This window comes from Euprymna scolopes, chromosome 5 (assembly GCF_053919585.1).
Source record: "Euprymna scolopes isolate OS-2025 chromosome 5, ASM5391958v1, whole genome shotgun sequence".
Taxonomy (NCBI): domain Eukaryota; kingdom Metazoa; phylum Mollusca; class Cephalopoda; order Sepiida; family Sepiolidae; genus Euprymna; species Euprymna scolopes.
Window position 1 is genome coordinate 13,349,918 of NC_136486.1, and position 144,179 is coordinate 13,494,096.

The 144,179-nt window shown below is 34.8% G+C and overlaps 2 long non-coding RNA genes and 1 pseudogene across 2 annotated transcripts; all 3 read right to left on the reverse strand.

Moving 5' to 3' along the window:
* Positions 1-33,057: 33,057 nt before the first annotated feature.
* On the reverse strand, positions 33,058-33,175 carry LOC145277361 (5S ribosomal RNA; annotated as a pseudogene).
* Positions 33,176-55,196: 22,021 nt separating this feature from the next.
* LOC145276708 (uncharacterized) lies at positions 55,197-63,152 on the reverse strand. The gene is made up of 2 exons (XR_013867996.1): positions 62,896-63,152; positions 55,197-57,368 (listed from the first exon to the last, which is right to left on the reverse strand). It is a non-coding gene; the product is annotated as an uncharacterized LOC145276708 (long non-coding RNA).
* Positions 63,153-91,049: 27,897 nt separating this feature from the next.
* On the reverse strand, positions 91,050-106,410 carry LOC145276709 (uncharacterized). The gene is made up of 2 exons (XR_013867997.1): positions 106,178-106,410; positions 91,050-93,754 (listed from the first exon to the last, which is right to left on the reverse strand). It is a non-coding gene; the product is annotated as an uncharacterized LOC145276709 (long non-coding RNA).
* Positions 106,411-144,179: the final 37,769 nt, after the last annotated feature.

Sequence of the window (144,179 nt, forward strand, 5' to 3'; positions counted from 1 at the left end):
CGATTGGCACTTGTATCGATGCGGGGTCGAGGATGAACGAAACTTTATAAATAAAATTTCATTTTTAGAGCAACATCAAATTTTATTTAATTTCGTTTAAAAAAAAATGAGAAAGAAAACTTCTGCTTATGTTCGAATGACTGCTTTTTATGTCAACCTTTTATGTGTTGAAATAGTCTCGTAGTAGTGTTTTGATTGGAATAAGTGGCAGACGATAATCTGAATATTTTGGTGGAGTTTCCTTAGTCGAGGATTTGAACGTGAATACATGTTTTGTTTTGGTTTCTGTTATGAAAATCATATTCATGGAAATTACTTATTCTACTGTAAGCAAAGTGTCGAAGATACTTTTTTTTCTTCTTTTGCATGTATTTTTATGATAAATGTAAATGTACACAAGACATTGTATCTAATTAGATATTATTTTTTTTATAAATAAACCTGTATTTTGTGTTGGCATAATGTCCTGTTTAAGAAAATTCTATCAGAAAAACTAAAAGTAGTAAAAACGCATTTGGAAAAAAAATTGGCAGTTTCTGTTTGCCATCAATAGTTGTTCATCTAATCGATGAATAAATAAAATATATATAGGTATTGATTGAGATTGTCGGACTGACTTCTTCATCTTGGTTGTTATCGTCACAACGTTTCGGTCGTTTTGCCCTCCGGCCTTCATCAGGTGTTTTGTATCGAACTGGGGAACCGTTTGTTAGGAGTCTCGAAACCAACCCTTTATTATTATTACGGGGGTACCGTGTTCGGACTCCAGCTAGGCTCTGGGACATAGTTGCTGATTCTCTGTTTTGAATGTTACTTTTTTCACTGCCTTCGTTCAGGATTGAACCGTTGTGACGATAACAACCAAGATGAGGAAGTCAGTCCGACAATCTCAATCAATGAAAACACCTCATCTCAAAAATACTGACAATTAATATATAGGTATGTTTCGTAAATGCCATGTAACGTCTGAAATAATCGTACGCATTCGAAACATAAGAATTCCTATCTGAAATGTAACACTGTAAAAACACCGACTATTTCTTTGTAATTAATAATTGTTTATCTAATCGGTCACATAATAATAAAAGATATACAGGTATGTCTTCGATAAGTGAATAATAAAAAGATATATAGGTTTTTCTTTGTATTAACAAATTCAAAACTGCGAGTGAAATTTACGTATTTTTTTCATTTTTTTTTTTATTAATACAAAAACAATCAAAATATGTAGCGTTCTAGCCTGATGCTGTTTTAAGTGTGCGCATGTACAAAAAATGTCGTCATGCGCAAAAAATAGTTAATGTATTTTACATATAAATTTGCCGATGTCTGTACGCGTTATTCATGTATGTAAACAATGATGTTACTTGCTAAAAACCATCCTTGGTTCATGATTATTATTTCCTGAGAAATTAAGTGTTATGTGACCAGTAGTTTAAGAGTTTACCTGTTATATATTTACACACACATATACGTATACTGTTTTATGTATATAAAAGATTAAAAATGCTTTGTAAATATATTTTTTCTTTTAAATCTTAAAAAGTTTTTTAAACATATTTTGTTTTAAATCTTGCTCCCGAACATTCGACCATGTCTGCTATTTGACGTGTTTACAAACAAACAACGCCATGTGGTTGTGCCAATGTTAAGGTCAAACCGGTGTCACTGAAATGTGCGCCGGTCGTCGTCTTCTGCTACAGGGTCTCTATTCTTTACTTGGTCCGATGCATAAAACTTGGATGTCATATTCCAGAATAGATCGAATGAGAGATACATACATCAGTATGAAGATTTATAAAAAATTAGATTGTCCTGTCAGCAAGGATTGTCTTTGGTGATTAATCTGATGTCGTTAAGCTAATCAATTTCTACTTTATCCATTTTAACAATAAATGGTTCCAAAGTCGCATCGACTAACGCAGAACATTTTTATTGATATGAAAAATATTTAGCTGAAAATGATTATGATATAAATAGAAATAGAATAAGTATTGCTTCAAAACATAAACTACTACACTTTTAAATAAAGAAATAAGAGATATATTTGTTTTAATTGATTTTTCGAATGACTAATAATAGCAATTATCATTACGGGAGCAGACAGATTTATTTTTTTTAATAGTAGAGACGCTGAGCGACATTTATTCTTCTAAAAAGAACTTATTTTAGATACTGCGTTATACCGATTCTTGTAGAAAGCCTAGTGGAATATTTACAGAGTCTCGTTCATTTCATTGGTAGGTGACGGTGGTCTATTATAGTGACATGCAACCTTTTTACCCCCATGAACCACAAACCCTAGGAGTATGTTATGTTGATCATTTCATTAAATTACTGAAAAATACATTTTACCAAATGATTTATTAATGGTAATTAAATCCGCTTTTAAATTTCTCAAAATTAGTTTTAAAAAGTGTATTAAATGTGGCCCCTTCTTTTGGTGCGGTTTAATCAATTCTTGATAATCAATAATCAATAATAAACATTTTATTTCGTTTCAATCTTAGCGTCCCTCTTTCATTAACATCAAATTTGTTTCTCTTTTTTGGTAAAGATGTCAGTAATAGCTGAACAGCCCGCTTCTACTAGCCAGGTTGTCGGAATGGATACCATGGTTGACTCAATTAAGTCATAAATTTGTGGATTTGTTGATTTTATTTGAATTTCTCCAAAGACCCATTCATCTTAAACTCTTCTGGACAACTTTGAATTTTCTTTTAAATCTAAAAGTTCTTGAACTACTTCAGGTTCTGTAGTATTTTCACGTTCAAAGTTTAATAAATTTTGAAATCCCAGTTGATAATTTGTGTTGATGAGTTCCTCATATCTTCACAAATCTTCCAGGTGTTCATATCAGCATTGGCAATGGCTCTCCGGTTGCTGTGACGGTGTTAGTGGTCGATGGGGAGCTGCTCGGATATGACCTTCTCCTTGGAATGGACGCTATCACACAGCTAGGCGGAATTACTGTGAACGGCGCCGGTGATGTGAGCTTCTCTCGACCAAACAAACAAATGTGTGCAGCAATCACTCTCGATGAGCCCGACTTCCATGCAGAATACGATAAGGGCACAAACACTTGGACAGCGTCCTGGAAATGGGCAGGCGACCAGCCACCAGTGTCATTGCGGAATCGACTTACAGAGTATCCCCCTCCTGCGTGGCTTAGGGGGCAGTACGAGGCAGAGCTTCAAGTGTGGCTGGATAATGGCTGGTTAGTTCCATACCCAGAGGATGAGCTCGGGCCCCCGCGGGGGCTAATTCCCCTGATGGCTGTCAGACAAGAGAACAAGCAGAAAGTTCGACCTGTTCTTGATTACCGGGAACTTAATGAATACGTTGACCCACACACTGCGGGGGCTGATGTCTGTGCTCATAAACTACGGGAGTGGCGGCGGCAGGGTGCGGAAGCAGCCATACTGGACTTGCGAAGAGCGAACTTGCAAATACGTGTTGAGAAATCGCTGTGGCCGTTCCAGACGGTGGTGATCAAAGGAACTCGCTATTGCTTGACCAGGCTAGGATTCGGTCTGAATGTAGCCCCTAACATCATGACAGCAATCATGCAGGCGATCCGGCGTCAAGATGAAGCGGTGCAACATGCGACATCGTCGTATATAGACGACATTTTTGTCAATGAGAGCCTCCTGTCTGCCCAGGCGGTCAAAGAACACTTCGAGCACTTCGGATTGTCGTGCAAGGAGCCGGAGCGGCTACAGGACGGGGCGAAAGTGCTCGGACTGCAGGTGAGCGGAAGTGCAGATGGCCTTCAATGGGGAAGGAGTGGTGAAATCCCGGAAATCCCATTTACCATCACACGTCGGAGCACGTTTTCCATTTTCGGAAAATTGGTGGGTCACTTCCCTGTGTGTGGGTGGCTCCTAGTGACTGTAGCGGCCATAAAGCGACGGGCAACTTCTATGTCAACTGGATGGGACGATGAGGTGCATGATCCTGCCCTGCGAAACATGCTGGTGGAAGTTGTGGCCAGAGTGACCAATGATGACCCTGTACGGGGGAGCTGGTGCGTCGATGGGAGTGAATTTACAGTTTGAGTAGACGCCAGCTCACTTGCCCTTGGCGTTGCTCTGGCGGTCGACGGAAGGATAATAGAAGATGCCTGCTGGCTTCGGCCGGAGAATGACGCCAAGCATATAAACCTAGCTGAACTCGATGCTACACTGAAAGGAGTCAATCTAGCGCTTCAGTGGCAGGCTAGAATCCTTCACATCATCACGGATTCCACGTGTGTGCATCGGTGGATGACCAATGCCTTGAACGGAAAAGCACGTCTGACAACGAAGGCGTCGGCCGAAATGTTGATCCGGAGGCGGCTTGCTACCCTAACCGAAACCACTAAGGAATACGACTTGGTCATAGATGTGACACTGGTGCAGTCCTGTTTGAATCAGGCGGATCGTCTGACCAGAGTGCCACGCCGTTGGCTAGACCTGCCAAAAGAAGTGAACGAGTCAGCACCTGTAAATTGCGCTGCAGTGGGACATAGACTCAGCCCGGAGCATATTAATGATGTCCATTGCCAAAGCGGGCACCCCGGTGTAAACCAAACGCTTTACTTCGCCAGATTGGTTGACCCCTCTGTGTCTCGGAGGGCTGTGAAATCTGTTGTGGGAAGCTGCAACACCTGCCGATCGATCGACCCAGCACCTGTCCGGTGGAAGAAGGGAATACTCAGTGTGAAGCGTAATTGGGATAGGATTGCGATGGACATAACGCACTACAACGGGAGGCATTTTTTGACGCTTATCGACTGTGGACCATCTAGGTTTTCATTGTGGCGGCCCCTTCCCCGGCAGGACGCGGCTGCCATTATCCATGAGTTGGAAGGTGTGTTCCTCGAGCGTGGCCCTCCTTCTGAGATACTCACCGACAATGGCCCCGCTTTTGTTAGTGAGCCGTTTAAACAGATTGCAGATGGCTGGGGTGTCCATCTGCGTTTTCGGTGTGCCCATGTTCCCAGTGGAAACGGGATTATTGAGCGCAATCACAGAACTGTTAAGACAATCGCAGCGCGGAAGGGGTGTACGGTACCTGAAGCAGTCTATTGGTACAACGTCACCCCTAAGGACGATGTTTCACCCTCCACCGCGCCAGCCAACGCGCTACATACATACTGTGTCAGGGTGAGAGGTTTGGAGAGCAGCTCACTACCCGAACCGGAGCTACCACAAAAGAACATAAAAGAGGGAGATGTCGTCTGGGTTTAAAAAAACCCGAGGCCAGTGCACGACTCGCTACGGAACCGGTCATGTCACTGAAGTGATCAGCTCGCAGGCGGTGCGAGTTGATGGAGTACCTCGTCATATTAAAGACTTAAGATCAGTATTCCAAACGCAGCTGCCGCTTGACGAAGATAGTGAAATTGAATCCGTGACCAGCGACCCATCATTCTGGTTCATGACGGCTTCAACGCACAGCGACACTGAGAGTGGTAGCCTTCAAAGTACTGACCCTCCTGCTGATGATGAAGACCCGGACAGTGATACTGCGATGCTCAGCTTTAGGTTCGCCGACCTTCGTGTCACGGAAGACAGCGCAGACGATGATGAAGCCCCGAATCCCTCTCTCCGAAAAAGCACTCGAAGAAAAAGGCCACCGCCTCCCTGCTCTTTCTGGGATAATGAGATCAGGGGGGAGTGTGTAATAAATTGCGAACAGACGGGCTTACCTGACAAACGCTCGAGGTGTGCACTCTGCAAAGCGGGCACGTCCAAAGAAAAATGGCAAGATGGCGGCGGCCGGTTAATATTGCCAAGTAATCACGCAAAATCTCGTGTTCTCTCGCACACACGAGAGTTCAGCTTAGCATAAAAACGGGTCACTGTGAGCAAGAAGGGAGAAGGAAAAACGTAGTCAAGACAAAGACGACGCTTCTGACGACTGAGAAGAAAAAAGAAGAAAAAGAGCAAGAAGTAGAAGAGGAAGAAGAGAACGATACATGAGAAGACGAGGTCTGTGCGGTTTTGAGTAAATCGAAACAGACAGAAAAAAAAACTCTGATTACAAAGGTCAGATTTTCTACCTTGGAGTTGCAAATTTAATTCAGTTACAAGGTTTAAAATGTCAATTAGATAAAATATTTTTTTATTTAATTACATTCTTAGTCAGATTATCAAAAAAAAATGAGCTTTTGTCTTTTGTTTTGGAGTGGAGTAGAAGATTCAGATTTGAATTTTAAGAAGTCCAGTATAGCTTGCCACATACTAACAAATCTATCGCTAACTTCTGTATGAAGTAGCGTTTTTTTTTTTAAATTGTTCATCTTCAAAATACTTTTCGAATAATTTGTCGTTCAAATAATTTGTTTTTTATGAATTTTCTTTTGCAGAGAGAGCTGCACCAACATTTTACTCCATATTGCCACCCTGATTTTTTGCTGACAGGTGTTGTATGTGAATAATGCAGTGGATATGCATTATATGAGGAGCAACATTTTTAACCTGTGCTACAAAGCTTTTAATCCTACCTGCCATGGATTCAGAAGCATCCGTGCTGATTTGAATCAGATGGAATATTATTTATCATTTAAATAATTGTTTACTTCTGAAAAGATATCTTTTCCACTTGTTCTCTCTGGCAAACTTGTAAAAAATAGCATTTCTTCTCTGGTGTCATTCTGATATACAAATCTGACATATGAAAGCAGCAGTGCTTGATTATGAATTGTTGTTTCATCAATTTTTATGGAAAATTTATTTTGGGGAGAATTTCTATTTATTTATCTTGAAAATATTCGGCCATTTCAGTTTGTCTATTCGTTACTGTTGTAATAAGCTTTTTTTCTTGTGGTGCGCTTACTTTAACAATCATTTCTGACACAATATAACTCGGCTTTAATGTTTTAACCTGAGAAACGTTCACCTTCGTGAAGAAGTCAACTAATATTACATGCTGAGCTTTCAATTTAAAATATTTCCCCTCTATCAACAGATAATGGATGCTTTGTTTTCTGGTGAATCTTTAGTTGTCTTCTTCATCGAATCATTACTCATACCAAACTGGTTTATTGCCATTAAGTTGTTTGACAAATTCTAATAATAATTTTATTCATTTTATTTATTCATTTTTATTTTTTTATTCATTATTTTTTGCAGGGGGTGGGCCTTTTTCTGGCACCATTTTCTAAAATAAAAATTGCACAATTTAATTATAAAATTCCAAAAATTATAAAATTCTTATATATATATATATATATATATATATATATATATATATATATATATATATAGGAAATTTATTACTGTGAGTCCAGAATGAGTTTACAAATTGTTTCAACTAGAGGAAAATCCTCAAAGAGAGGAAAAATCCAACTAGCATCATCAGAATTCATAGATCATAGTCCATCTATGAATTCTGATGATGCTAGTTGGATTTTTCCTCTCTTTGAGGATTTTCCTCTAGTTGAAACAATTTGTAAACTCATTCTGGACTCACAGTAATAAATTTCCTATATACTGCTCTGACTACACATTGAGCACTTTAGTCCGGTTTTTTTTTCACCACTGGTAAATAAATATATATATATATATATATATATATATATATATATATATATATATATATATATATATATAGATTGGAGGTGGAAGGACCTGAACGCTCAATGTTTCGCCCGATATATGCGGGCTTTTTCAAGAGAGATGGTAACTTTTCATATCGTCGGATTTCATTCATCTCAACCATCATATATATATACCTGCCCCGTTTTTGTGTTTTATGGAACCATTATGTCAGAGTTTTTGAGAATAGCTCGCGTTACTCTAAAATTAACAGATTTTATACCACCAGTTTCTAGCTTAGTAATAAGGATGATAAAACAAGGTGGAGATAAAAATAAAATATTTAAACAGTTAAACAAAGCATTTGTTCGTTATCCTGATGCTTTTGAATCGTTTAAGATAAACCAGATTATATTGATAAAGGAAATTATATTAGCAATGTATAAATGTATTTATAATTACATATAATAAATTTATATAGTTAAAAAAAAAATGTATATATGTAAAAATAAAATATTTTTAACCTTTATATATCTAATTTTAAATAAATAAGAATGTAAATATACAAACTACTAACTATAGTTGGGGTGATAAGTAGTTAAATGGATTAATCCAAATCTTATAAATACAAGAATGATAAATTAAAAAATTAAAAAATGTATCCATTTTAAATGTGGAAATTGATGAATCGCACAGGTAAGAAATTCATTTTTATACTATGAAAAGGTTAGTAATTACAATTAAGAATAGGAAATTGGGGAATAAAAAAAATTTTTGTAACTTGTCTTCTTCCTAAGATTAAGGGTGGTGGTGTTTGATCAACACTGCTGGGGAGCCATGATGTAATACACTGTTTTGTTTTTAAATCCCCGAAACAGTGTTTCATGGTAAACAACTGATGATCCCTTAAAAAATATAAAAATTGGTATTATAGTAAATTTGAGAGTTGATGCAGTGATTGCAGGTGATTAAATAACTTACTGACTAGATGTTTTTTTTAATGAATGATAAAAAATAATTTTTTGTGTGGTTTCAAATGTTAAAAACTTCAAAGACTATATATTGAGTATTTAAATATGTATGGCTAGGTTTCCTTCCTCTTATTTGGATACTTTTCTGGTACCAAAGGTACTAAAGTTTTTTTTTTCTGATAAAATACAAAAATAATTATCAAATAACTTTTTAAATATGGTCACTAAAACTAGATTGCAAGCTAGGTCTGGGCAGTCCTCAGAACTAGTGAGTTCCCCTAGGGCTTACCACCCAAGGAGGTCGGAGATGTCTCGACAGGGTCAAGCCGTTGTCATTAGTAATATAGAAGTAGGAACTCCTTCTTTCGAAGTGGCAAATGGGACTTGTTCGGCCGAAAATAATTTTAAGGTTGCTCCTTGTGGAGCACCCTTATGTAAAACTTGTAATATTCTCATAACATCTAAAGAATATAAGTCAAATGTGACTAATAAAATTTACTATGTTATAAATCATTCTAAAGAAGATTTGTCATGTAGGTCCCAAAATTTGGTCTACCTGTTGTCCTGTAAAAACTGTAATTTACAATACGTAGGAGAAACTGTAATGCCTCTAAATAAACGAATGAATTTGCATATGACTATCACTAAGGGATGTATTCATGTTGTTAAACATTTTAAAGAAACCTGTAGTCAGTCGTCTTTTTCCGTGCAAATAATTGAAAAATTTAAATGTAATGGATATAATAGTCTAGGTAATGTAGATAACGATATCCTAAGGATGCGTCAGGATAAGGAAGACGATATAATTAAAAAAATGCGAGTAATTTACCCATATGGGTTGAATAGTAAAGTTAAAAAAAATAACCTACAAGATTCTGAAATTATAGGTAGATTATATCCAGCTTTGCCTCGCTACGGTATTAGAGATAGAACTCATGTTAATAGAAATAATAGAAAATCAGTTATTTCATGTGAGGATTTTTTTAGTAAAATTAAAGATATAATTATTAATAAAATTTATGAGTCGTTCAATTATATAAGAAAATTGCTTAATCAAACAAAAAAGAAAGTTTTGAAGGAAATAGCATCTAAAATATTATTACAACCGGATATGATATATAAGAAGGACTATTTCATTCAATGGTATGAATATATTCTAGATATAATTGACACTAAATTATATAAGCCACCAGGGAACGATATAAAAAAGAAACCTAAAAATGTTTGTGTAGTTTTGTATGAAAATAAAGGTTTTGATTATGTAAATTTACCTAAAATATTTAATAAACAAAAAAATATTCAATTACTACCAAATGAGTTCCAGAAAAAAGATCAAAAACCAATAGTTACATATAAACTAGGGACAACAATACGCAATAAGATTTTTAATTATAAGAAAACGGTAGAACATATAAATATAAAAGATAATAATATAAATATTCCAGAATGTGAATGTAATTCCTCTCCGTTCTGTAATAATGAGATAAAACATGTAATTACAGGAGATTTAAATATAGTAAATAATCCTAAATTAAGAAAACTACTTAGTAAGGGTCCAAATTATAGAGAACCTAAATGCCTAAGTTACACTAAATGCGTTAAAGAAGTTACTAAAGCACTAGAAGGTTTTATTATGTCTATGGTAAAGAAATATAAATTAGCACAGTCTACGTTTGATGCATGGAAAAATAGTATAATTGAATGCGTAAATAAAAAGGTTAAACATATAAAACAATTTAAACGCCCTAGAAAAACCAATCCTCTTTTAAAAAATTCAGAAATACGGGAGGAACTTAAAATACTTCAAGAAAAGTTCGTAATAGTTCCGATTGATAAAGCGGCAAACAATATAGCCTTTATATGTAAAAAATATTATATACAACGGTTATTGATAGAAGTAGGACTTATAGGAAACGATTCGGATACTTATAAAGTAAGTAATAGTAATTTAGATAGTATTATTTTGAATAATAGTATTATTAATGAAAAAGTAGGATTAAAGTTAGAAGATAAACACAAAAATCTTCCATGTATGTATTGGATACCTAAAATGCATAAAAATCCAGTTGGGGCTAGATTTATTGTAGGTTCAAAGACGTGCATCACTAAACCTCTAAGTAAAGCTATATCTAAAATATTTAAATTAATTATAAATCAAATAAATAATTTTCACCTGAAAAGTAAATTTTATAGTAATATAAATCTATTTTGGGTAGTAAATAATTCCAAACCAGTGAAAGAAAAATTAGATAAAATAAATTCCAGAATAAAAGCAAAATCTATAGCTACTTATGATTTTAGTACGCTATATACTAAAATTCCGCACGAAAAACTTATAAAAGAATTAAATGATACTGTAGATTTGGCTTTTCAAGGTGGAAAAGGTAAATATATAGACTTTTCAAACTCTAATGCTTTCTGGTGTAAAAATAAAAATAGCAAAACTAGTATTTCTAAAGGTATTTTAAAAATGCTTGTAAGTCATCTTATTAAAGAATGCTATTTTCAAATAGGAAATAAAATATTACTCCAAACGATAGGTATCCCAATGGGATTGGATCCGGCACCATTTTGGGCAAATTTGTATTTACATAGACTCGAGTATATATATATATGTCATCATTATTAAAAACAGATATATCTAAAACATATAACTTTCATGGGTGTAGGAGATTTATAGATGACCTTATATGCATAAACGATAATGATGAATTCGAAAAAAATAAACATCTTATATATCCAAACGAACTAAAATTAAATTGTGAACATAGAGGACAACAGGCTACATTTCTGGATTTAGATATAAAAATTGAGGATGGAATTTTTCTTTATAAAATATTTGATAAAAGAAACGCTTTCCCCTTTAAAATAGTACGTATGCCCCATAAGGATAGCACCTGCCCCGTTTTTGTGTTTTATGGAACCATTATGTCAGAGTTTTTGAGAATAGCTCGCGTTACTCTAAAATTAACAGATTTTATACCACCAGTTTCTAGCTTAGTAATAAGGATGATAAAACAAGGTGGAGATAAAAATAAAATATTTAAACAGTTAAACAAAGCATTTGTTCGTTATCCTGATGCTTTTGAATCGTTTAAGATAAACCAGATTATATTGATAAAGGAAATCCAAAACTATATTAGCAATGTATAAATGTATTTATAATTACATATAATAAATTTATATAGTTAAAAAAAAAAAAAAAAAAAAATGTACATATGTAAAAATAAAATATTTTTAACCTTTATATATCTAATTTTAAATAAATAAGAATGTAAATATACAAACTACTAACTATAGTGGGGGTGATAAGTAGTTAAATGGATTAATCCAAATCTTATAAATACAAGAATGATAAATTAAAAAATTAAAAAATGTATCCATTTTAAATGTGGAAATTGATGAATCGCACAGGTAAGAAATTCATTTTTATACTATGAAAAGGTTAGTAATTACAATTAAGAATAGGAAATTGGGGAATAAAAAAAATTTTTGTAACTTGTCTTCTTCCTAAGATTAAGGGTGGTGGTGTTTGATCAACACTGCTGGGGAGCCATGATGTAATACACTGTTTTGTTTTTAAATCCCCGAAACAGTGTTTCATGGTAAACAACTGATGATCCCTTAAAAAATATAAAAATTGGTATTATAGTAAATTTGAGAGTTGATGCAGTGATTGCAGGTGATTAAATGACTTACTGACTAGATGTTTTTTTTAATGAATGATAAAAAATAATTTTTTGTGTGGTTTCAAATGTTAAAAACTTCAAAGACTATATATATATATATATATATATATATATATATATATATATATATATATATATATATATATAGTCATCCACACACAGTATTGTTTCGCTGTTTCACAGCTCATCAGTGAGGCTAGACAAGCAACTACCTCAAGCGAGGATATTGGGTTAAAATGTTTTGAATTAAAGATACAAATTGTTTTGATAACCAAATCAAGCTGTGAACCACCAAAATTCTATGTGTATGTGTCGACGCAAAAGAGGTTGATATTAACGACAATTTGGTGCGAGGTTTACGGCAACAACGAAAATCAATCCCGAAGATTAAATAAAGCATTGTTTACCGCTTAATTTACGGCATAATCATCTTGACACACCAATTCCCGTTAGACCACTGAAGTTAAGCAGGGTTAAGGCTGGTCAGCACTTAATGGGTGACTATGCAGGAATACCAGGTGCTGTATGTGCTCTCTGCTTATCTTGACATTGTTTCTAGTTGTCGTGGACTTCTATTTACCACTGGAATAAAGCAGTGCCGACTGAAGAAAGAGGTGGTTAGAGATTAGGCAATCTTTGCTTCACAATTCAGCGCGTGTCACCCATCATCTCTCTAGGATAATCGAACATCCCTTTAATGTATAACTGGAGAAACGAGCGCTAACACGTATATGATACCCAGTCAAACAATCGATTCTTTTTTCTAACTTTTATTTATTTATGAAAATCCAATGTTCATACTTACGGATATCTCAAATAATGTGTGTTTCACCATTTCCCGGTGTCTATTCCAAATTTACAATACGAAACGATTAATTACAGTAAGAGTATGGTATTTATTTCTCCCCTGCAGTGAGAAATATGACACTAGGGTCGGAAAGTGGTATTGAGGCGAGGTGGGATCACTCCGACTGGAAATAGTGCATGGCCAGTTCGGTCGGCATTCTCCATACCAGAACCTTAGGCGATTAGCAATAAGCTAACCTCTTCTCAAGGAAAAGCCAGTGAGGGTGGACCTCCTAGAAGTGCACAGGATCAGCACCCTACTGTAATCAACATGGAAACGTTCATTACAGGAATGGTTTAAACTCTGCTGATTTTTGTGCAGAGAGAAAAAAAACGGCGCCGAGAATGTAAGAAAATAAAATAATAATTCGAGTATGTAATGCTAAGATCGACGGTCGTGCATGCATTGTTAGATATTAGTTGAGCAACGCCGAATGTATTGCTATTCGACAATTGTTATGATCGTTGTAATATTTGTAAAAATAGAATGTTATTATATCAAAATGAATATTTAAAGAGAAAATTATTTATGTTAAGATGATTTGAAATTAAAGAATGATGAAGATAAACAATAATTCAAAAGTAGGTTGATCTTTAGAGTCTGACGTAGTCTTGCGTAGAGGTCATTTTAAAGTGACGTGGAATTAGGTAGAGGTTTCGAACAAAAAAACACGATGATTTGATGAGTCAAGGATCGGGAGTAAGAGAGAGCGGATTAAGTTGGACGATAATAGCTCCCAGTAGAGGAGGATAAAAATGCGTTAGTCTAGAACTAGCGGCAGCTTTCCAATGAGGATACATCGGTAATAAAAGTTGCTGAAAAGACGACCTGAGATTTGTTGATTTATTTGGATGAACCTTCTTTGCAATTGTTCCCAAGGATCCGTTAAATAAGATCAGGGACAGACCAAGTATGTTTCTATTTTTGGTTTGATGTTACAATACGAGAGAACTGTTATTTGTAACTTTTTGTTACATGTCTGTTGTTAAAATGTATCTGTTGTCGTAAGTTTTATACCACTAGACATTACACGAGTTAAACACACGTACATTATATATACACCCGTCCATGTTATACAGAACGAATATCACATGTTCGTTCTGGCGTCGTACTGTCATACAGAACCCCGACAATACAATCACTTTGAATAAATCAACAACGTGAAGAAACGTTAAGTACTGAAGATAACGAAGCAAATCACCAAAGAAAGAACAAAAGAAAAAATTGACGACAAAACATTTAAAGTAGACGTTTATGCAATTGCGATTATGGGTGGATTATTAAGTGTCTAGTAAAACAAAATAGATGTACAGAATCACAAGTTATTATGAATTTCTGTAAATAAAGTGAAGTCCTCCTAGTTGATGGAAGCTATTCGTTAATCTGCAGTTTTTACCTCCGAATCTAGAAAAAAAACAACGTTCTGAGGTTGCACGCGAAGCAGAGAAGATCTGGCTGAGATCTTTAACAGGTGCTGTTGCTAACGAAGAAGAAGAAGAAGAAGAAGAAGAAGAAGAAGGGGAGGAGGAGGAGGAGGAGGAAGAGCAGGAGAAACAATACCATATTGTAAAAGAAGTTGTCCCAACACTTGTTCTTCGGCCGTTATTTATCAGTGTCATACAACAAATCGAAGGATTTTATTTTTTTAATCCTTTTGTTTTCTTTTGAAGAACACGCACACGTCAGGCTGATTCAATAGAAAAAAACCAGGACATGCCTATAATGCATGGCAATGAAACAATCGATATTTTATTATTTATCTCCCCTTATACGCCCCACAAATGGGATTGCAACTAATACAACTTGATAAAAAAAAGTATCTATTAACTCATTAAAAATAATTCCAAACACGTAAACAAACGATCCTACGTAAGATAGAAATCCTGTAAAAGCAGGGAAGTCGTCGCTATGTCTAGAAAATATTCAATGCTCGGAAACGATAATATTAGGTTTAAAGATTTTATTTCTTCATGGCGATAGAAAAACGTGGAGATATTTGTTAAGTACACCCGATTTTTTCACAAATTGAGCAAAAATAAATTGTGTTGTATTAGATTTCTTGATCCACAAAAAATTAAAATTGTCATCTCATTTAAACCTAACAAAACATGCTCTAAGTTGAAACAGGATAATTCATATATCTAAAAGATGAAGTAAAATTCGTCCACGCAAACTGGGCTCTTGGTAGCTTCAGTAACAAAAACACATGCATAAATAAATGATAAAAGTCTCCCGTGTTAAAAGCACTATCAGTATGAAATTTAAAGTTTAACAGTTTAAAGATCAAACAAGTGCAGATTTTTTTTTAAATAAACAAGCATATTATTTTAATAAAATCAAATTCGATATTTCGATCTATAACACAATCTTCATCAAGGACTAAAAGTTGTTTTTTCTTTCTTCTTTTTTTCTTTTGTTGTTAGATAGTTATGCCTGGCATGTCCCTTTCAGATAATTTGATGAGGATAATGTCCGGTTTAGCAGAAGAACGCTGGTCTGGCGTGTCTTGTAAATGATAAATGTCTACCGTGAAAAAGAAAAAAAGAAAAAAGCACCCTATATTCCTTGATGAAGATTCTGTTATGGATTGAAATATCGAATTTGATTTTAATAAAATAATATGTTTATTTTTTTTTTTTTATCTACAGTTGTTTTGTCTTTAAACTTTAAATTTCATATCAAAAGTGCTTTTAACACAGTAGAATTTATTATTTATAATACACGCCAGACCAGCGTCCTTCTACTAAACCGGACATTATCCTCATCAAAATATCTGAAAGAGACGGGCCAGGCATCTAACAACATGTTACGTAAAAGAAAAAAAATCTTATATTCCTTGATGAGGATTCCCCTATAGATCGAAATATCGAATTTGATTTAAATAAAATAAGATGTGTGTTTATTTTAAAAAATCTGCACTTGTTTAGTTTTTAAACCGTTAAACTTTAAATTACATGCATAAATATTTTAAGTTGTGTTTTTGTTAAAAAAACAAAAATTAACATTTGATCGCTCTCTTCAATTGTAATAAGTAATCCTGCTTTTTTTTATTTTTTAAATAATCATACATCGAGAAAGTCGGAGGAATTTTCACTCTCACACTCATAGCTACTATCACTACTACCTCCTTACACTGGGAAGATCTTTATATTGTTACATAGCCCCCACCTCTTTGATCAGATCTAATATTTCACAAGTTCCAAGCAAATAAAATACATAGACATCATAGACCTACCTCGTGCCATTCTCCGTTTAAGTACAGCAACAACAATTTACGCTTGAATTATAGTTTGATACATAATTAAAAATAGATATCGAAGAAATTGACTATACTTATTTTATTGCCTTCGCTTCTTCCAGCAATGAAAGTGCGTTCCGGCCACGAATCTTTTGGATCCTGATTCCCTTAATTTATTGTCGATGTAAAAATCATTCTTCGCGCATTATGTTTGTTTGAAAAACTTCCAACTAACTGCCTACTCTTATTACTCTCCTTCTCTTATACCCTGGTAACGTCGCGACCGTTTCCAGTACACGACAAAGTCAAGATGATCTCGAATCTTAATCCCGAGAAGAACAACAGGAAATGAACTATTACTTACTATTTAACAATATGAAACTGTTGAGAGTGATGGCAATATTTACATTTTTAACGAAAGATGCACTTAGTTGTATATAGATAAATATACTTTCCTTCCGTCATGTAGTTTCGGCTGGCGAATAACATTCCGATTCGGGAAAGATGTGGTTGGTAACTGCGCATCCCTTGCTTCAAATATACATGCGCAGCTTCCCTTACAATTGATACGAGGTATTTTATATAACTTTCCAGACATTTTTAGTATGGCCACTTTTATTGATAATCCACGCATGAAACTCTAGTCCCCTTTAAAGTGATCTCCTTTGGCTGCAATGCATTTGTACCGTTCCAACCACTTATGGAAGGCTCAGTGGGCGTGCTCTTGTGTGAGCGTCTCAGTAACCCTCGTCACAGCCTCTTCTATCTTCTGAATTGTCTCATAACGACAGCCTCTAAAGTTTTCCTTGAGCTTAGGGAATAACCAAAAGTCACAAGGACTAAGGTCTGGATTATAAGGAGGGTAAGAAATTGTCTTGATACTCCTCTTGGTCAAATAGTCTGTGACAAGGATGGAGTTGTAGACTGCACCCTTGGGACAAGCTTCGCACAAATCTTTTGAATCTTCAGTTTCTCGCGATTAATTTTGTGTACCGTTCCCATACTGATATCAAACAATGCATTTATTGTCTCTATAGACACACGACGATCTTTATCCAAGAAATTCTTTATTTGGCCAATCAACTCTGATGTTCTGACTTCACTCTTCCTACACCTCTCATAATCCCTCCTAGACTCCCTGTCTTCCTCAAATCTTTTAAAACACTCAAAAACTGATGCTCGATTTATGTTAGATAGTCTGGCGCATTCCATACGTGTTTGTGGAATTTTTCCAAGTTTCAAACAGAATGTTATTGTATATCGTTCTTGTAAAGTGTCCTCACATCCAGATCGTCTTTTTGAAATTCACCAGTTGTAACAATCAGACTTTAGTAGGGTGTATTCCAATTACTGCTGGAGCTGTTTATTTGAACCTGAAATCATAAAAATTAGGCAGTCATCTTATAAGATGTAAACCAGTAGCATACTGAATTTTCAAGAGTCTACGACAATTTTACATGCCTGTATAAAAAATTCTGGAAATTTATTTAAGGCTCCTCGTATCTATTATCTCTCAGGACTGAACGGATTACATGATCATATATCTCCGCTCTTCACCAACCAGAATAGAATCTTGTTAATGGCAATTATTTCTAATAAAATCACGTTCTCCAAAAAGATAAACTGTATTTTTATACCATGACATAATTTTAAGTTGAAAGGAATTAAATATGTTTATTTCTTTTATGCAAATCATTCAATACAAACTTATTTGAATGCGTTGCTTTGATTAGATTGATGAATAACGCGTACGAAAGTCGGAAAGTTGGATAAGAGTTCATGAATGTAAGCTGATAGTGTAGTGTAGTAATCACTAATAATGTAAATTTAGTAGAATTTGATTATTTATTAACATTTAACTTTTGAAATCAGTACTATATATATATATATATATATATATATATATATATATATATATATATATACATTTAAACCAAATTCAGATTTATAAGTTTATTCTATTGTATTTCTATCTTTAACCCATATTAATTTGCTTATCAAGTAAATACATACCTTTTATTTTAATTTTTTCCCAGGTACATCTGCCTTACTTTAATGCTAGGTTTATTTATGGTGTCTTTTACATATATTAAAAACCCTTCCCAATACTTTTGCTGATGAGGAAACTTTGTTTTTTTTTAATACTATATGTAAAAATTATTGTCCGTGGCTTAATGTCTACCACAATAAAAACATTGTTTTCCGAAACGATCGTACAAATTATTGACTTTGTTGTTGTTCCTTCTTATGAAACGGATTTTTAATTTAATTCTAATTTGTAATTCTAAATTATAAATCACATTACTGAATATTAAATTAGCTCTAGGATATTTACCTATCGAGCTTATTATATATCTAAATTACAACGAGCACTTTTTCTTTTCCTGTATTTTAATTAAATTAGTAATTTTACTATTACATTAAAATACACTCTGCTCTTTAGACTACTGTTCAAATCTCCTTTATATATATATATATATATATATATATATATATATATATATATATATATAATATTCAACAGAGAATTAGCACTGTCATAAAAGAATACGAAGCATGAATTAAAATATATTTAGCGTAATTTACGACTGGGCAAGCCACCACCCCCCTGCTAATTATAATAATAAAAAAAACCGCTAAGCAACTTTCTTTATAAATGACTTTTTTTGTTTTTGCATTCAACTGTATTGATGACGTTATTATTTAGTTATGAACTAAAGGTGTAATTTAAAGTTAATTTAATTGTAACCAAGCAAACCGAGTTCTTTCTGACGGCTAATCTGCATATATAAAATGTAATTAAAACGGCAATGGAATTTCATTTATAATTATTAACAGAAGAGAAGGTTTTAAGATGCGTTCGTTCAATAGTCGCATTTAGTGATAAAAATCCTGTTTAAAATTTAACTGTAACAGAAACAAAGATAAGCTTTTTGAAACTTAAATATGAGAGACAACGTGTCCCAATGATCTGTGCTGTGCCGAACAATCTTCGTGGCTTGTATATTCATTTTTTTTTTGCAGACTGTTATCTGCATCTTCATAGTTGTTATTGTTTCACCACGGTTCGGCCAACTCATCCTGTGGCTTTCTTCATATGATTAACATGGGCTGTTTGGTAGGATTGAAGACGCTATCTTCAGACAATGCCTATACCATAAAGACTAAACGCCTGTATCCACGGACCTTGAAGGGCGATCAAGATGGGGTTTTATGGTCTTATGAATACAATGTAGTGTTTTTATCTGGTCTTCCATTGTCAAGTCCTTACTAAATGGTATTTTTTAATTCGTTTTGAAATTAGGCTTCATACTTTGAATATCCCTCCTTTTGCAGACTGTTATCCCCATCTTCATAGTTGTTGTTGTTGTTAAATGTTTCGGACAATTCATCCTCATATTTGGAGGGGGAGCTTTGAGAATGCTTCATAATTTGTGTATTCATTCTTTTGCGAACTGGAATCCTCATCTTCATAGTTTTTGTTGTTGTATCAATATTCTTCCTAGCCTTCACCAAAGATCCCCATATAATATTAAGATAGTATCCGTCAACAGCTATGCGGACGATACACGTGTTTATTGTAGCAAATAAACATGTTTTTATGAATACTTTCAACGAGCAGAACATTATGCATCCCAATCGCAACCCTTTGAAGTACGGATGAGCAAATAATAATCGCCCTTACACATGCAAGCATATTCACACACTGACAAATAGTAACATATTCACACACTGACAAATAGTAACATATTCACACACTAACAAATAGCAACATATCAATGCATTAAGAAATAGCAATATATTCACACACTGACAAATAGCAATATATTCACACACTGACAAATAGCAATATATTCACACACTGACAAATAGCAATATATTCACACACTGACAAATAGCAATATATTCACACACTGACAAATAGCAATATATTCACACACTGACAAATAGCAATATATTCACACACTGACAAATAGTAACATATTCACACACTGACAAATAGTAACATATTCACACACTAACAAATAGCAAAATATCAATGCATTAAGAAATAGCAATATATTCACACACTGACAAATAGCAATATATTCACACACTGACAAATAGCAATATATTCACACACTGACAAATAGCAATATATTCACACACTGACAAATAGCAACATATTCACACACTGACAAATAGAAACATATTCACGCACTAGCAAATAGCAACATATTCACACACTAAAAAAACAAATATACACGCACTGACAAATAGCAACATATCAATGCATTAAGAAATAGCAACATATTCACACATTGACAAATAGCAACAGATTCACACACTGACAAATAGCAACATATTCACGCACTAACAAATAGCAACATATTCACACACTGAAAAATAGCAACATATTCACACACTGAAAAATAGCAACATATCCACGCATTAAGAAATAGCAGCATATCAACACAGTGAAAAATAGCAACAGATGCACACACTGACAAATAGCTACATAATCACACACTGACAAATAGCAAGATGTCCACGCAATGACAAATAGCAACATATTCACACGCTAACAAATAGCAACATATCCACGCACTGAAAAATAGCAATATATCCACGCACTAAGAAATAGCAACACATTCACACACTGACAAATAGCAACATATTAACACGCTGACATATAGCAACATATCCACGCACTGACAAATAGCAACATATTCACGCACTAGCAAATAGCAACATATTCACACACTGACAAATAGCAACATATTCACACACTGACAAATAGCAAACTATTAACACGCTGACAAATAGCAACATATTCACACACTGACAAATAGCAACATATTCACACACTGACAAATAGCAACATATTCACACACTGAAAAATAGCAACATATTCACACACTGAAAAATAGCAACATATCCACGCATTAAGAAATAGCAGCATATCAACACAGTGAAAAATAGCAACAGATGCACACACTGACAAATAGCTACATAATCACACACTGACAAATAGCAAGATGTCCACGCAATGACAAATAGCAACATATTCACACGCTAACAAATAGCAACATATCCACGCACTGAAAAATAGCAATATATCCACGCACTAAGAAATAGCAACATATTCACACACTGACAAATAGCAACATATTAACACGCTGACATATAGCAACATATCCACGCACTGACAAATAGCAACATATTCACGCACTAGCAAATAGCAACATATTCACACACTGACAAATAGCAACATATTCACACACTGACAAATAGCAAACTATTAACACGCTGACAAATAGCAACATATTCACACACTGACAAATAGAAAACTATTAACACGCTGACAAATAGCAACATATTCACACACTGACAAATAGAAACATATTCACGCACTAGCAAATAGCAACATATTCACACACTAAAAAAACAAATATACACGCACTGACAAATAGCAACATATCAATGCATTAAGAAATAGCAACATATTCACACATTGACAAATAGCAACAGATTCACACACTGACAAATAGCAACCTATCAATGCATTAAGAAATAGCAACATATTTACACATTGACAAATAGCAACAGATTCACACACTGACAAATAGCAACATATCCACGCACTAACTAATAGCAACATATTCACACACTAACAAATATCAATATATTCACACACTAACAAATATCAATATATTCACACACTGACAAATATAAACATATTCACGCACTGAAAAATAGCAACATATTCACACACTGAAAAATAGCAACATATTCACACACTGACAAATAACTACATATTCACACACTAGCAAATAGCAACATATTCACACACTAACAAATATCAACATATTCACACACTGACAAATAGCAACATATACACACACTAAAAAATAGCAACATATTCACACACTAACAAATATCAACATTTTAACACACTGACAAATAGCAACATATTCACACACTGACAAATAGCAACATATACACACACTAAAAAATAGCAACATATTCACACACTAACAAATATCAACATATCCACACACTGACAAATAGCAACATATTCACACACTGACAAATAGCAACATATACACACACTAAAAAATAGCAACATATTCACACACTAACAAATATCAACATTTTCACACACTGACAAATAGCAACATATTCACACACTAACAAATATCAACATATTAACACACTGACAAATAGCAACATATTCACACACTGACAAATATCAATATATTCACACACTAACAAATATCAACATATTCACGCACTGACAAATAGCAACATATTCACACTAACAAATATCAACATATTAACACACTAACAAATAGCAACATATTCACACACTAACAAATAGCAACATATTAACACACTGACAAATAGCAACATATTCACACACTAACAAATAGCAACATATTCACAGACTGACAATTATCAACATATTCACACACTGACAAATAGCAAAATATTCACACACTTACAAATAGCAACATATTCATACACTAACAAATAGCAACATATACACACACTAACAAATATCAACATATTCACACTCTGACAAATAACAACATATTCACACACTGACAAATATCAACATATTCACACACTGACAAATAGCAACATATTCACACACTTACAAATAGCAACATATTCACACACTAACAAATATCAACATATTCACACACTGACAAATAGCAATATATTCACACACTGACAAATAGCAACATATTCACACACTGACAAATAGCAACATATTCACACACTGACAAATAGCAACATATTCACACACTTACAAATAGCAACATATTCACACACTAACAAATATCAATATATTCACACACTAACAAATATCAATATATTCACACACTGACAAATATCAATATATTCACACACTGACAAATATACACATATTCACGCACTGACAAATAGCAACATATTCACACACTGAAAAATAGCAACATATACACACACTAACAAATAGCAACATATTCACACACTGACAAATATCAACATATTCACACCCTAACGAATAGCAACATATTCACACACTAACAAATATCAACATTTTCACACACTGACAAATAGCAACATATTCACACACTAACAAATATCAACATATTCACACACTGGCAAATAGCAACATATTCACACACTGAAAAATATCAACATATTCACACACTGACAAATAGCAACATATTCACACACTAACAAATCGCAACATATTCACACACTGACAAATAGCAACATATTCACACACTAACAAATAGCAACATATTCACACACTGACAAATAGCAACATATTAACACACTGACAAATAGCAACATATTCACACACTGAAAAATAGCAACATATTCACACACTGACAAATAGCAACATATTCACACACTGACAAATAGCAACATATTCACACACTGACAAATAGCAACATATTCACACACTGACAAATAGCAACATATTCACACACTGACAAATAGCAACATATCCGCTCACTAAAAAAATAGCAACATATTCAAACACTGACAAATAGCAACATATCAACGCACTGACAAATAGCAACATATTCACACACTGACAAATAGCAACATATTCACACACTGACAAATAGCAACATATTCACGCACTGACAAATATCAACATATTCACACACTAACAAATAGCAACATATTCACACACTGACAAATAGCAACATATTCACACACTGACAAATAGCAACATATTCACACACTGACAAATAGCAACATATTCACACACTGACAAATAGCAACATATTCACACACTGACAAATAGCAACATATTCACACACTGACAAATAGCAACATATTCACACACTGACAAATAGCAACATATCCGCACACTAAAAAAATAGCAACATATTCAAACACTGACAAATAGCAACATATCAACGCACTGACAAATAGCAACATATTCACACACTGACAAATAGCAACATATTCACACACTGACAAATAGCAACATATTCACACACTGACAAATATCAACATATTCACACACTGACAAATAGCAACATATTTACACACTGACAAATAGCAACATATTCACACACTGACAAATAGCAACATATTCACACACTGACAAATAGCAACATATTCACACACTAACAAATAGCAACATATTCACACACTGACAAATATCAACATATTCACACACTAACAAATAGCAACATATTCACACACTGACAAATAGCAACATATTCACACACTGACAAATAGCAACATATCCACGCACTAATAAATAGCAACATATTCACGCACTAACAAATAGCAACATATTCACGCACTAACAAATAGCAACATATTCACGCACTAACAAATAGCAACATATTCACGCACTGACAAATAACTACATATTCCCACACTAGCAAATAGCAACATATTCACACACTAACAAAGAGCAACATATCCACTCACTTACGAATAGCAACATATCCACGCACTAACAAATCGCAACATATTCACACACTAACAAATAGCAACATATTCGCACACTGAAAAATAGCAACATATTCACACACTGATAACAAGCTACATATTCACACACTGACAAATGGCAAAATATCTACGCACTAATAAAAAGCAACATAATCAGACACTGACAAATAACAACATATTCACACACTAACAAATTACAACATATTCACACACTAACAAATAACAACATATTCACACATTGACAAATAGCAACATATCCACTCACTAAGAAATGGCAACATATTCACACACTGACAAATAGCAACATACTCACACACTGACAAATAGCAACATACTCACGCACTTACAAATAGTAACATATTCACACACTGACAAATAGCAATATATACACGCACTAACAAATAGCAACATATTCTCACACTAACAAATAGCAACATATTCACACACGGACAAATAGCAACATATTCACACACTGATAAATAGCAACATATCTACGTACTTACAAATAGCAACATATTCACACACTTACAAATAGCATTATATTCACACACTGACAATAGCAACATATTCACGCACTTAGAAATAGCAAAATATTTACACACTGACAAATAGCAACATATCCGCACACTAAAAAATAGCAACATATTCACACACTGACAAATAGCAACATATTCACACACTAACAAATAGCAACATATTCACACACTAACAAATAGCAACATATTCACACACTGATAAATTGCAACATATTCACACACTGACAAATAGCAACATATCCACGCACTAACAAACAGATACATATTCACACACTAACAAATAGCAACATATTCACACACTAACAAATAGCAACATATTCACACACTAACAAATAGCCACATATTCACACACTGAGAAATAGCAACATATTCACACACTAACAAATAGCAGCATATCCACGCACTGACAAATAGCAACATATTCACACACTAACAAATAGCAGCATGTCCACGCACGGACAAATAGCAACATATCCACACACTAACAAATATCAACATATCCACGCACTGACAAATAGCAACATACCCACGCACTTACGAATAGCAACATACCCACGCACTGACGAATAGCAACATAATAACACACTTACAAATAGCAACATATTCACGCACTGACAGATAGCAACATATTCACGCACTGACAAATAGCAACATATCCACGCAGTGATAAATAGCAACATATTCACACACTGACAAATTGCAACATATCCACGCACTGACAAATAGCAACATATCCACGCACTAACAAATATAAACATATCAACGCACTTACAAATAGCAACATATTCACACACTGACAAAGAGCAACATATCCACGCACTGACAAATAGCAACATATCCACGCACTTACAAATATAAACATATCAACGCACTTACAAATAGCAACATATTCACACACTGACAAATAGCAACATATTCACACACTGACAAATAGCAACATATACACACACTAAAAAATAGCAACATATTCACACACTAACAAATATCAACATATCCACACACTGACAAATAGCAACATATTCACACACTGAAAAATAGCAACATATACACACACTAAAAAATAGCAACATATTCACACACTAACAAATATCAACATTTTCACACACTGACAAATAGCAACATATTCACACACTAACAAATATCAACATATTAACACACTGACAAATAGCAACATATTCACACACTGACAAATATCAATATATTCACACACTAACAAATATCAACATATTCACGCACTGACAAATAGCAACATATTCACACAAACAAATATCAACATATTAACACACTAACAAATAGCAACATATTCACACACTAACAAATAGCAACATATTAACACACTGACAAATAGCAACATATTCACACACTAACAAATAGCAACATATTCACAGACTGACAATTATCAACATATTCACACACTGACAAATAGCAAAATATTCACACACTTACAAATAGCAACATATTCATACACTAACAAATAGCAACATATACACACACTAACAAATATCAACATATTCACACTCTGACAAATAACAACATATTCACACACTGACAAATATCAACATATTCACACACTGACAAATAGCAACATATTCACACACTTACAAATAGCAACATATTCACACACTAACAAATATCAACATATTCACACACTGACAAATAGCAATATATTCACACACTGACAAATAGCAACATATTCACACACTGACAAATAGCAACATATTCACACACTGACAAATAGCAACATATTCACACACTTACAAATAGCAACATATTCACACACTAACAAATATCAATATATTCACACACTAACAAATATCAATATATTCACACACTGACAAATATCAATATATTCACACACTGACAAATATACACATATTCACGCACTGACAAATAGCAACATATTCACACACTGAAAAATAGCAACATATACACACACTAACAAATAGCAACATATTCACACACTGACAAATATCAACATATTCACACCCTAACGAATAGCAACATATTCACACACTAACAAATATCAACATTTTCACACACTGACAAATAGCAACATATTCACACACTAACAAATATCAACATATTCACACACTGGCAAATAGCAACATATTCACACACTGAAAAATATCAACATATTCACACACTGACAAATAGCAACATATTCACACACTAACAAATCGCAACATATTCACACACTGACAAATAGCAACATATTCACACACTAACAAATAGCAACATATTCACACACTGACAAATAGCAACATATTAACACACTGACAAATAGCAACATATTCACACACTGAAAAATAGCAACATATTCACACACTGACAAATAGCAACATATTCACACACTGACAAATAGCAACATATTCACACACTGACAAATAGCAACATATTCACACACTGACAAATAGCAACATATTCACACACTGACAAATAGCAACATATCCGCTCACTAAAAAAATAGCAACATATTCAAACACTGACAAATAGCAACATATCAACGCACTGACAAATAGCAACATATTCACACACTGACAAATAGCAACATATTCACACACTGACAAATAGCAACATATTCACGCACTGACAAATATCAACATATTCACACACTAACAAATAGCAACATATTCACACACTGACAAATAGCAACATATTCACACACTGACAAATAGCAACATATTCACACACTGACAAATAGCAACATATTCACACACTGACAAATAGCAACATATTCACACACTGACAAATAGCAACATATTCACACACTGACAAATAGCAACATATTCACACACTGACAAATAGCAACATATCCGCACACTAAAAAAATAGCAACATATTCAAACACTGACAAATAGCAACATATCAACGCACTGAACAAATAGCAACATATTCACACACTGACAAATAGCAACATATTCACACACTGACAAATAGCAACATATTCACACACTGACAAATATCAACATATTCACACACTGACAAATAGCAACATATTTACACACTGACAAATAGCAACATATTCACACACTGACAAATAGCAACATATTCACACACTGACAAATAGCAACATATTCACACACTAACAAATAGCAACATATTCACACACTGACAAATATCAACATATTCACACACTAACAAATAGCAACATATTCACACACTGACAAATAGCAACATATTCACACACTGACAAATAGCAACATATCCACGCACTAATAAATAGCAACATATTCACGCACTAACAAATAGCAACATATTCACGCACTAACAAATAGCAACATATTCACGCACTAACAAATAGCAACATATTCACGCACTGACAAATAACTACATATTCCCACACTAGCAAATAGCAACATATTCACACACTAACAAAGAGCAACATATCCACTCACTTACGAATAGCAACATATCCACGCACTAACAAATCGCAACATATTCACACACTAACAAATAGCAACATATTCGCACACTGAAAAATAGCAACATATCCACACACTGATAACAAGCTACATATTCACACACTGACAAATGGCAAAATATCTACGCACTAATAAAAAGCAACATAATCAGACACTGACAAATAACAACATATTCACACACTAACAAATTACAACATATTCACACACTAACAAATAACAACATATTCACACATTGACAAATAGCAACATATCCACTCACTAAGAAATGGCAACATATTCACACACTGACAAATAGCAACATACTCACACACTGACAAATAGCAACATACTCACGCACTTACAAATAGTAACATATTCACACACTGACAAATAGCAATATATACACGCACTAACAAATAGCAACATATTCTCACACTAACAAATAGCAACATATTCACACACGGACAAATAGCAACATATTCACACACTGATAAATAGCAACATATCTACGTACTTACAAATAGCAACATATTCACACACTTACAAATAGCATTATATTCACACACTGACAATAGCAACATATTCACGCACTTAGAAATAGCAAAATATTTACACACTGACAAATAGCAACATATCCGCACACTAAAAAATAGCAACATATTCACACACTGACAAATAGCAACATATTCACACACTAACTAATAGCAACATATTCACACACTAACAAATAGCAACATATTCACACACTGATAAATTGCAACATATTCACACACTGACAAATAGCAACATATCCACGCACTAACAAACAGATACATATTCACACACTAACAAATAGCAACATATTCACACACTAACAAATAGCAACATATTCACACACTAACAAATAGCCACATATTCACACACTGAGAAATAGCAACATATTCACACACTAACAAATAGCAGCATATCCACGCACTGACAAATAGCAACATATTCACACACTAACAAATAGCAGCATGTCCACGCACGGACAAATAGCAACATATCCACACACTAACAAATATCAACATATCCACGCACTGACAAATAGCAACATACCCACGCACTTACGAATAGCAACATACCCACGCACTGACGAATAGCAACATAATAACACACTTACAAATAGCAACATATTCACGCACTGACAGATAGCAACATATTCACGCACTGACAAATAGCAACATATCCACGCAGTGATAAATAGCAACATATTCACACACTGACAAATTGCAACATATCCACGCACTGACAAATAGCAACATATCCACGCACTAACAAATATAAACATATCAACGCACTTACAAATAGCAACATATTCACACACTGACAAAGAGCAACATATCCACGCACTGACAAATAGCAACATATCCACGCACTAACAAATATAAACATATCAACGCACTTACAAATAGCAACATATTCACACACTGACAAATAGCAACATATCAACACACTAACAAATAGCAACATATCCACGCACTAACAAATAGCAAAATATTCACACACTGACAAATAGCAACATATTCACACACTGACAAATAGCAAAATATTCACACACTGACAAATAGCAATATATTCACACACTGACAAATAGCAACATATCCACGCACTAACAAATAGCAACATATTCACACACTAACAAATAGCAAAATATTCACACACTGACAAATAGCAACATATTCACACACTGACAAATAGCAACATATTCACACACTGACAAATGCCGCATAAGCAAAAGTTGAAACATTTTTAGCAAACTGTCAGCATGTTATTTTCATATGATTAGCTCATAAACGACGGTGAAGCAAGATAATGATTTTATTGAGGAGTCATATTACGGGATGTTATCTTCCTCATCAACAACAGAGATCAAAAGATAAAACGAAAATTGGGAAATCACGCATATTAAATTATTGGAGATATTGCTTGTTATCTACGTCAAGCCACGTCATAAAAAATAGACGGTGTTAGTCAATTTGACGACTCCGTCCACTTACGTTCCACGATTTCTTGTTTGTTTCATTTCAAAATTGTTTTAAATATAATAAATAAGAATATTCGTACACTGATGTTTTTATTTGTTTATTTACTTTTATGAATTTTTCACGTGAATATGTTTTTCATTTTATTTTGTTTTTTTTTCTATTTACAAATTACGCACAAAACCATTAAACGTGTAACAAAACTTATCTCTCATCATTCTTCATGTTATGCGTAAATTTAACACATTTTTACTGATTCATCCAAACATTATTCTTTACATTCTTTCACTTGCTGTCCATTGCGTTCACTTCAGAAATTATTACAATACAAGATATTGCACTCCAGACCGGATCTATTACTGTAAAATGCTTGATCAACCTTTGCTGTTAACGCAACGCCGATTTTTAGTTCAATAATCAATGAACTAAATCAAATAACCGAAATAGTACGTATAGGGGGGATGCAACTCTTTTTATTTAATTTTGAATCATTTCCCTTCAAACGTGCATATTTATGGTATAACTAGCATGGGTACCTGGCGTTGCCCGGTTCGACATGAAGTTCCGTTTGGAACAAACCTGCTATACTAAGGATATTGATCATTTTCATCGTGGGCAACATCGATACCTCTACAACAATTTCAAAAATAAAAGAATAGATAAAAAAACATGTAAATGTACTCGCCACCAAAAATAAGTACACGATATCCTCTTCACCAGATATTTCGGCTGAAAGGATACAAAGAAAAAAAGCTATTGATTCTCCGGCTATGGAGTACTTTTTGTTGCCCGTGCACAGGGCTCCCCTCAAATAATAAAAAATAAATCAAAACAACTTTTGTTTCAATACAAATAGCAGTGAGTGCTCAAGCGACCGAAAAAAAAATAAAATAAAATAATATAAACGCATAGGCAGGATCGAACCTGAAATGATAAAGAAGAGAAAAGTTGATTTCTAAACGATTTTGCCAACTGTACAACGTCGACTTATAACGTTATGACCCTGAAAAAAAATTACATTTATAAACATTAACGCATGCGTGACTTGCGAAAAGTTTAAGAACAAAATGGAATTACTTTTCCTGGCTTGATTGGGTTTTTTTTTGGGGGGGGGGGAGGGTTGTTTTTGCAAATGCACTTTTTCACAGGCTTTTTTTTTCGTAAATAATAGAAATTTTCGCTTTGTTTTATTTTTAAGGGGGTGGGAGGCTTTTTTTTTTTAAGTGTGGCTTAAGTTTCAATTCCTGAAATGGTCACAAATTCTGTATAGCAGTTTCAAGAATAATAAAAACGAATAAATTGAATCATTTCAGTTAATTTGTAATGGGTTTTTTTTGGGGGGGAGGGATTATTTAAGAAAAAAGAAAAACATTTTTCTGTCTACATGGAATAATTTTTTCACGCTAGAAACTTATTGAAATTACCAAATTATTTTATTTGATGAAGAGTTTTTTAATGTTTCGAAGTTTCTGAGGAAATAACTCTAGACCTGTGTCTAAAAAAATCGATGCCGGAAATAAAAATTCCAAATAAATTAAATTAAATATATTATCAATATAATTGTTACTTAAAGTTGATAAAATAAAAATGTTAAATAGAACATTTAAAACAATTATCTCGCTATAAACAGTAACTAACATACAGCTATTTAGTAAAATCGATTTTCCTTAATGTAATATGCACATGAGGTAACCTCTTAATTGTATATTAAGCAAGAATCATACTATATATAGAAGTAAATGTAATATTAACGTAATGGATCTTTTCTGTATATTAAACAAATCGTGAACAATCAAACAAACAGACAAGAATACAGAATGTATATAGAGAGAGATAATACGTGCTAATTTATACTTTATTAACAGGGAGACCCAACGTTTGCCCGGAATGGAATGAAAAGCAACGAATGTTCAATACTTCCAAGACAGATATTGTCATTGAAATCGATCAAATCAATTCCTCCCCATGATGACTTTGTCCACAATACATTGTAGTCTGCATTGCACTGTAGAGAACCTGTTTATTTTAGGAAATGATTATTATGACTTGAATTAAAGTTTATAATGCAAAAGTCATATACCATTGCTCAATTGCGTTCTAAACAGAAACATTCAGTTCGAACACGCCTCTGTCTTATCAAATAAATTACTGTTGATTTTTGGACGTCAGACCCTTCTGCTTGTGCATTGATAAAACTTCTCAAATGCACGTGATGTTAGGCTGTCTAAAAGTGTTATCGATGCCTCCGTTCAGTTTCAAAAGGGGCAGCTGCAGGTGTGATTGTGAGGTAAGAGTTGCGCAATCTTCGACCACAGCTCTCCTGAATCGGCATTATTTGAGTTAAGTGACAAGGAGGAATCGAACGACTGAAAACAATACCAATATAAGCGGAGAGTAAATACAGCACCTGGAAGTCCCAAATGGTCGCGCACCTGGTACTGGCCAGGCTCAACGTTGCTTAACTTCGGTGATCTGACAGGAACCGGTGTGTCAAACGTGACTATGCCGTATATAAAACTGCTAAGTTTGGTCAAAATCGGACTGTTCCTTCTTTAATCTGATTTTTTCAAGTTTCGATGTTTGTCGGAGGTATATATTATAAGAAATATTAATGTATTCCGATACAAAATATATTAAAGAACACACCCAGTCACACCAAGTACATTTGTGCGAATTGTTTATTTATTTTTTATCCGTAAACCCGGTTTTTTAAGCTAAAACGAACATACACACACGCACAGACACACACACGCACGTTTATTTACATAAAAAATATTTATTTGCACAAAATATAAAAGTACATAATGAACAAAATAGGCTTTTACTTTTTATGATTTTTTTGTAATAAATATGTTTATTTATTTTATGATTTTTTTTCATTTACAAGCACAAGACCATGAAACCAGTGAGTAACAGAAGATATTGTAAAATTCATTTTTTTTGTTTTTGTCCCCTCCCCCTTGACGTGGCAGATGAAGACAATAACAACAGAGGCTAACCTTTAAAATTAAATACAAATTTTATTGATCCTCGGTTGCAAAAAAAAAAGATTGCCCATCTTTTCCTCTGAAAACAGAGCTGATATTAACCTCGTAACGTAAGTTTTGATATTAACCTCGTAAGGTGTTAGTTTTGTAGAAGACTAGGATATAAATACCCTAACTCGCTACAAGAAAAAATAATGAAACGAATTGAATGAAGGAAATAAAGAACTCAAATGCTGAAATAAAATAAACATGTCGTTTATTTTCTGTTGAGAAATGAAAGTCTTGGGTGTACACGTGTTCGTTCAGCCGTTGACGACTACGCGCGTGGAAGGAAAGGGGAATGCAATAGAGAAACGCGAAGTGGCAAGCCGGACTGTAGAAAGAGAGGGTTAAGCTCGGTAGAGAGTCGCGTACATGTCTGTTGATGGACCAAAACGAAAGGGGAGATAGAGTGAGAAAGTCAATCCAGGTTATGGACATAGAAAGCGTATAAAGTGTACGTACTGTCTGTTGGCTTTTTGTCCCACATGGTAGCAAGTGGCGTGAGGTACGCGCGTGCGCGCGCATGCCGAAAAGGCACGCTGTCGGTCCGTAGACCGTACTGCTCAAAAGCTGGTCCTAAAAAGGGACAAGCTGCTTATTGCTCTTGCTTTTATGGGTGTTTCCGCTGGTCTTTTGCGCATGTGTGGATTTCCTTTGAAAGGGGAAGTGACTTTGTCCATGCGTGCTTGTATGTGAGTACATGTGTGTACGTTAGCGTGTGTGTATATACACGTGAATGTGAGTGTATGTACGCGAACGTAAATATATGTACGTGTGTGAATGTGGGCGCGTATGTTTGTGTGCGCGTATGTATATGACAAGTAATATAGTTTGTGATGTGAACGCGTGTTTTTGTATGAGACTAGAAAAGGCTCGCGCAGTTTTTATCTTTAACAGAAACTGGAAGCAGGTTCATTCTCTCTTCTAAGATAAGTGTTCGCAGCTGTAGAAAGAGTCGGCAAGATGCCTTGTGATGAAAAGGATCCAATATTCGCAATGTCGGCATAGTGCACAATTCTATGGTCAATGTTTATATTAATTCGGTAATTATACCAATAAAATTCTCTTAACGGACTTAATGAAGACGTGCCTATATTTAAGCATCAAATAAATGATTCGAGTCTATAACAGACTCTTAGTAATGAGCCTAATTATTTAGGCATAAGATAAACTGTCTCAAAGAGATGAAAGTTGTGGGATCCATACCTCCTGCAGGGGGTGAGTTTCAGTGTCCTTTAGAGTTCGACTGCTTGTGATGATTATAACGGATTCTCTGCGTATGTCCAGGTAAAGTTCTTAGCTGAAACTGTAGGCAAACACACAAATAGAAAGAGCCTGCGAAAGTGCAACGCTTCGCAGATAATAAAATGGGCCACTCTGATCAGCCCAAAAATAATACAATGGGAGACTTGATGTAATTATCAAAGTTCGTACAATATCTCTCATCATTCTTCATTCTACGATTAAACTTAACACATTTTTTACTTTTTGTCCATTGCGTTCACTTCAATAATCATTAAGATACAACATATCACACTTCAAGCTGGGTACATAACTGCTAAATACTCTTTTACCATCAAGGTTAACGTCGACTTTTTAGCTTAAGAATGTAGAAAATAAGGGGGTTGTACACATAGATTCGAAAAAATTGTCAAAAAAACAAATATATAACAAATAAATGTTATCAAAGGCAAGATAAGTTACTTTTCTACCTAACTGGATATATTTTTTGTGTTTTTATTCAATGTAACACGTTTATTCAGTTCGAAAAGCATACAGTGTTTACCGATGTATTGGAAAATTAAAAATGGCGCCCGACACTCTCTTTAACACGGTAAGTTCAGGAAAAGATGTTATAAATAATAAAATAGACAAAATACTGTTAGAAATTCGCTCATTATATGTTACCGTGACATAAATTGACATATATTCGGTGTTTTTTTTAATAGTATTTTGACTAGTTTATTATTTATAACACCTTTTCCCAAACTTCCCATGTTAAAGAGAGAGTCGGCCGCCATTTTGAATTTTCCAATACATCGGTAAACACTGCATGTTTTTCGAGCTGAATAAACATGTTACATTGAATAAAAACAAAAAAAAATGTATCCAGTTTGGTAGAAAAGTAACTTATCTTGCCTTTGATAATATTTATTTGTTATAGATTTGTTTTTTGACAACTTTTTCGAATCTATGTGTACAGTAATACAAACCCAAAATAAGTAATTAAAAAATAACAAGTGTGTAAGGGAGACAACTCTTTTTTTTTAATTTTGGATTATTCCCCTTCATATGCGCATATTTATGTTGAAGATTCTGCGGATAAGCCAACAAACGAAAACAAGGGGGGAAACTTTTTTCAGATATATAACAAATAAATATTACAAAATGCGAAATAAGTTGCCCTTCTGCCTAGCTGGATAAGTGTTAAAGATTTAGTCGGATCGAAAAACAAGTTGTGTTTAGCATCAAGTTTAAACAAGAAAAAAAAATAGCCGCGACTCTACATTTACATCTATTATCGTGATATTTATTAAGTTTCTACAAATATTTTGTTTGATTTTTGATTTTTCAGTCATCATCCAGACTTCAAAGATGTAAGTGTAAAATCGCAACTATTTTTCTTGTTCTCACGTAACGTTTGACACAGCTTATCTTTCGACTGGGATAAACATTTTAAAGTAAGTAAAAATACTAAAATTTTATCCAGCTAGGTAAAAAAAAAAAAAAAAAAAAACTTTTCTTGTCTTTGGTAACATATATTTGTTATATATTTGACATTTTTTATCTTTTTTTTTATTTTTCGTTTGTTGGTTTATCTATGAAATGCCCTTTTATGCTATGATAATGCATGCTAATTTATATTTTACTAGCAAGGATAGCCAACGTTACCTGGGATTGAATAAAGATCAACGAATGCGCCACAGTCCACACTTCCAATACTTTTCTTATCATCGAAATTGATGAAATCACCCATTTTTAAATTAAATCGATTTTATTAGCTGCTCGAGTCGGGAACCCACTGTAGTGCCCCAGGAGGAAGCTCATACGCCTCCCCGCAGTATCTTAGTCCATAATGCATTGTAGTCTATATTGTACAGTAGAGAACCTAGTGTTGATTTTATAAAAAAAATATCTTTATATATAACGGCGTGAATTAATGTCTAAAATGCAAAAGTCTAGCATCATTGCTCAATTGTGCTCTAGATAGAAACATTAATTTCTTTAAATTTAATTTAATTAATTTCATGTCCCTGCCATATGAAAGAACCTACTGTTGATTCTATACGCTGGGCCGTTCTGCTTGTGCATAGAATAAAATTTCTCAAATGCAACTGTGATATTGCGTTGTATAAAAAAAATACTTTCGTCAAAATCGGGGTGTTCTTTCTGTAATCGGATTTTTTTCACTTTTCGATATTTATCGGAGGCATTACAATACAAAATATATCAAAGAACACAACCAGATACATATGTGTGATTTTTTTAATCTGTCTAGCCGTTCTTTTGAGTCTATAATGAATAAACTTACACGCGCGTGCGTGCACTGCATGAGCGCGTATACGCACGCACGCACGCGCATGCGTATATTTAATTTTATGATTTTTTTTTAATAAATATGTTTATTTACTTTGATAATTTTTTTCAAATAAATAAATTTATTTATTTTATAGCCTTTTTTTTTTTTTTTTTTCATTTACAGATTACACGCAAAGCCATTAAATGTGTGAATAACAAAGGATATCTCTCATCATTGTTTGGTATGTGCTAAAACTTGGCACAATTTGTCCGATTCATCTAAACATTATTCTTTACATGCTTTCACTGTTTGTCCATGGTTTTTTACTTCCGCAATCACAATACTACAAGATATTACACTTCATGCCGGACACGTAATTACTAAATGCTTCTTTTGTTATCAGGGTTAACGTCAACTTTTTTAGTTTAAAAAATAGGAAATAAACCAATGAACTAACACAGTACGTAAGGGGAACAACTCTTTTTTATTTATTCTTGAATTATTCCCCTTTTAATGTGCATATTTATGCACGTGCTAATTTATACTAACAGGGAACCCCAACGTTGCCCGGTGTTGAATGAGAATCAACAAATGTTCTAGACTTCCAACACAATTATTGTCATTGAAATAGATGAAATCGCCAATTTGTCAATCACATCGATTAATTGCCTGCTCGAGTCGGGAACCCAACGTGCCAGGAGGAAACTCACGTGCCTTCCCGCAGTGACTTAGTCTACAAATACATTGAAGTCTAGATTGCACTGCAGAGAACCTTCTGTTTATTTTATGAAATTGTTTTATATCATAGTTTGAATAAAGGTTTCAAATGCAAATCATGGTCTAATTGTGCTCTAAATAGAAACAATCATTTCGAACGCACTCCCGTCTTATCAAAGAATTTACTGTTGATTTTATACGTCGGGCCTTTTTGCTTGTGCAATGATAAAACTTCTCAAATACATTTGTGATGTTAGGTTTGATAATAGTGTTAACTAAGATCAAAGTCGGACTTTTCCTTCTTTCATCGGATTTTTTTTTACTATGGATTTGCGATATTTATCAGATATATTCTGATACTAAACATATCGAAAAACATAAGCAGGCACATGAAATACATTTGTGAGAAAATTTTTTAAAAAGTATCGATCCAGCCGTTTTGGTGTATATAGGAAAGTCTCTCCATCCCTCCCTTTCTCACACACACACACACACACACACACACACACACACACACACACACACACACACACACACACACAGTGTCTTAATAACAATATGTACGCAGTTTAGATGATTGCAGTTTCTCCTTTTTAAATAGATTGTAATCACGTTCATGTTCCTATTTACTTGCCTACCCACGAGGGCAGAGTTAGACACAAGCTTGGTTTTTAATGTGGGGGAAAATCCAGCTCCCCAAGAAGGGTCACGCTGATAGGAACAATAATTTTTTAAAATTGTCTCAGTCATGAAGGATTTCTCCTCCACTAACCGAGAACAGAAAAAGTGAAGTGCAGCATTAGAACAGAAACTACACTGTGATCTTAGCCCGAGAGCCATAACAATAGACTTGAGTTGAATAAAACTGCTGGGATTTATCGAATTCAGGCATGTCTATTTGTCAATTAGACATGCCATTCTCTTACGTGTGACTTGATAAACAATCACCTGTTTGAAAAGATTAAATGCTTAATGCAATACATCATTCGGCTGTGCACAAAAATGATGATTCCAGTTTAAATAATATACAAGCATCCCTATGATCCCCCTTTAGTGGGTATTTTCAGATCGAGAAGTGTTGGTTTATATTCATCTGGTAGAGCTTATAACACAAAATAGTTTAGTTTATTAAATGTTAAATTGAAGCTAAATATTATACAGTTTTTGTATTTTCTATTTCATTTTGTTTGGTTACAAATTACTTATTTTATACACTGGCCCTTTTACTTGTGCAGTGATAAAATTTTTCAAATGCGCTTGTGATGTTAGGCTGTATAAAAGTGTTAACTTGCGTCCAAATTGGAATTTTCCTTCTTTAATTGGATATTTTGATTTTCGATATTTATCAGAGGCCTTCCGATACAAAATATATTAAAGGACACAAGCAGGCACATAAAGTGTTTTTTTTATTTTTTTTTTTAATTGGCCCAGCCGTTTTGGAGTATATAGGAACAAACACACACACTCACACACACATGTTTATTTACATAAAAAATATTTATTTGCACAAAATATAAAAATACATAATGAACAAATTAGGCACAAGACCAATACTTTTTATGAATTTTTTTCTTTTGAATAAAATTAATATTTTATTAAATAACTTATCTAAAATGAATGCTGTTCATTTCATTTCTATCTATATGTATTAGTTAGATGTTACGACTTTTGTATTTCTTTATCATTCATTTAAAATTTGACAAAATATGTTTAGTATATAATTATATTAATTACTTTTCTTGAAGTAATTTATAAAATATAAAAATGCTTTTTAAGAAATAAGGAAAAACACACCGGTGATTTACTTCCCTTTTGGGACAGAGACGCTATGAACTCGGAGACGAAGGCATGTTTTTCCCATGTTGAGCTGATGCTCACTTGAATGAGTGTAAGGCTGTTATAGATTTTATTACCTAAATCGTATGGTAGAGCCGCCACAAGAGTGAGCAAACCTTTTATTGTATGTTCTGTTATGTAATGTTACTGCTACTGTTTCCATTTACGTTTGTCGATATGGTAATAAATTTTGTATTTATGTACTAGAGAGCATTTTGATTTTATTCTGTGTTCTCCAGATGTCGAATGACATACATGTTTTTCATTTGCAGAGAAAGATAAGTAGGAATATGAAACTCCCAGCACTGGTTGCCCCCACCCCACCCCCCGAACACATTCCCAAAACAGTTATTATCACACCAATTGGCAATTTGAATTTTTGCAAGTTCCTTTTGGAATGCAAAATGCAGCACAAAGATTCAAAGACTAGATATTGTCAGATTAGCCATTTATCTGTGAATACATAGATGATGTACTCATTGCTAGCTGAAATAGACAGGAGCACATCAATCAAGTGCAACAAGTATCTGAATGTCTGAAGCAAGATGGTGTAATGCTAAATCTAACTGTTTTCCTTCAATCTGAGGCCCTGTTCATGGGGCATTAGAATACACCGACTGCCCCCCTGCATAGGATAAAAATCCCTCAATGGGGGTCCTGGATATGACCTTAAACTATATCCAGTGGTGAGGCCCCAGCTTGCGAGCTTTGGGGAGTGTGGAGCCACCCTTTAATTACCATTGCTCCCAGGTCCACTCTGACCCGGAGTGGTAGTACCTGTTAGGGTTCCAACGATGGGTTCAATAGAAACCGACTTGAAAACAACAAATATATTCTATTAAAAAATTTTTCTTCAAAATCTTTGGATTCGGCATTAAATAACCCGAAAAGGGTTGATATGCCGTAAAACAAAAACAACCAACCAACCTTCAATCTGAAGTCACATTTTTGAGACACCATATCTCAAAGAAGGAACTTCCTCATCACTGGAGACAGTCAAGTTCATTCAAGATTTAACTATTCATGTTAGTTTGAGACATCTGTGCTTATTCTTAGGACAAGTAAACTTTAAACGTATGCCCCCCCTCCTATCACTGTGCTCAAGTACTTTTGTCATTTACAAATGTGAAGAACTGTGATATTACATTTTCAGAGCTGGCTGTAATAGCATTCAACAAGCTTAAGATTATGTTGCAGGAGACCATCAAATTGTCTTACATCTAACCCAACCATAAACTGCCTGGCATCTGCAATTGCTATTGGAACTATCCTGCAACAAAAACATGACATGGACTGGAAACTGATTTTCTTCTTCTCCAGGAAATATAACTGAGATAGAAAAACGCTGTAGCATTCTCTGCAATATGCCATTTCCATCACATTCCGGACCACAAGCCTCTATTAGGTTCCTTGCAATCTTCTTCAGAGAAATATTCTCCCTGAGAGATTCGCCAGATAAACTACATCCTCCAGTTTACATCTAACATCCAGTATGTCAAGGGAATAGACAACATCCCAGCAGACACGTTAGCATGAGGAATTAATTTCTTCCTGCTGGTGCCTTCCATTGACATTGACAGCTTGTCTGATGAAAAGAAAGATAAGCACCTGCAAAATCTTCTGTAGAAAAATTCAACTTCATTGCAGTTGGTTACAATTGCCAACCTAGCCAGCAACAAAAAAATTGTGCGTGACAAACTACATCCATATATTCTTGTATCCTTCCACAAAGGTATATTTAGTGTAGTGTATTTTCTGTCACATCCTGGAGTCAATTCATTCATAAGACTACTAACAGACTAATATGTCTGGTCGCGGATCAAAGCAGATGTGAGAGAGTGGGTGAAGACATGTGTGAAGTGCCAAATAACCAAGGTCAGTCGCATTACTCAAGCTCCTTCAGGCAAGTTCTCAGTTCCAGATGAGAGATTTAAGGACATACACATCGACATCACCGGACCATTTCAGACATGAGAAGATCAGTGTTATCTGCTGATATGCATCAACTGATTCTCTCGATAATTCGAGGCTCTATCGAGGCTCTATCCATGCAAGACATGACAGCATATACAACAATTAGAACATTCCTCACCAGCTAGTTGGCGAGGTTCGATGTTCTGTAGAATATAATAAGGTCGACAGCCTGAGTGCAAACAATTTCACAAGCTGTCAAAACTTTTGGGCACCACGTACATCCATACTAAAGTTTATCATCCCCAAGCAAACGGCATTGTGGAGAGATTACATTGCAGCTTGAAAGCCTTTTTACTAACAATGCAAAGTATTTAGAACACTTTCCACTAATATTGTTAGGACTTCACATCACTGTAAAGAGACATCGATTGCTCAGCAGCAGAAGCCCTGGATAAAAACTACACTGTGGCTACCAGCACAATACTTTTGTGCAGTTCCAAAGAAAGTTTAGGATGCAACATCATTTGTTGACAGACTGACCACAAAAATGGCCAAGATAGCATATTCTCCATCAGAGGAAAATAAAAATACAAATACATACACACCTAAGCAGTTAGAGACTTGTACCTCTGTATTATCCGTGATACAGCTAGGGTGCATTCTCTGCAGCATTCATATAGCAGCCACTCTAAAGTAAATACAAAACAGAAGAAGTTTTTAGGGTTGTTATTAAGAATGAAAAAAACAAAACATTTCAATGGGCAGGATATGATGCTTAAGAGATATGGCCATGAGAAAAAGACACGTTCAGGCAGACATGCAAGATGGCCTGTCCATTTTAAGGAGTTTGTTTGTGCATGAATGTAAAATAAAAATAAACGCTAATTTTCAGATTATCTGTATTTGGTAAGGTGGGTATTGTAAGGGGCATAATGGTAAAAAAAAAACACTGGTGGGTTACTTCCCCTTAGGAAAGAGATATCATAAACTTGGAGACGAAGGTATGTTTTCCCCTGTTGGGCTGATGCTCACTTGAATCGTAAGGCTGTCATAGACTTTATTACCTACGTCATATGATAGAGCTGTCACAAGAGTGAGTAAACCCTTTTATTGTATGTTTTGTCATGAAATGTTACTATTTCCGTTTACGTTTGTCTATGATAACAAATTGTGTATCTATTTACGTGGGAGTCTTTGACTTTTATTCTGTGTCCCTTCCAGATGCTGAGTGACATGCATGCTTTTCCTTTGCTGAGTAAGATAAGTAGGGATATTAAACCTTCAACAGCTTAAATAACCAGGACATAGAACAAATTAGAAATAATAGTAAATATTTTTTAAATTAGTAATTGACAGAAAAAAGAAGAAAGTTGCTCTCAATAAACTGCATTTTACTTAAGAAGAATCATAAAAAAATTAGTTCATTGAAAATTAAATTGCGACTAAATGATAGCAACCCCTTGCCTTCCTGTTGATATGACTTTGTTTTATTTACAGATTTATGATTTGCCAATCCGACAAAAGAAACCAGATAAACCTGGGGAATGGCTATTATATGACCAGACACAATTGAGCGTGTAATTATCTCCACAGGATCATGTGTAAAAAGTTGAATATCTAATGCAGCAGCAAGTACTGGGAACATGTTTACCAGCAATAACAGTTGGAAATAAGTCATACGCCATCAACTAAGATTATGCAATTTCTACAGCTATGTACCTAGAAAACTGAGCTATAAAATCTCACATAGTGATCTGAGACAAGAAGCAAAAAGAAACAACCTTAGTAGAAGTCAGTGTCTTCAATGATGCTGAGTTAAACGGAGCTGGATGGGAAAAGATAACGAATTACTAAGGTTTTATGCACAATCAGAAATTGGAATTTTCAGAAAATCTCCATCAGTCTAGTAATTATAGAATATAGGAGTACTGGTACTCTTGAAAAGCAATTTCAAAAAGAATCTGGCAAATAATTGCATTTAAAAAGACAGTTAAAAACAAGGTTAGGTCTTCCTTGTCAATATGTGTATGGTTCCATTTAGCATCCTAGACCATTCCTAAAATGGATATACTGATTTTTCAGTGTGGTCTTCCATCCTATGAGACAACACATCTCCGAAACCATGAGGAGAAGCAATCACTTGCACAAGTATAAGTTGGGACAGGTCCAAATAAATAAGAAGGGGTGCTGTATACAGATTCTTTTTGGTCTCTTCAAAGGCTTTCTGTTGTGAGGCTTCCCACTTTCAAACTGCATCCTTCCTCATTAGTATGCACAGTGACTTAAGATGTGTGGACAAATTTGGAAATTTGCACTCTTCCTTGTATTATTCCTGAGTGTGGGGGCATTTTAATTGCAGTCACTTTCTCTAGTAGAAGAGATGTGCTCTTCTTTCTACCTTTCTTTTTTTTTTTTTACATTGGCAACACCACTTATCAAGGCCAAGAGGTCACTCGAGGATAAGGGTTAAAGAGTGTACAGTAGTACATTGAACAATATAGTAATCGTTAGTAATGGAAATTCGGTAAATTTGTTAACTTAAGTGGAACGGCTCATCAAGAACTTGTTTATGTTAGACTTGAAGACAACCATATTGTAGTCAGCTGGAAAGCAGGCAAACGGAAGACAGTTCCACAGGCGTGGAGTTCTAAGAACGAAACTTTGTTCATGGAGTCTACGCTAAGGTTTAGGCACAGACAAAGAGTGGGGGAAATTATTGATAGTGTTTTCAGCTAGATGAGTGTTTTTTGTGAAAGTTTCACGAAGGGGCGGGCATAGATTAGAGCTCACATGAGCACTTGCCATGAAAATAATGATAAAGTAGAGTCAGACTCCAACATCTCCTTGAACACAAGATAGATTCTTCAAATAAGAATTCACACTTTCTTTTTTTCAGTTTGAGCCCAGCTTTGTTCAGTGTATGACATACTCACTACGTGATGTCATCATCTCACCTGAAATTAGTGCAATGCTATCAATGTTATCCCTGTGTTAGGAAGTACAAAATTAGAACATATAACTAAAAAAGGAAACAAGTTCATCAGCAGAACAAAGGTACAGAAGTTGTTCATCAGCCTACACAAAAGGAACTGAAATAGTCTTGTTAATCAAGGTGTGGCAGAACTTTTTGTAATTTACACTCAGGTATTTTTGCTAGCAGTGTTTAATAAAATATTTTAAAATTTAGCGTTATGAAATTAATTCATACATGGATTATTTTTTCATATTCCCCAAAATTTAATTCTTGTTAAATTAAATTCTCTCAAATTTAGATGAAATAAATTTCTGACGAAAATAAAATTATGAGGAAGATAAAATTAAATATTTCTAAGCAGTTATTTAAGTTTTTTAGAAATGGGCCTTGATAAGTGGTGTACGGCATAATCACGTTGGCACACCAGTTCCCGCTGGATCACCAAAGTGAAGCAATGGTCAGTACGAAATGGGTGACCATTTGGGGCTTTCAGGTGCTATATGTGCTCTCCGCTTATCTTGGTATTGTTTCCAGTCATCATAGATTTCTTCTTGCCACTGGACTCAAACAGTGCCGATTCAGGATAGGTGTGGTTAGAGATTGCGCAACCCTTGCCTCACAATTACACACGCAGCTGCCCCTACATGGGGTATCCTTTATCTTTCAAGACTGAACGGAGGCATCGTACATAAAAAATAAGAAGAATGGACAAAGTTAAGCTATGACAGCAATAAAATGTGGCAGAGATAATACATAACACTTTCAGAAAATGTATGAATAAAATTCTTAACAGTAAATTACTTTATCAAACAATGAAAAACAGAACAAAGTATTTTTCACAATTAATGATAGTAATTGTCAACTTTTGTTTTTTTCATATTATTATAAAGATTAAACGGCGGAATGAATAAAAAAAATTTTTTTAACATTTTCTCATTTTGTTATGAAAAAGTCAAAGTATTATTGACCTTTAACTGATCAAGGGAAGATAATTATGTAATATTGACTTAATATTGACTAAAACAAAAAATAAATATAAAAAGGGCTTCTGTGTCTGTTTAATGGATGTACAAGGTGCATTCAATAAGTTTCCAGACGTGTTTTGTACAAGCATTTAAAATCATCATAGACTCTTGAAAATTCAGTAGGATATTTCTATACATCTTATGAGAAGACTACCTAATTTTTATGATTTCAGGTTCAAATGAACAGCTACAGCAGGAATTGGAATACATCCTACTAAAACCTGATTGTTCCAACTGGTGAATTTCAAAAATGTAATCTGGATGTGAGAACACTTTAGAAGAAAAAAATGCAATAGAAGTTTTTTTTTAAACTTGGAAATGCCACAAAAACATGGAATGCTTCAGATTGCTTTTGGACCATCTCGCATGAATCTGGTATAAGTTTTGAAATGGCGTAAGAGATTTAGGGTAGGCAGGGAGTCTGTGAGGGATGATGAAAGGTGTTGGAGGACTAAGGAAATCACCCAAATAAAGAATTCCATGGATAAGGACCGTACTGTGTCTATAAAAATAATAGGTGTAGAGTTTGATATGAGTGTGGGAACTGTATAAGCAATTATTCGTGAGGAACTGAAGATGCAGAAGATGCACAACTTCAACCCCTAAACCATTTGACCAAGATGAGCATCAAGACAGTTTTTCATCCTCCATATCGTCCGGATCTTGCTCCCAATAACTTTTGGTTATTTCCTAAGCTTAAGAAAAACCTTAGAAGCTTTTGTTATGAGACAATTGAGCAGATGAAAGATGCTGTGAAGAGAGTTATTGACACGCTCACACAAGACGAGTTCCATGAGGCGTTCCAAAAATTTTACAATGGTACAAGTGCATTGCAGCCAGAGGAGATTACTTTGAAGGCGACCAGAGTTTCATGTGTGTAATATCAATAAAAGTGCCGATACGAAAAAAGTCTGGAAACTTATTTAAAGCACCTCGTACTAAATGAAGAACAAAACACAAGTGAATTTTTTTTTTATTTTAGTTAAGAGATCAAGGAGACTAATACTTGATATCTTTGTAAGTTCAAGAATTTGAAGTTGACTCCTTTTAGGGTTGCTCCAGCTTGGTCGTCTATGAATTGTATCCAGCTATTTTGTAGCTTATATTTTATTAAACCATTTGCCTTTTTTCTTTGTTTCATTCTCTTTCAGTTGAAGTTCTCAGAAATCAAGGGGCACCCCTTCCTGAGGCTAACACTTGATTGCTATATAAGATACATAGATATTTAAATATTCTTTATCTTTCAAACACTGAGTTAGTAAAGAAGTTGTGAACACAATTTTCCTATCCCAAATTGATCATTTAAATATGTTATAGCATACCTTTCTTGTGGTCTCTTAATCTTACTGTATTCCAGGACAAGAATTCGTCTTGTCTCGTGGAGTATCCAGCTTTGTGCAGTTACTTGAAGTAATTGGGCTGTTATTTGAAGTAATATCGCTTAGAAAAGTAATATCATTTAGAAAAGTAATATCACTTAGACAAGTAATATTCTTCTCTGATCTTGAGCAAGTGGTACAATGGGGAAAGAGGTGGATTGTTACTTTTAATGCATCTAAAACCAAGCTTTTATCTTTACATCTTCAACGCTCTGATCCCCATCTGGCATACATTGAAATGAATGGCTCTCGTCTTGGGGAGGCCTCATGTTTTGACAAGCTTCTGGGCTTGACCTTTATTCCTGATCTTAAATGGAACACATACATTAAATCCGTTGCCAAAGCCGCTGGAAAAATGGTGGGATCCTTCTATCGATCCAGTAGATATCTCACTGCTGATGCAATTCTCTATCTATATAAGAGCCAGGTACGTCCAAGGATAGAATACTGCTGCCACATCTGGACAGGAGCTGCTAGAAAGGACTTATCCTGCCTTGATAGAGTTCAAAATAGATTTGTAGCCTTGTGGGAGATGTCCTTTTCTTTTCCCTGCAACCTCTTTCTCACAGAAGAGATGTTGCGAGTTTGTCTCTGCTTTATCATTATTTTCATGGCAGGTGCTCGGCTGAGCTCCATTCTATAGTCCCCCCCCTCACAAAACTTTCACAAGAAACACCCATCTAGCAGAAAACACTATCACTCGTTTCCCCCACTCTTTATCTGTGCCTAAACCTAAGTGTAGATCCCATGAGCAAAACTTCTTTCTTAGAACTGCATGCCTGTGGAATTATCTTCAGTTTTTCTGCTTTCCAGCTGACTCCAATATGGTTGTCTTTAAGTCTAACGTAAACAAGTTTTTGATGAGCCATTCCATATAAGTTAACAAATTTACCGAATCTTCATTACTAACGGTTACTATATTGTCCAATTTCTACTGTACACTCTTTAACCCCTTATCCTCGAGTGGCCTCTTGGCCTTGGTAAGTGGTGTTGCTTATGTAAAAAAAAAATATCATTTAGAAAAGTAATATCACTTAGAAAAGTAATATCACTTAGAAAAGTAATATCATTTAGAAAAGTAATATCATTCATAAAAGCTGTTGTTTACTAGAGATCTTATTTTGGCCGCAAATACTATGCAATTTTTAATATTTAGTCAGGGTTTAGGGTTAGGGAAAAATATCTTCATGCCAGGTTGACAAACCTCTGTATAGCAGAAGCCCTTAGACATTTCCAGGATAGTGTCTAGTAGGCATTCAATGCACTGCTAAGTTTTAATTTTAGACAGAGAGAGACATATGTATCCAATTCCAATACTTTCTCTCGAGTATTTATATCGATTTATATCGATTTAGGATATCTCTACTTCAATACAGCTTGATCCTCTTCAGATTGTGTCTAGTTATTTTGTAGCTTTTCATTACACCATGTGCCTCTTCCTATTTTTGTTTCATTTTCTCAGAAATCAACGTGCTATCCTTCCTGTGGTTAATATTCGATTGATGTATGAAATACATAGATATTTGATTATTTCAGTAAAGTTCTCAAATAGTGAGTTAGTTAATACCTTTCAAATAGTGAGTTAGTTAATACCATTCAAATAGTGAGTTAGTTAATACCGTCCAAATAGTGAGTTAGTTTATACCATTCAAATAGTGAGTTAGTTTATACCATTCAAATAGTGAGTTAGTTTATACCATTCAAATAGTGAGTTAGTTTATACCATTCAAATAGTGAGTTAGTTTATACCATTCAAATAGTGAGTTAGTTTATACCATTCAAATAGTGAGTTAGTTTATACCATTCAAATAGTGAGTTAGTTAATACCATTAAAATAGTGAGTTAGTTAATACCATTCAAATAGTGAGTTAGTTAATACCATTCAAATAGTGAGTTAGTTAATACCATTCAAATAGTGAATTAGTTAATACCATTCTAATAATGAGTTAGTTAAGAAGTTGATAACAACTTTTCTCTTGCTGGGTGGAGTATCTGGCTTTGTGCTGTTACTTAAAATAACAGCACTAGGAGAAAGTACACCATTCCTTGTAAAAATCAGTATTGATAGTTTTACAGAGGAGATCTTATTTGGGCCGTGAATATTATGTAGTTCTGAATATTTAGTCAGGGTTTACTTGTCAGAAAAAGTATCATCATGCACAGACTGTCCTGACAAACCTCTGTCCTGAGAGATTTTACGTGTTCAAAGATAGTGCCTTACACTGAAATTTACACACAGTTTTCAGTGTGTATGTGTGTGCCTAATTAATAGACAAATAATAACTGGAATGATAATAATAGACACATAATAACAGGAATGATAATAATAACAGATAATAACTAGAATGATAGTAATAGATACATAATAACTGGAATGATAATAATAGACACATAATAACTGAAATAATAATAATAGACACATAATAACTGAAATAATAATAATAACACATAATAAATGGAATGATAATAATAGACACATAATAACTGGAATGATAATAATAACACATAATAACTGGAATGATAATAATAGACACATAATAACTGGAATGATAATAATAGACACATAATAACTGGAATGATAATAATAACACATAATAACTGTAATGATGATAGACAAATAATAACTGGAATGATAATAATAACACATAATAACTGGAATGATAATAATAGACACATAATAACTGGAATGATAATAATAGACACATAATAACTGGAATGATAATAACACATAATAACTGGAATGATAATAATAACACATAATAACTGGAATGATAATAATAACACATAATAACTGGAATGATAATAATAGACACATAATAACTGGAATGATAATAACACATAATAACTGGAATGATAATAATAGACACATAATAACTGGAATGATAATAATAGACACATAATAACTGGAATGATAATAATAACACATAATAACTGGAATGATAATAATAGACACATAATAACTGGAATGATAATAGACAAATAATAACTGGAATGATAATAATAGACACATAATAACTGGAATGATAATAATAGACACATAATAACTGGAATGATAATAACACATAATAACTGGAATGATAATAATAACACATAATAACTGGAATGATAATAATAACACATAATAACTGGAATGATAATAATAACACATAATAACTGGAATGATAATAATAACACATAATAACTGGAATGATAATAATAGACACATAATAACTGGAATGATAATAACACATAATAACTGGAATGATAATAATAGACACATAATAACTGGAATGATAATAATAGACACATAATAACTGGAATGATAATAATAACACATAATAACTGGAATAATAATAATAACACATAATAACTGGAATGATAATAATAGACATATAATAACTGAAATGATAATAATAGACACATAATAACAGGAATGATAATAATAGACACATAATAACTGGAATGATAATAATAGACACATAATAACTGGAATGATAATAATAACACATAATAACTGGAATGATTATAATAGACATATAATAACTGGAATGATAATAATAGACACATAATAACAAGAATGATAATAATAGACACATAATAACTGGAATGATAATAATAACACATAATAACTGGAATGTTAATAATAACACATAATAACTGAAATGATAATAATAACACATAATAACTGAAATGATAATAATAGACACATAATAACTGGAATGATAATAATAACACATAATAACTGGAATGATAATAATAGACATATAATAACTGGAATGATAATGATAACACATAATAACTGGAATGATAACACTGTGCAACAAATTTGAATTGAAAAAAAAGTACAAGACATATAAGACCTGTTTCGGTGTAAGAAAAGTATGCTGATTCCAAATCTGACATTTATTTCTCTGGATCAGGTACCATTTTCATGTACTTTATTATTAATTATTTTGAAAAAAAAAACACCGAATTCACCAGTTTAAACAATATTTGTCCTCTTAACTCTCTTGTGTAGATGTCATCATCCTTTTTTTAAATTCCAGCAGTAGTCTGCCAACATATCAGTGTTCCATTTTCCTTTAAAACGTTTTTCTATCAATGAAATATCTTGATGGAACCTTTCGCCATGTTCATCACTCACATGGCAAAGATTCTCAGCAAAAACATCCAAATGAGAGTGGAGCACATGAACTTTTAGAGACATGTTACATCCCATATCATGAAAATGATGCAATAGATCATTCACAACTTGCACATAGTCTTCTGAACGATGTTTTCCCAGGAAGTTATCACAAACTTTCTTGAATGACTCAAAGGCACATTTTTCTTTTCTCGTGAGATGTGTGTTAAAAGTTTCATCAAGAACAATTTTTCGAATTTGGGGACCTATGAAGATACCTTCTTTTATTTTCGCTCGACTTAATGAAGGAAACTTTTCTGCAAGATATGCAAATGCCAAGGAATCCTTATCTAGTGCTTTCACAAACTGCTTGAACAAACCGAGTTTAATATGCAAAGGTGGTAAATGGATTCTATCACTTTGCAGAAGTGGTTTGTGTTTGATGTTATGTTTTCCTTGCTCAATTTCATCTCTAGCAGGCCAGTGCTTGCGTACATTGTGTTCAGCTCTTGCTCTAGAGTCCCATAAGCACAAGAAGCAACAAAATTTAGTATAGCCTGGCTGAAGGCCAGTGAGCATGGCTATAACCTTGAAATCTGCACAAACATGCCATTTATGGACATCATGATGTATGCTTGCTAAAATTGTTTTTAAATTTTCATATGATTCTTTCATCGTTGTGCTGTAAGCTATAGGAACAGATGGCAGGGTGTTCCCATTGTAAAGCAAAACAGCTTTTATAGTAAATTTTCAGAAAAGAATGTATAAAACGCCCCTTTATGTTTAAAACATTAAAATACACAATAATCCGGTCTTTATTGAAGTTTTTAGTTATAAAATAATTTATTAAACGGATATCTATTTTTAACCCTCAAATTTTTTCCCGTGCCCTACAAATAAGGTTCTGAGGCAGGTTTTAGCTTCTTTTCCTTGATTTTTTTAGCCTACATTAAAAATGCCTTTCTTGACGAATACCATGGCTTTTCGGAAGGTGGTGAACACCAAACCATGTGCTATAGCATTATGTTTTTACTTTTGAAAAAATTAGCCCTTGGTCTAGAAAATATTATGCTAACCAAGCTAGCTCTGTCATCTAGCTCTCTTAAATCTGGAAAAATAGCTCATTTCGGCCGACTTTAGCAAATAAATGATTCAAATAAATGATTTAACAAATAATGTACATAATATGTGTACATTAAACTGTATTTTTCGCTTAAGATTTATAATTTAATACACATAATATGTGACTGCAAAGTCGTCAGTAACCCATTTTTGACGTTTTTACTGAACTTTAGGACTGTGGCAATTTTGCACAAATTATACCTAATTCAACAAAAAGAAAGCCAGAAATAAAATTTCCACGTTACTAGGTATACAAAAATTGCTGCAGATATCCTGTACTTTTTTTAGTGTTGCACAGTGTAATAATAGACACATAATAACTGGAATGATAATAATAGACACATAATAACTGGAATGATAATAATAGACACATTATAACTGGAATGATAATAATAACACATAATAACTGGAATGATAATAATAGACACATAATAACTGGAATGATAATGATAACACATAATAACTGGAATGATAATAATAACACATAATAACTGGAATGATAATAATAACACAGAATATCTGGAATGATAATAATAGACACATAATAACTGGAATGATAATAATAACACATAATAACTGGAATTATAATAATAACACATAATAACTGGAATGATAATAATAGACACATTATAACTGGAATGATAATAATAACACATAATAACTGGAATGATAATAACACATTATAACTGGAATGATAATAACACATTATAACTGGAAAGATAATAATAACACATAATAACTGGAATGATAATAATAGACACATAATAACTGGAATGATAATAATAGACACATAATAACTGGAATGATAATAATAGACACATAATAACTGGAATGATAATAATAGACACATTATAACTGGAATGATAATAATAACACATAATAATTGGAATGATAATAGTAACACATAATGACTGGAATGATAATAATAGACACATAATAACTGGAATGATAATAACATATAATGACTGGAATGATAATAAGAGACACATAACAACTGGAATGATAATAATAACACATAATAACTGGAATGATAATAATAGATACATGATAACTGGAATGATAGAGATCTTCATATAATTCTAGTTTCTTTTCATGTCATGTTGATAAGACGTTGGTATTTTATCATTTTTTTCCTTTTAGTTCTGTTTAACCCAGCATCATTCTTCTAAGTTTGCTTCTTTACTTCATCTTGTCCAATATATATATATATATAAATGTATATACATACATATATATATGTATATACATAAATATATATATATATGTATATACATATATATATGCATATACATATGTATATATATGTATATACATATGTATATATATGTATATACATATGTATATATAGCGGGAGAGGGCAGAGCGGTAGATCTAGATATATCTAAGGCTTTTGACAGGGTATGGCATGAGGGTCTCCTCAGGAAGATTAGATCTTACGGTATCACTGGTAGAATACTTAACATAATTAAATCCTTCTTAGATAAGAGAAAAATCCAGGTTGTCCTCGACGGTCGTACATCTAAACAATATGATATAAATGCGGGAGTGCCCCAAGGATCTATCCTTGGACCTCTGCTGTTCCTGATATTCATAAATGACCTCCCCGACAAGATTGCCTCTGAGATGGGTATATATGCTGATGGCACCACACTCTATAGCAGGCACGACACGACAGGAAAACAAACGAACATATATCTAAAGTAATGGCAGAAACACTAGAGGATGACCTCCAATCAGTAGTGGAATGGGGACAAAAATGGATGGTAACGTTCAATGCCACCAAGACAAAACTGGTTTCATTCAATAATTACAAGAAACCTTCTCTACCACCTATAGCAATGGCCAACGACTCTTTATCTGAGAGTACGTCTCTCAAGCTCCTTGGCCTAACGTTCACAGGAAACATGAGTTGGAACAATTACATCGAGGGCATTGCCAGGGCCGCTGCAAGGAAGGTGGGCTCTCTCTACCGTGCTAGAAAACTTCTAACACCCGAAAGTATCCTGTAGCTCTATAAGACCACTATTCGCCCATGTATGGAGTATTGCTGTCATATTTGGGCCGGTGCATCGGCTACTAGTCTCTCGCTCCTTGACAGGGTTCAAAAGAGAGTCGCAAATCTGATAGGCCCTAAACTGGCATCTAAACTTCAGCCTCTGTCCCATCGTCGAAACGTTGCATCCCTCTGCCTGTTCTACAAGTATTATAATGGTGAATGCTCTGAAGAACTGCAAGCACTTGTGCCCCCATGACGCGAACACCCTCGACAGACCCCACAAGCTGCAAATTCCCACCCCCACACTGTAGAGATCCCTAGATGTAAAAGATCTTTCTACTCCAGTAGTTTCTTCCCCAGAACTGCTAGACTTTGGAATTCCATTCCAGATCACTGCTTCCCCAACTGTACTGACATGCATAAGTTCAAGTGCAACGTGAACCAACATCTCGCTGCCCTAATCCCTACATAGTACCCCAGTAGGTTTCCCCTGATAGTAGCCCCCTACACCAAAGTGGCAATGTGCCTTGTTTGGGGTGAAAATGTAATTAAAAAAAAATAAAAAAATATACATATGTATATACATATGTATATATATGTATATACATATGTATATATATATATATATATATGTATATACATATGTATATATATATATGTATATACATATGTATATATATATATATGTATATACATACATATATATATATGTATATACATATATATATATGTATATACATATATATATATATGCATATACATATATATATATGTATAACAGTAGTCTAAAGAGCAGAGAGTATTTTGATATGATAGTAATATCCTACAGCTACTTTGATATTCAGTAATGTGATTGATAATTTAAAATTCAAATTCAAATTAAAAATCTGTTTCATAAGAAGGAACAACAACAAAGTCAATAATTTGTACAATCGTTTCGGAAACAATGTTTTTATTGATGTAGACATGAAGCCACAGACAATAATTTTGACATATAGTTTTTTTTAAACAAAGTCTCCTCATCAGCAAAAGTGGGTGTTTTTTTTTTATATGTAAAAGATACCATCAATAAACCTAGCAATTTTTTAAGTAAGGCAGATGTATCTTTTAATTGTTCGCCTTTTTAAAACCGTTATTATCGTCAAAGCATTCATTTGGATGTTGATTGTAGCTTATAAATGTACGAAATGTTGAATATATATCAGGTTTTATGACTCCGTTTTCTAGGTATCTAGCTGTAGGAATTGGATTGCGTATTATTCATGACAATTCTTTCTGGTATTCCCAAGATTTGCTGCTGCATTCAATATTTAAATTTTTACACATCATCCAGTGGAGATATTTACACACTCAATAGTGTCTGGTCATATAATAGCAATTCCTCAGCAGAACCTTATTTTTTGATGTCAGGTGGTTCACACTTTCTACTGCTGTGTCACAGAACCTGCACTTGCTGTCATTGCTTAGACCACTCATTTTATTGAAAGCATTGGTCATTAAGCCTTGATCTTGGGCAGGCATTATAATTCTCTCCTGATCATAGTAGAGCAATCATCTTTTCAGCCTGTTTATGGAACCTTCTTTATCTATATAGTTCTGGGTGAATTCATCCAGAAATTTCTTGGCATGCTGTTGGTTGGATCATTCTTCCAGATTTTTGCAATAGAAGTTTGGAATGGTGTCGCATAGTTTGAAATTTACACAAAAACAGCCACATTTATCATTTTTTCCAGTGTGTATGGCTGTGTCTAATTAAACTCGATTGCTGCGAAAAAGTCAAATCACAAACTTTACAAGAATATGGTTTTTCTCCAGTGTGAGTTCTCATATGTAAAACTAAACTTAATTTCAAGGAAAACGATGAGTTACAGATTTTACAAGAATATGGCTTTTCCCCAGTATGAGTTCGAGTATGCAAGCGTAAACTTGACTTTACAGAAAAAGATGAGCCACAAATTGTACACGAATACGGCTTTTCACGTGTATGCGTGCGTACGTGTATGACAAGATTGGCTTTTTGTGTGAACGAAGATCGGCAAAGTTTGCAAGAATATGGTTTCTCTCCAGTGTGCGTTCGAAGATGCGAAACTAAATATGATTTGCGTGAAAACGAAGATCCGCAAATGTTACACGAATGTGGCTTTTCACCTGTATGCGTGCGGATATGCACGACTAAATTTGATTGCAGCGTAAATGACGAACCACAAACCTCGCAACAATATGACTTTCCTTCATTGTGTGTTCGCATATGTTCGACTAAACTCGATTCCTCAGTCGTACCGAATTCGCAAGCATTACAAGAATATGGATTCTCATCAGTCTGTGTTCTTATATTTGTTTTCTCATTAAAAGAAGAATCAGATGGTTTTACTCCAGTGTGTGTATATGCCTGGGAAAATGAAGTTGATTTGAGTAAAAAAGAAGCAGCGTCTTCTGTATGCAAATGTGTATTTTTTCCACTGCGGGTTTGTGCAGATAGACTTGATTCATTTAAACCTGAAAAGCCACACATGTCACTAATAGACGAATCCACTCTTTTTTTTTTAATTTTATTATTTTCCTCTAGCTGGTGATGGGGCATCCTACCAGATGGCAGATATACATCCACTACTTCAGAAATTACAATCAAGAGATATTTTTTATGATTCTAGCAATTGTTTGTATTTCTCATGCACTTGGATTATTGATTATATTTTCCAGGTAGTTTTTTTATACTCTTTTTTCACACCTGTATGTTTTTCATGTGTTTTTCAATGTGTTTTCTCATGTTTTTTTTATGTATTTTTCAAGTTTTTCATGTTTCTTTTCTATGTGTTTTTTCATATTTTTTCAAAGTTAATTTATATGTAAAGAAAATATTTCATTGTTTTGTTGCATTGTAGCTGAAATGAGTTTTATAATAACTGAACTATAAATGATTCAGTTAAAAGTTCATAAAAATATTCAATGAAAATAAAGCTGTACATATAATGTATTCAAAAACGTTTTTTCTCGTTTGCTACTCAACAGAAATTTAGATCTTTTGTCGATCATAAATCATAAAGAAATTGATGATCCATCCCAATTCCTCAACTCTTTTCAAGTAGGTGAATCTGTAATGATAAAAAGATAAGAAAAAAGAATTCAAATTAAAATTATATTAACAAGATTCAATTTATTATTGTAACATAGTCATTATATGTCAACTCTCGGGACCCACAAATTGCATTTAGGCAGTTGCAAAGAAACAAAGATAATGAAAGAATTTGACTCCCTTTTTTTTTCAATTGAAACAAAACATTTATTTACAGGTACTTTCAGATTAACACCTTGTGTCTGGTTTCAAAGTTTCTTTTTGTAAAATGTGCTCAAGAAACTCTACCGTGTTGAACATATAAAACACTATTCTTGTCTGGCCATGCTTATGGCGTGTCTTTTCCTGTTGCTTGTGGACCATGTGTCTTGAACATGTCTCAAATACTATTCAAATACCACTCCTTTCTCTCTGAACACGTTTCCTTTTCATCTCCGCTGGGACATCGCACAGCCAACCTGGTTATTAAATTATATTATTATACTATTAAAATATATTATTATACTATTAAAATATATTATTATACAATTAAATTATATTATTATACTATTAAAATATGTTATTATACAATTAAAATATGTTATTATACAATTAAATTATATTATTATACTATTAAAATATATTATTATACAATTAAATTATATTATTATACTATTAAAATATGTTATTATACAATTAAAATATGTTATTATACAATTAAATTATATTATTATACTATTAAAATATATTATTATACAATTAAAATATATTATTATACAATTAAATTATATTATTATACTATTAAAATATATTATTATACTATTAAAATATATTATTATACAATTAAATTATATTATTATACTATTAAAATATGTTATTATACAATTAAAATATGTTATTATACAATTAAATTATATTATTATACTATTAAAATATATTATTATACAATTAAAATATATTATTATACAATTAAATTATATTATTATACTATTAAAATATATTATTATACGATTAAATTATATTATTATACTATTAAAATATGTTATTATACTATTAAAATATGTTATTATACTATTAAAATATGTTATTATACTATTAAAATATATTATTATACAATTATATTATTATACTATCATAATATATTATTATACAATTAAATTATATTTCTACTGGAAAAACTATCTGACCATGTAGCAATAACCTCAACTAACTTGACCTGTGGAAATTCCACAAGGGACTCATTCATATGTAATATATTGATGTTGGCATTCTGTAGATGTTCAGCGTAAATGGACACGCTCTGATATTAATGTAGCTCTTTTGTTAAAACTGCAAAAGTATTTATCTATGCTAGCAGGGATGCCTGCCATAGCTCTGTTGTAATGTACGCTTAAATATGATATTTTAATTCTTCCAGATTTCATACATGTTTTTATAAAGTAAACACAAGCATCAAATCAAATAATATGATTCCAAACAAAAAAGGTGTTACAGCCTGGGTCCACCGAGCACACATCAGAAGGTTGATTTCATGTTCAGAACAACTAACCTTTACAGATATCCAACTTCCGTTATGCGATGAGTCTGATCAACAGCCATCAAGCCGATTGAGACATGTTATGAAATACAAGATCTCCACCGAACCTATAACAACAACATAAACAAAGTACAACTTACATCAGCAGGTGTGAAGACGCCCAAACAGCAGAAGCAATCAGTGATAACAACAATGACAGCACATAAGTAAAGATGGCATCGACTTGTGTTTCACTTTAACATTCAATCGACTGCTAACGACGCATTAAGTTGTCAGAAATATGATATACAGTTCAATATAGCAGAGAATTATTGGGAAAAGTACATTGCAAAAGAAAATAGCTACACTAAGAGAGACAAGGTCAGAAAAAGTTTGACAGATAAGATACAGATATATGTGGTAAAATATCTACGAAAGGACTACAAGTGACACACTTAATCTAAATTCTCTCAAAGACACACTAGGTTAAAATACAAACAAAACATGCATCGAGTCAGGAAAACCAACGTTCTCTACAACAAGGTTAAAGGTACCCTTAAGATACACCCAGCAGCAAAAGTTCCTTATTGTTTACACCTGACAATATGCCCACAACTACATCTGCACCTGCAATATATAAACACTGACATCAGTTCAGGCAGCAGTTGGTGCTGGGCGTTACCCAAATATCTCGTGTAGATTACACTGGTTTACAAAAATAAATTTTTTGTCTGAAGCAAAAATGGGGATAATTGTTTTTTGTTAATTTGGGCTGAATTCAAATTTATAAATAGTTTTGCTCTACCACCTCTAGTTCTGATTTTAGTCTAAACAGATAATATATGTGAATGTTTCAAGAGTTGCAGCAGCTTATAACAGATAAATCAGGATAGATAAAGAACACTGGTTGAATCATCTAGCAGATGTCTCCCATCATGTCGGGATTCCATTTGCCTTGATAGTTGCTCTCCATCTTTGTAATGCCTTGATGGAATCTTTCTCCATGCTCATCACTCACTGCTCCAAGGTTTGGCGGAAAGAAGTTGAGGTGGGAATGGAGAAAATTAATCTTGAATGACATTCGCCACCCCATATCCTCATAAGACTTTAGCAACTTCTCAATACAGGCTTGGTAATTTGGTACGTGTGTGTTACCAAGAAAGCCAGTACAGACTGACTTGAAAGCTTCCCAGCTCTCAGTACCTTTAAGTTAAGAAACTCCTCAAAATCAGTATCCTTCAGCACTTCTCGCATCCGAAGTCTGACAAAGATGCTCTCTTTGAGCTTAGTAGCACTAAGACCTGAGAACACAGTGTTGGAAGGCAGTGCCATTTTTGTCCAACATCTTCACAAACTTTTTCATCAAACCAAGCTTGATGTAAAGAGGAGGAAGAAGCACCTCATTCATGTCAACCCGAGGATTCTCCTTGAGGCTGTGTTCGCCAGGAACAAAAGTGCTTCTAGACCCCCAGTCTTTCTGCTTGTAAGGCTAGGATACAGCTCGACTATCCCAGAGACAGAGAAAACAACAGTATTTTGTGAAACCTGCTTGCATACCCATAAGAAGACCAATGACCTTGAGGTCACCATACACTCCATTGGTGCTCGCTGTAATTAATAGTTTCTAAAAGAAGTGCCATATTTTCATAGGACTTCTTTAGATGGACAGAGTGTGCAATGGGAATGCTGGGATATTTATTCCCATTATTCAGAAGAACACCCTTAGGACTTTGCTTGGAAGAGTTTATGAAAAGACGCTAGTCTGAAGGATTATGTGGCAAACCAAGGGACGTAAACAAGCCGGGTGTGTTTGCGCCATAGCACAACCTGTTTTCCATGTCGAAAAAGGAAAGCAAGAAATTGGTGATCCTTACATCTTCCTGGACTAGGTCCCATTGTTTAAAGCAAGAAGGCAAGAGCTCTGACTGTTGTTTTGACTGAGACAAATCACGAGCAAGATCATTCAGGGCTTCTTGCGTGATCCATAGTGGCTTGTTGCCACTTGTTCCTGAATATGTAGACTCAATATCTTCCAAAGATATTGACTCCGCAGAATCCTCCCTTGAAGGCATTTCTTCATCTGATGAGGAAAGAAGATCCTTATTTATTGAAAGTGTGCGTACAGGAGGATCATCTATTTCAAGAATGAGTCTTATAGCAAATTATTAAAAGGATTTTTCATGCATCAATAAATATTTCATTTAATATTCTGTCTGCCTTTCTTGTGACCAAACGTTATTTTTGCTATTGTGACAGTCGTTATTGGGTATTGAGACACAATTATCAAGTACGATTATTGCCAGATAGTTAACACATTACACTGGTTTCATTCGTGTTTACAATAACTGGTATCAAATGTCATAACACTGATATTAGAAGCATCTGGCACAATATAACAGTAGTGTTGTCTGCTTCGGATATTTTCGGGACTCAGGATTCTCCGTCAATACTCAGAACTGACTTCATAAGTAATGAAATTGCCCCCCCCCCTTTAAATTCCAAAATTTACACATTTTTTATTTTTTATTTTTTCACGTGAATCTCATCAAGGGGTAAGGGTTAATTTTTACTTTCTTTCCAACTCGATGACGACTTTTACAGGTTTGCATTAACTTGGATAGTCATACATTTTGTCTGACACTGAAATAGCTGTAATACATTATTTTGCGTAAAATTTTGTAAACGGTCCATTTTCTTGGAATTCTAAACGTAGATTCCATGAACAAAGCTTCTTTCTTAGAACTGCACGCCTGTGGAATTGTCTTCCGTTTTCCTGCTTTCCGGCTGACTACAATATGGACCATATTGTACCATATTGGTTGTCTTCAAGTCTAACGTAAATAAGTTCTTGATGAGCCGTTCCATATAAGTTATCAAATTTACCAAATTTTCATTACTAACGATTACTATATTGCCCAATTTCTACTGTACACGCTTTAACCCTTATCCTTGAGTGGCCTCTTGGCCTTGATAATGTGGTGATGCCTATGTAAAAAAAAAAAAAAAATTCTTTCAAGCGAGACGTCAGACGATGCAGATTAAATAGATAAAATAGATGAGAGAGAGAGAAAGGTGAAAGGGGGTTCAAGAAAGTTCCGTTCCTAACCCCTTTTTTTTAAAAACGGGATTTAACACCGGTCACGTAAGTGAGTCGTCGCATAATTTTTCTCTGTGATGATCACTAAGTACGTGTTCAATTCAGTAGAACATTATAATTGAACACTGATCCCCGACGATAAAAAGTCATAATTTTTTTATGTTTTTATTTTTAATCTGAGTGTTAGTTTTGTAAACGATGAGATTAACGTAAAAAAAAAAAAAAAAAGAAAAGAAAGTGTAAATTGTGCAATTTAGAGACATGGGGGTCAATTTCCTAAACGTCTGCCATGAAATCCTCTCGATGCCCATTATTTACAATTAACCTTATACTTAAATCAAGTTATTTTCCTCCAAATCATAATGCTTAATTTTAATAACATTTTTTGGCGCTTCTACAGAATTGGGATGAGATTTTGTAGTTGACAAATGGAGTTTTCAGATAAAAAACAATGGTTTCAACTGATTTTTTTTTTCAATTCTAATAAGTTACAATGGTAGCTTCCAAATTATGCAGTCGAAATTACCTGAATATTAATGAATTATTAAACAAAACAACTTTAATCGTGTTAGCAGGTGATAAATTGCCGCAATCTTGTTTAAATCAAAACGGAAAAGTACCTCCCTTTTGAACTCTCCTGTGTCTTACGATCATTTTCATAAAATTCTATTTTTATTTTCTTTAATAATTTTCTACCTTATATTAAAAAAATACGAAAATCGATAATTATCTTAGAAATACGAAGAATACATAGATACCATTGTTTTCATGTGGAATTCAGTATTACGATTTCCGAAATCTCGTCCCAATAGTGCAGAAGCACCATTTTTTTTTTTAAATTCGTTTTATAGGCAAGCAGGTGCTTATGCACTTATTGTACCGCAACCGCACTGCTTTTTTTTAAGAGTATTTTCTGCAGCCAAAAATAAGGAAAAGTTGAAAAAATAATCTTACCTTTCTTCCGAAGAGATTCGAAAATAAAGCAAAATATATTTCTTTTTCTGTTAATACAGTTATGATTGTTGCGATTATTTTAGTCATTTGGCACTAATTCATGTGTGTTAAATTCATGAAAAATAAAATCCAGATTGAAAAGAATTAACAAAAAAAAAAAAAAAAAAGAACCCGGTTTACATGTAAAATTATTTACAATAAAATTTGGATTTGTATGGGTTGAAAAACGAACAGATAGAATGAAACGGTGTAAATACTTATTATGTTCCTTGTGGTAAAAGGTCCGTTGTGCGTTGTATTTGCTGCTAACAAGTTTACAGGATGTTTGTCCATGTTTAAGCATGGACTAATTAAAGTTGAATATGAGATAAATGCATGCATGTTAAGCAAAATATCGTGTCTAGTTTTGAAACTGAACATTTTGTATAGCTAGCTTAGCAAAGTGGGAGAAAGTTCTCAAATGCGAAGTCTATTTACTTGCCCCCCCCTACGAGAGTACAGTTGCAGACTCACTATTTTTCGAAGCTTATAACTACTTGAAAAATGTAATTTAAACCCTAGTTTGTTTGTTTGTTTTTTCAATAAATGGAGCAAAGACAAAATGTTAAAATAATAAAAGTTTAATAGAAAAATATGCAATATTTTTTTAATCGGTTTTCTTTAGAAGATTTAAAGAAAATGAACGAATTTTAACTTACTCCAAATATAATAAATATATATAAATTCCAAAAAAATCACTTACCTATAAAAAATACTAATTAATAGGTACTTCCATTCTTCATTTATAAGAAATTGCCCATATTTATATCTCATATTCCATGTACTTTTTAAATAAAAGAATTTTTTAAGCAAAAATTCAAAAAGACCGCGATTTTAAATTCTAATCTCAGATGTTCACAGAGTGAATTTGTCTCCCTTTCTTCCAGTTGACAAATACGGAGGCCTAGTTCATTATTTCTGACATGTGCCTTATCGCCCCTTTGTATTTCTGATATGTTTGCTGTCAACAACAAAGGTAGTCAATATGGGTCACCATACTTGTAAAAGGATCACATTTCACTCATAAGTAAGTTTACTTTTATAAACAAACCCCCCGACAAATTTTCATTTTTTTTTATTCTTTTAAAGAAATACATGAATTTTTTATTTAATATATTTTATTTCTTTTTTATGCAATGATTTTTTTAATATCTAAAAACGAAAAACATTGAATGAAATAGAAAAAATTATTGTAAGTGTCCAAAATTTACTGGACAATATTTTCAAATTATGAGGTTCCACTTGAAAAAAATCAACGTGTTTTTTTTTTAAACGTTTTAAACTTTTGATTTTAAAGGTAAATTTGCATAAAACTATTCTTTTTTTTTTTAATTAGATTATTTTATTTATTGATCTTTTATCTTCAATTTGTGATATATAAACCTTAGGTGAGAAAATTAATTATTTTCATTTTAATAGACATTTCAAAAGGGGGGGACGCTTGTCTAGAATATTATATTCGGTTTATTGGAAGGAACATAAAATTTTACATTAAACCTGCAAATATCGTAAAAATTGAACCAATAGAAAAATTTTGAAAAATTTTTAAATTAAAAAAATTGAAAAAATTCAACTCGTGAAATTCAATTCATTTCATTACGTAGAAAAAATGGCTGCATGAGCGCGTGCATGCACTTTGTAAACACTTTTTTTTTTAAAACTTTAATAGTTTACTTTGGAAGTATATTCCATAAAGAAATTAAACAACCCACTTTAAAAAGAGAAATTACGAATTTTTTATATTTTATTTGCAGTTTTGTGTTAAGGTGTCAAAAATTGCTAAAAAATTCTGGCACACCTACAGCTACACATAATGTTGGTTTTTAATGTCGACAAATTCCAGCTCCCCAAAAGAAGGTACCAAATCGTAACAAACAATTAAATTTGCATTAGTTTAGAAAGATTTCTTCTTTACTGTCCAAAGGAAGAAAAACACTGCTGTATCAGAACAGACACTACACTTCGTTCCTATTCCAAGGGATTTAAAAAAATAAATAAATAAAAAAGGGGATCTCGAAAAAGATTCGGAGAATTGGACTCCAGTATTATGGACTAGTTACTCTTGAGGCACCCCAAAATCAGTAAATTCCAAAAGGACACATTTTGGATTGTCACATTTTTTTTCCTATTTGAGATTGAATTATAAATAAAGAGCATGTGTACCAATATCTTTGCACATGCATACTTTTATGTAGACTTTGTTGAACATGTTCTGATAAGCTCATAGCAGACACCATATGTGCACTTACCAACTCACAATTCGATATGTAGACATTTTCTCTCTACGCACACACACACATACAAGCTATTTATAATTGTTTATGTAAAGTTTGCTTTTTAATGTAGGGAAAATCTAGCTCCCCCAATAATGGGTGTTTTAAATTGTGACACTAATAAAAATTGCCACAGTCTATAAGGTGTTATGTAATGGGGTTTTAGTAATGGGGTGTTACCAGTTTTGTAAATGGGGGTCAACATCACCAGTCATAAGAGTATTATCAGGTTGCTTGCACGGCAACTGACAAGGCTAATCTGCTTGCCAGTCGGTTTGCCTCAAACTCCACACTGAACTCGGTACACCACTCACTCCCTGATTTTCCTCTGCGAACAGACGCCACACTTGACGATTTGAAAATCACCCCTTCTCAGGTACATGCTATTATAAAAAACCTAGACACCTCAAAAGCATGTGGACCAGATCTCATCCCGGCTGTGCTATTAAAAAAATGCTCTGCCGAGGTTGCTCCAGTTCTGTCCAAACTTTACAATAAATGCCTTAACGAATCCTGTTTTCCCGACTGCTGGAAAACCGCCTCTGTGGTACCAGTCTTCAAGAATTCTGGTGAAAGAACTGACCCACTAAATTATCGCCCCATTAGCCTCCTCCCGCTTTTCGCCAAAATATTTGAGTCCTTAGTTAATCAAGTCCTAGTCCAGCACCTAACAGCTGCTAAACTCCTGACTGACAAACAATATGGATTCAGGCAAGCCCGTTCAACAGCAGATATCTTAACTGTAGTTTCTGAACGTATATACCGTTCATTAGATAAAACAGGGGAGGGTAGAGCGGTGGCCCTTGATATATCTAAGGCTTTTGACAGGGTATGGCACGATGGTCTTCTAAGGAAAATTAGATCATATGGAATCACTGGAAGAATTCATAACGTAATTAAATCCTTCTTAAGTAATAGAAAAATCAAAGTTGTCCTCAATGGACGTACATCCAAACAATATGACATAAATGCGGGAGTGCCTCAGGGGTCTATCCTTGGACCTCTATTGTTCCTGATATTCATAAACGACCTCCCTGATAATATTGTTTCGGAGATGGGTATATTTGCCGATGACACCACTCTCTATAACAGAAATGAGGGGAAAACAAATGAACACATATCCAAGAAAATGGCAGAAACACTAGAGGATGACCTCCAATCCGTAGTGGAATGGGGACAAAAATGGTTGGTCTCATTCAATGCTGCTAAGACTAAGCTTGTTTCCTTCAATAACTACAAGAAACCTTCTCTACCACCAATAGCAATGGCCAAGAACACATTGCCTGAAAGTACTTCTTTTAAACTCCTCGGCCTAACGTTTACAGGGAATATGAACTGGAATAGATACATTGAGAGCATTGCCAAGGCTGCTGCAAGGAAGGTTGGCTCCCTCTACCGTGCTAGAAAACTACTTACGCCTGCCAGTATCCTATACCTCTATAAGGCAACCATTCGCCCATGTATGGAGTACTGTTGTCACATCTGGGCTGGTGCATCTGCTGCTTGTCTCTCGCTCCTGGACAGGGTTCAAAAAAGAGTCGCCAACCTGATAGGTCCTGAACTGTCATCTAGGCTTCAACCTCTGTCCCATCGACGAGATGTTGCATCCCTCTGCCTGTTCTACAAATACTTTAATGGTGAATGCTCTGACGAACTGCAAACACTTGTACCTCCCCGACGTAACTACCCCCGACAAACCCGACAAGCTACTAAGTCTCATCCCTTTACAGTGGAGATCCCTAGGTGCAAGAAAGCCTTTTACTCCAATAGTTTCTTCCCCAGAACTGCGGGTCTTTGGAACTCCCTTCCGGGATTCTGCTTTCCCAACTGCAATGATATGCAGAAGTTCAAGTGTAATGTTAACAAACATCTTTCTACTCTTCTCCCTTCATAATGACCCCACTAATTAATTCCCTAATAGTAGCCCCCTGCTTCAAAGTGGCACTGTGCCTTGTTTGGGGTGAAAATTGAATAATAAAAAAAAAAAAATAGGTGCCAATGACAACCCGTAACAAAAATGATTCAAGAACAAGATCAATAAAATAGCAATCAACTCCAACTCGCTTGTTCACATGTATGAAAAAATGATCTCTATTTTAGATAGTAATAATGTCGCAGTGTGTTTCAGAATACTGCCATTTGTCCACTCGAATAAAGAAAATACACAATGGCAGCATTTCATGCGAAAAATGTTCACCATGCGATCAGCACGTGCAATTCACATAATATTCTCATGCATCTAAAACCAAGCTTCTATCTTTACATCATCAACGCTCTGATCCCCATCTGGCATCATTTGAAATGGATGGCTCTCTTCTCCGGGAGGCTCCATGTTTTTACAAGCTTCTGGGTTTGACCTTTACTCCTGATCTGAAATGGAACACATATATCAAGTCTGTTGCTAAGGTCACTGGGAAAATGGTGGCATCCTTCTACCACTCCAGAAGATATCTCATTACTGATGCAATTCTCTATCTATATAAAAGCCAAGTATATCCAAGGATGGAGTACTGCTGCCAAATCTGGGCAGGAGCTGCTAAAAGCAGCCTATTCTGACTTGACAGAGTACAAAATAGACTTTGTGGCTTAGTGGAGGATGCCCTTTTCTCTTCCCTGCTACCTCTCTTCCACAGAAGAGACGTTGTGAGCCTGTCTTAGTTTTATCGTTATTTCCATGGGAAGTGCTTGTCTGAACTCAAATCTCTGCCCCCCCCTCGCCAATCTTTCATGAAAAACACCCGTCTAGCTGAAACCACTGTCAATAATTTTCCCCACTCTTTATCTGTGCCTAAATCAAAACAGATTCCATGAACAAAGCTTCTTTCTTAGAACTGCACGCCTGTGAAACTCTTTTCCGTTTGCCTATTTCCCACCTGACTACAACTTGGATATCTTCAAGTCCAACATAAACAAATTCCTGATGAACCACCCCTTTAAGTAAGACACTTTATCAAATCTCCAATACTAACGATTACTACGACACTATCCCATTGATTACTGTACATGCAATAATTTTTATCCCCAAGTGACTTCCGAGCCTTGATAAGTTGTGACCTCCATGTAAAAAAAAAATTCACATAGGTGGATGTTATGTTGATTATTTTATCTGCAAATGAAAAACCATAAAATTTGAGTTTTTCAAATAATTAAAAGCAATAGATTTTTAATTCCAAATCGAATCGAACATAAACACAATCAGTTTACATTTGAAACTATTTTGACTGTATCAGATTTGGTAAAGAATTAATTCTATTCATTTGTTGTTTTACTAAGAACGACACCTGATGTAACATGAATGACATGTGTCTGCGGCCAAAAAGCTTGAACACAGCAAGAAAGCAGGAAGCCTCCTAAATGTGACTTTGATGCTTTCAGACAAGTCAACGACTCAGCAATAGCAGGTTCAAACAGCCCTTTCAGGTCTACTTTTTCCACACTACTTATGTGTACCACAAACTATTTATGTGATGCAATTACTACTGCATGCTTTCTGAGACTACCCTTCTTCAACCAGCAGACCACAACCTCCTGCAGCCTTCCAGCGCCTCCTGCAGCCATTAGCTGTGTTCCAGTGCCTGTAGCTATCAAGTTACCCAGTCCAGTGCCGGTCGACACTAGCCCCCCTCATTCTACAGCCTGTCAACATCCAACTACCCATTCTACGTCCAGTTACCCATACCCGTGCCTACTAACATCCAGCAGCTCTGTCGTCTGGTTACATCCTTTAATGCCTACTGACGTCAAGCAGTCCCATTCCAGAGGTTGATTCTGTCTTACTCAGACTGACCACAATCTCCAGGCCTTTCAAATTTGCTATTTGCATTTATTTCTTTTTGGTAAATAAAATATCATCCGTCGTCTTCTTTTGCTATTGTCATTTTCGTCTTGCCTATGTGTCTAGCTTTTAGTTGTACGATCGATTATTGCACCTCTATACCGCCTCCCGACCAGTTACAATAATTATTTGATATAAAGGTGCAGTATAGACTCTTTTTTGGTCGCCCAGACCATTATAAAGCTAGTAAGGATGTGTTATAGAATGGATCGACAGATGGTGTTCATCAATGTGTAATTAAAGTCATTAATTTTTTAGAAAATTCCCAGAAATATTTAGTGAAGACAGTTCAAAATAAACTTTGTAGCAGGATAAAAGAAAAAAATTTGAAAAAACATTATTCATAATTACTTGGTAAAACAGAAATTCCTGCTAAGGTAATCGTCCACATGCATTAATCCCAATGTACATGAAATCCAAGGTGAAAGCTTTTAACATCTTTTGATGGAGCTCGCAGTAAAGAACTGTGAAACAGTATTTACAGTCGAGATCACAACATCATCAAAAGTTTTGGCCTGTTTACAGCATCCATACATGCAAAGGAAAAAATTAGTCCGTATAGTATTTACATAGGCTTGAAACGCAGAACGCATTGAACACCACGCTGTGAGATATACATGAGTTATTTCCCTTTAACCATGCGTACTCATACTATTCCTCATACCACAATCTTCCACTACACCAGCGACATTAGACGTTGATTGACTATTATATTTCAGAGTTCAATAAATATTTCGTAGTGTTCACACGTGTCCGTTGTTCATCATACTAATCCACTACTAACCTCATATAAAATGGTGTTAGAATAAACTTTTAACATTCACAGAAGTAAACTGGGGGGGGGACAACAACAAAAAATAAGTCATGGAATTTCTACAGCATCCAAAGGAGTTAAGTTTTTTTATCAGACAATTTTGGACAAGAGTGGGACATATGAACAAATCAATTTCAGTTGTTCTTGGTAGCTACAAAGTCAGATAAAAAATCGGAGAAGGTAAAAACATCAATTTTATTTGTATAGGAAACGAAGGAAGGAAAATCTGCTGTACATTCAATTTCAAGGATGAAGAGCAAAAATTTTATTTGGACAAAGTAGTCGAAAAATTCGATGCACACTGCCAATCGATAAAAATTCTTTCTCACATATCAATTCCTTGCATGCAAATAAAGCAAACACCAAAGGTTCGACAAATATGTGATGGAACTGCGGCAAAAAACTAACAAATGTGAGTAGACATTCTCATATGTGGCATTAATGATAACATGCTATGAGAAAGGATGCTAAGGGAGCCAACATTGGAGTCGCAAAAGGCAATTCAAGTAGGTCTCAGTGCCAAAGAAACCAAACGGAATTCAAAAATAATGGCTACAGCAGACACAGAAAACATATCCATGATTCACAACACAAAGAAAAATGTCATGAAAACCAAGCGGTTAATGATAACCCAGCAAGAAGAGAAAAAATCCACGAAAAATCACCACTGCATAGACCAATGCACGCATTGCTCTGGCTCTCATCAGAAAAATAACTGTCCTGCATATGACAAGAATTGTACACACTGTGGGGGAAAAAAGACATTTCGTTTGAAACGAAAAAGAAAAAAATTGTACACTGTTGAAAAAAAAAACGATAATCTGGACTATGTGGAGTCACTACAATACAATATGGACGCCATATTGAAAAAGAAAATACATGTGTTACGGGCAGATAAATAGAAAATAAAATTACAAGTAAACAAGACCAGTAAACTTTAAAATTGAGACTGGGGCTGAAATAAATGTATTACCAGTGAAAATATATAACAATATAAAGCCCAAGTCAAAATTAAGGAAGACATCAGAAAGACTAACTGCATATAATAGAACGAAGATTCCAGTAACTGGAAGCTGCATCATACAATTACAAAATAAAAATGTAAAAATAAATTTTCACGTTGTTGTAGAGAATACTAATGCAAATGCAGTTATTGATGGGAAACATCAGAAAAACTAGGATTAATAGAAAGGGTATACGAAATAAACAAAATAGACATAAAAGGCTTGATAGAAAAATACGAAGATTGTTTTGGTGACATAAGAAAATTACCAGTCACTCATCCTATTAGGATGAACCCGGATATAAAACCAGTTGTCAATCCTCCAAGGAATATGCCCTTTGGTATGATACCAAAATTAAAAACGGAATTAGAAAAAAATGACAGAAATGGGAAAAATAAAACCCATTCAGGAACCAACAGATTGGGGAAATTCTCTTGTGATAGTGGAGAAACAGAATGGCAGGCTAAGACTATGTTTAGACCCCAGAGATCTGAACAAAGCTATAAAAGGGGACATTTTAAGTTGACTACTGCCGAGGAAATATTTGTAGAAATGAAAAACTTGAAGTATTTCACAGAACTGGATGCATCAAATGATGCCACATACCTGTTGATGAAGAAGGCTTAAAACTTCTAACATTTAATTTGCCATTTTATCCTTATTCATTTTACCCTACAGGATACAAAGTGCATCGGAAGTTTTTCAAGTACAATTAGCAAAAATAATAGAATATATAAAAGGAAAAAAGAATTCCCAAGATGATATAATAATATGGTCAGAAATCTTAGAAGAACATATAAGAATTGTCAAAAAAGTATTCAGACAGCTATGCAAAGCTGGTTTGAAATTAAATAAATCAAAATGCGAATTTGCAACAAAGGAACTGAGATACTTAGGTCACCTAATCACTCATCAAGGCATAAAACCAGACCATTCTAAAATAATGGCCATTAGACAAATTTCTCTCCGAGGGAATAAAAAAGATATTCAACGACTTTTGGGAATGATGCACTATTTGTGTAAATTCATAAATTATTCATAATTAACTACACCGTTATGAGAACTCCTACACAACAAAACACTCTGGTCGTTTGATAAACCTTAGATAGAGGCAGTGGAGAAAATGTAACAAATAATAACAAGTTCATTAATTCTACAATTTTATGATCCAAGTAGATAAATAAAAATCACCGCTGATGCTAGTAAAAAAATGTTTAAGTGCAGTCTTACAAGAAAAACGTGGAGACCCATGATTATCAGTATCATAAGCATCACGTTCGACGACTCCTACAGAACAGAATTATTGTCCTGTTGAATTGGAAATACTCAGTATAATGTTTGTCTGTAAAAGATTTCACCAATTCGTTTTTTTTTTTTTTTCGTTTTATTCGTTTATGGGAGACATTTTCTCATTGAAAATGATTAGAAGCTGTTGAGACAGATTTTTTTTAAGAATACAGAAATTTTTATTAGCACTGCAGAAGTATAAATTTGAGGTGATATATATTCCGGGTTATGAATCAGAAATTGCAGATGCATTGTCACATGTATATCTAAAGGATACTACACAACTGATAACAGATACATAGATAATTAAAGATATTCATATAATTTTAAAACAATATCCAATGAGTGATCAAAAACTTGATGTATACCAAGAAGAAACTTGAAAATATCCAACACTACAGATACTGATAAAATATGCAAAATCAACTTGACCAGAAAACAAAGATATGCCACCTACAATAGTGTCATACATGCCAGTTCGTGATGAAATATCGGTTGTGAAAAAGACTAGTAATAAAAGGCACACAAATAGTGATCCCAAACTCTTTACAAAAAGAGGCTCTACAAAAGATCCATACTGAACATCTAGGGATAGAAAAGTGCATTACAAAGGTGAAAGAAGTTATATATTGGTCTAAGAAATATGAATAAAATAAAAGATATCGTAAGCACATGCACATATTTTCAAACCATAGAAACCAGCAACCATCAGAATCATTAATACACCACGAAATACGCTGTAACACTATGGACGAAAGTTGCAACAGATATTTTTGTTTTCATAACAAGGTATATCTGGTAATTATAGACTATATAACGAGATATTTTGATATCCATAGACTAGAAAACTGTATGTCACGCACAGTGATAAATAAAATTAAAAAAAACACTTTTGCCAAGTTTGGTATTCCACAAACAGTGATCAGTGACAATGGATTGGAATACGGATCATTGGAATTTAAATAATTTGATAAGGAATGGGAATTCAAGCATATTACAAGTCCGAATTTCCCACAAGGAAATAGACTGGTAGAAAAAACATACAAACAATAAAAAGGGTACTAAAAGTCTTTTGAAAGCAACCAGGATCCATTTTTAGCAATGTTAGCATTAAGAATGACTCCATTAAAAAATAAATCGCCATCATTGGCTCAACAGTTAATGAAAAAAACTCTTAGGACAAATCTTCCTAACATTTTGCACAACAAAATAATGAAAAGGCATGAAACAGACAAAAAATTCCACAAACAAACAAGTCTAAACAAAAACGATGCTATTTAATTGGAATTCATTATTGAGATGAGTTTTATTTATTCATTTTATTTATGGTGGACTGTTATCCTCATATTATGAAACAACTAAGAAAAGCTGAGGATAATAGTCCGCAATAAATAAAATTACTAAAAACGATACTGTTCGTATACGTTTCTATGGAAAATGGAACTAGAAAGGAAAGGTATTAAAAAAAAATTGAAACAAGCTCGTTCGTATTTAATAAGAGCAGGACAATGAAGGTATTTAAGATGCAATAGATGTCATCTACTAAAAACAAAAGAAAATCTGTCACATGTCACATGTCATACACAAGATGATTATGAAAATATGTTTAATGGAGGAAATAGTCAAAGACAAAAGGCCTAAGAAACACACAAATGAAGCATAACAATAATTAATCGGACAAAGGGACGAAGAACAATCAGACTTCCAACTAGATATAGACAATGAGCAAATAGCTAATATAAAATATGCTATTACATGAGTAAAGCAATGTTCTTCTGAGAACAGACGCCTTGAAAACAATTTTGATTAAGTTATCTCCCTTTGACTGTTCAAAAATAGTCGATTGGTCTGTATGATGGCATTTCACTACAGAATTCATCGGATAGGATGGCTCTGATAATAAATGAAAAGATTATAGCTAGATTTTTTTTTTTTTTTTTTTACACAGTGGTAACCACTTATCAAGGCCCGGAAGTCACTCAGGGATAAGGGTTATTGCAAGTACATTACGTTAGTATGGAGATTTGATGAAGTGTTTACTTAAGGGGGCGGTTCATTAGGAATTTGTTAACGTTGGACTTGAACACAGGCGTGCAGTTCTAAGAAAGAAGCTTTGGTTCATGGAATCCACGTTTTGATTTAGGCACAGATAAAGAATGGGGGAAATTTTTCACAGTGGATTCGGCTAGACGGGTGTTTTTCGTAAAAGATTGGCGAGGGGGGGACCAGAGATTGGAGTTCAGACGAGCACCTGCCATGGAAATAACGATAAAACAAGGATAGGCTCGCAACGTCTCTTCTGTGGGAGAGAGGTTGCAGGGTAGAGAAAAGGGCATCCCCCACTAAGCCACGAAGTCTATTTTGTACTCTGTCAAGGCAGGATAGGCTGTTTTTAGCAGCTCCTGCCCAGATATGGCAGCAGTATTCCATCCTTGGATAAACACATGCTTTATTTATGAGATACCATTACAAGAAAATCAGTAATAAGAGCAATAACTCTTCTCAGCTTCAGATTTATAACAACGGAAATTAACAACCACAACAAATGTTTGTTTTTTTTTTTTCTTTTCTGGAGACTACATTTTGGTCTTAAAAAAGGTCAAGGACAATTTTAAAAAGGGTATTTTCTGTGTGTGTTTTTTTAATAGAAGACAATATTTATTTAAATATTATTGTCAAAAATAATGACAAGCACGTTTTGTTTTGCACACATTTTTAATGTAAAAATAAATTTCAAATAAAAAATTAAATCATAAAAAATAAAAATAAATTCCAAAGCGAAAAAACAAAATATGTAGTTTTAATTATGAAAACGTTTTATTTTCAAAACGAAAAATGTTTCAAACTTTTTGTTAATCAAAATATATAAACAAAATAAATTGTTACAAGAACAAATCACTTGGGAAGGGGTGGGTTAGTTGATGGTTGGGCAACGCCACTCCCCAATCATCAAGGTAATCAGTCTTATTACCAAGAAAAATATGGCAAAAATATGGCAAAGGGAGGACAAAGGCAGATGAACACGAACACACACACACACACACACACACACACACACACACACACACACACACACACACACACACACACACACACACACACACAGACACATTCCTTTTATATAATAGTATAGGTAATTATATATGTTGCAAGGGAAAGAGCAAGGTTAACAAGTGAAGCATGCACAGTCCCTCGTGAATGGACAGTGAACAAGGCATAAAAAATTGCCTAAGTTGAGCATTTGCCCCCACCCCCACCCCATTTAGCCCCAAAAGTCGCTAGGGGATGTCAAACTTTGTGAAAATGAACAAACGGTGCAGTTTTTGGCTTTAACAGATGTAAATTTGAGTGCTGCACCATTCAAACAAACAAATGACTAAGTCCATCATTTGCCGCCCCCCCCCTCCATTTAGCCACCCAAATCCCCAAGGCCTTAACATATTGGCAAAACTGCTAAATAGACATACACAGAACATTTTGGACAAATATGCTAAAATAGTCCCAAAAATGGAGTGTTTTTATTAGCCCTTAATGAACCCCTGGGGCACACCCAAAAGTTATCACGAAGTATAGACAAACAAAATTCTAGAAGTGTAAGCCATGTTTAGTTTCAGAACAGTTTCCGATGGTTCGTTGTTCTAAACAAGTTTTGAGAGGTGACTTGTTTGCAGTACACAGAACAGTTTCCGATGGTTCGTTGTTCTAAACAAGTCTTGAGACGTGACTGGTTTGCAGTAGACAGTTCCACAGAGCAAAATATTCTTATCATGTCAAGACGGAAAAAACATGCGAAATTGCTACAGAAAAAGTTTAATATTTATGGAGCAATTTTGGTTTCTGATTGGTTGGTAGCAGAACGTGAATTAATTTGATTCGTCAGTTCCTAGCAGCATCGTTTATAAATAGAATCGTCCGACTGTGTGGGATCATACCCCATTATACAACCTTGTATGATGGGATGTGTCTCCTAGCGGCTTCGGCTGCATGGAGACAGGGTAGTACATGTCAAGGATTCGTCACTTGACACTCAGCCCAACAGGTGAGGGGCCGGGAACCGGCCCAGCACCTGTTGGGCTGAGGTACACCGCTTGGGTAATACCTAGGAGGTCCACCCTCCCAGGCCTTGCCATCAGGCTTTCCGGTGGGACAAGTTTATTGCTTGCTGCCTGAGGCGCCCGACTGGGGAATGCCGACGGGGTTACTCAGGCAATTTTTAAAATTGCAGGAGTGCCCCTCCTTTAGGAGAGCCTGCGGGTATCCCACTTTCCAGGCCTTGTGCCAAATATTGCCGATGTGGGCGGCAATTAAATATATACCCCATTATACGTCCGAAATATTGCATCATCTTTCCTATTTTTTTATAATGGGGAAGTCCCTTGTGTTCGTTCTGCTCAAAAATAAATATATATTTTATATTCAATTATACATAACAAAAGTTAGAAATCATTTGGATCTTAGAATTTTAGCATGTAAAAAGACGCCATTTTTAATTGTGTTCAAATGTAAAAACAGATATATGTGTACAGAGAAGAGAAATAATAGAAATGGAAGGTATTTTAACCTTAAAAAGGGGTGAGTATGTGAAAAAGAAGCCATTTCTTAAATGTGATTATGTAGTTTTGTAAAAAAAAGAAAAGAAAAGAACGCATATATATAAATAAATATACATAAAAATAAACATACATGCAATATGTACCCTTTTAAAAAGTTGTTTTTTTTTTCTTTTTTTTGTTAATTAAAACAATGCAAAAACAAAGATAGTAGATTTTTGAAAAATAAGAAAGAAAACTAATGTGCACAAAAAAATAAATAAAAGTCAATTGTAATTTCTGCGAGCCTTAAAATAAGTATGTAAAAAGTATTTTGTCGAAAAGGAAAATTACAAAGAGTTTTTTTTTAAAAAGTGACTATTTTTTTTTTTTAATTAAAAATTTTTTTTTTTTAATTTATTTATTTATTTATTTTTCTTTATTTGATATATAGAAATTTATATACATACAGGGCCTATAGACTAAAAGAAAAAGTACAAGGAGAGTTCTGCTTCACAGTTTGTGGAAAAATAGTTTGATGCAATCTTTTTGTAGTACTTGTAAGCATTATGCCAACAAAAGCATTGGGATGACAAAAAAGTTGAATTGCTCATAGGATGAAGATAACATGACAGAAATGCAATGGAGATCAAATGTGAAGAAAGTACGAGATGTCTTCAATAAGTTTCCAGAATTTTTTTGTATGGGCACTTTTATTGATAGTTCACAAGATGAAACTCTATCAAAAGTAAACCTCCTTTAAAGTAATCTCCTCCGGCTGCAATGCATTTGTTGTACCATTCCAACAACTTCTGGTAGGCCCCCATGGAAATTCTCTTGTGCGAGCATGTCAATAACCCTTATCATAACCTCTTTCATATGCTCAATTGTCTGATAACGACAGCCTCTAAGGTTTTCCTTGAGATTAGAGAATGACTAAAAGTCACATGGAACAAGGTCTGGACTATAAGGAGGGTAAGTGTCTTGATGCCAATCTTGGTCAAATAGTCTGTGACAAATCCTTCGCATCTTCAGCTCCTCGCAAATAATTGTGTTTACAGTTCCCACACTGATAACTGTGATCTTATTGTCTCTATAGACACACGACAGTCCTTATCCATGAAATTCTTTATTTGGCCAATCAACTCTGGTGTTCTGACTTCCTAATTCCTCTCACACCTCTCATCATCCCTTACAAACTCCTTGTCTTCCTTGAATCTCATGCCACTCAAAAACTGATGAAGCATTTCATATTTTTCTGTAGCATTTTTTCCAAGTTTAAAACAGAATTTTATTGTATATCGTTCTTCTAAAGTGTCTTCACGTCCACATTGCATTTTTGAAATTCACCAGCTGTGACAATCAGGCTTTAGTAGGATGTATTCCAATTCCTGAAAAGAAATAGAAGACGACCTGATTTTTTGTGGTCGACAATATAAAAGATTATCAAATCGACTATTGCTATTCAATGGAAAATGCGCCAAAAAGCTTCAACGAAGCAATTAATTCAGAACATTGTGATGAATGGAAAATTGCCATGAAAAAAGAAATAGATGCCTTAACCGAAAATGATTCCTATACGGTAGTGCCTCTCCCAAGAGATAAACATGTTATTTCTACCAGATGGGTCTATACAAAAAAGAGTACAGCATCAGGCGTAGAACAGTACAAAGCAAGATTTGTTGCTAAGGGGTGCTCTCAGATTTACGGTAAAGAATACTTTTCTACGTTTTCGCCGACCACAAACCTAACGACAATCAGAATTTTACTGCAAGTCGCATCACAATATGACCTAAACATCCATCAAATGGACGTAAAAAATGCTTATTTGAATGCCCCAATACACTGTGAAATTTATATTACCCCTCCAGAGGGATTTATAATGAAAAATAAAAATAGCGTGTGGCGACTTAACAAGTCATTATATGGTCTAAAGCAGAATGCTCAGTGTTGGAACACAGTATTCCATGATTATATTATTAAACAACAATTTAAACAATGCGCTGTAGACCCCTGTTTATATACCCAACACAAAGACGATAAACTACTGATTTTGGTTTTGTGGGTCGATGATATTTCAATCGCATCAAATTGTGGCATAATGTTAACTGATGTTAAGAACAAATTAAGTAAAAGATTCAAAATGACCGATCTTGGCAAAATATCCTGGTTTCTGGGGATAGAATTTACTCAAAGCAAAGGACTTGTTACGATGACTCAATCGAGATACATCGACAAAATACTATTAAAATTTGGAATGGGGGAGTGCAAGAAACGCTCTACACTGGTCGAAAATGATATTAATAAAAATATACACGGATAAAGCTACAACGTTTTTTATCAAAACTTGTTGGTGAATTCGACTGAATAATTTTCTTTTCTTCTTTCACTGTCCTGTTAGTATATAGATTTCTATATATTAAAAATACAGACCAGCGAAGTTCCATTTATGAGAAGACTCTTACTTTTTTGCATGAATATCAGCGGAAAACCCTAGGGGTAATGCTCAGAGTATATAGATTTCTATATATCAGAAAAAAATTAGTCCTGGACAAGACGTTAAACTGTATCCATTTTATTTGTATTAACACTTCAACCTACTAATACTTTTGCTTAGAAAAAAAAAAAAAAAAATCTTTGTAATTTTCCTTTTTGACATTTGAACACAATTAAAAATGGCGTCTTTTTAAATGCTAAAATTCTAAGATCCAAATGATTTCTAATTTTGTTATGTCTAAGTGAATATAAAAATATATATTTATTTTTGAGCAGAACAAACACAAGGTACTTCCCCATTATAAAAAATAGGGAGGATGTTGCAATATTTTAGGATTAATGGGGTAGATATTTATTTGCTGCCCACATCAGCAAAATGTGGCACAAGGCCAGAAAGTGGGAACCCCGCAGGCTCCCCTAAAGGAGGGGCACTCCTGCAATTTTAAAAATTGCGTGAGTAACCCCGTCGGCATTCCCCGGTCGGGGCGCCTCAGGCAGCAAGCAATAAACTTGCCCCACCGGAAAGCCCGGTGGCATGGCCTGGGAGGGTGGACCTCCTAGGTATTACCCAGGCGGTGTACCTCAGTCCAACAGGTGCTGGGCCGGTTCCCGGCCCCTCACCTGTTGGGCTGAGTGTCAAGTGACGAATCCTTGACATGTACTACCCTGTCTCCATGCAGCCGAAGCCGCTAGGAGACATCCCATCACTATGGAGAGTAATGGGGTATGATCCCACACAGTCGGACGATTCTATTTATAAACGATGCTGCTAAGAAGAGACGAATCAAATTAATTCACGTTCTGCTACCAACCAATCAGAAACCAGAATTGCTTCATAAATATTAAACCTTTTCTGGAGCAATTTCACATGTTCTTTTCCCGGGTTTCGACACGGTAAGAATATTTTGTTTTGTGGAACTGTCTACTACAAACAAGTCACCTCCCAGGACTTGTGTGTAACAGCGAACCATCTGAAACTGTTCTAAAAGTCAAAATGGCTTACACTTCTACAGTTCATCTGACGAATCTCTCTAGAAGAATATTTGTCTGAAGAAAATTGACAGAAATGACCTATTGTAGAAAGTGCAGCTAACAACTCTCTGGAAAATGTGCTGTTTTTCTGTCTCTGTTAATTTCCTGGAGAAGAAAAAACGGGTTTCCAGTTCATGTCTCATTTTTATTGTAGGACTGCTCAAATACCAATTGCGGATGCATTTACTGCAAGGCACAGTTTATTGTTTGGTTGGATTTGAGACAATTTTATGGTCTCCTGCAGCATAGACTTTATCTCGTTGAACGCTCCTACTGCCTGTTCTGAAAGTGCAATGTCACAGTTCTTTACATTTGTCAACAAGTTTGTCAATGGCACAAGTACTTGTGCACAGTGGGGAAGGAATCTGTGGTAAAAGTTTACTAGTCCTAAGAATTGGCGCAGGTGTCTCATAGTAGCAAGAATAAAAAAACCGTGAATGGACATGACTTTTTCTGTTGATGAGGAAATTCGCATCTCTGAGATATGGTGTCCCACAAATGTGACTTCAGATTGACCAAAAATACATTTTTATGGATCTAGATTGTCCCATCCTCATACACCCGTACCTTGGACTTCACAACTAAGGGGCTACTATTTAGGACCATGTTTACAGGGAACTATGTAAGGAGATGAACAAGATGTCTGTTTACATTACATTTAAACTTCTGCATGTCAGTAAAGTCAGGGAAGCAGGAAGAAGGGAGGGAATTCCAAAGTTTAGCAGTCTGAGTTAAGAAGCTATTAGAGTAGAAGCCTTTCAAGTATCTTAAGACCTCTACAAGGAAAGGGTGGGATTTTGTTACTAAATGATTTTGTCGGAGGTATGTACATCGAGTAGGTACAAGTGCTTAGAGTTCATCAGAACGCATTCTATTAAAATACTTGTTAAACACAGAGATGCAACATTGCAGTGTTATGACAACGGTTGAAGCTTGATTGGATCATTAAAAATTAGTACAAATATGACTTTTTTTACAGCATGCAGTGTTCACGTCAAGCAAGGAGAATAAAGAATAAAATGGCCGCTATGTTTACTTATAGGCTGGCGATCTCATAAGGAAATGAGACTTCAAGGCATCTAATATGCATATGAAAGGCAGATAGTTTGAATAACAAGTCTGTTAATTAGAGAAGCGTATCCTTTTCAGCAGATGTCTATTGACATTTGAGACCGAGAATTGTGAGAAGAAGAATTAGCTGTGTCTTGAAATTTTAGTGTTGAGAATTCTAAAGAGGGAGAAGCATGATATACATAATATGCTTGGTTGATAGTGTGGGACCTTGGAGACCTTTTTATATTCTGTCCGAGAACGAGAGTCTAGTGGGGGGTGCACCAGCCCAGATATGATGACAATGCTCCATGTATGTGCAAGTGGTGGTTTTGTAGTGTGAGTAATTTTAGAGCAGAGTAAAGGGAACCCACCTTCTTTGCAGCAGCCTTTGCAATGTCCTCAAAGTATTTATTCCAGTTCATGATGTCTGTGAATATTAAGCTGAGGTGTCTGAAGGATGATCTCTCAGCTAGGCTGTTATTAATCACAGCTATCGGTGGTCTCGATGACTTTTGTAATTGTTAAAATGTTGTCCAGTCCATACAAATATAAGTTGCTAAAACAAAAGTGACCCAACGTGAAACAATACAAATCTTCTGACAATAAAACGACAAAAACAAACAAAAAAGAACATGAAAACAATCAAACAAAACCAGAAAACGACATATTTAAAAAATCGATCTGTCGACTATATCTTAACAAGCTACCATTTTTTATGATTTATCTCCCTTTTACAAAAATGAAAGGCCACACAAAAGGACATTTTTTTTATAAAAATAATTTTCTTTTAAATAATTTTGGATAATAAAGAAAATTATTTTTTATAAAATATTTCGTTTTATGTGGTCTTCCACTATGGCACGTTTGAATAAGATGATCTTCTATTATATAAATCTCACCTGTCTCTTTAAATGTATGCATGTATGTATGTGTATATTTGTGTGTGTGTATATGTGTATTGGGGTGGAGAGGGCTCTCGTAAGCCGTGGTGAAGGCAATCTTTCTAGGAGAAGCAAATCTCTGATTTAAAAAACCATAAAGCAGAAGACCATTACCCGCATTAAGCTGGTCTGCAGTTTAATTTGTTGCTGGCTATCTTGCTCTTGCTTGTTGCTGGATCTCAACATTTTGAACCGAGAGAGAGACTTAGCTGTCGTACAAAGCTAAGACTCTGTAACATCATATTTGTATAGATACTCCCTCAGGCATTTGGGCACATGGATTTTAAATGTCTGAGGGAGTGGCAATCATCATCATGTATGCTTGCCTAAAACTTTCGACAGAGGAGACGGATTTTCACGAGATTGGTATCATTTTGAAGCTCAACCCTTCGGACGACAAAAATTGCAAAATTGGCTAAAAACATTAATTCCTTCATCCTCAACTGGGCACTTTTCTACAGGGAGGGGTTGCTTTCTCCACACATATTTTAAAAAATCATATCCTCTTTTTGATTGTCTAGCCTTAATTTAAACCTTTCGGTTTGGCGATGGGCGCAACAGCAAAGACGTCACATTTTTTTTTACTTTCTTTTCCTTCTTCACGGAAGGGGTTCAAGCCTGCCTTGCCTACTTACATTGTTTTTTTGTTTTGCAGAACACACCTCCAAACACCCGGGCAACGCCAGGCACCCAGGTTTGTTAGTTTTATAACATTTCTGAAATAAAATTAATATTGGCTTTCCATATAAAAAAGTAATTTAATTTCGTATCATATTTTAAATTTTACTGGCAGGGAGACACGACATTGTCCGAAATAGAATGAGGATCAACGAATGTTTCACCCTCCCATATTTTTATTGTCATCGAAATCAGTGAAATCATTCATTTTGCAGTGCAGAAGAATGCCATTGTTTTATTAGACAGAAGGTTGCCATCAATCGATTTCCAGTCCATATTAAGATAGTTTGCTATAACAAGGATTTTTTTTTTTTTACATGGTAGTCACCACTTATCAAGGTCCGGAAGCCACTCGGGGATAAAGATTATTGCGTGTCCAGTAATCAATGGGATAATATCGTAGTAATCGTTAGTAATGGAAATTTGATAAAGTGTCTTACTTAAGGGGGCGATTTATCAGGAATTTGTTTATGTTGGACTTGAAGACAACCCAGTTGTGGTCAGGTGGGAAACAGGCAAACAGAAGAGCGTTCCACAGGCGTGCACTGCTAAGAAAGAAGCTTTGTTCATGGAATCTAAATTTTGATCTAGGCATAGACAACGAGTGGGGAAAATTATTGACAGTGGTTTCAGCTAGACAGGTGTTTTCGTGAAAAATTGGCGAGGGGGGCCAGAGATTGGAGTTCAGACGAGCACTTGCCATGGAAATAACGATAAAACAAAGATAGGCTTGCAACGTCTCTTCTGTGGGAGAGAGGTTGCAGGGAAGGGAAAATGACCCAAATGTGGAGCAACAAGTAAATCTCCTGACAACAAAAAAACATAAAAATAACATTGTTGGAGTTATTTAAACAACAGCAGAAAAAAAGAATGAAATTCATCGCAGTACAACAACAAAAATGTCAGAATTTCTCCTCTCATCATAAAACCATGCACGCACCATAGCATGGGCAATTAAACAATTACCTTTATTTATAGAGCTCAGTACAGAGTTCTTGCAAAACCATACGTCTTGCATATATAAACTTAGTGGCTATCGGGTAGTTCATCTTTAAGACATGTTTTACTATAAACAACAAACTGAAAAGTGGTCAACAAAAAATGATGTAACAAATAAATGTTACCAAACGAAAGTTAAATGACTCCTCTACCTACCTGGATAAGTTTTTGGTGTTATAACTTATTTTAAAGCGTTTATTAAGTTTAAAACGAAAGTAGTAACGAACGCTTAAGTTAAAATGGCAACAAATGTGACGAACATCAGGCTGCCACTTTTGTAGTCTCTAGAATCGCTCAAAACTCGAAAATAAAACAAAATACTGATAGAAATGCACCCAATTAATGTCATGGTGATATTTATTTGATGGATTTCTACATTTATTTTCTAGTTTTCAGCGATTCTCGAGACTACAAAAGTGACAGCCTTATGTTCGTCACATTTGTTGCCATTTTAATTTAAGCACACTTAACTACTTTTTATTTGTTATACATTTGTTTCTGGACCACTTTTTCCGTTTGTTTCTTAACAACTTTTTCAATTTGTTGTGTATATTAAAGCATTCCCCGTCTTTTTTACGCCGCATGATGAAACAAAGCTACTACAAATTGCCCTAAAGGCGACTTCCTTCTTTTTACGTAAACCCTAAATCAGGTGTCATGTGCAAATTCAACAGTGAAATAAAGTGACCAAAGTAGGAATAACCTAAAATTAGCCACAAAACCTATTTTCCTGTTAAGGAAACATTTTTAACATTGGAAAAATTTTCAACTTCAATTTTTTCTCCTTAAGAACAAAAATTAACAAAAATAGAGTAATATTTTCTGCTACAGAAAAATTAGGAAATCTTTTTCTCCTTAAAATATTTGTAGAGGAATAATGGAGAAGAAGCTGTTGATAAGTCACCAGTGGGTTACTTCCCTTTGGGAAAAGATATACAGACATGGGATTTATTTATATGCAAAACAATGCTTTCCCCACAGTGGGCTAAATTCCACATAAATGAATACAAGACTCTATCTTATACTTTATACTTTCATCCTATGGTAGAGACTAGCATGCGAGTGAGTAAAATCCTTTAATTAAATCTTCTGTTATGTTTTTGTTTTTTTTTACAAGGGAGTCAGCACTTATCAGGGCCTAAAGACCACCTGAGGATAAGGGTTATTGAATGTACGGTAGTGATCGTTAATAGTAGAAATTGGGAAGAATTTGATTTTTTTAAGAGGACGAATCAACAAAAACTTTTTTTACATTGGACTTTAAGATAATCAACAACAAAAAATTAGACGCAGCACAAGTGGAGAGAAGTGTGAAAAAAGCAAAAAAAAAAGAACACAAAGTACGTGAAAACTAGTTTAAGTGAACTTGAAAATAATTCAGTTTTTGTTTTAAATGAAAAAACACATTATGTAAGTCTTGAAATAAGAAACATGTTATGGCAAATAAAAAGCTTTTAACCCTGTTTAAATGTTAAACCTTTAAAAAAAAAAAAAGATGTTAAAAAAACGAGACCACCAAAGCTGAAAGTTTAGTACTCGACATATTTAACCCACTGCCCCACGACACTGTCAGCAAAGTAACATCGCTTTTTTTCATTTTTAGCAATTCAAGAAAAAACGCCTGATGCGCATGGATTACAATATTATTTTTGTAATATAAAAAGAAGTTTTTATAACTTTATCCAAAAATATCACATTTGATTTTTCTGTATTTTATTTTATAATATAAAAACAATTAAAATACGTTTAAATAGTGTTAATACATTTATTGCATATCCAGAATTCAACCTAAAAATAAAAATGCAGAGAAATGTTCATGCTGAACGAAAATGTCATATTCCAAAAATCAGGTAATCGATTAATTATTTGTAATATATTGAAAAATATTTTTTACAAATTTAGTGATTAATACTACATTGCACCCATTACAAGACTGTTTTAAAATGTTGGTAGTTCGAATTGAGTTGTCTCCCTCCATTAAATCTGGCGGATCAGGGCACATCGCTTCTTCATAGAATTTGATTTTCTTAGTTAAAAATAAAACTGTGCGATCAATTTACATAATTTTTAGTTGCCTGATTTTTATGTATATTCTACATATGTTTTGGTCAATTTACGGTTTATTTCCAGTGCCTAGCATTGTCTGGTCATAACAAAAAAAATGGGACGGAGGAGGGGGGGTAGGTTGGCTGAATATAAAATCCACTTTTAATCAAAAAAAAAATGTGACATTGGAGACAGGGGGTGGCGTCGTTTGGGTGCCATCAGCCAGAAGCCAAACCGAAAGCAAAATTTTGTAAGCAAAAAAATAAAAAAAAGAATAGTATGGATATTGAGCAACCAAATTCCCTATAAAAGATAATTAAATACCCATGAGTACCCATGCGAGCACAGAGAAAAAAAGTAAAGAAAATAAGCCATGGTTTCAAAACCTCTAAAAGACCAAAAAAATGAAAATAGCAGCAAGTACCTGTACGAGTGCAAAAAAATGTAGTAGGCAGGCAGGCTCGAACTTGTAATGCTAAAAAGAAAAAGAATTTGAAAAAAAAAGGAAAGCGTTTAGTCATCACAGCCACATGACTAGTGACGTCACGGCCGTTCAAAATAACGTTTTATGCGCATGATGTCACAAAGTGGAATGACTTTGCAAAAATGTTGACGAAAAAATTGACCCTCCTTGTAAAAAACGGCCCATTTGATGGTGAAAAAAATGAATGTTTTAGGCCAATTTTTTAATATTTGTCAGCTAAGAGACGGAGCTTTCAAATGATACCAATTTTGTCAGTGTTGGTCGTGTGTGTTGAAAGTTTTAGCGAGATATACACACATACATACATACATTCACACAAACTGACAACTGAGATATATATTATAGACTAGCGGGGGGGGGTACCCGGCGTTGCCCGGTTGTTTGGAGGTGTGGGTGCTCGGGCGGGGGTGGGGGTGTTAATTAAAACAAAAGAATAAGCGAAGTAAAAAAAAACTAAACTAAAAAACAAAAAAAGAAAACAGAAATACGAACGTTAAAACTTCTTTAAAAAATCTGAAAAACCAAAAAAAAACACGTAAAAAATGGCTTAAATAACCCTGTTTCAATATTAAAATTTAAAAGATTGAAAAAAAAGACATCTTACACCACGATTCGAACCCAAAACATTTAGATAATGAGGCCACGCTCTAAGCAACTGAGCTAAAATGACGACCACAAAATTAGGTCCTTTTTTAAAATCTTTAAACTAAATTAGGTCAGGTCCGACGTCATTTGCGCGTGCGTAGAACCGAACTCGTCATGAAAGGATGGTTTTGCTGACGCCCCCCCTGTAGAAAAGTGATGATTTCAGAGTGAAAAAATTAACGTTTTGGGCCAATTTTTCGATATTTGTCGGGCGAAGGTTGGAAGTTTAAAATGGTACTCATCTGGCGAAAATCCATACGTGTGTGGAAAGTTTTTGCGAGACATACAAACACACATACATACATACAAACACACATTTTCGCTTTTATATATATAGACTAACAGGGAGTACCCAGCGATGCCCGGATGTTTTGAGGTGTGTGTGGTTTTGGGTAAATCAAAACTCCGGGGAGGTGGGGTTTAAAGTAAAAAAAAATTTGGTAGGTAAGTATAAGGATCGAACCCGAAAGCTTAAGGCAAAGTTGGAAATTAAAGTGTAAAAAAAAACGTGCGTCGTTATCACTGGGCCACCGTGACATACAACGGAAACACGTTTGAATTTATTTATTTAAGTATTGACAGGTGGCCACAATAAAAGTTAACTCTGCTGCTTCTATTTGACCTAATTAATGAGGTCAAATAGAAGTCACGCAGTTAACTTTTGCTGCGAGGCAGCGTTTGGGTTTACTTACCCAACTTTGACTGGTTTTTTTCCCCAACAGATGTTGTGGAGAGGGAAACCAGCTCCCCGTTGTCCAGATTGAATAGCAATTGTCTGATATAAGAGGTGTTTGGCCCCACATTGATCAAAGCTGATTGCTTCTGGACGTTTCCCGGCGCAATTCCGAGAACACGTTCGTCTGAATTTAGTTTCACTTTATACTAAAAAGCAGGACAAACAGGGGATAGAGTGAAATAGCGCAAATCTCATAAAAGTCGACGTAAATAAATGTAGAGGCGAGCCGGGTTCCCAAATCCTAGATATTATTATCTAGGGGCTATATAAACAGTTCTAAGCGATTGTAACGACCCTGGGATGGTGTGCGAAAGAAGCCTTTGCGAGACATACACGAAATGGTCACACACATTTTGCCCGGGTGTTTGGAGGTGTGTTTTGAGCAAAAAAAAATGTGGTAGTAGGCAGGCAGACTCGAACCCGTAACACGAAGGCGAAAAAAAAGTGAATGAAAATCTGATGTCTTACTGCTACTCTATGACGCGACCAGAAGTTCAGAACGTTAAAATTAGGCAAAGTCAATCCAGCCGATACAATGACTTGCAAAAATAGCTCGCAAAAAATCGCTTCCCACCTTGTAGAAAACCGACCAGTTGAGAGTGAAGGAATTAATGCTTTTGGCCAATTTTTTGATATTTGTCGTTCGAGACATTGAGCTTCAAAATGATACTGATCTTGTGAAAATCCGTCGCCTGTCAAAAGTTTTAAGCAGACATACATAAACTGACAGGTGAGATTTATATTATAGACTAGTGGGAGTCCCTGGCATTGTCTAGGTATGGAGAGGTTGAGGAGGGAATCAAAACAACATCCCAGGTTGAGAAAGGTGTTAAAAAAAATGGCAGTAGCAGGGATGGCCGAGTGTGGAGAGGTGTTAAAGCAACAGTAGGCAGCTCAGATGTTAAAAAACAAGTGGTAAATTGGCAGGCAGGCTTGAATCCGGAATGCGAAACAGAAAAAGGTGAAAAAAAAACTAAAGTTTTAGCTGATGTGTCCATCGCGATACCGGAAGTAATGAGCATTGGAATTAAGGGTAGTCAATCCAATGAAGATGATGACTTGTGAAAAAGTCAGCAAAATAAAACGACCCCTCTTTGTAGAATATTGCCCAGTTGAGGGTGAAGGAATTAATGCTTTGAGCCAATTTTTTTATATTTGTCATCTAAGTGACCGAACTTTAAAATAATACTGATTTTGTCACATTCCATCATGTCTGTCAGAAGTTTTTGGCAGACATACAAACACACATTTTGCCTTTTATATAATAGACTAGAGGGGGTACCCGGCATTGTTCTGGTGTGTCGAGGTGGCTTAGTAAGGAACCCCAGTCGGTGGGAAGAGAGGTATTAAAAAGAAGTGGTAGTAGCAGGAGGAGGGGAGAGAATCAAAACAACTGTAGAAAAATGTTGATGAAAAAAACGACCCCTCCTTGTAAAAAACAGTTGATTTGAGAGTGAAAGAATGTTTTAGGCCAATTTTTCTATTTGTCATCTGGGAGACAGAGCTTTAAAATGATACCAATTTCCTCAGGATCGGTTGAAAGTTTTTGCACAACATACAAACACGCACATACACACACATATTTTGCCTTTTTTGAAGATGTTTTTAGCCAATTTTTCGATATTTGTCATCAGAGGTGTTGCGCTTCAAAATGATACCCATCTCGTGAAAATACAAACATACATACATTTAAACAGACAGGTGAGATTTATATTGTAGATAACAGCATCAATTGCACTTCCAATTTCAAATTATTCAGCAGTTATTGTGTGGAAATAGCATAGCACCACTAGTTGTTTGAGTGAGTTTACATGTACTATGAATGTTTCCCAGAGAGTTACTTCATTTGTTGTGTGGACGTTTCTTGAACTGTTGTTATGTCCTGGCACAGCAACTAGCAACTGCGGGTGAAATAAACAATAAAAACATTAAAGATTAATGGTGATTAGGGTTTACTTGATGTCAGCTGGTGTGTCTTGTTTCCAGACTTTTTGTTCAGCATCAAAACAGGCAGCATTTTATTGGTGATGATGGTAAATCTGTGACCCGTGTCGAAAGTTTTTGAGAGACATACAAACATACACACATACATGCAAACAAACATACACACATTTTCGCTTTTATATTTATAGATGATGGTAAAAACCGCTTGCTGAAATTGAATGCTTGTACAAAACGGTGAACAAAGACTTTTTTAATAAAAAATAAAATTATTTATTTTACATTTAATACTGATAGAGCATTTTAAATTCATTGATTATAGACCCACATTTGTCAGCTGCGATCAGGTCAAAACTGCTATGAGTGCCAACACAGGTGACCCATCTGCTTGGCATCTTGGTTTTAACTGTTTTTGTTTTGCAATTCAATTCTCCTCTCTTTCAATGAAGAAAGAGAGAGAGAGAGAGAGAAAGACATGCACATAGAATTTGACAAGCTTAAAATGAAATGTTATTTTGTTTTCCACATTGTCGTCAGCCTGCAGGCATGTCATTTTCACCTGTTTGCACCTGGCTAACCAAAACACTTGTCAATCAAACCACTATCTCTATGGTTCCAGGTGAGCATTGTTGGAAGATAGCAGTTTTAATCCTATTCAAAGCAGGTTAGAGGTTTAGTTGACCAAAACGCAGTGAGACAAGAACAACTATGGAAGGCAGTAATTACTGGATACAGTTACAAGACTCAGCATTTTTATCCCATCGTGGTTAATCACTTGAAGAAGGCCAGAAGATGAGTTGGTTGAAATGTGGTGAAACAACAACTATGAAGATGAGGATAACAGTCCACAAAAATAGATACACAAGTCAAAGCTTATATCAACCAAAACATTGTAAAAATAGTATTTAAAATGAAACAGTAGTCCAAAAAATCCTAATACTACAAATTGACTAATTTTGTTTAATACATCTTTTAACATCATTCTTCACATGGCTCAACACTGAAAATAAAGTGAGACATATTTATGGAAAGAACATTGTCTTGGGACAACTTTTACAAGAACTTTACAAGAATATTCAAAATCTATAAAATGAATGAAGTTGAAATATATTTAGTTTTTTTCTGATTGATGTTAGCACATACAGTAAAACACTTGCATTTTTTTATTCAATAGTTTCTGTAATTGTTTATTTGAATTTTTATGGTAAGCGAAATTAATTTAAGATGTTTTTCCCGTGGCTCAACTCTGAAAATGAAGTGTGACATATTTATGAAAAGAACAAAATTTGACATGGATATTTTAAAACAATAAAACAAAGGAATGCGGAACTTATTGATTTTTTAGTAGTTCAGAAAATACATTAAAACATTTTCTGTTCAATGGTTTGTGGTGTTGCATATTTAATGATTTGTGGTTTTGTTCATATGAATTTTTTATAGCAAACTGAACTAATTTTGTTTAGCACATCGTTTAAGGTGGTTTTTCATGTGGCTCAAGACTGAAAACGAAATGTGACATATTTTACAAGAATATGGCTTTTCACCTGTATGTATGCGCCTATGAGTCACTAACGATGAATTGGCTGTAAAAGTATTGCCACACACTTCGCAAGAATATGGTTTTTGCCCTGTGTGTGTTCGTTTATGTCGTAACAAATTTGATTTCTGACAAAACGAACATCCACATACTTCACAACAATATGGTTTTTCTCCTGTGTGTATTCGCATGTGTCCCGATAAATCAGAGTTCCTAATGAAACAAGAACCGCACACTTTACATGCGAATGGCTTCTCACCACTGTGTGTTCGTACGTGGCGTAAGAACGAAGATTTTAGGCAGAAAGAAGAACCACATACTTCACAACAATATGGTTTCTCTCCACTGTGTGTTTGTTCATGTGCTGACAGATCAGATTTTCTTGTAAAGCAAGCATGGCACTCGTCACAAGAGTAAGGTTTCTCTCCTGTATGTATTCGCAAATGGTTCACTAGTGATGATGCTGTCGTAAATGAAGAATCGCAGATTTTGCAAGGATATGGTTTTTCTCCGCTGTGACTCCGCATGTGTACAAACAATGTTGACTTTCGTGCAAAAGCCGAGCCGCACACACCACATGTGTACGGTTTATCACCAGTATGTGTTCGAACGTGCAACAACAACGCATATTTCCCTGGAAAAGTGTAATCACATTCGTCACAAGCATATTTATTTATTTTTTTGTCATTTGCTGCATCCTGTTTACTGTTGCTTTTGTTCATCGAAAACGAAGATTCAAGCGTTTCACAAGAATATGGCTTATCACCAATATCAATTCTCAAATTCATTTTGAAAGTTAAAAGTATTAGATTTTTTTTACTAGAATTTATTTTCATCATTTTCCATATTCTCGTTCACGTGTAAACACAAATTGGGAAATGCTAAAATATTTTTTTAAAATATCAGCTAAATATCTGATGAATTTTAATTGGGTGTAAGTAGAAAATATTTCCTAATATAATGTTTGTTTTCTGATATTGTCCTTTTTCATACAACATTTAATTTTAAAATATCTTTTGAAATATCTGGTAAATTTTACTTGGATGAAATAAAAATAAAAGAAATAAAATAGTTGCTTATATGATGTTTGTTTTTCTGTATTTCCACTATTATGCTTTTATATGTGCAATAGAAATGCATATTCATACAATATTTAATTTTAAAATATTTTTTTAAATATCAGCTAAATATCTGATAATTTTCACTTGGGTGTAAGTAGAAAATATTTCCTAATATAATGTTTGTTTTTCGATATTTCCACTATTATGCGTTCATATGTGCAACAAAAATACATATTCGTTACAAGCATATTTATTCGTGCCCGTTTTGTCATTTAGTGCATCCTGTTTACTCTTGCTTTTGTTCATCGAAAACGATTCAATTCTCAAATTCATTTTGAAAGTTAAAAATATTAGATTTTTATTAGTTCTCTATATTCTACTTTATGTGTAAACACAAATATTGAAACATTTACATTTGTAAATACTAAAATAAATTTTAAAATATCTTTTAAAATATCAGATTCTGATGAATGTTACTTGGATGTAAATGGAAAATATTTCCTAATATATCTTTTTTTTTTTGGATATTATCCTTTTTTGTGCAATTTTAAATCATAAAACATTTAATGCTAAATATTTTTTAAAATACCCAAGAAATATCTGATAACGTGAATATAATTGAGTAATTAATAATTTACTAAAATGATGTCTGTTTTTCTCTATTTCCACTATTTTTAGACAACGCAACTTACACAGTTGAAATTTTGTAAAAATGATTTACATAAGCCGTTTTTCATAATTTTTTATCACAAAGAATCCAACAAAAATTACTTGAAAACATCCTCTGTAAATTTTTATGCTTAATTATTATGAAATATAAGCAAGTATTTTTGTGCTTGATTAATATGAAATTTAAACAGGTAAATTTGCTTTGCCTGATTATTATGAAATTCAACAAGCAATGTTTTGTTTTTATGAAATTTAAGCAGGTAAATTTGTTTTGTCTGATTATTATGAAATTAAACAAGCAATGTTTTGTTTGATTATTATGAAATTTAAGCAGGTAAAATTGTTTTGTCTGATTAGTATGAAATTTAAGCAGATAAATTGTTTTATCCGATTAATATGAAATTTAACCAGGTAAATTACATAAGATCATGTATCCTAAAAGTGACTATCATTAATCATTTCAAAATCCATAAAATTGCAAATCTCATAATTTAATTCTTACATATTATCTATTGTTCTGCTTGCAACAAAAATAAACATACACTTAGCAAGAAAAAATTTATCTGATGTTTTTAAAATCCTTGTAATAAGAGATTCTCACAATTTACAAAAATATGATTTCTCTCCTGTCAGACATTTGTATAATTCAGGCAGTTTACATAGTCCAAATGTTAATTTCTGAAGATATTTCCATATTTCAACCATGGCAATTCGTATCCATTCAAATCCAATACTGGTTTTGTTTTGGTTGCGAGAGAATCTGAAAATATGAAAAAAAATAATGAAACACACACATATATATATATATATATATATATCCTATTTTTGGGGCAGGGAGAGGCTGAAACCTATAACAGGCCATATTATTGTGCATGACACCATACACATGAAAGAATAATGGGAAATAAATCATACCATGATGATACAATTCCTACAGCTATGTACCTAGAAATGGAGCTATTAAACCTGATATGGTAGAATGGAGCAAATAGGAAAAAAGACGCAACCTAAGTAGATGTCAGTGGCCCCCAATGATGCTGGGTTAAAAAGAGCTGAGAGGGAAAAGATAACAAAATACTAAGGTTTATATATAACATTTAAAAAGACTAGAATCTTAGGAATATTGCCACCATTTCATTAATTATAAGAGAAATCAGACTCATGAAAAATTACTTCAAAAACTACCTTGCACATAAACCCAGAGACGCAAGTGCAAGAAAGATATAAATAATTGCACTTAAAGTGATGGTTAGAATCTTAAAAAGATCTCTTAGTTGGAATGTATAAAAGTGCATGTGAATGTCAGGCATCCCGTAGGATGCCCCATCCTCAGCTAGAACAAAATAAGAAAATAAAAATGAAAACACAGATATAGACTATGTCTTATTTCTTTACTTTTATATGATATAACATTTCAATGAATATTATAGTAGAAGTGATTGTAAAAATATACCAAATTTTAACTTGATAAGTGTGGATTTGAAAGTTGTATTTTAAAGAAGATTTTCCAGGGTGGAAGTCCAAAATTCAACCAATTTAAAAAACAAAAATACAGAAAAATCTTTGCAGTGCGCATACTCATCATGAAATGAAAATGTCATATTCCAAAAATAACTTAATTGATCAATTAGTTTCATTTTAAACTAACAAAATAAAATTATATGAGGAAGCAAGAACTGTGTCTCAGCCCCCCCATATTTATAATTCATCAGTGGTTGCCTCCTCTTTAACAACTTCTCTAAAACTAGATCAAAAGACCCATATGAAAAAAAATAATGAAACACACACATATATATATATATATATATATATATATATATATATATATATATATATATCCTATTTTGGGGGCAGGGAGAGGCTAAAACCTATAACATGACACCATAAACATGGAAGAATAATGGGAAATAAATCATTGTAATTACTATAATTAGTTATTAATAATTTTTAAAAAAAAATGATTTTCTATATAAAAAAACTACTTGACCAATGTACATGTTTTTTAGAATATGAAATTTTCATTTCTGCATTTTTTTTTCAACTTAAGTTGAATTCTGGACTTGCACCACGTTTTGTAGAAATACTTTTTAATTCTCTTTTTAAATTAAAATTCTTACATACAAATCAAAGTAATGATGAAAAAGTAATAATGATCAATAAAGTATGTTATAATACAACAATCGTCGTTTGTAAATTACAGTAGTAAATTATTATAGGTATGATGAAATTGGAATGAATCCATAAACAATTCTGGTAAATAAATAAATATACATAAAATTGCTAAAAATTCAGTATGCAAAGTTAAGATGCTGGAAGTAGACTCGGTTTATCTAAATATGAAATACAAGTCAGTAAACATGAAACAAAATACAAAACTAATATTTTATTTTAGAAAATTATTTTAGTTTTAACACCTTTTATGCTATCAAGAAACAAAAAAAATAATAAATTTTCATTTTTTACATTTTTATAAATAATTTTTGTTTGTTTTCACACTTGTGTTATCATGAAACAAAAACAAATCTAATAGAAAAAAAACCTGGACTGGATTCTTGGCAGCATTCAAACATTCTTAGCTCCGACACATTCAGTCCGGTTCTCCAGAACTCAACTCCCGAAATCTTCACTGTGAGCCTTATATTCTCTCATTAATATGCAAATTAAGATGCGATCAAACCTGATGATTTGTCGCCTTATCAGTCGAGTTTCGAGTTTGCACATGACCCTTGGCAGCCTGCCTCCGTGACTATTGTCACACCACAATTTTCCCTACATTCCCACCTGATCTCATGATCACAAACTGGGTTGGGAAGTAGTATCCGTCTTTATCGGATACTCCCCAGCAGAAGTGGGGCTACACAGCCAAATACAGCTAGCCCACGTTACATGGCTAGACACAGTTAACCCATGCTACTCGGCTAAGCACAGCTAGCCCACGATACTCAGCTAGACACAGCTAGCCCACGATACTTGGCTAGGCAGCATTCGAACATTCTTAGCTCCGACTTATTCAATCTGGTTCTCCAGATCTCAACTCAACTCCTGAAATCTTCACTACCGGCCTTATATTCTCTCATTAATATGCAAATTAAGACGTGATCAAACCTGATGATTTGTCGCTTTATCAGTCAGGTTTTGAGTTCGCACATGCCACCCTTGGCAGCCTGCCTCCATGACAATTTTCCCTACAAAAAACTAATGAGGATTTTTATTATTTACATTTCTATAAATGCTGTCTTTTTAAAATAATATGTTTATTTTTTTCGCAAGTTTTATCACAGAATTTTGTCATAAATGCAATAAATTATTCTTATTAATACTTCTTGTGTTATCAAAAACGCTTTGGAATTGTAAGTCAATTGAAGGTAGCCACTAGTTTTATGATACATTAGTTATGACAAAATTATGTGATAAAATTTGTGAAAATTTTGAATTATTTCCATATGAATTTATTTTAAATATTAAAAAAATTATTCATAGAAATGTAAACTATGAAAGTTTAAATTATTTTTTTGAAATAAAATATTTCCATATGAATATATTTTTAATATTAAAAAAAATATTTATAGAAATGTATAATATAAAAGTTTATCAATTTTTATTGTTTCATGATAAAACAAGAAGTGGTTTCATATGGTTTCATTTTTCGTTTCATGCTTAATGACTTCCATTCCATATTAAAGTAAACCGATTTCTCCTTCTGCATGATAACTTTGCATACTGAATTTTTGGACCCAACTAAAAAACAGTTAGTTTCATTCTTATATTTAGACCTAAATAGTAGTGCACTGGGCAAATCAATATTTGATTGTTTAGTCAGTCAATTATGGAAATTTTATCTCTGAAAAACTAAGAAATTCTTATCAATTTCATTGATTACATATACTAGCCAGCTTGATAATTGATATATTTGTCATTGGTTGCTCAAGTGTCATAGTAGTTAAAACTACACACCATAATAATTCTTTCAATATAAAGACAAGCTTTGGAGGCACTGGTATCTGCCAAGATAAAATGCTTTATGCCATGAAGCATTCCAGGGACATTTATACAGTTTTTTACTTTTAATTAAATATAACTTTTCTTAATATACACGTCATCATATAAATGTAAAAAAATAAATAAATAATTCTCTAATCTTTAATTTAAACTGCAAATATATTCATAAATGCTATTTTGAATATTCTTTAAAAAACATATAGTTGTTCACAAATTTATATAAAAAAAAGCTTTGTAAGTATTGTTGAATGAACATACCGTGATTTTATACATTTTGAAATACAAAAGTGAAACAAAACCCGATTTGGAAGTTTATTTCCATTGTAAAACTAAAACAGCCTCCCTTTTCCTTTAGAGATGGATTTAACAATGAAACTAGATTCCAAGTCGTCATTCTTTTATACAAAGCTTATCATAATTTTGAAAGGAATTGAAAATTACAACCGAAGAAAAGAAAAATAAAGAAATAACAAAATAAATAAAAGAGGATTAATGGTAAAGTGAGTGACAGGAGCTTAAAATTAGGAGGCAAACTGGTTGAGCATTATTGCTATATTATGACTAGCAGGTGGCATTGGGGTGAGTGAATTAGGTCAGAGAATGGTAAAATTACCAAATCGGATTGCTCATTCATATTATTTGGATTCTTCGGGCTATTGTTCTCATTTTGAGTGCTATTTTCACAATGTTTCGGTCGATGTAACCTCCGACCTTATTCAGGGGAATGTTCCTGTTGAACTCGGGAATCTGGACGGAATTTCGAATGGAATCCTTTATTTACTTTACAGGAGTAGCATGTTCTTGTTCCATCAGCCATGACTGGATAGAGGTCCTATTCGCAATCGTATTTTTTGGTCGCCTACATGGAGAAAAATACAATTGCGAATTACTTAGAACCTCTATCCAGTCACGATTGACGGAACGAGAGCACGTTACTCATGTGAAGTAAATAAAGGATTCCATTTAAAATTCCATTCAAATTTCCGAGTTTGACAGAAACATTCTCCAAGTTCAACAGGATACACCTGAAGAAGGTCGAAGGTTACAATGACCGAAACGTTGTGAAAATGACACTAAAGATGAGAACAGTAGTCCGATGAATTAAAAAAATACATATGGCAAAAAATAGTTTATTGGAATGATGGTACACAGAATACGGGCCGTGATGTTTTAGATACGCTTTTCAAGTTAAATTCAATTTTTGCAGTATCTTTTGTTTATGAAATTGTTAGGTGAAAGTACAGAATATTTAGAAAGCACCCTCTCCTCCCTTTGTTAAAAATGTATTTCTAAATAATAACGTTATTATTTTTTTTTGTTGCTAATGCACTTACTGATCCATGCTATTTTTAAAATCGTATTTCCAAGTTTAGTTAAAGTTTTGGTAATCTCCAAAAATACCGTTAGGGCTTACAACATGGCCGCCAGAAAAGTCACGTGATCCGGTAGGTGTAGCAGAATTTTAGGCGGAATTTTTGACACCCCCAACAAAAAACTGCGAATAAAATATATAAAACTCGTAATTTCTGTTTTTAAAGTGGAATTAAGGGTAGTCAATCCAATGAAGATGATGACTTGTGAAAAAGTCAGCAAAATAAAACGACCCCTCTTTGTAGAAGGAGGGGTCGTTTTTTTCATCAACATTTTTCTACAGTTGTTTTGATTCTCTCCCCTCCTCCTGCTACTACCACTTCTTTTTAATACCTCTCTTCCCACCGATTGGGGTTCCTTACTAAGCCATCTCGACACACCAGAACAATGCCGGGTACCCCCTCTAGTCTATTATATAAAAGGCAAAATGTGTGTTTGTATGTCTGCCAAAAACTTCTGACAGACATGATGGAATGTGACAAAATCAGTATTATTTTAAAGTTCGGTCACTTAGACGATAAATATAAAAAAATTGGCTCAAAGCATTAATTCCTCCACCCTCAACTGGGCAATATTCTACAAAGAGGGGTCGTTTTATTTTGCTGACTTTTTCACAAGTCATCATCTTCATTGGATTGACTACCCTTAATTCCAATGCTCACTACTTCCGGTATCGCGATGGACACATCAGCTAAAACTTTAGGTTTTTTTTCACCTTTTTCTGTTTCGCATTCCGGATTCAAGCCTGCCTGCCAATTACCACTTGTTTTTTAACATCTGAGCTGCCTACTGTTGCTTTAACACCTCTCCACACCCGGCCATCCTTGCTACTACCATTTTTTTTAACACCTTTCTCCACCTGGGATGTTGTTTTGATTCCCTCCTCAACCTCTCCATACCTAGACAACGCCAGGGACTCCCGTGCGTAGACATTTTGTAAACATTGTTTTTAAAAAATAAAAAATAATACTTCTATTATGTTTTAAACGACTGTAATAGTTTATTTTGGAAGTATATTTCGTAAAGAAAATTGACAACCCACTTTAAAAACAGAAATTACGAGTTTTATATATTTTATTCGCAGTTTTTTGTTGGGGGTGTCAAAAATTCCGCCTAAAATTCTGATACACCTACCGGATCACGTGACTCTTCTGGCGGCCATGTTGTAAGCCCTAACGGTATTTTTGGAGATTACCAAAGTTTTATGATATGTTTTTTTTATATTCAATTGTAAAGTTAAAGTACAGAATAGGTACAAAACACCCTCCCCTCCCCATGTTAAGAATGGCTTTTTAAATAATAACGTTATTATTTCAGCACGGATCAATAAGTGCATGAGTACCTTTTTTTTTATTAATTTTTCTTTTACATGGAAGTCACCACTTATCAAAGCCCGGAAGCCACTCGGGGATAAGAGTTATTGCGTGTACAATCAATGGGATAATATCGTTGTAATCGTTAGTATTGGATATTTGATAAAGTGTCTTACTTAAGGGGGCGGTTCATCAGGAATTTGTTTATGTTGGACTTGAAGACATCCAAGTTGTAGTCAGGTGGGAAACAGGCAAACGGAAGAGCAATACGGTCTGTATTCTGCATAAGAACCAGAATGTTCTTTTTTATTTTTAAAACGGTTATCCCCAAGTTCCGCGTGTTTTTTTTTTATTTTTTTATTTTTTTTTTTTACTTCTGATTTCTGCAGACCGTTCTGCTTCACGATGAATGCTCTGGAAAAGTCCCTTTGCAAGACGTTATAAGTAATTGCGAGATAAGATGGGAGCCAGAAATTAGGGGTGGGGGACTGAAAATGATAATATAATGGATTGATTATACAATATTTAAGATCAACTTGGTAGATAAACATTTATGGACGAGAAAAAAAAAAAAAAAAAAGCTAGCATTTAATACAACAGAAATACATAAATTAAATACTGAAATAAAATGTAGTTATTAATATTTGAATCTAAAAATAAAAAGTGCGAATTAGTAGAGAAAATCACTTATCACAACAACGCTTCCGTCTCCAAACTAGTGAAGAATTTAACTTTTAATAGCGTTCAGAAGATTTTTTTTTTTTTTTAAATTAACCGTTAAGAGAAAGCGTGATTTTATTCTGAACTTTAACTAATCACGTTTTAAGCAACTTATGATATAAAACAAAATCGGATGGGGGGTGGGGGGTTCTTCCGAAGTTAGTTGGTGATGTTATAAGTAATTGCGAGATAAGATGGGAGCCAGAAATTAGGGGTGGGGGACTGAAAATGATAATATAATGGATTGATTATACAATATTTAAGATCAACTTGGTAGATAAACATTTATGGGCGAGAAAAAAAAAAAAAAAAAAAGCTAGCATTTAATACAACAGAAATACATAAATTAAATACTGAAATAAAATGTAGTTATTAATATTTGAATCTAAAAATAAAAAGTGCGAATTAGTAGAGAAAATCACTTATCACAACAACGCTTCCGTCACCAACTAACTTCGGAAGAACCCCCCCCCCCCATCCGATTTTGTTTTATATCATAAGTTGCTTAAAACGTGATTAGTTAAAGTTCAGAATAAAATCACGCTTTCTCTTAACGGTTAATTTAAAAAAAAAAAAAAATCTTCTGAACGCTATTAAAAGTTAAATTCTTCACTAGTTTGGAGACGGAAGCGTTGTTGTGATAAGTGATTTTCTCTACTAATTCGCACTTTTTATTTTTAGATTCAAATATTAATAACTACATTTTATTTCAGTATTTAATTTATGTATTTCTGTTGTATTAAATGCTAGCTTTTTTTTTTTTTTTTTTCTCGTCCATAAATGTTTATCTACCAAGTTGATCTTAAATATTGTATAATCAATCCATTATATTATCATTTTCAGTCCCCCACCCCTAATTTCTGGCTCCCATCTTATCTCGCAATTACTTATAACGTCACCAACTAACTTCGGAAGAACCCCCCCCCCCCCATCCGATTTTGTTTTATATCATAAGTTGCTTAAAACGTGATTAGTTAAAGTTCAGAATAAAATCACGCTTTCTCTTAACGGTTAATTTAAAAAAAAAAAAAAATCTTCTGAACGCTATTAAAAGTTAAATTCTTCACTAGTTTGGAGACGGAAGCGTTGTTGTGATAAGTGATTTTCTCTACTAATTCGCACTTTTTATTTTTAGATTCAAATATTAATAACTACATTTTATTTCAGTATTTAATTTATGAATTTCTGTTGTATTAAATGCTAGCTTTTTTTTTTTTTTTTTTTTTCTCGTCCATAAATGTTTATTTATCTACCGAGTTGATTGCAAAAATAGATTACCTAATTGTACTCATTTTTAGTTCGTGGGAGGGGAATCTATCACCATACTTTCCCTTAAACATGTCCGTTGGACTTTTATAAGTACAATACTTAATAGTTTTTTTTTTTTTTTTTTTTTAATGGAGAGTAGAAAACGCATTGTGGATGCGTTATCGGCAGCTCCTGTTACTCTTGCTTCTTCTTATTTGTCCCTCAGTCCTCATTTTTTAAATGAGTGATTTTTCTGACAAAGGGAGAAGAAAAAGCTGTTTTCCAGGTTGGCAGTATTTTTGCGCGAACAGTTGGCAGAGTTGGTGGAAATTTTCTATTTCTATGTCTATCTTTGTAGCCATGTCACTAGTAAGGGTGCTGGAGGTAAACGTTTTGTCTGGGCTGACGTTATCCGCCTGATAGTCAGGGACCCGAACCTTGGATTAACCACTAAGGAGGCTGTCCTATCAGCAGGTGCAAAGTACTGGGGCTGCTGTATTGCCATTTTGTGAATGGAATCTGGACCATGCAGTAGCTTCTGGTGGGGCCTCTCGATGCCATACTAGTGGGTAATTGTTACGGCTTTACCTTATCATGTGGTACAAAAAAAAAAAAAAAAATCCTTTGTTTCTTTTTCTCTCTTAGTTTCCCCTCTCTGTCCTGCTCTAAGTAAATCTGTCGACCTAGTCCACAAATTCCAAAGTTTCATCATGACAAGTTTCAAGAAAAAATACACGATTAAACCCGGTTCTCCAACTTCCAACGTAGACCCCTACTACCATGTCTCCTTCTCCAACATCAGGGGTCTACGTTCTAACCTTCCAGAGGTTGAAACCCAATTACAGGAGACTAAACCAGACCTTTTATTTTTAAGTGAAACTGGCATTGGGCAGGCTATTTCCCTAGATGAGTTTGCAATTACAGGATACTCTAACTTAACTTCTAAATCTGACCCCCAAGATCGCCATGGGCATGGAATATGTGCCTATATTAAAGATAGCTTTCCATGTGGGAGGTACATCTCCTGGGAAGATCCTAACTTACCCTATATGTGCTTCCGGGTTGCTTTAGCTCACACTACTGCATTTATATTTACTCTCTATCGCCCCCACAACAGCGGAGTTACTATCTTTCAAAGCATATCTGAGAAAATTGACCAAGTCCTTTCTACTTATCCTTCAGCTAACATTCACGTATGTGGAGACTTCAATGTTCACAACGTCGAATGGTTGACCCACTCAAACAAGACCGATGATGAGGGGAGGTTCTGTCATGATTTCTCCATTGCCTATGACCTCACTCAGATTGTTCAGGAACCTACCCGTGTGCCCGATAATGACGGCCAGTATGCGAGCCTACTAGAACTTTTTCTCACAACTTGCCCTGAACTATGTTCAGTTTCTGTTCTGTCGCCTCTTGGATCTTCCGACCACTCTGTTGTATCAATTAAGATAAAAATGAAATGTAATAAGTCCCCAGACGTACCTCTTCATCGTACAGTATATCGATACACTAAGGTTGACTGGGATAGCTTCCGTACATTTATATCTGATCTACCTCTGCATTCCATGTTTAAAAAAGGATGTGTCCTCTATAGTATTAGACCTAACTGAATGGTTAATTGTAGGTATTGACCATTTCATACCCTCTAAAAAGTTTCAGCAAAAACCTAACAGCCAGCCATGGTTCTCTCCAGAATGTGCTGCTGCCATTGCGCACAGAAATCACTTTTTCCACTGCTTCAAACGTAATAGATGTATGGAAACTAAAGCCGTTTTCAGGACTGCCAGCAACCATTGTAAGAAAGTAATAAGGAACGCAAGAGAGTTGTATGCTCAATCTGTTAAGTCCAAAGTAGCTGAGCAGCGGCTTGGTTCCCACCAGTTTCGGCAAATAGCAAACAGAATCCTGAACAGAAGCGTGTGCTCCATCCCAACTATTATCAATGGATCTGAGGTAATCTCGTCAGCATCAGACAAAGCCAAACTCTTTGTCAAGAACTTTGCAGTTAATTCTACCCTTTGCGACCAAGACCACCAACCCCCAATATTTCCTCCTGTATCAGAAAACACGCTATGTGATATACGTATATCTGTACGTGATGTTGCCAAGCTAATCAAAAACCTTGATTCCAGTAAAGCAACTGGCCCTGATGGTATTCCAATTATAGTACTCAAAAAACTTCAACCTGAACTAGCGCCCATACTTACAAAACTGTTTAAACGTTGTCTTAAGGAGAATAGCTTCCCATCTCCCTGGAAAATCTCATCAGTATGCCCTGTATTTAAGAATTCAGGTGATCGCTCATCCCCCTCTCAGTACAGGCCAATAAGTCTCCTGTGCGTCATGAGTAAGTTGCTAGAATCTGTGTTAAATACAGAAGTAATCAAACATCTCAACAAAAATAACCTTCTTAGTGACACTCAATATGGTTTCCGTTCTGCTAGATCTACAGCAGATGTCCTTACAGTTATATCGCATAGGATTAGCAAATCTCTCGACGGTGGCAATCTTTCTAGGGCAATTGCTCTTGACATATCTAAAGCCTTTGATAGGGTATGGCATAAAGGTTTACTTCATAAGATCGCTAGCTATGGTATAGCTGGAAAAGTCTTCTCAATTATTAAATCATTTCTTTCTGATAGGTTCATAAGAGTAGTAGTTGAGGGGCAAAAATCAGAAGCTCACAGTATTAATGCCGGTGTCCCTCAGGGATCCATCCTGGGCCCAACTCTTTTCCTGATCTACATTAATGATCTTCCAAATCATATCCTTACATCATTTGTAGACATTTATGCTGACGACACTACCATTTATGGTACCACATCTAAGACAGTAAACGACCAAGTTCTCTCCAATTCTCTCTCCTCTGATCTTGAGCACGTAGTACAATGGGGAAAAGAGTGGCTGGTTACTTTTAATGCATCTAAAACCAAGCTTCTCTCTTTACATCATCAACATTCTAATCCACATTTGTCATCAATTGAAATGAATGGCTCTCGTCTTCAGGAGGCCTCAAGTTTTGACAAGCTTCTGGGCTTGACCATTACTCCTGATCTTAAATGGAACACGTATATCAAATCTGTTGCCAAGGCCGCTGGAAAAATGGTGGGATCTTTCTATCGATCCAGTAGATATCTCACTGCTGATGCTATTCTCTATCTATATAAGAGCCAGGTACGTCCAAGGATGGAATACTGTTGCCACATCTGGGCAGGAGCTCCTAGAAAGGACTTGTCCTGCCTTGATAGAGTTCAAAATAGACTTCGTAGCCTCGTAGGAGATGTCCTTTTCTCCTCCTTGCAACCTCTATCTCACAGAAGAGATGTTGCGAGTTTGTCTCTGATGTATCGTTATTTTCATGGAAAGTGTTCAACTGAGCTTCAATCTATGGTCCCCCCTCGCCAAACTTTCACAAGAAACACTCGTCTAGCTGTAAACACTATCAATAATTTCCCCCACTCTTTATCTGTGCCTAAACCTAAACGTAGATTCCATGAACAAAGCTTCTTTCTTAGAACTGCACGCCTGTTGTCTTCCGTTTTCCTGCTTTCCGGCTGACTACAATATGGTTGTGTTCAAGTCTAAAGTAAATAAGTTCTTGATGAGCCGTTCCATATAAGTTATTAAATTTACCAAATTTTCATTACTAATGATTACTATATTGACCAATTTCTACTGTACACTCTTTAACCCTTATCCTTGAGTGGCCTCTGGGCCTTGATAATGTGGTGATGCCTTTGTAAAAAAAAAAAAAAAAAAAAAAAGTTTTGAAACAAGTAAACGAACCTGGTTGTTTTTCAGAATAATAGAATATTTGAAAACTGGTAAACATTAATCGGAAGGAATTTTTCCAGGGCATTGGAGTAGAACGATTAGCAGAAACCGAAAGTAAATTAAATACACGCGAAACTTGGGGATAACGAAAATATTTTATAGAGGAGAAAATGATTATAAAAAATAAATATGAATAAAAAAAAAAAAAATCAGAGCTTGTTAAGATAGAGTCCACAAATCGATTTTTTAACCATATGTTTGTAAGCTAAAACTTATTTGTCATGTCGAAACTTATTTGTCATGTACTTATTTGTCATGTCGAAAATAGTGATATATCCAAAGATTACGAAATTCGTCGAGTAGAACAACTGCTATTGTATTTTTAGTAACAAAAAAAAAAAAATCTATCGCTATTGACTAAAACAAAACGTCAGCCATTAAAGTAGCGAAACGGAAGATAAGTATGCCCCCATTCGCAATCTTTAAGGCGTTCACATCTAGGGAAATGCCATTTTCCGTAATTTTCTGTAAAAAATACTTTTAACTATAAATAATTTTCTACTCAATGAATTTTCGTTATTTTTAATATATTACAATTTTGACATGACAAGTATGTACTGTTGTTTTTGCTTACAGCAACGTATTAAAAAAATCGATCTGTCGACTTTATCTTAACAGGCACCAAATAAATCTCTTAAAATGCATTTATTTATTTGAGAAAATCTTCGAAAAACGTGTTTATCATTTTAACATACCTGCATTGTTGTTGGAAATAAACTATTCTCTGCGATTCTAAAAATGAATAAGGATGATTTTCTTTCGTTTTTTTTTGTTTTTTTTTGAAGATTTGTTGATAGTTGTCAAACAATTTATATAAAATCTGTGAAATATAAACAAGAAAATCGAAATTATTTTCCAAATTTTACAAGAATCGAGTCAACATGAATTATCTCCCTTTGACAAAAAGTGGAACGGCAACACGAAACGAAAAACTGCAAGATCATATTTCTTTCATAAAAATAAATAGTTTTATGGTGGTTTCGATCACCAGATATGGTGAGGAGGTCATTAGTTTTTAGGGATGTGTTCATAGCAGTTTTAGAGGTTCTTGGGGTATGTTTTACTGTACACAGTTCTTCGAAAAAATGGTAAAAAAAAAATCATATATATAACATAAATGTTATCAAAGACAAGATAAGTTACTCTTCTACCCAACTGAGTAGGTTTTAGTGTTTTTACTAAAATGTAAAATGTTTAATCGGCTCGCAAAACAATCAAGTTCAAGGGGTACACGACCTCAAGAAAAATTGGGCACACCGTATTTGTTATGCGGCCATTTTTTTCTTGAAGTCGCGAAACATTTTCACTGAAATGTTTATCAGGGTTTTATAATCAAATGTAAGAAAAACGAGAGACATTTGTCATACGGTAAACGGCGGACGTCTAGGAGATTGCTCCCCACCCCACCTCTGAATTCCACAATTTACACTTTTTTTTTTAAATGTTAATCTCATCATTTACAAACCTAACTTTCGGATTTAAAAAAAAAAAAATTGAAAGAAAAAAAATTATGTCATTATAACCTTCTACTAAATTGAACACCTACTTTGTAACCATCACTGATAAAAAATATATATATTACGACTCTATCACGTAATCGGGTTACAAAAGGGACATTATTAACCCTTCTCTCTCTTTCTCTCTCTCTCTATCTCTCTCTCATCTATCTTAAACCACATCGTCTTGTTTGAAAGAATACCAACTATAAGAAAAAAACACTTTATTTTTTATTGTTAAGAAGTAGGCAAAAAATTGAAATGGCCACTCCAAGAATGGACCTGTTGCGGTTTCCACCAAAAGAAACAGCTCATCAAAAAGGATCCCCATTCAAAACATAAAAACCACAGCCGACCACCCTTTCGACAAGTACTTCAACGTGAATAATTATCCCGTGGAACTCCAAGTAGCACAATTCACACTGGAATAATATTCACAACTTTTTCAGCTTCATTTTGATATGACACATGTATATAAACTCCAAAAAGGTGACTCCCTACAGCACTTTAAAGACACAAAAACAAACACAAACCAAGAATGAAAAGCGACAACCGACGCTGCAAAGCCTCAATGTCTACAACTACGTCCACCAGACGAGTATAAATACAGTGGGTTTTTTTCAACAGCAGCAGTCGCGGCTAGATCGTCGCACGGCGAGGTCAGGCTATCAGCGGCCTGGCCCAACTCAGCAGTAGCAGCAGTCATGTCCACGCAGAACTGGTTTTTGACTACCTCCCCAACATCGGCCGAATCCAGTAACAGCAGCAGCGATCACTCGCCATCAATGCACCTGATTCCAGAAGTCCAGCTTCTCAATCCAGCACGCATTTCCCGTAGCCACTAGCGACGATTTCGTAATTTGCCAGTTAAAACATCAGCTGGATTCCAACCCTCGGCCTGAGGTCTCCTACCACCATTCAGTTTCCTTACAAAAGTAAACCTGAACGGATTTATATTCATTCACAACAGTACCTGGTGTGTTTGTCATCTCTTCTTTGCCATTGTCGTTTTTTAGTTGAAGGGTCGATTTTCACCGAACATTCAGCCCCGCAACAAACCTTTTGCAAAGTTTTATGGAAAATAAGGTGCTACATTATGAACAGACAAAACTTCTTGTTGCAAGCAAAAAGTTGTTTTCTTGTGGACATGCCATGTCTAACGTGTTTTTCTTTTATGCAATTAAACTTTGCATTTAATTTTTTGTTTGAATTGAATATTTTTGATAAAATTATTTTTAAAACAATTATTTTTATAAAATATTTCGTTTCGTTTGGTCTTCCACTATTGCATTTTTTAAATAAAATTATTAGTTGTATAACATTTCTCAAATAAAGTTAATACTGGCTTGAAGGGAATTCCAAAGTCTAGCAGAGGGATGCAACATTTCGTTGATGGGATAAAGGTTGAAACTTAGCTGAGAGTTCGGGACCTATTAGGTTGGCGGAGCTTTTTTTAACCCTGCCCAGGAGTGAAACACTAGTAGCTAATGCACCAGCCCAAATATGACAACAATACTCCATACATGTATGAATCATGGTCTTGTAGAGATAAAGGATATTTTCAGGCATAAGTAACTTTCTAGCACAGTAGAGAGAGCCCACTTTCCTTGTAGCAGCCGCATCAATTCTCTTGATGTATCTGTTCCAACTCATGTTCCCTATAAACGTTAAGCCGAGGAGTTTGAACAAAGTACTTTCAGTTAGTGTATCATTAACCATAGCTATTAATGGTTGAGAAGGTTTCTTGTAATTATTAAAGGAAACGAACTTAGTCTTGGAAGCATTAAATGTTAGCATCCATTTTTGTCCCCATTTCATAACAGACTTCCTCTAGGGTTTCTGCTATTGCTTTGGATATGTGTTCATTCATTCTCTTCTTGTGCCTGTTATAGAGCGTGATGTCGTCAGCAGATATGTTCATCTGAGAGAGAATTTTATCAGGAAAGTCATTTATGAATATCAGGAATAATAAAGGTCCAAGGATCGACCCCTGAGGTACACCCACATTTATATCATATTGTTTTGATGTACAATCATTGAGAACAACTTGGATTCTTATTTAAGAAGGATTTAATTATGTTAAGTATTCATCCAGTAATACCATATGATCTGATTTTCATGAGAAGACCATCGTGCCAAAATCTGTCAAAAGCCTTAAATATATCTAGGTCTTCCCGTGCCTTATCTAGTGCATGGTATCTGCAGTAGAACGGGCTTGCATAAATCCATATTGTTGATCAGTCAGAAGTTTAGCAACTGTAAGGTAATGGACTAGAGCTTGATTAATTAGGGACTCAAATATTTTTTGTGAAAAGAGGGAGGAGGCTAAGGGGGCGATAAATGGTCAATTTTTTCGCCAGAATTCTTGTGAACTGGTACCATAGCAGCGGTTTTCCAGCAGCCAGAGAAGCAATATTTGTTAAGGCATTTGTTAAAAGGTTTGGAGAGAACTGGAGGAACCTCAGCGGAGCATTTTTTTAATAGTAAGATCAGGTTCACATGTTTTTGAGGTGTCTAGTTTTTTATGATATCATGCACTTGAGATGGGTGATTTTCAGATCATCTAGCGTGGCGTCTGTCCGCAAAGGAAAATCAGGGAGACAGTTGTTTGCTGGATCAAAATAGAGTTGGAGGCAAACTCACAGGCAAGCATGTTAGCTTTATCGGTTGCCGTACAAACTACGTCATGATCGTTGGATAGTGGGAATTAGTGATTGACCATTATTTACTACACTGTTGTAGATTTTCCAGAAATCATGAATTCCAAATTTCTGCACTTCAATGCATTTTCTGTGGTTTCGGTGTATTCTCTTTTAGCTGTCGCTGTTTCTTTCTTACAATTACTTCTAGCTTCTATATACTTTTGTCTCTTTGTACTGGACTTATGTCAAATAATTTGCAGTATGCATGTTGCCTTTGAATAATGAAAACTGCATAAGTAGAAGTAGGCCATTGGGGAGAGTAGGATTTTCTATAGAATTTCTGTGTCGGAACATGTGCTTCGATTGCCATTTTGAACCATTCAGTGGTATCATTTATGCACGGTTCAGTGGAAAAAGAAAAGATATTTCCCCATTAAGCATCGCTGATGTGATCTCTAATGGCATCCCAGTCAATCTTATTGTAGTACCTTGTTGTTTTGAGCAATGGCTTTGCAACTTGGTGTCGAGAGTTTAGAGCGATGTCCATCATTATCATAGTATGATCAGCATTCTCGAGTGAGCAATGGGCATTTGTTACACAATCCTCAAGAACTGTTGTCAGAAATAAGCCTGGAAGTGGGGCGTGATGGTCCTGACAGTCTATGAAGCGGGTTGGGAATGCTACTGTTTGTATCAAGGAATAGGATATAGAAAAATTATGGATGATGCTACCAGCTGTGTCTGTGTAATTGAAGAAGCCAAGCCAATTTCTGTGGTGGACATTAAAGTCAACAAATACATGCATTTGGGTGATAGTGTAAAGGGAGAGTGGTACATCTATGCTGACAGAGATATGATTGATTAGAGTACAGTCCTGGGTGGAGGGAGAGTGATAAAGAAAATATAAGTAGCTAATGGCTTGTTGTAAAGAGTTTAAAGCACATAAAGGTCTGATCATCTGATTCTAGTTTAGATTCTCTAGTCATGGGAAGGGTGTTACGAATATAGACTTCAAGTCTGTGCATGTGTCTGCCAGGGTCTTTAAAACAAAGTGAAAGATAACCAGACACGTTAAAGTGGTTAGAGGAAATGGAGGAGTGCAACTTAGTTTTACTTAGCGCTAAGATATCAAGGGAGTTTGCTAGGAAAAATGAATCTACATCATCTAAGTTGACTTATGAACATGTGTCGATGGGTTAATATGTTAATATGTATTTCGGGTATTTCATTTTAATTTTCAGAGATGTCTCATCTACTGCCTCTTATATAGAGGGAAGCTATATTTGTAAATCTCTAGAGCGTTCGTTTTTGTAGGAAGATTTACGGAAAAAAGTTTTCGATCTCAGAATTACTTAATTTCATATATATTTTTAAGAGGTGGGTCTATAGAGCCAGTCCCGGAAATGGTTGAAGCAATTTACGATCAGAAAATAATATTATTTCATATATATATATATATACATATATATATATATATATATGTAAGTCGGGTGTGATGTGTATGGAGTCAGTCCCAGAAATGGCTGAAGCAGTTTAGGGTCTTTATTTCATATACATTCATAAGAAGGTATATATAGAGTCGGTCCCGGAAATGGCTGAAGCAGTTTACATTCTGAAAATTTCTTTATTTCATATATATATGTAAGTGAGGAGAGTATATTGAGTCAGTCATGGAAATGGCTATAACAGTTTATGATCTTTTATTTACTTTATTTTATGTATATTTTTAAAATCTTTTCTTTTTAATTTCTCTTCACGTCATTGTGAAAATTGATGGAGTGAAGGGAATTACTTTTATTCAAGAATGTCATTATTTTGTCCTGTTTAGAGTTGCCACAAAGCAATAAATATGAGAATGCAATATTATATTTGAAAAAGGTAACTCCAGTGTACGAATTGCATTATTGTAGCACAGTAAAACAAGAGAGAGGAATGGGTTAGGCAGAAGTTACTAAAAGGTTCACGGATAAAGACGGTAAAAAGAGAAGAGGTAAAGAGAGAAACAAAGATATTGCTTGAGAGAGAGAGAGAGAGAGAGAGAGAGAAAGAGAGAGAGATAGAGAGAGAGAAAGGGAGAGAGAGAGATAAAAAAGATATTACACATAATTTCACTTCTATTTAAATTCATATGCTCCCGAGCAACGCCGGTTACCCCTGCTAATATCATTATAATGTGTAACTCTATTTAGTTTCTATTTACATCAACGATAATAGACTTATTTTAGTAGCGTTAATATGACAAAAATGTAAGGGAAATAACTCTATTTAAATTCATATCAATCAATATAATATATAATAAGAACCTTTTAAATTGTTTTTTGGAGTATTTAGAGGTTGCTGGGAAGAGAAAAGGGCATCCCCCACTAAACCACAAAGTCTATTTTGTACTCTGTCAAGGCAGGATAGGCTGTTTTTAGCAGCTCCTGCAAAGATGTGGCAGCAGTACTCCACCCTTGGACATACTTGGCTTTTATACAGATAGAGAATTGCATCAGTAGTGAGATATCTTCTGGAGCAGTAGAAGGATCCCACCATTTTCCCAGCGTCCGTGGCAACAGATTTGATGTATGTGTTCCATTTCAGATCAGGAGTAAAGGTCAAACCCAGAAGCTTGTCAAAACATGGAGCCTCCCCAAGACAAGAGCCATCCATTTCAATTGATGCCAAATGGGGATTAGCTTGGTTTTGGATGCATTAAAAGTAACCAGCCACCTCTTCCCCCATTGTACCATGCGCTCAAGATCAGAGGAGAGAGAATTAGAGAGAACTTTGTCATTTACGGCCTTTGATGTGTTGCCATAGATGGTCGTGTCATCAGCATAGATGTCAACAGATGATTTAAGTATGTGTTTTGAGAGATCATTGATGTTGATCAGGAAGAGAGTTGGGCCCAGGATGGACCCCTGGGGGACTCCAGCATTAATACTGTGGGCCTCTGATTTCTGCCCATCAACCACTACTCTTATGAACCTATCAGAGAGAAATGATTTAATGGTTGAGAAAACATTTCCAGTAATACCGTAGCTGGAAATCTTGTGAAGTAGGCCCTTATGCCATACCTTATCAAAGGCCTTCGATATGTCAAGAGCAATTGCCCTGGAAAGGAAACCTTTGTCAAGAGATTCACTAATCCTATGTGATATAACCGTTAGCACATCTGCTGTAGATCTTGCAGAGCGGAAACCATATTGCATGTCACCAAAAATGTTGTTTCTGTTGAGGTGGTTGACTACTTCTTTATTTAATATGGATTACAACAACTTACTCATGACACACAGGAGACTTATTGGTCTGTACTGAGAGGGAGATGACTTTTCATCTGAATTTTTAAATACAGTGCATACTGATGAGATTTTCCAGGGTGTTGGAAAGCGCTTCTCCTTAAGGCAATGCTTAAACAGTTTTGTAAGTATGGGGGCAAGTTCTGGTTGAAGCTTTTTCAGCACTATAACTGGAATGCCATCAGGGCCAGTTGCTTTACTGGAATCAAGGGTCTTGATTAGCTTGGCGACCTCACTCACAGATATTTGTATGTTACCTAGCGTGTTGTCTGTTAAAGGAGGAAATATGGGGAGTTGATGGTCATTGTCGCATAGGGTAGAATTAGCTGCAAAGTTCTTGGCAAATAGTCTGGCCTTGTCTGATGCTGACGAGATGACCTCAGGTCCATTGATGATAGGTGGTATAGAACGCACGCTTCTGTTCAAGATCCTATTTGCTATTTGCCAGAACTGGTGGGAACCAAGCCACTGCTCAGCTACTTTGGATTTAACAGACTGAGCATATAGCTCTCTTGCATGTTTTATTACTCTTTTACAGTGGTTGCTGGCAGTCCTGAAAGCAGCTTTAGTCTCAGTATATATATATATATGAAGCCCCTCTCCCTCTTTGGGTAGAGCACTGTCGTAAATGTATCTCACTCGCTACTTAAATGGCTATCAAGCGAGGCTCGCTGTTTGTTTGTAAATAAACAAGCATCTTGAGCACTGTAAAAGCGATTGGCGAGTTTTTATTTAAATGGACATTTGTTGAGGTCATTTGCGAGCAACGATATTACCTTTAAGAACTCTACCAAACTCCTCCGACAATTTTGGGTCTAAACACAAGACATTTTAGATATAGGTTCGTTGGACATGGATCTAACTTAATAACTTGATTTGAGCCCAAAACAATAAATGTTAAGGGGTCATAATAGGGGTCAAAGTGAAAAAAATTAACCGTTTTTTTTTGTTTTGTTTACTTGCTCAGCATACACCTCCAAACACCCGGGCAACCCCGAGCACCCATGCTAGTATATCTATTTATCTATAAAAGTGAACGTGTCTGTGTTTCTGTCTGTGTACATTTCCCTACATTAGACTACAGACTCGAAATTTGCTATACAGGTTACTGAGATTTGGGAAAATCTATGTGATCACTTTGCGGCCAGAAATTTGGCTTTTAAGGGGTCAAATTCAACGATTTTACCTTTGAGAACTCTACCAAACTCCTCCGAAAATTTTGGGTCTAAACACTTGAAATTTTAGATATAGGTTCCTTGGACATGAATCTTAATAACTTTATTTGAGCCCAAAACAATAAATGTTAAGGGGTCATAATAGGGGTCAAAGTTAAAAAAATTGACCGTTTTTTTTAGTTTTTGTTTTGCTCAGCATACACCTCCAAACACTCGGGCAAGCCGAGCACCCATGCTAGTATATATATATATATATATACACTTGTGCCCGATATTATTCATACCCCTCGGATCTTTGAGATTTCTATAAGAATATTGCTCAAACCAGAAGGTAGACAATATTAAAGGGATTTCAGACAATAAATCAAGCATAGGCATTTAATTTAAACTCAACAAATAAATAAATTATGCAAGTTTGAAACATTATACAAAGAAAAACAATAATGGCACTAGTTCAAAATTATTCATACCTCTCTTACTAATAGTCAATAGCATGCCCTTTATTCTTAATAACTGCCTGTAACCGTTTTGGATATTTATCAACAAGGTTTTTACAAGCATCACCACTGATTTTTGACCATTCTTCAATGCAGTAGTTCTCCAAATCCCTTAAATTTCTAGGTTTCCGCTTTTTAACCTCAGTTTTCAATATGTGCCAGAGGTTTTCGATAGGGTTCAGGTCGGGACTCTGGCAAGGCCATTCCAAAACATTAATTTGATTATCCTCAAACCATTTCTTGACTATTTTGGCAGTATGTTTTGGATCATTATCCTGTTGAAGGACCCAGTTTAGTCCTAAATGGAGATTCTCCGCATCCTGTCTAATGTTTTTCTGGAGTATCTCCAAATATTGCTCCTTCTTCATGGTTCCATCTATCTTGACCAAACTACCTGGACCACTAGCCGAAAAGGAGCCCCAAAACATTAGGCTACCACCACCATGTTTCATCGTGGGTATGGTGTTCTTTGGGTTGTAAGCTTCTCCTTTCTTCCTCCAAACGTAAGAAGCATCCATATGGCCAAACAATTCAATTTTTGTTTCGTCAGTCCACAAAATACTTGAGAAAACGGACTCTGGAGAATTCACATGGGTCCTAGCAAACTTTAGACGTGCTGCAAGGTGTTTTCCGGTGTGCAATGGAGTCCTTCTTGGTCTTCTTCCTTTCAGACCATTTTCATGCAGAGTCCTTTGCAATGTTTGCCTTGATATTTTTATGCCAGAAGACTCCAGATTTTCTAAAATGTCCTTAGTAGTGGTGGTTGGATTTGCATTAACACTTCTTACAATATTCCTGGTGGCTCTAGCAGACAGTTTCCTTTTCCTTCCTCTACCAATCAAGTTGTTTGTTGTGTGGTGGCTCTGGAATTTTTTGATGATGCTCTGTACTGTTGCTGTAGGGACCTCAAATTTCTTGGAAATTGACTTGTAACCTAAACCATCCTTATGTGAATTCGCAATTTTAGTCCTAAGATCATTACTAAGCTCTTTTTTCTTCCCCATTCTAATAATTTTTATTCTTTTATTGGTTTTCAGTTGATATCATTTTAATTTCTGAAAAATGCAAAAAACGAAATCAAATTAATCAAAGGTTGTATAAAAGCATTCAACATAATAATCAAACAGGAAACAAACAGTCAGAAATTCGATTAATACTGAAAAAATAAGGGGGTATGATTATTTTTGAACATTGCAGATTTTATAAATAGCTGTATATTTCTTTTATTACAAGTATCCCGAGATTTTAAAATGACGAAAATGATCAGAAGAGGTTTATTAAGAATATGTATCAATATGGACGTAAACAATAAATTCTTACAAAGTTACACATAATAAACTCAATTTTCAAGGTGGGGTATGAATAATATCGGGCACAAGTGTATATATATATATATATATATATATATATATATATATATATATATATATATATATATATATATATATATAAATACTGGACAGGAGTTTGGTAGAATTCTCAAAGGTCAAATCGTTGAACTTTGACCCCTTAAAAGCCAAATTTCAGGGCGAAAAGTGATCCAAGGTGTGTGAGCCTGATCTTATTCCTGTCATACTAAGTAAGAAATATTCCACGTGTTAACAGATGCTTAGTCAAGTCTTACTTCCTTAATAATTGGAAAATTGCCCCCATTGTTCCAATTGAAATAATTATAACAATTCTGTCGAAAGAACTGACCCTGCTAATTCATCGCCTTATCAGTCTCCCAGCACTCTTCGCTAAAATCTTTGAGTCGTTAATAAATCAAGCACTGGTCTACCATCTGATAAATACTAAGCTTCTTTCTGATCAATAGTATGGAATTTAGCAAGCCAGTTCGACTGCTGATATTAAAAGCGTTTTCTCTGAACGCATATACCATGCACTGGCTAAGGCAGAGAAAGTTAGAGTTGTAGCCCTTGATATATCCAAAGCCTTTGAGAAGGTCTGGCATGAAGGGTTTCTCACGAAAATGAAATCCTATGATATTTTTGGACGAATATTTAACATAATCAGATTCTTCCTTGACAAGGGCAATATCCAGGTCGTACTGCATGAATGTACGTTTTAAAATATAATATTAATGCAAGTATTCCCCAGAGGGCGATCCTTGGACCTTTATTATTTGTGATATTCAGAAATGACATCCCTGATAAAATTGTTTGATATGAGTATATATACTGATGACATTACGTTCTATAATAGACATGCGGAAAAAACAAATGCATGCATATCCAATGGCAGAAATTATAGAAAACAATTTTTAGTCTGTAGTGAAATGCAGCTGTAAATGGATGGTAACATTTGATATTACTAAGATTAAGCTTATTTTCTTTAGCAACTACAAAACAACCTTCTCAAACACTGATTGCCCTGATAAATAACACCTTACATGAGAGTTCAATGTTTAATTTTCCTTGACCTAACATTCAGAGGCAACATGAATTGGAACAAGATACTGCAAAGAAGTGGGTTCTTTCTATTATGCTAGAAAATTACTCATACCAGCGAACATCCTATATCTTTACAAAGCCACAAATCTCTTTTGCATGGAGAATTGTTGCCATATCTGGGTTGGTGCATCTACTATTAGTCTCTCACTCTTAGAGTCCTAAAATTTATTTTAGATATAATAGATTCGATACTGTTGGCCAAGCCCCACCCATGCCCCACCCCCACTATTTCACATTCCTTTGCCTATTTTGTAATTACTTTAATGGGATGTGATCTGATGAACTAACAACACTTGTATCCCCTCAAACGTACATACTCTCGACAAACCCGACGTGCAGTAAATTTCTGCTCTTTTACTGTTAAGGTCATTAGATGCCGGAAAGCTTTCTACTATAATAGTTTCTTTCCCTGGGATTGGTAAAACTTGAAACTCCCTCCCAGTTTCTTGCTTCCATGATTGTATTACCTGCAGACATTTAAATGTAACGTAAACAGATACCTTGCTGCTGTAATCCCTAAAGTTCCCCGCTAGACACGATCTCAGATAGTAGTCCCTTATATTCCAAGTAATAATAAGTCATGTTTGGGGTGAAATATCGTAAAAAAGGGAGAAAACTCTTTTTAACTTTAATCACCAGCCACACGAACCCTTTTTAGTGTCATTACGATGATAATAATGTAAGGGAACTAACTCTACTTAACATCTATTTAATCAATATAATCGACCATTTGAACCTCTGTTAAGCGGGCTTAATATTTAATATAGCAATATTCTAAGAAGACAACTGTTTAAACTTTCATTTAATCACAGTAATCGGCCACTAGAACCTATATTTAGCGTTGTTTGTATAGCAAAATATGTAAGGGAAATAACTCTGTTTAATTTTTATTCAATATAATCGCCCGTTAGAATCTATTTTTAGTGTCTTTAATATGAAAATAATATAAGAGATAGATATGACACTAATTCTCGACACCCACGACAAAATATACAAGCAAAAACTAATAAAATGAAATTAATTCATCGTGATTTTTACTCTATAAAAAAAGAAGAGGAAGGATCAGTGTTTAAATCGTATATAAGCATTCTTTATTTTACACTGAATAAAACGGACGAAATTTGATTTGACCGTCACAAAGTAACAAAAAAAAAAAAAAACCCAAAAAACAAAAAAAACGAAACAAAAACAAACAAAAAAAACATGAGAAAATAACAATGGCGGGGTAAATATACGGAAAAAAGGGCTTTATAAACCATTAAAAATATAGGGGGGAAAAACTTAGTACGAATATATTATATCTTTTTAAATATAACAGTAAAAGTCTTGCCTTTTGGCTTGAAATATTATGAAAAAAAAAAAAAAAGATATAGATGTGTATATGCAGAAAACATGTCCCGTTTAAACAGAAAACACCTAAAACAATTAATTTCCGGTTTGATATGGAGGCCGTAAACTGAAAAACAAATCCTTTATTATTAATTTTCAATATCGTAATTTGTAGCCCGAAAAAAGTAATATTTTAAATCATTTTTATTAAATTTCTCTTTATTCTAGGAAATATCAAGTTTTAATTAATAAACTAAGCTATTTTAAAAAAAAATCTTAACTAAATCCTTAAATTAACTTTTTCGGAAAATTATTTTGAATTCACAACGTTTGACTAGTCTCATAAACTAAAAATCACGTTTTATTGAATATTAACAGATTGTAAAACATGCGGTGCACGAAAGATTTAATAAACTTTTATATCATAAATGTTTCAGTTACATGGTTTTAAATGATATTTTTGTTTTTCAAAATAAACAAGTAACGCTATGGTTTTTATCAGCGAAAGGTGAACAGATTTTTGTGTCATCGGTCTAACATAGAAAAATTATTCATGTTCGATTTCTAAATATATTTTGTAATTATTCACTATTTAAAAACGGCATCGATTATTATTATTATTTTTTAATTATTAACAACAAGAGTGTCTGTTTATTCATAAGTTTTAAGAGGCAGTTTTCCACAGTTTTTTCACGAACTCTGAAAAATTCAATCATTAAAAAAATATGAAATAATTTCGGAAATCTTTTGAAATTTAACAGACAAAAACTATCAAATTATATTAAGGAATAATAAAAAATAATAAAACTTAAATAATTTGAAAATATTCTCCAATTTCTTTTTTCCGAAAAATGGAGAAATATCATATAAATCGGTCATGATGGAAACCCAAAATTAAAGATATTTTATTTAATTCGGGACAAGATCAAAGTGCAGTATCTGTTCTTCAGATGCTGCACTTCTATTTCTTGTTCTCTTTCGGTGGAGGAGAAATCCTTCACGACTGAGACAATTTTTATTTTTGTACCTTTTCTCCACGTTAAAAAACGACCCTGGTGTCTAACTCTGTCCCATGGGACGAAAGCAATTCCCGAACGCCCCCCACCCCAATTCTGATAAGATTGCGTCGGGGAATATATATTTATTTTATTTTATTTAAATTTATATATAGTCCAGACTTTTTAAAAATAAATCGGGGCGGATGTACACGAGTAAGCCCCCATTACCAAATAGGCACCGGCTACAATGTTGAATGCAACGCGTTGCGAGGACCATTTCTTAAAGGTTTTTCTTTATTTTTGTTTATTGCCACAAATGCTAATCTGGACTTGCACCAATTTTCCTGTTAATTTAGAAATTGTGTACGTTGGATAATGAAACGCGAAAATTGCTTGTTTAAAAGAAAAAATCGAACTATAATCTCTTTTTGTACAGATAAAAAAAAAAAAAAAACATAAATAAAATGGGACGGTAGTGTGCACACACGCATTTTTTTTATTTAACGAACGGTCCTTGCAACACGCTGAGTTCAATATTGTAGCCGGTGCCTATTTGGCGATAGGGGCCTCAATCGTGTACGTCCACCGAAATCTCTAAAATAAATAGCGAAATTGATGAATTATTTGATTTTTGAGAAAATAAAAAAATCGCGTTGTTTTTATTGTTTATCTAAAATTACGTAGTAATACCATGGGTTCCATTTTTATTTTTCATTTTCAGTTTTTTGGGCATTTTTTTTTAAAATTCATCAGTTTACGGAAAGCGAACAAACAGGAAAAAAAAATTGAGATTTTAAAAAAATAATCTACGATGAAGCGAATTTATTTTACAAGATTTTATTGTTATTATTTGTTATGGGAGTCCAAACTACCGCATTTACTACATGCAACTTCTTTTTGTAATCAATTTAATCGAGCATTCGAATCCCTTTTAACAGCGTTAATATAACAGGAATGTAAAAGCGATAAGCTATTTAAGTTCTGTTTAATAAAGTTCTTCTATTAAAATAATGTAAGGGAAACAACTCTATTTAAATTACATTCAATCACTATAATCGCTAATTCGAACTACAATTTTGCGGTTTTAACATAAAAAAAATTCAAGTATAATAAAATAATTTTTAATCAATGTTAGTCACTAAAGAGAACGCGTTTATATTTTAAATTTGTAAGAGAGACAAATCTATTTAACTTCTATTAAATCGTTGTAATCTGCCATTTTTACTTCTAGTAATCGGCTTTAATGGCACAGTAAGGTAAGGGAGGGAACTCTATCTTTTCTTTTTTTTTAAATCAATATATCCTCTTCAATACATATATATGAAAACAATAGTTGCGTTGCACACTAGAAGCGTGCTAGGCCCATAACACAATTTTGGGAGATGGAAATCCAAAACTATATTAGCAATGTATAAAATGTATTTATAATTACATATAATAAATTTTATAGATTAAAAAAAAAATGTATATATGTAAAAATAAAATATTTTTAACCTTTATATATCTAATTTTAAATAAATAAGAATGTAAATATACAAACTACTAATTATAGTGGGGGTGATAAGTAGTTAAATGGATTAATCCAAATCTTATAAATACAAGACTGATAAATTAAAAAATGTATCCATTTCAAATGGATAGTACCAGTCAAGGATCCGTCACTTGACACTCAGCCCAACAGGTGAGGGGCCGGGGACCGGCCCAGCACCTGTTGGACTGAGGTACACCGCCTGGGTAATACCTAGGAGGTCCACCCTCCCAGGCCTTGCCACCGGGCTTTCCGGTGGGGCAAGTTTATTGCTTGTTGCCTGAGGCGCCCCGACCGGGGAATGCCGACGGGGTTACTCAGGCAATTTTTAAAATTGCAGGAGTGCCCCTCCTTTAGGGGAGCCTGCTGGGTTACCACTTTCCGGCCTTGTGCCACATTTTGCTGAGTGGACAGCAAATAAATATAATCCATTTCAAATGGATAGTACAAGTCAAGGATCCGTCACTTGACACTCAGCCCAACAGGTGAGGGACCGGAGACCGGCCCAGCACCTGTTGGACTGAGGTACACCGCCTGGGTAATACCTAGGAGGTCCACCCTCCCAGGCCTTGCCACCGGGCTTTCCGGTGGAGCAAGTTTATTGCTTGTTGCCTGAGGCGCCCCGACCGGGGAATGCCGACGGGGTTACTCAGGCAATTTTTAAAATTGCAGGAGTGCCCCTCCTTTAGGGGAGCCTGCTGGGTTACCACTTTCCGGCCTTGTGCCACATTTTGCTGAGTGGACAGCAAATAAATATAATCCATTTCAAATGGATAGTACAAGTCAAGGATTCGTCACTTGACACTCAGCCCAGCAGGTGAGGGGCCGGAGACCGGCCCAGCACCTGTTGGACTGAGCTACACCGCCTGGGTAATACCTAGGAGGTCCACCCTCCCAGGCCTTGCCACCGGGCTTTCCGGTGGGGCAAGTTTATTGCTTGTTGCCTGAGGCGCCCCGACCGGGGAATGCCGACGGGGTTACTCAGGCAATTTTTAAAATTGCAGGAGTGCCCCTCCTTTAGGGGAGCCTGCTGGGTTACCACTTTCCGGCCTTGTGCCACATTTTGCTGAGTGGACAGCAAATAAATATAATCCATTTCAAATGGATAGTACAAGTCAAGGATCCGTCACTTGACACTCAGACCAACAGTTGAGGGGCCGGAGACCGATCCAGCACCTGTTGGACTGAGGTACACCGCCTGGGTAATACCTAGGAGGTCCACCCTCCCAGGCCTTGCCACCGGGCTTTCCGGTGGGGCAAGTTTATTGCTTGTTGCCTGAGGCGCCCCGACCGGGGAATGCCGACGGGGTTACTCAGGCAATTTTTAAAATTGCAGGAGTGCCCCTCCTTTAGGGGAGCCTGCTGGGTTACCACTTTCCGGCCTTGTGCCACATTTTGCTGAGTGGACAGCAAATAAATATAATCCATTTCAAATGGATAGTACAAGTCAAGGATTCGTCACTTGACACTCAGCCCAGCAGGTGAGGGGCCGGAGACCGGCCCAGCACCTGTTGGACTGAGGTACACCGCCTGGGTAATACCTAGGAGGTCCACCCTCCCAGGCCTTGCCACCGGGCTTTCCGGTGGGGCAAGTTTATTGCTTGTTGCCTGAGGCGCCCCGACCGGGGAATGCCGACGGGGTTACTCAGGCAATTTTTAAAATTGCAGGAGTGCCCCTCCTTTAGGGGAGCCTGCTGGGTTACCACTTTCCGGCCTTGTGCCACATTTTGCTGAGTGGACAGCAAATAAATATAATCCATTTCAAATGGATAGTACAAGTCAAGGATCCGTCACTTGACACTCAGACCAACAGTTGAGGGGCCGGAGACCGATCCAGCACCTGTTGGACTGAGGTACACCGCCTGGGTAATACCTAGGAGGTCCACCCTCCCAGGCCTTGCCACCGGGCTTTCCGGTGGGGCAAGTTTATTGCTTGTTGCCTGAGGCGCCCCGACCGGGGAATGCCGACGGGGTTACTCAGGCAATTTTTAAAATTGCAGGAGTGCCCCTCCTTTAGGGGAGCCTGCTGGGTTACCACTTTCCGGCCTTGTGCCACATTTTGCTGAGTGGACAGCAAATAAATATAATCCATTTCAAATGGATAGTACCAGTCAAGGATCCGTCACTTGACACTCAGCCCAGCAGGTGAGGGGCCGGAGACCGGCCCAGCACCTGTTGAACTGAGGTACACCGCCTGGGTAATACCTAGGAGGTCCACCCTCCCAGGCCTTGCCACCGGGCTTTCCGGTGGGGCAAGTTTATTGCTTGTTGCCTGAGGCGCCCCGACCGGGGAATGCCGACGGGGTTACTCAGGCAATTTTTAAAATTGCAGGAGTGCCCCTCCTTTAGGGGAGCCTGCTGGGTTACCACTTTCCGGCCTTGTGCCACATTTTGCTGAGTGGACAGCAAATAAATATAATCCATTTCAAATGGATAGTACCAGTCAAGGATCCGTCACTTGGCACTCAGCCCAACAGGTGAGGGGCTGGAGACCGGCCCAGCACCTGTTGGACTGAGGTACACCGCCTGGGTAATACCTAGGAGGTCCACCCTCCCAGGCCTTGCCACCGGGCTTTCCGGTGGGGCAAGTTTATTGCTTGCTGCCTGAGGCGCCCCGACCGGGGAATGCCGACGGGGTTACTCAGCCAATTTTTAAAATGGCAGGAGTGCCCCTCCTTTAGGGGAGCCTGCTGGGTTACCACTTTCCGGCCTTGTGCCACATTTTGCTGAGTGGACAGCAAATAAATATAATCCATTTCAAATGGATAGTACCAGTCAAGGATCCGTCACTTGACACTCAGCCCAACAGGTGAGGGGCCGGAGACCGGCCCAGCACCTGTTGGACTGAGCTACACCGCCTGGGTAATACCTAGGAGGTCCACCCTCCCAGGCCTTGCCACCGGGCTTTCCGGGGGGGCAAGTTTATTGCTTGCTGCCTGAGGCGCCCCGACCGGGGAATGCCGACGGGGTTACTCAGGCAATTTTTAAAATTGCAGGAGTGCCCCTCCTTTAGGGGAGCCTGCTGGGTTACCACTTTCCGGCCTTGTGCCACATTTTGCTGAGTGGACAGCAAATAAATATAATCCATTTTAAATGTGGAAATCGATGAATCGCACAGGTAAGAAATTCATTTTTATACTATGAAAAGGCTAGTTATTGCAATTAAGAATAGGAAATTGGATCAAATTTTTGTAACATGTCTTCTTCCTAAGATTAAGGGTGGTGGTGTTTCCTTTATTAATATAGTCTGGTTTATCTTAAACGATTCAAAAGCATCAGGATAACGAACAAATGCTTTATTTAACTGTTTAAATATGTTATTTTTATCTCCACCTTGTTTTATCATCCTTATTACTAAGCTAGAAACTGGTGGTATAAAATCTGTTAATTTTAGAGTAACGCGAGCTATTCTCAAAAACTCTGACATAATGGTTCCATAAAACACAAAAACAGGGTAGGTGCTATCCTTATGGGGCATACGTACTATTTTAAAGGGGAATGCGTTTCTTTTATCAAATATTTTATAAAGAAAACTCCCATCCTCAATTTTTATATCTAAATCCAGAAATGTAGCCTGTTGTCCTCTATGTTCACAATTCAATTTTAGTTCGTTTGGATATATAAGATGTTTATTTTTTTCGAATTCATCATTATCGTTTATGCATATAAGGTCATCTATAAATCTCCTACACCCATGAAAGTTATATGTTTTAGATATATCTGTTTTTAATAATGATGACATATATATATACTCGAGTCTATGTAAATACAAATTTGCCCAAAATGGTGCAGGATCCAATCCCATTGGGATACCTATCGTTTGGAGTAATATTTTATTTCCTATTTGAAAATAGCATTCTTTAATAAGATGACTTACAAGTATTTTTAAAATACCTTTAGAAACACTAGTTTTACTATTTTTATTTTTACACCAGAAAGCTTTAGAGTTTGAAAAGTCTATATATATACCTTTTCCACCTTCAAAAGCCAAATCTACAGTATCATTTAATTCTTTTATAGGTTTTTCGTGCGGAATTTTAGTATATAGTGTACTAAAATCATAAGTAGCTATAGATTTTGCTTTTATTCTGGAATTTATTCTAATTTTTCTTTCACTGGTTTGGAATTATTTACTACCCAAAATAGATTTATATTACTATAGAATTTACTTTTCAGATGAAAATTATTTATTTGATTTAGAATTAATTTAAATATTTTAGATATAGCTTTACTTAGAGGTTTAGTGATGCACGTCTTTGAACCTACAATAAATCTAGCACCAACTGGATTTTTATGCATTTTAGGTATCCAATACATACATGGAAGATTTTTGTGTTTATCTTCTAACTTTAATCCTACTTTTTCATTAATAATACTATTATTCAAAATAATGCTATCTAAATTACTATTACTTACTTTATAAGTATCCGAATCGTTTCCTATAAGTCCTACTTCTATCAATAAACGTTGTATATAATATTTTTTACATATAAAAGCTATATTGTTTGCCGCTTTATCAATCGGAACTATTACAAACTTTTCTTGAAGTATTTTAAGTTCCTCCCGTATTTCTGATTTTTTTTAAAAGAGGATTGGTTTTTCTAGGGTGTTTAAATTGTTTTATATGTTTAACCTTTTTGTTTACGCATTCAAGTATTCTATTTTTCCATGCATCAAACGTAGACTGTGCTAATTTATATTTCTTTACCATAGACATAATAAAACCTTCTAGTGCTTTAGTTACTTCTTTAACGCATTTAGTGCAATTTAGGCATTTAGGTTCTCTATAATTTGGACCCTTACTAAGTAGTTTCTTAATTTAGGATTACTATATTTAAATCTCCTGTAATTACATGTTTTATCTCATTATTACAGAAGGGAGAGGAATTACATTCACATTCTGGAATCTTTATATTATTATCTTTTATATTTATATGTTCTACCGTTTTCTTATAATTAAAAATCTTATTGCGTATTGTTGGCCCTAGTTTATTTTATTTATTTATTTTTTTTTTATATGTAACTATTGGTTTTTGATCTTTTTTCTGGAAATCATTTGGTAGTAATTATATAGTTTTTTGTTTATTAAATATTTTAGGTAAATTTACATCATCAAAACCTTTATTTTCATACAAAACTACACAAACATTTTTAGGTTTCTTTTTTATATCGTTCACTGGTGGCTATATAATTTAGTGTCAATTATATCTAGAATATATTCATACCATTGAATGAAATAGTCCTTCTTATATATCATATCCGGTTGTAATAATATTTTAGATGCTATTTCCTTCAAAACTTTCTTTTTTGTTTGATTAAGCAATTTTCTTATATAATTGAACGACTCATAAATTTTATTAATAATGATATCTTTAATTTTACTAAAAAAATCCTCGCATGAAATAACTGATTTTCTATTATTTCTATTAACATGAGTTCTATCTCTAATACCGTAGCGAGGCAAAGCTTGATATAATCTACCTATAATTTCAGAATCTTGTAGGTTATTTTTTTTAACTTTACTATTCAACCCATATGGGTAAATTACTCGCATTTTTTTAATTTTATCGTCTTCCTTATCCTGACGCATCCTTAGGATATCGTTATCTACATTACCTAGACTATTATATCCATTACATTTAAATTTTTCAATTATTTGTACGGAACAAGACGACTGACTACATGTTTCTTTAAAATGTTTAACAACATGAATACATCCCCTAGTACTAGTCCTATGCAAATTCATGCGTTTATTTAGAGGCATTACAGTTTCCCCTACGTATTGTAAATTACAGTTTTTACAGGACAACAGGTAGACCAAATTTTGGGACCTACATGACAAATCTTCTTTAGAATGATTTATAACATAATAAATTTTATTAGTCACATTTGACTTATATTCTTTAGATGTTATAAGAATATTACAAGTTTTACATAAGGGTGCTATCACGGTCATGTGGTAGCTTATTATGAATTAGCTAGGCGGATTTGTTTTTTTGTTAATAATTATATATAGAGTATATTAATTTATTGTATATTTACAAATGTACATATTTGAAATTGTAAATCTGCTATCCTAAGCATTTAAAAATATTTCGACTTTATTCGTAATTGATATTATTTGCGTATTTTTTTTTTGTTTTAATATACAACGCTTCGAGTAGTTTTAGTCTATTAACATTTTTCTCGCTCTGCAAAACTTTAATGTTTTCTACCATGATTATTCGGAATTTCGAATGATGGCAGCCATGTTTTCCCAAATGTTGCGATATCGAACTAGAGTCAGAGAAATGGAGAGTTAATGTTCGCGACAATGTGTTTGCACTATAGCCTATTTAGTTAGTAGTATTAGAGATACATTCTCCTAATGGGCAGTTAAATTGGTAAACTACATCGTTTTTTTCTTCTAACAAATTATTTGTCTGCGAAATGTTGTTTTTGATTACGAGGTTAGTTGTCTGCAATTTTTTTTTATAATAGATAATAAATTTTATTTTTTAAATAAGACAATCCCAGCTAAATAAAATTGCTCAATATACAAGATAGAGCAAATAAATCATAATTTAGGAATTTAAATTCCTAAATTATGATATATATATATATATATATATATATATATATATATATATATATATATAGTCATCCACATACAGTACTGTTTCGCTGTATCACAGCTCATCAGTGCGGCTAGGCAGGCAACTACCTCAAGCCAAGATCGAAACCCGACCGCTCGTGCGACAGTCAAGTCATTGAACCATTACGCTAAATCGGCAACTGCTGTGCGGGTAGTGAATTAACAATGTTTTTACATCATCCGAATACCTAAGCTCGATTTGTTTACACAAAGCGCATCGCTTAATACGCTAATTGTATATCGCATATCACTTCCCAGTATGCTCAACTCAGAGTAAGGAGCGTTATAGTCATTCACATACACTACTGTTTCGCTGTATCACAGCTCATCATATATATCGCTGTTTTTATTTTTTTTTATAAAACCGGTGAGCGATTTAAAACGGACATTTGTTGAGGTCATTTGTGAACTCCATTGCCATAGGCCAGTGGGTAGAACTGCCGACTATCAACGCGATGGTTGTAGGTTCAATCTCCGGCTAGGAAAAGGTGCTAGATTAACCGCACTGGTGACGAAACAGTACTGCATGTAGTATATATATATATATATATATATATATATATATATATATATATATATATATATATATCAGCTTGACAAAAATTAAGTTAAATTCAGATGAATTAAAAATTATAAACGACGTATGCATCATCAGAATCAACACACAACTGCCAACGCAAAACAAGTGTATTTATGTCAGTAACGTAAAAATCTTATGTTCTGGTGACGTAGAAGGTGTTTTTGATATCGCTTAGGTTTGTAAAGCATTTCTCATGCAGAAAGTTGTCGAGGTGATTTAAAAGTGGTAGTCAGTAGGTAAGATGTCTGCAGAGTGGACAGAAGAGACAACGTGCGGTCGTGGAGGAAAATTGGGCCTTTTGTCTTGACTAATGCTGGGTGTTGTTGTCCAAATTTCTGATGCATTTCATCTATTCATATTTCTACATGACAGTATTTATCCCCCGTTATGGTTTCGTCTACGTTAAAAAAAAAAATGTAATGGATTAGACTGGTAGCAGATCACCAAACAGTTAGCATAACCTTCTTTTGGTGTAACACTGGCTCCGGGAAGTGTCGTGGAACATGTCAGCGTCCAATCATTGAGCTGAGCGTCGCTGGTTGTCATAAAGAACCCGCTTTTCATCACAAGTCACAGGCCGGTCAAGAAACGAATCATTCTTAATGCATAAAAGAAGGGAAGATGACATTTTATGATGGCGTTTCTTTGGTTGCCGTTCAATTTGTGAGGCACTCATTCATCACATATTTTTGCCTTTCTAATTTCTATCAAGTTGTTTGATATCGTCGATACGTTACGTCTAATTCAGAAGCAACATCTCGAAAAGTTCTCGTGGATTGCAATTTCTTTGAGAATTGAAACAGAAAATAACTATGTTCATAATAGTCGTCTATTGCCTAACCGTAGTTATTGTACTTTATTCTGCGATGTCAGAAGATGACATGAGTTTGGAGGAATGGCCGTCTAGGCTACGGTTTTACACGCTAAACCTGTAGAATGAACGGATGCATCTTAAGAATATACTTTTTTAAAATTCACTTTTTAAATGAATAAATCAGCAGGGCAAAATTGAGCCAATGCAAGTATTTCTGAAGTGGCCATCGAAAAAAGTGTCATCCAATTGTTTATATTAACCTTTTTTATTTGAAAGTCACCACTTATTAAGGCCTGAAGGCCACTCGGGGCTAAGGGTTAATGAATGTAAGGTGGTAGTGTAGTAATCGTCAATCGTGTAAATTGGGTAGAATTTGATTATTTATGAGGACGCCTCAAAAAGAACTTTTTTACATTGGATTTGAAGGCTACCGTGTTGTATTCAACCAGGAAGCAGGGTAGTAGAACACCCTTTCACAGGCGGACAGTTCTAGGAAAGAACTTTGTTCATGGAATCTAATGCCATGTACCAATTAACCTTTAGTCATCGAGCAGCGATATTCTCGGCCATCAATCCAGACACAAACATATTTCCATAAAGTACGTCCATCCAATCTGTACGTTTTATGATAAAAATGTTATTTCAACTGAAGTGTGGCATACCAAAAATTTTATTTCAAATGAAGTGTGGTATACCAAAACTGCTATTTCAACTGAAGTGTTGCATACCAAAAACTGCTATTTCAACTGGCGTACGATAGGGCATAGAAAATTCTATTTCAACTGAAAGTAATGCTCTTTTAACTTACACGTTAAAAGAGGTTAGAAGCGCACATTTCAACACCAACAGCAAAGATGTATGAACGAAAAGTATACTTTACTTTCTAGAGCGATGCTGGTTCAGTTGAAATAACCCCCTTCTAAGAAAAACCAATTTATTTATTTTTTTAATTAAAATTCTTTCATTATTTCCTATTAATATCGACAAAGTTATTGCACATATATAGCAAGAATAGGACAATAGAATTACAAATGAATAACATCAACAATTATTATTAATTTATTATGAACTTCAAAAATAGTTATGCAAATTAGACATTCAAATAGATATCTTTGACGTTTTTACAGAATACGATTTAAATAATAGTAACCCGTTTCGGTTTGCTAATATAGAAAGGATAAATGATAAAAACTGGTGAATTTATTTGGTTAGATATAATATATATGCATGTGTAAAATTTCATAGCAAACGAAGTCGATTGAATTGATTTTAATGAACGGATTCTCGGTTTTGACATTAAATGCAATTATGATTGTTATAGTCAATAGAGTATTTGGATTCTTCGGACTAATGTTCTCATTTTAGGTGTTAATTTCGCAACGATTCAGTCAATGTAATCTTCAGGTCTATCTTGTCGAACTTGCGAGACACCGTGGACTAGTGGATAGAGTATTTGGTAAAATTCAGTTGTAAAATTTATGCTCTTCTGAAGGTTAAAGATTCAATCCTTAGTGCAGACGACGTTGAAAATACAATTAAAAATTGCTTAGGACTTCTATCCAGTCATGGCTGACCGAACGAGAGCATGCTGCTTTTGTGGATTAAATAAAGGATTCTTTTCGCAATTCTGAGCAGATTACCGAGTTCGGTAAAAAGATTTTCGAATACGACAAAGTACACCTGAAGATGGTCGGAAATTACATCGAGAGAAACGTTGTAAAAATAAGACTCAAAATAAGAACAATGGTTGGAAGAATCGAAATAATACGAAAAAGTTTTGGTTTTTTTAGAAATGCAAAGACACACCCCAAAAAACTCATCTGACGTTAAGGAAGGTCTTTACTTGTTTCTCTCCCGCTCTTGTTCGACCTGAACCGAGGATCAAGGAGATTTCATTCTAAATGCAATGCCAAGGAGAATCGTTTAAAGTGAGGACTAATCTATCATCGTTTAGTTTTTTCTTTCTTTCTCTTTTCTTTTTTAACGCAAGAAAAAAATAAAAACTATTTTTAACTTGGTGTCTACGAATAAAACGCCATGTCTTGTTAAATTGAATCTCGGCTGGCAGATAACAAATAAAAAAGACATAAACAGAATGCTGCTGGATCTTCATTATCTAGAATTTCCCATTAGTTGTTTCCTTTTTTTTATTTTCGACCACGTATCTCTGAAAGGGGTGCTGTCTGCCCATTTGATTGTCTGTCACACTTTAGTTTGAAACGACATCTTTCGTCGACATATATGTAGACGATACAATTATCTATGGCAACACTTCAAAGGCTAGCAATGACAAAGATCTTTCTGATTATCTTTTCTTTGACCTTGGGCGTATGGTATAGTAGGTAAAAAAAGTGGCAAGTTACGTTTAATGCTCCCCAAATCAAATTTATATTTTTTCACTACAAACGCCCAAATACTTGTTTAACTCCACTTATAACGAGCGGTTCTCGTCTTGAGGAAGCACTTTGTTTTGATAAACTTCTGAATTTAAATAGAACACCTACATCGGATTCATTGTCAAAATACCGTAAGCACAAAAATGTCGAAAACATCTATCTGAATGTATAATTCCCATTATTTTACAGAGTTCGTAATAAATTAATTATTGATGTTATTCATTTGCAATTCTATTATCCTATTTTTCCTATATACTAAATGCCTTAAATAATTCAAGAGAGGATACCTCCAGCAGGTTGTCTGTTACACCTAGGTTTAAATTGGTGTTTGGACAATTAATCAGAATCTGAATCAGGAATAAAAAAAACCCTGAACTGCTGAGGTATCATAATCTGTGTCGAAATCGTAAAAATATGTGCATATTTTCCGATGCCAAAAACGATTAAAATTTTTTTTTTCTTTTGTTTTTGTTCACAATTACCATTGTGACACTTATGATAAAATGATACGTGGTGTCTTCAATAAGACTTTTTTCGTATGGACACTTTCATTGATAGTACACACATGAAACTCTAGTCCCCGTAAAAGTAATCTCCTCCAGTTGCAATACACTTGTGCCGTTACAACAGCTTCTGGAAAGTCGCCTGGAAGTCCTCTTCTGTGAGCGTATCAATGACCCTTGTCACAGCCTCGTTCATCTCCTGAATTGTCTCATAAGGAGAATCTCTAAGGTTTTCCTTGAGCTCATGGAATACGTAAATTTCACAAGGATCAAGATCTGGACTATAGGGAGTGAGAAACTGTCTTGATGGCCATGAAAACGACTTTCTTTCTGATTTTATCTGAGCATCCTTGGGACAAACTTGGCGCAAATCTTCCGTATCTTCAGTTCCTCGTGAATAATTGTGTGTATAGTTCCCACATTGATACCAAACTGTGCACTTATTGTCACTATAGACACAAGACTGTCCTTATCCATGAAATTCTTTATTTGTCCAATCAACTTTGGTGTTTTGACTACCTTACTCCTCCTACACTTATCATCACTCCTCACAGACTCCCTGTCTTCTTTGGATCTCTTATGCCACTCAAAAACGAATGCCCGATTCATGCAAGATGGCCCAAAAGTAGTCTGAAGCATTCCATACGTTTTATTGCATATCACTCTTCTAAAGTATCTTCACGTCGAGATTGCATTTTTTGAAATTCACCAGCTGTGACAATAAGGCTTTAGTAGGGTGTATTCCAATTCTTTCTGTAACTGTTCATTTGAATCTGAACGCATAAAAATTGGTCAGCCATCTCATAAGATTTATAGCAATACCATACTGACTTTTCAGAATCTACAACACTTTTAAACGCTTGTACAAAAAATGTTTGGAAACTTATTGAAGGTACTTCCTATCTCTACAAACCAACCATTCGCTCGTACATGTATTGTTTCCAGTCTGTGCTAGTCATCAACCAATAGTTTCTCCCTCTTGACACGCTCCAAAAAAGAGTCTCTAATCTAATAGATTCCACACTATTAGCCAAACATCGACCCCTGTACCATCGCTGTAATCTTGCATTCTTGTGTCTGTTTGGCAAGTACCTTTATGAATATGAACTTGTACCCCTCAACGTATATACACCCGACAAATCCGCCGAGCAATAAAATCCCATTCCTTTAAAGTAGAGGTTCCTAGATATCAGAAAACCTTTATTGACGAGAATTTATAATTATACCGCCCATCTGGAATCATTGTAAAAAGTGTTCACTAATCAATTGGGAGACGGCGATTCATTCCATATTTAATTCCTGATTCTGATAGAATTACCGATCCGATTGCGAATCTGTATAAATCTCTAAATATTTTAGTATAGCAATAATTCGTTGTTTTTCCTGATTACCGTAAAAAAAGTTAAATGTGCAGATATTTTCTCAACGTAAAAATACACTTGTGGGGGATAGTCTATCGATTTTACATTTACTGGTTGTTTAAAATCAATAATTATCCATTATTTTAACATTAAACAGTGAAAGATTTTGTTTTAAACAAAATCAAATAAAAAGTAATTTTTTTTCCAATTTCGATACTGATTCCGAAACCTGAAAAAGTTCCGATTTCTTCGATTTCGATTCCGAGCAATCGTCCCAACCGTACTAAAAGCACTAAGCTTCTTTCCTTTAACAATTACAAGAAGTATTTTCAACCATCGATTGCCATGGCCTATAGCCCTCTGCCAGAGAGCTCATCATTCAAACTCCTCGGCTTTACATTCACAAGAAACATGAATTGGAACAAATACATAGAAGGGAGTGCCAAGACTGCTATAAAGAAGATGGCTCTCTCTACCGCGTTCTACTACTCGCAGCTACTAGTATCGTATATCTCTTTAAAACTACAATTCGTCAGGCCTAGATTATTAGTGCCACGTATGGATTAGTGCACCAACTGCTAATCTCTCTCTTTCTGTGTCATACATGTTCCAACGGAGAGTCTGTAATCATCAATCTACTCAACCGCAGATCGAATCCTATCAAATTCTAAATGATTTTCAGGTCTAACCGGCTATCCCTGTTTTGACTGAAATAGCTTATATGAAACCGTAAAAACTGTTTGACATAATAAGATATGAACAATGCTATAAAGCTTATCTGGAACTTTCTTGAGATAACATTGCATCAACACTAAAAAATGCTCACTCAACTGCACGAATTTCTTTCTTGCTTGTTCACATTCACCTTGATTTTTTCGTCTCCTTCACTGTTGTCATGTCTCGTTTTCTAAAACGAGCCGATATTTGCGCATACACATCACTCACATGTATAAAACACCGAAAAATCTATATGATTTACCCAACCGTGGCGAAACAAAAACATGTTCTAAAAATCACGTAAATTGATCAGGGAATCTTTTTTCTAACGGAAATCATTTTAAAGCGAATAATGGGAATTCGTTGGCATTGTGACATAAATCTAGTAACTATGAATTTGTTTCTTGAATTTTTCAAAATAGCGGGCTAGTGAATCATATCTTAGATATTCATAAAATTTGATTTTCTTGAACTGTCTACCCAATTTTCGTGATTTTTGGAACGTAGCATTTTCATTTCGTCATCACACCGATGTTTCTTTATTCTTGTTTATTCTTTAATATATAGGTGGAATTCTGGAGAAGAAACTTTTTTTCCATATAACAAATAATACTCAACCAAACACCAACCTCTGCCTCTACGCAATAATGTTGCACCATTGCTTAAATAATACTTCAAAGGAATGTGCTACAACAAACGTGTTACACTCGTACACCACAACGTGAATACGATCGACAAACCCAACCAACAGCATATCTCCATATATCCAATGCAGAGTCTTTTTTTTACATGGAGGTCACCATTTATCAAGGCGCAGAAGCCACTCGGGTATAAGGGTTATTGCGTGTACAGTAATTAATGGGATAGTATTGTAGTAATCGTTAGTATTGGAGATTTGATAAAGTGTCTTACTTAAGGTGTCAGTTCATCAGGAATTTGTTTGTGTTGGACTTGAAGACATTCAAGTTGAAGTCGGGAGAGAAACAGGCAAACGGAAGAGAGTTCCACAGGCGTGCAGTTCTAAGAAAGAAGCTTTCTTCATGGAATCTACTTTTTGATTTAGGCAGAGATAAAGAGTGGGGAAAATTATTGACAGTGGTTTCAGCTAGTCGGGTGGTTATCGCGAAAGATTTGCGAGGGAGGACCAGAGAATGGAGCTCAGACGAGCACGCCATGGAAATAACGATAAAACAACGACAGGCTCGCAGCGTCTCTTCTGTGGGAGGGAGGTTGCAGGGAAGAGAAAAGGGCATCTGCCACTAAACCACGAAGTCTATTTTGTACTCTGTCAAGGCAGGATAGGCTGTTTTTAGCAGCTCCTGCAAAGATGTGGCAGCAGTACTCCATCCTTGGATGGACTTGGCTTTTATATAGATAGAGAATTGCATCAGTAGAGAGATATCTTCTGGAGAGGTAGAAGGATCCCACCATTTTCCCAGCGACCTTGGCCACATTGTGTTCCATCTCAGATCAGGAGTAAAGGTCAAACCCAGAAGCTTATCAAGACATGGAGCCTCCCCTAGATGAGAGCCATTCATTTCAATTGATACCAGATTGGGATCAGAGTGTTGATGATATAAAGATAGGAGCTTATTTTTAGATGCATTAAAAGTAACCAGCCACCTCTTCCCCTACTGTACCGCGCGCTCAAGATCAGAGGAGAGAGAATCAGAGAGAACATTGTCATTTACGGCGTTTTATGTGTTGCCATAGATGGTCGTGTCATCAACATAGATGTCAATGAATGATTTTAGTATGTGTTTTTGGAGATCATTAATGTAGATCAAGAAGAGAGTTGGGCCCAGGATGGACCTCTGAGGGACTCCAGCATTAATACTGTGGGCCTCTGATTTCTTCCCATCAACCACTACTCTTATGAGCCTATCGGAGAGAAATGATTTAATGATTGAGAAAACATTTCCAGTTATACCGTAGCTGGAAATCTAGGAAGTAGGCCCTTATGCCATACCTTATCGAAGGCCTTTGATATGTCAAGAGCAATTGCCCTGGAAATTAAGCCTTTGTCGAGTGATTCAGTAATCCTATGAGATATAATCGTTAGAATATCTGCTGTAGATTTAGCAGAACGGAAACCCTATTGCGTGCCACTAAGAAGATTATTTCTGCTGAGGTGGTTGACTACTTCTCTATTTAATATGGATTCCAACAGCTTACTTATGACACACAGGAGACTTATTGGTCTGTACTGAGAGGGAGATGACTTATCACCTGAATTCTTAAATACAGGGCATACTGATGAGGTTTTGCAGGGTGTTGGAAAACACTTATCCTTAAGGCAACGCTTAAACAGTTTTGTAAGTATGGGTGCAAGTTCTGGTTGTAGCTTTTTTAACACTATAATTGGAATACCTTCAGAACCAGTTGCTTTACTGGAATCAAGGTTTTTGATTAGCTTGGTGACCTCAGGCACAGACATTTTCATATTACCTAGCGTGTTGTGTGTTATAGGAGGAAATATGGGGAGTTGATGGCCTTCGTCGCATAGGGTAGAATGTGCTGCAAGTTATTGGCAAATAGTTTGGCCTTGTCGGATGCTGACGAGATGACCTCTGGTCTATTGATAATGGTTGGGATAGAACGCACGCTTCTGTTCAGGATCCTATTTGCTATTTGCAGAACTGGTGGGAACCAAGCCGCTGCTCAGCTACTTTGGATGTAATGGATTGAACATATTACTCTCTTGCATTTTCATTACTCTTTTACAGTGGTTGCTGGCGGTCCTGAAAGCAGCTTTAGTCTCAGTGCATCTATTACGTTGGTAGCTATGGAAAAAGTGATTTCTGTGCGCAATGGCAGCAGCACATTCAGGGGAGAACCATGGCTGGCTGTAAGGTTTTTGTTGGATTTTTTTGGATGATATGAATTGGTCTATGCCTACAAGTAACCATTCCGTCAGGTCTGATACTATAGAGGACACATCCTTTTTAAACATGCAATGCAGGGGTAGATCAGATATGAATGTACGGATGCTATCATACATAGAGTATCGGTATACAGTACGGTAGAGAGGTACGTCTGTAGACGTATAATATTTTATTTTCGTCTTAACTGATACAACGGAGTGGTCAGAGGATTCCAGAGGAGATAGAACGGAACATGAGCATCGCTCAGGGGAAGTGGAGAGAAAAAGGTCTAAAAGGCTTTAGTAAAAGGCGGTAGTATCGGGTATATGGGTGGGCTCGCGAACAATCTGAGTGAGGTCATAGGCAATGGAGAAATCCCGACAGAACCTCCTCTCATCATAAGTCTTATTTGAGTGAGTCAACCATTCCCCATTATGGACATTGAAGTCACCGCAAATGTGAATGTTAACCGAGGGATGAGCAGACAGGATGTGGTCAATTTTCTCCGATATACTCTTAAAGATAGTAACTCCGCTGTTGTGGAGGCGATAGAGGGCAAATATAAATACGGTGGTGTAAGCAAGTGCAACCGGAAGCACATATAAGGTAAATTAGGGTCTTCTCCGGAGATATTCCTGCCACACGGGAAGCCACCTTTAATGTAGGCACATATTCCATGCCCATGGCGATCTTGGAAATCAGATTTAGATGTTAAGTTAGAGTATCCTTTAATTATGAACTCATCTAGGGAGGTGGTCGGCCCTATTCCAGTTTCTCTTAGAAAAATATGTCTGGTTTCGTCTCCTGTAATCGTGGCTCAACCTCTCGAAGGTTGGGACGTAGATCCTTGATGTTGGAGAAGGAGAGCTGGTAGTAGATAATTCACTGTTGATGTGTTATCAGCAGCTCCAGTAACTCTCGCTTTTCCTTTTTTGTCTCTCAGTCCTCATTTCCGTGAGTTATGTTTCTGACAAAGGGCGAAGAAAAAGCTGGTTCCCAGGTCGGTAGTACTTCGTGAACAGTAGTCTGAGGTGTCGGAAATTTTATGTCTATCCTTGCGGCTATGTCACTAGTAAGGGTGCTGGAGGTAAACATCTTAATCTGGGCTGACGTTAACCGCCTGATAATCAGGGACCCAAACCTTGGCTTAACCACTAAGGAGGCTGTCCTATCAGCAGGTGCAAAGTACTGTAGCTGATGTATTACCATTTGGTGAATGGATTCTTGACCATGCAGTAGTCTCTGGTGGGACCTCTCGATGCCATACTAGTGGGTAATTCTTACGGCTTTACCTTATCATGTGCTACAAAAAAAAAAAAATTCCCGTCTTTTGTCTCTCTCTGTCCTGCTCTACAAAAAAAAAAAAAATTCCCGTCTTTTGTCCCTCTCTGTCCTGCTCTAACCAAGTATGCTGACCTGTTCCACAAATCCCAAAATCCTCAACATGAATTATCTAAAAAGAACAAACAAAAAAAACATGGATGAACCTAGAACCCCATTTTCCTACGTAGGCCCCTACTACCAGGTACACAGATTCCAGAAAAAATTATATTTGAATAACTTCTTTTAACGAACCGTTTGATTTTGTAATCCTCCATCTTGCTCTCTATTTTCCAGATTGTACTGACATGCAAAAATTTAAAGGCAATGTGAACAAATCTTACTGCTCGACACCCCGTTTAGAATAGCACTATAAATATGAGCTTTAACCACTCTCAGTGGCAAAGTACCTTATTTTATTGGATATTTGGTTACCGTCGCGGATGCATAAACGTTATACATCATTGCATCTTCGGTTATAACAAAGGTTTCGTCATGCTGATGAATTCACGTGTTGATCGAGAACTACGTCGACGCTAATTTGATTATAAAGAGTTTTATTCATGACAGAGCAAGGACAGAAGACAAATGCGTGTTTACGAGACAGAGAGGAAGAGGAAAACGGAGAAAGAGAAAGAAAGAGATGGAGAGAGAGAGAGAGAGAAAGAGAGAGAGAGAGAGAGAGAGAACAACATAAAGATATTCAATAGGAATTCATTAGAGGAATTAATACCGACTATGTTGCAATATTTTTCATGATTTACTTGGTGCCCACATCACCAATATGTGACACAAGGTCAGAAAGTGGGGATCTAAGCAAGCTTCTGTAAAGGAGGGGCACTCTTACAATTACAAAAATTGCATGAGTATCCCCGTCGGCGTTCCTCGATCAGGGCGCCTAAGGCAACAAGAAATAAACTTGCACCACCGAAAGTCGAGTGGCAAGACATGGAGGGTGAACCTCCTGAGTAATACCCAAGTGGTGTACCTCAGTCTGACAGGTACTGTGCCATGTTTAATGAGGGTATGCTCCCTTAATGTTGGGAGATTCTATTTATAAATGCTGCTGATAGGAACTGCCGAATCAAATTAATTCACGTTCTGCTATTAGTCAATCAGGAACAAGAATTGCTACATAAATATTAAATCCTATATTATAAAGTCCAGAACCTGTAGAGAACAGCTGTTCACCGAGAATGTTTCATCTCCAGGACTTGTATAGAAAAACTACCCATCTGAAACTCCTCTGAAATTAAACATGGCTTCCAATACAATAGATTATGGGCGTGGCGATGACTTTACTTCGATGAATCAAAATTCGAATTGTGTCAAGTAAAATTTTTAGGATATTTACGAATCCAAAAGGCACACAAGGTAATTCAGGTACAACCTAAAAACAGAAACAAAAGACTAAGACCTCATATAAAGCTTTCTGCAGTAGAAAGCCAAATATAATAAAAATGCATGTATTTCGTTCAACTTACTTTTAGACAAGAAAATCAAATTAAATACCGGTCGCGGTATATTCGTGGATACGATAAAAACACCCCAGCTTACTTAGTATTTTTTCCCGAGAAAAATGAAATAAAAAGAATCCGATGTGTAAAATTCATGGACACGTTTAATTTCAAAGACGAAAATCCATCATATGAAGAGGATGAATTAATATTTCCTCAAATTCATAAAACAAATGACGACAGTGAAGTCGCCGTTGACTAAGACAACAGTATTGTAATGATGGCAGCGATGATGCTAATGTTAAAGTCGAAAATTTATCAGAATCCCAAAAGAAGTAGAAGACGCCCCGATTTTTAGTGGTCGATAATTTAGAAGATTATCAAATCAACTATTGCAATTATATAGATAATACGCCAAAAAGCTTTAACGAAGTAATTAATTCAGAACATTGTCAGCAATGGAAAATAGCGATGAAAAACGAAATAGATGCTTTAACAGAAAACAATACCTATTCAGTAGTGCCTCTCTCAAAGGATAAATATGTCATTTCTTCAAAATGGGTCTTTATAAAAAAGACTACAGCGTCAGGCGTTGAACAATACAAGGTTAGATTTGTTGCTAAAGGATACTCTCAAATTTACGGTATAGAATATATAGACTTTGTAGTTAGTGAAAACATAGAAAAATATTCTATACCGTAAACGACAATCAAAATTTTATAGCCTTAGAATTCATCAAATGGACTTTAAAAAAGCTTTTTTAAATGCCCTAACTGACTGTGAAATTTATATTGCCCCTCCAGAGGGATTCATGATGAAAAATAAAAGTTGCTTGTGGAGGCTTAACAAATCACTGTACAGTTTGAGGTAGAGCGGTCGATGCTGGAATACAGTATTTCATGCTTATATGATTGAACAACAATTCAAATAATGCTTAGTTGACCTCTGTTTTCATACACAAAACATGCAATAAACTACTGATTTTAGTTTTATGGGTCAAGCAGATTTTAATCGCATCAAATTGTGACGCAATGTTAACCGATGTTAAGAACAGATTAAATAAAAATTCAAAATGACCAATCTTGGCGAGATATAGTTTAAATGAATCAATAAAGGTACATATATAAAATCCCATTAAAGCTTGGAGTGCAAGAATACAAGAAACTTTCTACACCAGTCGAAAATGATATCAATAAAAATACAGACACAGGAACTGAAATAATTGACTATACCGAGAAATAATAGGAAGTCATATATACTTAATGACTTCTACGAGACCAGTAACAAAACTATCACAAAAAATATCAAGACCAACAATGAAAGATTTAAACAGAGCTAAATAAGATCTTCGTCATTTAAGAGGAACTAAGGAACAGCATTTAGTATTTAGAAAATAAAGAATTCCTCTAAAATTAGGAGGGTTTTCAGATTCAGATTTGGATAACGATGAAAATCGAAAAAGTATACCTGGATATTGTTTCAGGCTATTAAAAAATGAGACTGTTATTTCATAGAAATTTAAAAAGAAACAGACTCTATCTCTTTCTACGTGTGAGGCTGAAATTCGTTGCGCTCACACATACTGCAAAAGAAGCACTTTATTTAAAAGCTATTCTAAAGACTGTTTTAGAACCAACATTAACTAAACTCCCGTAATAATTAATTGTGATAATCAAGCCAGCATAGTCTTAGCGTGCAACACAGCAACTGACTAAAGATCTAAACATATAGACATTAAATATCACTTCATAAGAAATGAAGTAAAAAAGGAATCCATTATTGTAAATTACATAGCACCAAAACAAAATATCGCAGATAAATTTACAAAACAGGCGACAAAAATAAAATTGAAACTTTTGCCTCTAAACTTGTGGGAATTTGATTTTAAATAACTTTCCACACGCCCAGAGATATATTGATAATATATATTCAGATATATATTAAAAATTGCCCTGAGAAAGACGTTAACTGCATCCATTTTGTTTGTATACTAATTGCGTAACACATACTTTTACTGAAATAAAAAAAAATATCAGGAAGGCCAACTTTTAGCTAATGCCTCCACGCTCTGACAGCTGACATCCCTTTTGTGTCTATTCTTGTTGATGCCTAGGGGCTGAGAGACCGAGCCCGCTCTTTTGTGTGAAAATCACGTAATTTCTGTCTCCCGCTTTTAGACACCACCCTCCTGTAAGGCTGCTCTCTACCCCGATCCCCTTCACTATCTCACAGTTTGGATTGAATAAAGTAAGAGAGCTTGCGGTTGCTCTGAATCCAGCCATTATTCATCTCTAACATCTTAATTATGAGAGTAGTAAACGAACCATGGCACATTCTGTGGAAGTATTTATAAAACAAGTACAGCGACGTTTACATTTGAAATTTGAACTACATTTTTGTTGGTGTTTCAATATACATTGATAATAGCATTTTCATCGGTTATCGCGTTTAAGTTTGAAATAGTATGTTGGTCAGTTGTCGTTCCAAATTTTGCTATAGCATTATCATCTGTAAACCTGCACATTGATTGAATACGTAGTCATGTATATATGGCTGGATGTTCACCGGGCAACGTTTTAAAAATGTTCTAAAATTTCCCGTACGCAGATGGTTCTGCGCAACATTACCGGTAAAACCAATAAATACAAAATCTTACTTTAACCCAATCAAAAATGTCTCCGCTTAAGTGTCTAGCGTGTTCACTGAGATTCCGAGATTTCGCTAAGATTATAAAAAACAGCAAACCCTCGAGAACAAGCATCCTCCCGCACATTTCATGTCTACATCCTATTATAGCCAGGCACACTTATGTCTTGCCATAGACATCTTTATCCGCATATCTCACTTAGATTTAGCAATAGGTATTCATCATTGCGATAATTTCATTGAAAAAATTTTCCAACGTTTATATTCGAATTTCGTTTTTGAATATATATATATGTATATAAAAGTGAGAATGTGCGTCTGTGAGTGACAGGAGAACTCTCAACTTATATACTTAACAAATTTTTGATCTAAAGACTTGAAATTTGATATATAGGGTATTCAGAAAACATTTTAATCGGTTTTCACCTGAAAAAAAAACGGGCTGCTAAGGGGTTAACATTGAAAAATTGATACTTGGGGGTCATCAGATTTTTATCTGTTTGTCAACTGTTTGTTAACTGTTGCGCGAATCGTTCGCATGACGACTTCCTTATGCTAAAAATAAGTGAATTTGAAACACTGTTTAAAGACGTTGCCAGATGGCCTAATGCGTATCGTACTTGACTCACTAAGTTTTGGTTTCTATCCCAGCTCGAGTATTTTTTTTTTACTCATAGGAAGTGAACTCTTTAGAACAAACATAACCCTCAGATGCACATGTCTCAGTTTCTTTCTGTTTTTTTTTTTACTTCATTTCTTTTTAAAGGAATTTAACGTAACGTTTAATACCATAAATACCATAAACGCCGGATACATCAACTAATATATATATATATATATATATATATATATATATATATATATATATATATATATATATATATATATATACTTAATTTACTCACATAAAATTAATATACGAAAGTATAGATTTATGCGTAAACTTTAAGTATTTACTTCAAAAGTGCTCAATACGTAGGTAGAGCATAAGCCTGAAGAGTCCTAGAGTGGATGAAACACGGAATATTCAGTGTAGCTTAATCGCCATATACATTTTATAACTTACTATATATATATATACTAGCAGTTCAGCCTGGCTTTGCTCGGGCCTTATATTCTGTTCATAACTTTATGTGCATATATATATATATATATATATATATATATATATATATATATATATACAGAGCGAGCGAGCGAGCGAGCGAGAGAGAGAGAGAGAGAGAGAGAGAGAGAGAGAGAAAATAGTTAATAAAACATGTTAAAACACTTTGAAAAAGAGTTAAAACATATTTGATTTGAAAAGGAAACACTAAATGAGTGGAAAGTCCTTAATCCGCGGAGTTTCGAAGAAATACTTTCCTTCTCATCAGAGGGTAGGATTTAGCAAAATGCGGGATCGGATTTTGCATGCAAAAGTACTTGATGAAACTGCAAGTAAGTCAAAGATCTTACTTGATAACAAAAAGTGAAGCATAGGGAATATGGCGAAGAAAAAGGTGATTTCACGTGAATGGATAATCTGGTGAAAGGTAAAATATCCAATAACGGTAAAATCCAAAAATGTAAATCCAAGAAACTTAGTTAACTTTCCATTCGCACAAGTAAAATCCAAGGAAATCGTGTAATTGGAAGATGGTTCAAAATAATCCAAAAGGATTATATATATATATATATATATATTAAAAAGTTTGGTAACCTACATCTAAAATTTCAAGTGTTTAGACCCAAAATTTGCGGAGGAGTTTGGTAGAGCCTGCAACTCTTCAACTTTAACCTCTGGACAGCCACATTTTCGCCCAAAAACTAATTAAAATCTTGTTGCATGTCGGAATACCCTTTATGTAAAATTTTAAATGTTTAGACCCAACATTGGCTGAATAGTTTGCTAGAGACTGCAAAGGTAAAATCTTTTGAACTTTGAACCCTTAGCAGCCAAATTCTCAGCCAAAAACGATTAAAAGCTTGTCTGAATACACTTTATGTAAAATTTCAAATGTTTAAAG